This window comes from Anoplopoma fimbria, chromosome 3, assembly GCF_027596085.1.
Source record: "Anoplopoma fimbria isolate UVic2021 breed Golden Eagle Sablefish chromosome 3, Afim_UVic_2022, whole genome shotgun sequence".
Lineage (NCBI taxonomy): Eukaryota > Metazoa > Chordata > Actinopteri > Perciformes > Anoplopomatidae > Anoplopoma > Anoplopoma fimbria.
The window spans coordinates 8,598,419-8,732,411 of NC_072451.1; the positions used below are offsets into that span (position 1 = coordinate 8,598,419).

A 133,993-nucleotide genomic window follows, 5' to 3' on the forward strand; every position below is an offset into this window, starting at 1 on the left:
CATGTATAAAATGTGTGTGAAATTCAGTTTTGAAATACAAATGTTCCCTTGTTATTTTTCTTACCAAGTCAACTGTAAAAATGATTGAGGACAACTAATTAACTTCAGCACTATTGTATTGTTTATGAATTATTACGTATTTTTTTTTACTTTTTTTGTTGTTGTGGGGAATTAAATGCAAAAGTAGCAGATTTACCTTTGTAAATAAACCGTAACATGTTGGTATATACTGTAAAATTAACGTAAAACCCAGTTACCCTACTATCACATACTGTCATCCAGTATACGATAAGGTACCCTTAAAATAAATTACAGTAGCTGCACCGTAAAATAACAGCAACCAATTCCAGTTTTAACGACTGGTGAAGTGGAACGAGTATCCAACAAAGAATAAGTTGATATGTTTGTTGATGTTTTTTAAGCACTGCACAGCCAAACATGTAGTTAGCGTGAAGTCTCATGTTTATTCCTTTAAAAGCTAAACCTGACCTTATTAGGGATATCTGCTCTGTTGGAGCTATTTCATTAGTTTGATTAATTTAGTTATTTTTTTACTTATTTCTGTTGACACTGGGGGCACTGAGCACTAAGCCAGGCCCTTGTCTATGTGAAGGTATATGGGTAGGAGTGTGTCAGTGTCAGGTGATGCATCTGGAAGGGACAGAGCAAGATAGCAGAGCAGGAGATAGACTGCAGGAGAAATGTTTGCCTTTGATCATTGCAATAAAATCAACCTAAACCGTGAATCACGACTGGACATTGGACTTTTTGCCTGATTACAATCCGACCTAAATGGGGCATCAGTGGCCTTTTGATGAAGGTTTTGTTTTTGATTTTCTTTGACAAATCGCCACTATAAAAGTAAAAAAACGTCCCTGGAACAAAGTAAACCCACACTTGGAACAAATCCTTCTGGAACAATAATGTGTTGGATTCTCTTGACTTCATGTGGATGCGCATTGTAAGATGCACTCTGTCTTTCGCCAGACGCCAAACAAAGGAACACCAAGCCTTGATTTGATCATTGCAATAAAATCAATCTTAACCGTGTGACGACCCTCCTCCTCCCATGCACTAGGTGTCCGAGGGTACATCCCAAGTCTCTTAAATTGCCTCCTCGATTCCCTCACTTGTGTCGTTTCCTTGCGTCTTAGTCCCGCCCACCAGGGATGCATGGAGAGACGCAAGGAAACCAGACGAGGAGAGAGGAAACGAGGAAATGTGTTTCAAGAGACATGAGACGTCCTTTCCTCTGTAGCGTCACTTGAAGCGACGTCTGTTTCTGATGACGACGACCGCTGATCACAGCTGATCAGCTGTCAGTCGGTTTAACAGCTGGAGAGACTTTTGATTTTATGTCTGCACACATGATCACTGTACTAATATTAATAATGACACAAAGTAATCATCACTGTACTAATATTAATAATGACACAATTCGTTTGGGGGATATCTAACGAGCAATCCTTGGTCTCTGAGTTTACATCTATTATTAGTTCCCGTGTAAATTGGTTTGGCAGAGGGCAAAGTTAAGTTTCATAACTTTACATATATATTGTTCAACTTTAACTTTGCACCAAGTTAGAGCCCTGCCTTTGTACTTTTGACCGATTTTTTTGCTTGTCTTTATTCCCTATTGTACACACTTGCTATAATTGCTATTATTGTGCAATAAAACTAACATTAAAGCAATATTTTATTCAAGGGACAACTGAGGAAACCCGGGCCCTCATTTCCTGGCGGGTGGCCAACGAAAGCCTCTTCACCGGCAGGCGAAATTCGTCCAAAAATGGATGGGAGTGAGTATTGATTTTGAGTGCTTGTATCATTGCCTGTATGACTGGGTAAGGGATGGAGCCAGATTTGTGCTGTCTCCATCCATAATGATTAATATCTTATTGAAGAGGCAGTGTGTCACTCTGTGTCACTCTTTGTTTATGTTTTTGTTTTTTCCAGGGACTTTGTAACCACTTCTGGCCTGGCAATAACTGCCAAACAGGCCAAAAAGAAGTGGAACAACCTGAAGGACAAATACAGCCTTGTGATTCTTTTCCTTTTGTTGTAAATATATACAATACACTATTGCCTTCAAGAATGAATTGCCTGGGTTGAATTTCAAACTGAACAATATTTATTTAGAATTAAAATTAAGACTTATTCAAAACTTATTCACAAGACTCTCGAACAGAGTCAAATTTCGCTCTGCTCGAGCTGTAGCTTCCCTTTCACTCTTCTCCTCTCTTGCCACTGCCTTTCTCTTCCTCTCCTCTTCCTTCTCTGCCTGCTCTCTCAAAAAGTCCAGGAGACTGTTCCTGGGCCTCTTTCTTGGTGGCTGGCCTGCCCTGGCTACTTCTGCAGAAGAGGCAGAGGCCGGTGTGCTGACCGCGCCACCTGTAGTGGCAGTCAAGTTTGCTGCAACAACCAGGGGCGGACTAATGGAGTGCTGCCCCCGGAGTGCAGCAAACGTACAAAGCTAGAGGGACAGGCTAATATGGCCCGTCCTCCTCTTCAGCTTCTCTATAAAGCGCACCGACAGCAACGGCAACCAGCCTCTGATCCATTTTGATGTCCTTATCATTTTTTATATTATTATATTATAATTATATCGTTTTATTGTCAATATATCTGGTCAGGACGAGCTGAGTTGGTGACTCTGCTGTAGGGAGTAAGGAGTTTGTACTCCCGAGTCGAACTATCCAAGTCTGAACTAGCAAGTTTGCAAGTCCAAACTTGACAATACTTGGTATTGAGAAAGGGCCTTGGGATGTACCCCCTGCTGTGGAGCCGGGAAAATGCTGAGAGGATACGCCCATTGGCTACAAATCCAAATATGATTGGTTGATGAAATTGTCAATCCAAACGTTCAATTGTCAGGGCATTCTATCAAGGAAATATAATACCCTGGATGGAGGATATTCTACCCAGAGACACGTAGAGAAAAATATCTGATTGGTTGCATTTTTTTTCCAACATTAAACCACTCAAATGCGCAAAGCATGGACGGAAAACAACAGAAACAAGTCGGCGTAATTTTACATTTTATTTTATTAATACATCTTTATTTTGTTTATAGAATTAATCAGATATGATTTTTATTTATTTATTTGAGGATTCTAGGGCCTTCTCTGAATATGCGTCACGTTGCTATGGCAACTCAGGCACACAACAACGCTCCAATCATGTCGAACGTCACCTCTGTTGCACCAGAAGAACGAAAGAAGAGACGTACTCTGGTTCTGAGGCCGTGAGTTAACTTTGTTTTCACTCATTCTGTCCACGTGTTTGTTGTTAGTGCACGAGGTGGACCGTTCTCACCAGCGCCACCTCTAACTAGCGACATGTCTCCCTTTGCTGTAGGACTCATATGGAGCCACCACCACTCACCACAGCCTCTGTAATGAGTGGTGGTGGCTGGCTGACACAGTTTCATCACAAAGTTGGATCAAATCTGACTGCGGTTGATTGGAGTCCACTGTTGTAACTGTTGGCAAAAGAGATAAGGCATTCCTACTGATTTATTGCTGAAAACTCTTTGGTTTGAAAAATGGGAACCTATTCTATTAAATATTAATGTTTTCTGGCTCTTCTTTGAATTAAATTGAATTGTTCCTATTGGATGCTTTATTTTTGGTAGCTATTACATTTTAACAACCTACACTGTGATGAGGCTGGTCGGCACAGATGCAGAACATCAATATAATCACCAATTTCCACATTTTTCGGGAAATATTTTGTGTACATTAAACATATGTATATATAGCTGAGGCCTTAACTTTACCTTTGGTGCTGGTTAGATCATTCTCTTGGCCAGAGAAATACGGCAGAGTGAAAAGTGTGCCAACCAACCCCAGTCTCCCCCTAGACAAACAAAGTTAAGCCATGCTTCCCTGAAATGCTGATTGTTATTTTGTCTCCTAGCTCTTCTCGATCAATAAATATTTCAGTATCAGGCATACATGGAGTCCACCAAAGTACACGAGACACATACAGTGCCATTGGTTGCTCAAGCAGAAAAAGTTTCAGCATGGGTGGTGGCAGCAAAATCCTGGAGAAGAGCGCCCTCCAAACTCCCAGACAACTTGTTCGGGTAACGTATGTCCTCCCAACAGGCGACAAGTAGGCCTATCTATCTGAGTGCCTTCTACCGCCTGTTTGTAGCAGCAGTAACCTAAAGCAGTAGCAGTATTATTGGTGGCTAATCATTTCCCTGTGTTGCAGGTGTTTGATGAGGAAGACAATGACGTCACTCCTCAGCCACTGTACCAGGCAGATCCAGCAGCAGGACAGGCCAAAGCCAGCAGGTTGTTTCTGGATGAGATCTCTGCTGGATCAGCATCAGATCAGACATCAGCCACCGGGAGCTTCACCATGCCTTTCTCCAGGTGCAGAGGGATCATTCTTTTACACATCTGTGACCTGATGGTCAAACATCTGGAAATGATCTGAGGTGGCACGAGAGTGTGTGGATTCGATTGCCAGCAACTTGGTTAAATATATGATCTATGATGTTATTTTTCCATAGGCAGCTTGTTTAATATGAATAAACAAGGAATCTATGAAATTGCTAAGACATAGTCCGATATATGATTTCTTGATAAGAAACATGATGCCGGGCAGGAAAACAATAATTGTATCTTTGATCTGGGACATCCTTTGTGTCCTGACCATTAGGCCAAGTGTCCCCACACAGTGCCAACTTGTAAAAATGCCCTCTGACATTTTTTCCCAGGTCAATATTAGGAAGCAGCAGAATATCCAGCCAGTCTACCATAGAGTCCATGAATGAGGAGATTGAGGATACATTTTCCAAACGGGACCTGCCCATCCACTTCCAAGGTTCCAAAGTTAATTTGCTTTGATTGCTATTTCTATACTTTTTAGCTCCATTCTTAATGTTGGCAAAATGTATAACTCATTAAAACTAAATGTACCTAAATACAGTGATATCCACAGCATCTGACTTTGATTGAATGTAACAGTTGACATAGCGCTATCAGTGTTTTCTTTCGTTGCTTACCAGACGTGCAGGGGAAAAGAGACACAGTGAAAGAACTTGTGACAGAGGACATGTTGAAAGAGGTCTCAGATGTCTACATCTCTGAGACAGACAGCATTTCACTGCTGGACATACCTAGCACCTTTGTGTCAGTGGATGCTGATGACGCAGAAGCTATCACGTGAGTGAAGTAATGTGTATTAAGCCCAATACACATAGGAAAGACACACCACACTTAATCTTTATGAACTACAAACAAGACAGAGATTGACATGTGCTTCTCCATGCAACTGTCCTGGGACACATACTTATGCAGTATGTGACGGTAAAATAGAAGGGAGTTCTATCTAATTGTCAGTAATTTAAAAATATATATTTGTCATGTACTATCATCTTCTCCTTGTTTTCACAGGGAGAGAAACAATCAGTATGCTGAGCTGTGCAGAAACAGAATGGGCAATGATAAGTATGTGGATCGATCAGTACAGACACTGAATGGAGTAGCTAAAAACAAACAGGTCCAGAGCGACAGCGTGCCGATGGTGGACTCAGGTTAGTCTCATTATTTTCACTTGGAGCTTGCTACCTGTTGTTGGAAACAAGGCAGATAAGGGATTTAAAACAAGTATCAAGATTTGACATAAAGGCAAAGGCCTTAGGAGAATAAAAAATAAAAATCAAGTACTCCAAAATCAAAGAAGTACAATAGAAATATGTGAAAATACTGTGATTTTTAAAATCCAACAAGTTTTAAAATCAAAGAGGTGTAGACTGGTGACTGGAGGTACAGCTGTTGGTTTGAAAAGGGAAGGAGGAGAAGGAAGAACGTGGCCTTGAGGAGAACGGCTGCTGATGGTCAGAGACGTGTTTCCCCATGCTGCTTCCTGTCAGACAGGAAATCCTGTGTCCTGCAACAGAGCCTGGATGATGGTATGAAAGGCACAGCTGAAGGCCCCAAACAGGATCCTGAGGACTCCAGGGGCTGGAGGATAAAATGAAGACCCCATGGCTCTGTAGGAACTTTAGGTGTCCAGAAGAGGGTCAGGAGTTGTTTTGAGGTGGGACAGGACAAGGCGCTCAGACAGCTCCATAAACACAGGGGTCAGGGCCACAGGTGTTAAGGCTTGTGGTCATTAAGACCTCAGTTACACTCCCAAACCAACGCATACATTATCTGCTGGAAATCCTCCACAGCTCCACTGGTCCACTGCTTTGATCCCCTAAACAACAAGTTTATAAAAGTTTTAAATTTTACAAGAACCAAACTCACAGGGGAGTAAAAGGATTTACAGTTACAGGTACAGTCAGCTGGTACCATATTACACATAATCAGCTGTTACATCATTTTTGTGCAGCTTTAAGGTCACAGATTTCTGACAGCTTAAGTGTGTAATAAGGACTCCTTTTAAGAATACCCCTTGAGCCTCAGCGCTGTCACACAGACAATCTAAGTACTATTAATTAGTCAGTTCAAGTATCTTAATATATAATTGTGTTGAACAACAAAACAGTGAAGCATTCCCTGATCCATGTAGTGCAGAATATAACAAGGGAGAGAATAGAGGAAAATAGTTGCTATTGATGAATATATCAGCACTTCTTATACATCAACATGTAATGCTAGAACACACACAGTTTACCATCATAGAAAAGTCAAACTAATCTGAAAATATTCACATGAAAAGCTGGAATCAGTTGAAATGACTAAATCAATTTTTTATTATTGCACCTATGGATTTAGACCGACAGTTATTAACCGTTTTTCTATCTAGAAGGACCTCGTCTTTATCAGTAGGGTCCGTCTTTTCAGGTGGAACGTCTTTAACATGTTTCCATGCCCACAGCCACGACTGCTACCACCTGGGACATGTATGACACTGTGATCAGCCCCGAGCAGGATGAAGAGGGGTGCAGCCCTGAACCAGGGAGGGCTGACTATCCAGAGGCTGTAGTGGACCCCAGCAGAGGAGCAGAGAGGAGCGTGTCCGTGGGCAGCACAGCCAGCACAGGTAACAGAGAAGGACGCTGGAGAGGAAGCTGCTTCACTCCGGGTTTGATTGGATTGAATTTCATTCCAAGTTATCTTGGTTCCTCTTGATGTTATTCCAATACTATATTATTACAAAGCACCTATATTCTTTCCTTTCATGATTCACAGCTCAATTCATAGGAATTCTTACAGTTTTAAAAGTGGAATTTAGGAGAGCTCTGCAATAACTTTGCATGTATCATTTTCTTGTATTTCTCTTCAGCCAGCGCTGCTAGCTCACTGAAAGAAGTGGACGTGTTTGGGAGCGGTTTAAACGCTGAGTCAGACCTTCAGCTGATTATGCTGTCAGAGAGATTCCAACACTCTTTGCTAGTAATGGAGAGGAGCATAGTGAGGAACACTTTCCAACCCAAGCTGGCTGCTTACAGACAGCTGCCTGTAACCGAAGGTAAAGTCAGCTCATCAGCATTCCTCTGATACACAACAACTGATACAATACACATACACACAAATGTCCTCCCAACCATTGATAATGGCCTGGCTGTAGCTCAGTGGGTAGAGCGGGTCGTCCTTTAACCACAAGGTTGGTAGTTGGATCATGGCTGTCCACATGTCAAAGCGTTCTTGAGTTAGACACTGAATCCCATGTTGCTGCCCCAGTTCCCTTAAGCAGCCCACAGCTCCTACTTTCGAGGATGGGTTCAATCAGGAGGTCAGATTTCATGTACCTGTATGTATGTATGTGACAATTGAAATGAAGTTGAGGTTGTGTTTTTTTATGGAACAGTTGTGTCAGATCCAGACAGTCTGGTGAAGCCTGGGATGGTGGAGCAGAGGGAGGAGAACACAGAGAGCCCTGGATCTCCAGCCGTGGAGCGTCTCTGGGCTTTCAGCTGTGAGCTGAGCAGAGGACGCAGCGTCAGCAGCATGGCATGGAACAAGAAGAACCCGGTAACAGACGCATATGCACTGCTTATTAGCAACGTGGGAATATCGAATACAAGTTTAAATCATGCCTGCTGTGTGTCACTGCAGTTTGTTAGTCTGTATTATTATTATTTAAAGGGGTAGTTCACCAAAATCACAATAACACCCCTTTTCCTCTTAGCCCCACTAGTGGTTGCTAGGAGCTTTTAAAGGAGCACGTCCCCCCCAAAATGATCATTTGTATATCACTCATATACTCACCCCATGTTACCTTGAATTCTTGAAGAAAAACCTTGATTTTTCTCTCATCCCTCCGCAGTGAACAAAGAATCCAAAAATGGTCTTAATAATTGATGTTTAAAAATCAGCAAACTATATGAAAACATCCATTAACATACTTTCACACAACTGGTGCAGTATAATCGTAGTCTCACTTATCCAGTTGTATGCTCTCTACTTCCCCATGCATCTTCACTAAAACCTTGCTATTTTCAACACTTTTTCTGCATAAAAAGTCTCAAAATTGCATTGGCACTTGCGTTTAAAGTGCTTTATTAGTAAGGAATTATACTGCTTGAGTGTTGTGAGAGCTTGTAAATGGACTTGTTTTTTGTTGTTGTTGTTTTTTTCTCCAATATTCCTTTATTTACATTCCGCAGCAGTTAAAGGGCATTACACACAAACAATAACCCCAGCCAACTCGTCCCACAACCTGTAACAACAGGAGAGAGAAAGGTGAAAGTGATTATAACAACAATGAGAACAATAAATGAATAGATTTCATTCGATGTTTAATAAAGTCATACGTAGAACATTGAAGTCACATGTGTTAGAGAGAGTGTGAGCACTGAGTTTGACCTAAATCCATGTATTATGAATTACAAAACCGTCACTAATGCAATGATATACACCCACTCACTACTAATTATGAGGATAACATGACATATAGATTGGAGAGGCACAGACTAAATGGGAGTAAATCCATGTTTTGATATAGTTGTGTTGATGTTAAACATGTTTACATCAGTTTTTTTTTTTTAATTATTTCTCATTTTTCCGTTGTGGTGTTGACCCTGAAAAGTTATATGCCAAAAATGTAACAGTAATGGGGGTTGCCCAGAAACAATGTTCCAGATGAATGCTGAATAATCCCCTGAAAATACTGCCAGTAGTTTTTACTGGATCTACTTTCCACCAAACAATTGAAAACTGTTCACAGCTGACAGAACGGTTGTTCACTAAGAGAGGTCTTCTTGTGCTCTGCTCTCTCTGCTAGGACCTTCTGGCTGTGGGCTATGGTGAGTTTGGCTCCAGTAACCAGAAACCAGGCCTGGTGTGCTGCTGGTCTCTCAAAAATCCCACGGTATGACTTTCCTTTATTTAGCTCCAGGGCTCCATGTCCCCCCCAGCAGTATGCAGAGGGTTGACTGAGTGCCATCTGTCCATTCCACATGTTGTCATGTGTCCCCTCTGCAGTGGCCTGAGCGTGTCATCCAGTGTGACAGCGCTGTGACTTCCCTGGATTTCTCATCCAATAACGTCAGTCAGCTGGCTGTGGGCATGCAAGATGGCAGCATTGCCATCTACAATGTGAAGAGTAAAGACAGCGAGTCATGCGTCCTCAGCAGCAGGTGAGGATGTGCGTGTGGACAGCTCAGCTCTTACATCACACACTGAAAAGAATGTTCTTTACTACTCTGTGTGTGTGTGTGTGTGTGTGTGTGTGTGTGTGTGTGTGTGTGTGTGTGTGTGTGTGTGTGTGTGTGTGTGTGTGTGTGTGTGTGTGTGTGTGTGTGTGTGTGTGTGTGTGTGTGCAGTGAATGTCCCAACAGGCACTTGGATCCCGTGTGGCAGCTCAGATGGAGCCAGCAGGAGCTGAGCCTGTCAGGAGAGGAGAAGGTGGAGTCTTTGTTCTCTGTGTCTGCAGACGGACGGGTCAGCAAGTGGTTCATCTGCAGCAGTGGCCTCGACTGCATAGGTACTGTACTCAGCACCAGCCCATGGTTTAATCATCGTCAATCTAGCTTGACGTGCATAATGACGAAAACTCACAATACCTGCTCAGATCACACCTATCTATCTATCTATCTATCTATCTATCTATCTATCTATCTATCTATCTATCTATCTATCTATCTATCTATCTATCTATCTGTCTGTCTGTCTGTCTGTCTGTCTGTCTGTCTGTCTATAACCTAATCTATCCACCCATCCTCTCTCTTGTCATAGACCTGATGAAGCTCAAGAAGATTCAGAAAACCAGGAAGAAGGCCGGAGGGACGAAGACAGAAAGTGTTGAGTCAGCTCTGACTCCTGGCCTGTGTTTTGACTTCCATCCAACAGTAAGTTGGTGAGAGAAATGATCACCATACATCCACTAGAATGTTGTTTGTGGGCTTAAAACTAGTTTCTGTGGAAAATAACATACATACTCACAGCTATCTGTCGTGCTAATGCAGCGCTGACTAGCAGTAAACAACTTCTTCTAAGGTGGATTTTAAGTGAACTTTAATTTTGTCAATGATTGTTCATCATCATCATCATCATCATCATCATGTCATTGTGTTCATGCATTACATGCTTGTTTCACAGGATTCCAGTGTCTACTTGGTTGGCACATGGGAAGGACTCATTCACAAGTGCTCCTGTTCCAACAATCAGCAGTTTCTGGAGACTTTCAGGAAGCACTTTGTAAGTCCATCAGGAGAAACATCACCACTAAGCAAGGACAACACAAAAGACCCCAAGGCCTTTGTCTGTTATTCATCATCAATAGTGATCGTTTTAAATCCGGTCATGCTCTGTCCCACAATGCATTGCTTACTGGCCCCCAGATGTTTGCTATAAAATGCTGTTAAATGTTTTAACTTAAGTATTATATTGCTACTTTTTATTCATTTTGGTTTGCAGGTTTATGAGTTATTTCAATAGTAGCTCTTTTATATCTTGATGAACATGTTTTTTCAGCATGAGTCGTTAGGTTGATATATCAATAAAGCTCACACCTGGAAACATGTCAGCGGTTATATATAGTAGGCTTTGCATGTCAAATCAGATAGAAGTCAACATATATGTATATATATATATGTTTAAAAGGATTTACATTTTTCATCAAAAACATGGATAAACATTTAGATACAAAATGTTGAACCTGGATTTACAAACTGCTTGTCATGTGTGAACTTGAACTTTGTGTGTGTGTGTGTGTGTGTGTGTGTGTGTGTGTGTGTGTGTGTGTGTGCGCGCAATACGCTGTAAACACAGTATAAACAACCATTCCTTATTTTATTCTAATGTTGAACAATCGTCTCTTCACGTTATACTAGAAATACTATCTCCTGGGGTTAGAACAGTTGACCACTTGTTGATGTAGGTCTTTGGGTGGACTGGTCAGAGAGAACTCCAGTAACGTCCGTCACACCTCGCCCCTCAGTGTCCTGTGAACAGCATCGCATGGAGTCCATTCAGTCCTGACGTGTTCCTGAGCTGCTCCTCTGACTGGACCATCCAGCTGTGGAAGCAGGAGCACCGTCACCCCGTGTTAGGCTTCAGCTCCAACCAGACAGCAGTGTGCGACATCAAGTGGTCCCCTACGTGGGCCACGGTATTCGGAGCCGTTAATGACGGACAGCTGGAGATCTGGGACCTGAATTCAAGCATGTTAGTGTCTGGGATTGTTCTCTGTCTCACTATTTGTTTCTCTGATGTGAAACCTATGCCAAGAGTAATCATGTTTGTCCTCCATATACACTTCAGCTTGGACCCAATAATTGTGCAGCCTGCTGCGGCTGGTGTGAAGATGAAGTCCCTGCTGTTTGCCACACAGACAGACTGTGTCCTGGTCGGAGACAGTGATGGACAAGTGACCGTCTACCTGCTGAAGAACCTCAGTGTGGGAGAGAGCAGCCAGGTACAACGGAGGGACGGGTGGCCTTTGTGCAGGACTGGGAATGTCAGGCAACTATAGGGACAATAGATACATAAAAAATGAACTATGCAAAGACATAAAGACAACATGAAAATATGTTATCAATTGATAATATGTAGTGCCTGTCCAGAGGCTATGGCTTGTTGTACATGCAGCACATGTAAGCTGCATGTACAGTCGCTCAGTTTGCAAATGCAGAGCATATGGTTTTATGCACAGAATGCACAGCCTTAGTTATTTACAATTTATGACAGTTATAAGGGAAATATATTATTTTACTGATGTAACTACACAGATATCATTGTATGTTCAAAAACACACAACAGCATCTGTCCTGAAAGCAGATTTTTCTGGCAACAGATAATTCAGTGTACTGTGTATAGATATATTAATCCGTGGGATACTGTCGGCCTAGATTTCAATTTGCTGTGCTGAATGTAGTCATCACTGCTGTTGTAGTCCTTCCTGGAGAAGAACAGTTTTCCTCTCAACTCATTATGGTGTCTAAAGAGGAGAGGATTAGCCATTATTAAACGTTAAAATAACCCAATAGTCAAGTATCACAGGTTAAACCTCTTCAATCAGAGAGTCTAACTCAATATTTACAATTCAATAATGAAACTCATTCAACATCAGGTTCAACAGTATTCTGTCATTTAACACTGTGGTTTCGGAACAAAACTATTTCAGATGTAAACAACACTGTTCAGTATTCAGTGTGATCCTCAGCTGTCATTGACATACTGATGTCTCTGTTAATGTGCATTAGCTGGAAGATGGAAGTCTATGGCTGGGAGGCATTAGATTCAGCAGGGAAGCTTCTTTCCTCAGTTACATGGACACATGACAGACCACCCACAGCGCCTCTCTTGTCTTTCAGGTGGATATTCTGAAGGACATCATCCGCTCTGCAGCTCCTCAACAGCTTTAGGAAACAAAGACCGACGTAAACACAAACCATTTGGGTTTCTGAACTGAACACAGAACAGTGGGTCCAGATCTAGAAGTCACACAGGTGCATTCTGGCATAGGTCATTACTTGGTTTTGACCTTTATTGTTGAAAGGCATCGGACTTAACATGATGGTTGAGATTGTTCACAGTTCAAGCTTTAAGGGAACAGAATGACACATGCCCTCATTTCATTAGAATTCAATTGAATTGTTCTGCAAAAGAATAATGTCTACTATCCTTTAAAAACACACAATATATCATCGGTATGTTCCTGTAGAATATAAACTCCTCAAGCCATTCAAATCCTCAAATTTCCCCCCAAAAAAATCAATGCCAGTGTCTGGTAGATGGGACCACGCATGTGGAATAAACCTACCATTGTTGAAATCAATAGGAAATGATAAAATAAATTCTGACTAAATTTCAGTCTTAATCATTCTTGTGTAAACAGAAGAGTTGGCTGATTCCTGCTCTCCTGATGGAGACTGTAGAGCGCTGAGTCAGAGCTATGCTGACACCTTGTGACCAGATCTAGTACGACAGAAGATTGAGTGAATCTTATTGGTGCACCTGTCAGAGGCTTTGTTGGTCATACAAAGGTTGGTGCGTGAGTCTTAAGTTCCTCTGACTCTCCTGGCTTCTTCTCATTATTCCTATTAAAAAAAAAAAAACTGTGTAAAGTGAACTTAATCATGAAGATAACTAGGAGCTCTGCGGTTCTTGAATTCAAGTTCTAAGTGGAATAGGTGACCACCCTCAGTCCCAGCTTCATCAGGACCTCCTTTCCCCTTTAATAGTCTTTACTGATGGACCAGGATGTTACAGCTTTGCCGTTAAATTGCATGTTGACCTTTAGAGGAAATGAGTCCCTTCGAAACAAATTCACAAAATGTATAAATAAATTTAAAAAAAAGACTGGAGTCATTGCCATCTTGTCCCAAACCTTTTATTGCAGCAAAAGATCATTTACAGAAAACTGTGACACTTCAAATCTCCACAATCCATCATTACTTCACAATAATTTATTCGCCATCAGTATTAGACCTGCAGACAACACTTAGGCAGTCGTTAACCAACAACTTTATTTCCTCATAATACTGTGGAGCTTCGTCGAGTGCAGCTCTTCTGTTTCCAGCAGACACTAAGTTCACAACTGGCCCCCCCGCCACCCCATGTCTGGGAGCAACGCTGTCCATGTCATTGCATCATGTACACGACTTCTCATCAAAGATCAGTAATGATAAGAGATCTAAATCGGTTTCGCCGGGTCGCTGCAGTGTGGTTGCTCTGAGGCTTCATTTTATTGCTCTTCCTTTTGTAGTGTTAGAGAATAAAAAGTTGTCCTGAAGTAGTACCTGCCCATCAAACAGCTTATGGCTTAGTGAAAAGCTTTCAACATATTTTCAGAAAATGAGGTTGTTTTTTTTTATTAAATCTTAATTTTTAAAAATCTAGAAGCTCTCTCTTGGTAAAGACTTTAATGTTAAAAATGTTTTACAGTTCACATTGACTTACAAAGTGTCAGGAAGTAGAAAAGACCAGCTAGTGGACGAGATATCCTACAAAAACTTCTACTGCACACCATGAAAACAATCTGGTAGTCACAAAATGTCAGGACTCGAAAACACAAAGTGGGTCTGTGACACCAAATAATAGAATAAAAAAGAGGTATGTTTTACTTGGTCTCTGTTCTTCCACTAACAGTAGTGTTGTGATTAATCCTAAAACATCAGATCTACATTTTGTTTATTGTCAGTATCCCAACAGGAATGTGTTATCCACAGAGCTGCACCCATTGTCCCTTAACTAAAAGATCTTCTGATACAACAGGGACACCAGAGGATGTTTACCTGCAGATCGGGCCATCTTCAAAATAAGATGCCTAACGCTCTCATTTGGCTTTTCTTAATTCCACAATTTAAGTTCTGCAATGGAATGATGTGTAAGATTAGGTTGTTCTCTTTGGCCTCTGGGGCCTCTGGGGCCCTGCTACCGAGGACCAGTGATCGAAACACACACCAAGACAAATTCAGATTCTGTCCCGAAAGGAAAAGGGAAGAGTGACTAAAGAAAGGTGTCGCCAACTTTCCCTTTAAGTAAATAAAACACGTCATTGATGCTAAAAACAAAGATGCCGGATCATTTAACTGGTGAATGTCAGCTATGGCCGACTTCCACAGGAATATGACGCCTGATCCGTTTAACCCTTTGTGAGCCAGAGAAAAGAAAGTGGAATCTGGCCCACACAGGGATAAAAGCCTTCATTGTTCCTATCCTGTCTGAATCCACCTGCTGGGCCAGATCCATGTATAGCTGGTGTATTTGAGAAAACAATCTTTACACCACAGTGTGACAGCTTTGCACCATCCATGATGTCCTGATTTACATCACAGTTTTAACTCAAAAGATCTGAAGTTTAGAGTTCCAACTTCATTTTCAAATGGTTTGATAGGCTAGTTAGATGGTCTTGGTAACCGTATCGGGAAAGAATTAACCGCTAAGACTCGACGGAACACAAACACACAGAGGTAAAGGTAGCTAGAGAACAAAGGAGAAGAAAAAAGGTTCAACAGTCTCAAAAACTACATCATGACTCTAGGGCTCACTGAGAGGGTTGACACACAACACGCTCATCACGGGAAACACATAAGGAATTCATCCACACACATGCTCACACACACGCTCACACACACGCACACACACAAGCTTTCTCTAGATTCACATGCTAGCATACGGCTCATACTGAGTGGTGAATAAACTGGCTGGGTGAGGAGGGTCAGAGAGATCACTACAGAACTGTGTGAACAGAACTAAAACACAGCTGAATGGAGATGTTCTTCTAAATTCCGAACTTGTACTGCGATAGAGGGGCAGAAGGTGACGTTTTTTAGTGTGATTACTAAATTTGAAATATTTTGTATTGCCTCCATCAAGCAGATTTTTCAGCAGGAGGGAAAGGTCCAGTCGGGAGGCAGCCTGCAGTGCTCGGTTCGGAGCATGTTGGATGTGCCAGCTAAGTTTAGTCTATCTATCTGTAACCCAACAAAGTCACCTCACTCTACAGACCCAAATCTCCTGGCTCAGCCATGCAATTTGGCCTCAAGTTTGCTTAGCAACAGAATTGAGCTCCAGGAAGCCAAACTAGAAGACTTCAAAATAAAGCTTCAGACTGGTTTAGTGTTAGAGCTCTTGCAGATAAGACTCACGTAAATTAGCTGCAAGTAGAGCACACAGAGTTCACATGGCCTGACCATCGCGCCACTGTCACACAGAACTACATCACCCTGAACAAAATGGGTGCTCTACTCAAAGAAAAAAAAAACGAAAAAATGAAATGGGATTCAAGGAAAAAACAAGAAGGGTAAAAACAGGAGTACCTTAAAAGTAAATAATTCATCCATTATCTCACATTTACACCAAGGAACATTTGAAGGAAGGTGTGAAAACAGAGGGAGGGGGGGAGACAGATAGGGGAAGAGTGTTGCCGTAACAACTAAATTGTTTCTGTGGAGGTGGAGCGGTGCATGATCGCTCTGAGCACGCTCAGGATGGTGCTGATGCAAGCTCATTGGGTCCCTGCTCCGTCACCACGACGACCGCGGCAGCCTTTACGTTTCTGTGGAGAGCACAAACAGGAGGTTTAGTCTTCACAGGTCTCTGATCTTGCTCGTGTATTGAAGGGTTGATTGTTTTGGGAGGAGCATCATATTGTAGGATAAGATGGCTTTTCCGTTAACTACTGGTGCCCCTAATAAAGTTTTGTATGCGAGTGGATTCTGCTCTCAGAAAGAACTGATACTTTTTTCTGTGAAAGCAGCCAAAGTGCAGCAGACTATCAGTTCCACGTTGACAGTGTGCAGACATCAGATAGCAGCTCTGGCCTCATGCAGTTACCTTTGTGTTACAGTCCCTTTGAAAAGTTCCCATCTCTAAACCAGGATTAGAGCTTCCAACATTAACACAACTTTAAGGTCCTCACAAAAACGCAAACCTTGTTTTCACACGTTAAGCTCTCCGTTCACACTGAAACACATGAACCAATATTAGATCGGTCTATTGACCGACTATTTTGATAATCAAACAGAGGTAACTGCATTTATCAAGCAAATCTACAGAACATTCTCTCATTTCAACTTTCAAAATATGAGGATTAGCTCATTTTTCTTTTTTATAACATTGTAAACTGAATATCTTTGAGTTTTGGATTGTCGACCTCTGGCTTAGACAATAACAGGTATTTTCTGGTGTTCTGTGGCATTTAAAAATCGGCCCAACGATTAGTAAAGACAATAATCATCTGATTAAATGATAAGGAAAAGTCTCCAGAAGCTGTGTAATAGACTACTGTCCACTTGCGATCAGTACGGATCACTCCCCTTGCGGATCAGCACCCCTATGACCCTTATGAATACTGGCGTTCGTCATGCGCCATTATTCAGTAGAATATGTACGAAGGTTCCATTCGGTTACACTATGATGCGTTCAAGTTCTGTTCAGTGAAAATGTAGTAAAATCGTAGTGTTGCTGAATTATGAGCCGTTTACAATAACTAACGCAACAAATATTACATTTTTAAAAATACTAATGACAAGATTTGTTTTAATCCATAAAAATACGATCTTATTGGAATTTTGGGTTTTTATAAAGAAAAGAAAAAAACACTACAAATTACAATAACAAAGGATATCATTTAGAATTTTTGATGGTTTGCTGACTTCAGAGCGGTTAAATGATTTTTGCGACGTTAGCAAAAAAATGCAGTGTCTGGAGCCTCGTAGACCAGCTGCAATTACCAAACAAAACGGATCATCAAGGACCGGCAATTGTTGTCCGCCGCAAAAAATCAGGGATATCTAAAAGTTTATTTGCTCCCTTTTTTCTTCTGTGCTAATCTGATCTGTGATCAAATCCGTGATCCGTTCCGAACCAGGAGTTTTATGATCTCTTGCACCCCTAATTGTTGGACAGCCTGTTGATGACCGGGGGCCAAAACAGGAGGAGGCGTGGTCATATACAGTAGACGTCATCATTGTGAGCATAAAGTTGAATGAAAACAATGTTTACCTGTGGGCTCATCCTGATTCTGTTCTTCTGTCTCCACAAACTCTGCTGCTGCAAAGAGAAACACACATAACCACAAGATGTTAAAATATTGGAATGATGTCATCTCACAAAGCTTTTGCCCCATTAAATGTACAGTGCATCCAAGCCCTGTAGCTGGTGCAGGACTTTACACGTGTGTGTGTGTGTGTGTGTGTGTGTGTGTGTGTGTGTGCGCATCTACCTTCTTCTGCTGCCTCCTCTACTTCGTGTTCTACTTCTTCTTCCGTCTCTGTGAAACAAGAAACATTTGGAACCATGAACCAACTGTATGCCCTCGAAAACAGAATCAGAACCAACAAAAAAAAAAAAAAAAGAAGCCAGGTCACTCATGAGCTAAACGATGCTACTGGCCTACTAGCACACAATGAAGTCAAATGTTTTCATTGACCCTGATAGAATGGGCCACAGGAGCTGTAATTTGCCCTGATGGTTCAGTTGGTTGATAAACTGTCTTTGTCCACTGTTGGACAAGTTATGTATGATGCAGGAACATCGGTGCCATGGTGACCACCGACTGGTTCCCTTAGAGCTCCAGTCAGGCTTTGACAGTGGACAAAAGAAAAGTCAAAGAACGGTCAGCAACCTCTTCAACTGGCTCCCCGTCCACAGCAAGACAACAAGTCTATTTTATGAGCCTTCAAAACAGATGGCCCGCACACACCAGAGTTTTTACAGTTTCAAGTCCAAATCATGTGTGTCAACACTTTTCTTCCCGTCTGCCTTGGTCATAAACTGTTTTAGATATTAAACACAGAGGTATGTATGTAATGTAATGTATTTCCCAAAGAGTATACAGTCAGGGCCATAAGTATTTGGACTGTGACACAATTTTTCTAAATTTCCCTCTTCGCATGACTCCAATGGTTTTGAAATTAAGCAGTCATGTGGTTGAAGTGTAGACTTTCAGCTTTAATTTCAATGTATATAAGAAAAATATCACATTAACCGTTTAGGAGTTTCAGCCATTTTTACACAGTGAAGAAAATCCCCTTCGTAACATCTACCGAAGTCCAGAGAACTCTGACAATGACAAACCTCCCTCCTCCAAAGTCAATAATCAAGAGACGTCTTCATGAATCTAAATACAGAGGGTTTACGACAAGGTGGAAACCTCGGGTTACACTGAAGAACAGGAAGACCTATTAAGACTTTGCCAAAAAAACATCTGAAAAAGGTAACATCTAAGGACAGGTGTTGAACAACGATGGGAAGAGAAAAGTGTGGAGAAGGAACAGAGCAGCTCATGACATCATCATCATCTGTCAAACACAGTGGAGGCAGTTTTATGGCATGGGCTTGTACGGCTGCCAATGGAACTGGGTCACTGGTGTTTATTGTTGATGTCACAGCTGATAGAAGTAGCAGGATAAATAAATATAAGTATAGGGCTATACTATCTGCTCAGATACAGCCAAGTGCTGCAAAACTGATTTGACAGCACTTCAAAGTGTAGATGGATAATGACCCAGAGCATAATGCGGAAACAACCCAAGAGCTTCTCTAGGCAATGGAATGGAATTTTCTTCAAATGGCCAAGTCAGTCAACGGTCAATGGGATATTTTTGTTATATCCAATGAATTAAAGCTTAAAGTGTACCACATATTGACGGCTTCATTTTAAATCCATTGGAGTCGCGTAAAGAGGCAAAATACTCCAAATATTTTTAATTCCATGTGATAAACTACCTTGTCACGATCCGGCTGTTATTGGAGCGATTAGCGAGCGGCGTTATCAGCCCTTCGGGTGGGACGTCTGCGGTCGCGGTTTGAGGCTTTGAGGAGAGCGATGGACCCAAAACGGAGGACGTTCCTTTTCTAATTAATGCTTAATTAGCTTCACAAATAACCAACGAACGAAACCGAGATGAAACGAGTGAGAGACGCGTGTTGACCAAATGTATTGACCCATGATCTAGTAAACTTCGTTTAGCAACTGTTCATTTTAAAGTAAATTTAATGTCTATGTGTGGGAGATAGAGTTAGACCTGCAGTGTTGTAACTAAGCTTAAAACTTCCACGAAATGTGTCTGAGTTTATGGAGGAAGATTTTAGAGGAAGTTGTTAAGTATCAAGCACGACCGTTTTTAGAATTAAAGAGCAGTGTAATCTTATTATCTATAACCAAGCAACCAATGTACTTCCTGTTTACACTGGCACACGAAAGCTCAGTGTACGTGAATAGTCATGCAATATTAGTTTTCAGGGGAGCAAGTCTCGACGCAAATCATTTCGAAAACGATGCTGAGACGCATGTGTGGACAGAGATCGTTTTTGTTTTAAAACCCCGCTTTCATTTTAAAACGGGATAGTGTAGACAGGGCCTAAAGGCTTTAAACAACCTATTTAACAGATGCCTAGGACCTTTGAAACAGACAGATATGTAGTGTCTGTGTAGTTTCCCTTTAATGGGGACAGTGGTAACAATCTTCACACCTAACGCTGAATAAGCATGTATCCTAGAATGTTGGGATCAACAGCACCAGATAAATCTGGTATACCTGGTCTTTGTACTTCCTTGCTCTCCTCCTTACCTTGTACTGTTTGCTGCTCCTCTACATCATCTTCCGGAGCAGCCTCTGTGTCTGCGGCCTCCTCTTCAGCAGGATCCTCTACAGCTTCTTCTGTTGGAGTCGTCTCCTCTTCTACAGCTGGCTCCTCAACAAATTCTTCTGAAGGAGCTGCCTCCCACTCTTCGGCTACATCCTCAACAGCTTCTTCTGTTGGAGCTGCCTCCTCTTCTTCGGCTACATCCTCAACAGCTTCTTCTGTTGGAGCTGCCTCCTCTTCTTCTTCGGCTACATCCTCAACAGCTTCTTCTGTTGGAGCTGCCTCCTCTTCTTCTTCGGCTACATCCTCAACAGCTTCTTCTGTTGGAGCTGCCTCCTCTTCTTCTTCGGCTACATCCTCAACAGCTTCTTCTGTTGGAGCTGCCTCCTCTTCTTCGGCTACATCCTCAACAGCTTCTTCTGTTGGAGCTGCCTCCTCTTCTTCGGCTACATCCTCAACAGCTTCTTCTGTTGGAGCTGCCTCTTCTACAGCGGGCTCCTCAGCAGGCTCCTCTGAAGGAGCTGCTTCCTCTTCTTCGACTATGTCCTCGACAGCATCTTCTGCCTCCTCAACAGCTTCTTCTGCCGGAGCGCTCTCTTCCTCAACATCTAATGCCATGTCTTCAGCAGCAGCCTCCTCCTCCTCCTCCTCTGCCGCAGCGGGTTCTTCCATAGGCTCATCTGCAGCCTCCTCCTCTTCCTCTGCCTCCTCGACTGCAGCCTCAACCTCTGCTGCAAGTTCCTCCACATCCTCGTAGGCAGCCTCCTCCTCCGCAGCTTCGTAAGCAGCCTCCTCCTCCGCAGCCTCGTAAGCAGCCTCCTCCTCCGCAGCCTCGTAAGCAGCCTCCTCCTCCACAGCCTGCTCTGTGGCCGTTTCCTCTTCAGGTGCTGCCTCCTCTTCGTGTTGGTCCTCTTCAACTGGAACAGCCTGAAAAAGGTTAGAAAAAGACATGTCTTTACACATTTTTCTGCTTTCATTTGGTATAAAAGTTGCTCACAACAGCACTCTTTGGTGCTGAATGATATTTGAACACCAATTCTTAAAAAGGGAAGGACCAGCAGGTAGTGATCGTAGCTAGAACCTGTGCCACAGTGAAATGGTTTCAGCGGAGGACCATCTATGCCGCAGTGTTTCCCATTAGTTACCTAAACTTTGGCGACATTTTTGCTCTAACTGGCCAGGCACCGTCTTATCTTAAGGAACTTATAGTTCCATACTGCCCAACTAAAGAGCTGTGCTCCATCAATGCAGGGTTACTTGTGGTTCCTAGAGTATCTAAAAGTAGGATGGGAGCCAGAGCCTTCAGTTATCAGGCTCCTCTTCTGTGGAACCAGGTTCCAGTTTCAGTCCGGGGGGCAGACACACTCACCACTTTTAAGAGTAGGCTTAAGACCTTCCTTTTTGATAGCGCTTATAGTTAGGGCTGGTTCAGGTTCGCCTTGGTCCAGCCCCTAGATATGCTGCTATATGCCTAGACAGCCGGGGGGCCACCTAGAATACACTGAGCTCCTCTCTCCTCTTCTCTCCTTCCATCTTTATGTATTAATCTCCTATTTATGCACATTACTGATTTTGCTTCTTCCCCAGAGTCCTTGTGCTTTCTCGCCTCGCAGGTTTCCATAAATCGTGGCTGTACCTGGACTGTGCCTCCTGCTGACACCAACTGCTACTACCATTATTATCATTAGTCACATTACTATAACCTGTACCATTACGCATATTAGCTTTGCTTCCACCCTGAAGCCTTTTTTGCTTTCTCGCCTCGCAGGTTTCCACGAATCATTGTGGTCCCTGGACCATGGTCATGCCTCCTGCTGTGACCCGGATGACACCCACTGCTACTTCGATTATTATTATTATTAGTGACATTACTAATACTATTCCCTATATCATTATTTTAATTCTACTACAGTCAGTGATGCTTTTATAAGTAGTCTTAATTTTTTCTTTTCGTTACTCTGCTTACTACTGTGATTATATGAATCATTTATGTCATATACATTGAATGTGTTGTATCTCTGTTATGTTGTTCATTCTGTACACATGACATCTGTTGCATTCTGTCCATCCTGGGAGAAGGATCCCTCCTCTGTCGCTCTCCCATAGGTTTCTTCCTTTTTTCTCCCTGTTAAAGGTTTTTTTTAGGAGAGTTTTTCCTGTGCCGATATGAGGGTTCCAGGACAGAGGATGTCACATGTGTACAGATTGTAAAGCCCTCTGAGGCAAATTTGTAATTTTGGGCTATACAAAATAAACTGAATTGGATTGAATCACTGCTAAAACAAGAGCACACAATTAATCTAGCCTTTTTGTTTTGCTCTCAGAGTGCAACAGATTAATACAGAATTTTACTTTGAAATGTAGAAAATGTTCTTCGAAACCACTAGCTGGAGTGGTAAAGATTCACTACCTTGTGCATCTACCCTTTGAGTAAACAGGTCATGTTCAGGAACCTTCTATGCTATGAGCTACTTCTTTGATTATCCCCCACACTGGAGGACAGACAGGTTACAGCTGACAGATTGCATAGTCGACCCACAGAGACTGAAGCAAAAACAGAATGGCTTGTTAAAAGAGGATGATGTTTGTAGTTTTTGAAAATTTGAATGTGGGTGTAACATGAATTGACATTTAACAGTCATTGTATTACACCTCTAAGAACAAAAATCAACAGAAATACTAGACCTGCAGGCAGATAACCGAGTTCCAGGCATCTGAAGCAAGTTATGTGTGTTAGTTATCTAGCAATAGCACACCCTTATAGCTACTGTAGTAATGTACGGTTCTTTAAATGTGTTTGTTGTTGTAGCTTTGAACTAATAAGTGGTCTCAAAATAAAAAGGTGCTCCAGAGGTAAACACATACAGAAATACATTTTTATTTATTTTTTAAACTCCCTTACACCGCTGCCCTTACTACTAGTATATTTATATAATAATATATCATTTTTAACTATGAGTAGCATAGAAACCCTCTGAAACACAAAAAAACAGCAGCTATAAAAAGAAACAAAAGCTGCAAGTGCAGCAGGCTTATGTTTTACAGCTATTATATGAGTGTATGAAGCCGTACCGACATCTATACTGTCCTTTACACAGGTAGGCATTAGAGCTGTGGTTCAGTTCAAAAAGGGGCTTCACACTGACAAAAGCAATTGCAGGGACTTTAGCATGTAAGAAAAATAGGAGGACTGACTAGAAAATAAACATTGTGCAGTGTTATTTCTTGTGCTTAACTAAATCTGAGGTAAAAACAGCATACCTCCTCAACAGGGGCCTCCTCTTCCACAGCAGGAGGCTCCTCCTCCAGCACCTCTGGGTCCTCCTCAATCACCTGAAAAGGAATACACCACCCACATGTCATCAAAAACTTCACACTTTGAGAGAGTAATTTATGTTTCAGGTTATTATACTCTATAAAAGTACAATATAATGATATCAAGTGTTTCACTAATGTTTTTAAAAAATCAACCTGGTCTGTACCAACCTCAGGAGTCTCCTCTACCTCAGGCTCAGCTTCCTCTACCTCAGGCTCAGCTTCCTCTACCTCAGGCTCAGCTTCCTCTACCTCAGGCTCAGCTTCTTCTACCTCAGGCTCAGGCTCTGGAGGGAGAAACAGATCATTATAAGACTCTCTGAGACACACAGGCCAAACCGTGGCAGTGTTTCAGTATTATTGCAGGGTCCATCCTGCAGGAGGCACTCCTAACAAGCCTTGTACTGGGGAAAATCCTGTTGGTGTCAATTTCTCAATCTTCAATGTTTTGGTGACTATAGTTTTAAACATCTACTGCCATCTGCCACACCTGGACTTACATCAGTATATTGGTACAGTACTTCTCCAAATAACTCAACTGTGTTGGGAAGCAAATTATTCAATTAAATTAAGATTAAGAAAGTGGGTCTAAAAGTGCATGGAAACCCTCCTAGCTATACTGTAGTGTAACTAGACATTTAAATGTGACACTGAATTTCTCTGCATGTACTACTTGTTTGCCTGCATTGATCAGGGCCATTATATATTTCGGACATTCTCACACACACACTCGTACCTGGTGGAGGTGGTGCAGAAATGTCCTCTGCTACAGCAGCTTCAATCACATCTTCCACAGGCAGGGGCTCAAATACAGCTGAGGAGAGAGGGGATACATGTTTCCATTCCATTGACGTTGAACCACTGCCAAACATACGATCCACTCAGAAGTATTTCAATAAAATGTGAATATCCTGCATTTACTTATTGCAGCTACATCACAAAGGAGCAGAATAAGCTGCGATGTGTTTGCTTGACCTTCGTGTGCTTTAGTTTATTTTATTTATTATTTTGGTTTCAATTTCTCTCAATAAAAGACTAATGTATTCTCCACTATTTTCCCTAGCCAAAATTACTTTAGATTTGTAAAACACATGCATAACTTTCTGCATTCCATCATGACCTTGATGTCATGCATTAATGTTTAGTGACAATAGTGCCTTTTTCTCCAATGACTCTTTGAAATGTCCCGGAGTCAGTATATATGAGGGCGCACGTCTGCTAAAAGTGCATCTTCAGCACAACTGCTTTGGGGAGTCCAAAGGTTCCAGGTTCATTTTGGCTGAAGTAAATTTAGCAAAGCATGAAGCTTCCAAGGAACACAAAATATAAAATAATTACAAAAAGTGATTATCACTATTGAATATTACATTTTACAGTCAGTCAATCTCCACTCATTTATAATTGAATATTTGCAGTGGCCAGAGAAATAATTGCTACACTGGTAAATGTGACCAGCTAAGTAGAACAATAAAGAGTTTAACTACAGTATATATATATATATATTTTTTTTTATTGTTTGTACATTTAATCAAGTTCTTCATAAATCAAAATATAAACCATATTTGTAATTTAAATGTTTTCAGTACGCTGTCACTGATAGCGTGGACTGCGACGCTGCCATACTGTTACTGATAACGCAGCGGTGAAAGTGTGTGTGTGTATATATATATATATATATATATATATATATAAATATATATAAAATGAACATCTGTGGTACCTTCTGGAGTTTCCACTGGAGCAGCAGCTCCATCACGACGGGAAGTGACGACCACAGCCTTCTCTTTCAGTCCTAGATGAGATGAATGCACATGTTGCTGGCAGGAAACACTTCTTTGTTGACATTATAAACATAGAATATGTACAAAGTCCTTGACCACAGTGGGGCAAGATAACCTATGTGATGTTTTGCACATGAACTTTGTGCAGTGAATAAGGTTATCATTACTCACATAAATAAACATTTCCTATTAACCACCTGATTAAGGCATGGGGTTTCTTTTGCAGACTGACTGACCATCTACAATCAGATATCTCATAAACACGATAGCATCCTAATAATTAAGGTGACAAAGATTCACATTCATTCAACACAGATATATTTGACAAATTGTGTATTCAGATGAATGGAAATTAATGTGTGCAGAAAATCAATCTATTATCCCTAGTCAAGTAACCCTGTAAAAGTGTACTTTGATTCTTCTAGACACGCACTGAGGTGGAACCACAGACAGAGGATTGGCTTTCACATCAGAAAGGAGGCACTTACAGGGATCCAGAAACTTTATTGACTAAAGAAATAAAAATAAATCACATTTTGTCATAATTCGTGGATTACATTTCTTTTCAATGTAGTCAAATCTCACCATGATCATGAAAACGACATTGCACTGGGAAAAAAAAACCCAAACATTCAGCGCTTGTTTTGATCCCTGCAAATATATTTTTTCCGTTCCTCCCATCCTACCAGTATCTGTAAGTTTTTCTTTACCTGATGGTGATCCATCCTGCACGGATGCACCAACATCTCTACCGGTGATTTAAACTGGCTCGTTCACCACACAGAAGGGTAGCGAATTACCAACTTTCTCAACAGAAGTCTATGAATACAGCAAAAAGTATTAAGAAAACATAATAAATCTAATTAACAAAAATAATAAGCCTTTCTAGCTAGATTTAATTTTTCTTTAACCTTTTCAGAAAAATCAGCCTTGACGGTTTGTTTGGGCCACTCGCATATCCTGTTGATTTACAGCCCTAACGGAGAAGTATTCCTGTTTTAATTTCACGAAATGATTAGCTGACATGTGCACCATGACTGAAGAGAGGAGAGTCCAGTGGGTTACCTCTCTCTACACACAGGCCACATGGGGCTGGGCATCATTGGAAATCTTTTGATTATAGGGCTGATAGCATACCAGATTTGTGCTGATACTAAAACCTTCACACCTAACTTCATTTCCTGCCTCTTCGGTCAGATTTTTCAGCTTTGCTTCCCTTCCTTTTTTCTTTCACTCTCCCCTTCACCTCTTGTGCCTTCTTTTCCTCCACCTCCACCTTTTTCTGTGACTCCTCCTCATTCTCCACTCCTTTTCTTGATTTCTTCTCCCCTTCCTTCTCCTCCTTGCTCTCTTCTTCCTTTTTCTCATCCAGTGGTTTTGCTTTTTCCATCCTCAGTTTCTCCAGAGCCTTCTCCATCTCTTCTTTTTCCATCTTCTCCTCTTCCTCTTGCAGCCTGGTGGCCACTCTTTCCTTCACTCTGGCCGTTATGTCCTTCCTCCCTAGCTCCAGCTCCTTGTCCTCCTCCTCTTTGGCCAGCAGCAGTCTGACCTCGGCCAGTGCCAGCTTGGCGAGCTTCTTGGCCTCTAGGCGTTCATGGATGATGGCAAGCTGCTGCTTTAGAGCCTCTCGAAGCTTCAAGCCAACATCCCTGGTTGGAGAGGTTTCTGGGATGGATGAGCAACAACACTGGTGTTTCACCACTTGGAAAAATTAGCTTTTACAGGACGTGCTCAAATTCACTCGGTTATTTGATCCCACCACACATCAGGCAGGCATGTACACGTCTGTGAATGAACCGGTTCCATGCCATACTTGACTCACTCTCTTCAGTAAGTTCTTTGTAGCCCACACTTGTCTGCTATACTCAACTTAAACTGGTGTAAACAGCATTAACAAGGATTTACACCATTTCGTGAAATGCCAAAAATAGGATACTGAAGTCACATCGATGTTAAACCAGAACAGAGTGCTAATCCAGCACATCATTAGGCCAAACATCTTTGAATCAATGCAAATCCAATGACTCATGCATTAAAAAAAAAAAGATCAGTGGGATCTGAGATCAAAGAGTTACGAGTAGTTGAAACTTCATCCATTAGTGTAGCCCACACTGTAACACTCCACAGCTTCATGCAAGTGGCTGCATGACGATACCTTTCTTAGCTTCTCTCCTGGCTGCATCTCCAGGGGTTTCATCTGATGTCGTATACAAAACAACACAAGTTACTACAGTGGGCTCTGTTAAAGGCTATACCTTAGTTGTTACACATCATGAAGTGCTCAGTCCATTGATGCAACAAAAAACATTTTAAGCTCCAATGCCAGCTGTACTTTATGCTCAAGCCATTTGCAAATACTGTCAGGTTCACTAGAAATGCTGCATCATCATGTGAAAAAAAAAAATCTAGCCTAAGCCTGGTTTGTGCTGCATTCACACCAAATAACAAAACCGCAGCAATATAGTGCTGAGTTGTGAGAGTGTCATTTAAAAAAGGGACCATTGACACCAAGCCACTGCACGTTGATTATCTTTGGTGCACTTGTGGCAGGGTTGTAAAGCTCTGGATCACTGGTTATGGGATTTGTCAGGCAGCTGCATATTTTTTGGGCGCCCCTGCAGTACCCATTTGCGCCGCAACACCTGATTTGGTGTGAACTTAGCCATAGACCTTTTTCACAGCAGACATTTTGACCCCTCATAGCATGGAAAACTCCATCAAGTATCTCAGTAAGCTAGCATGCATAGAACTAGTTTACATAAATAGAATGCATTCAGTTTCAATGATTAATGACAGCTGTGAATAGCATTTATCATATAGAGCAGACCAGTTATACTTTGTCTCCACTGTCACATTATCTCACTGAAGCAGGACACTTGCAAGATGCAAAATGGAACATTTTGAATGTAGTAGAGAAAAAAAGTTTCAGTTATATCTAATAATTACTGAAGATGTACCAAAATACAAATTTGAAAAAATGCCTCTATGGCAATCATCAACTGAAAGTCACAGTTTACCCACTGCTGAGTTCCCCCAACACATCACGTTGTACAAAAGAAAGCAATCCCTGGTTCATAATGAAAGGCCAAAGCCAGCAGCCCACTTAAGCCCAGCGACGCCTCATTCCTGCCAGATACTTAGTTCCTCTGGTTCCTGCTTTTCTCCCCCGCCCCCAAACCTAGGCAACGGGCCTTCAGGTTGGACTTTGAAAACACAGAAATAATATGCTTAAGCATTATCCCTGACACAAGTTAGCCACAGTTAATATACTTAATCCAAAAGATGTCTTCATTGTAAACTAGCACCACATATAGGAGATACTGGTGACTGGTGAATTATTTATGTACCAGTAAGCTGTGGGTCTGCTTCTTTTCCTCTCTTCATCGCCTACTATCTGATAAACTGATGTTCATATGAACATGAATCCAAAACACATAAACACACAGGGATGACAGAAGAAAAGTATACCAATAACAAATGAGCTTGATAGGAAATACTCATGCAATACCCCATGCCAGCAAAGGCAAGAATAGGCTATGGTTATTTAATAATACTTAATGCACACAGCATCATTTTATGCTTCCTGCTGCCAAAATCTTCAAAGTAACAGTGGATTTACATGACCTCTGTGTTCATCTCAAATAAGTTGTCTTAAAAAAAACAAATAAAAATGATTTACAACCTAGTTTTGTAATTGAGGTTTTACAGTACTTAAATGTTAGTGACTATCCAAGTACTATGTGCATCCACAGAGGTCAGGGAAGGCACCAACACAAGCAAAAGCAGAAGTTAAATCAAGAATATATAATCACCACATGAATGATTAGTTGACATAGTACCAACACCGTCTAACCTAGGTGCCATTTTGGATGGATTTTAGAACACAAAATTAAGTGCATCAGATTTTCTGTTTGCTTATGTCAGTATGCAAATAGCGAGCCACAGAAAAGTCTAAGTGCCCGTAGCCAGAATAAGACAGAATCTTTTTTTTTTTTTTTTTTTTTTTTTTTTTTATAAAATGGAGGGACAACTGGAAACAACGCCAGTATTTACAGAATTGTATTTGGCATAGGGATTGTCAGACTGACTACACAAGGCCTGAAAGAAGAGGCATCTCTCACTAGATAAGTTTAACTAGCAATGGAGTTCTACCTGTCCGGTATTACCATGTGTATTGGGCATCAATAGCATCATGTAGATTCATTCTCCTAGAAAGCCAAAGCTAGAGTCACTCCACCCCAGAGCAGGAAGAGCCTGTTTCTGGTTTCACCCATGCACTCAGAACAGCCGTTCATGGCAAACCTGTTGACGAAGAAACACTCGACCTCTTTCACCTCTTTGCACTAAACGATACACCTGCAGTTGGTTTCAGCAGTCTGAGCTTGCAGCTGCAATTAGTAGTCACCAAACATGCCTTTGGCTCTGAACACAACACACCTTTCTACTGCAGTGCGCTCATCTCTCATCTTTGACCCAGAACACAAAGTAACTGGCAACAATCATGACATGGAATGGATTCTACCTGTGCATAGTCACAAACCTGAAACTTTGATTAAACAAAACTACTCTACGCGTAAAATATATTAGTAAACTATATAAGTATACAGGAGAATGAAGAGAACGGACCAAAGCAGACATTTGATCTCGTCATAGTAGGAAACGCAAGGTGAAATTGATAACATTGACATTGGCTCAGTTCCAACAAGTGTCCCGGTAAGCTATTCCAGTGAGCCAGCATATAAAAATACCTGGACCTCCCTTAAGTCAAATGCAACTATCATTAATGTGATTAAGACATGTGCTTGGTTTCCTATTGCAGGTCTTCTATAAAAAAAAAAAAGGTCTATAGAGTTATGTATGCTGTTGCTGAGCAGATTGATGACACAAGAAAAACAACATGTAGGTATTCTACAACCTGAAGCATAGGACGCATCAACTTGGCTCAATATATACACGGACAATTAAAAAAGGCATTCCTATAAACTTTAAGTGCCATTTTGAAAGGTTTTCAAGACCCTATTTCCACCTTGTATTCACATGCAATCTGTAACTGGATACATTACATGGATATTGACATCTGATCAAGGGCTTCGCATTGCACCCTGTATATAAAAACATTTCTCTTTAGCTACAGTCTGCCCACATTGTGATTGGATCTAAATTTGCAATCAGGAAGGCAGACTTTAAAACATTGTGTGTCACTAGAGGTGATATGGTATATTCGCAAGACTAAATTGTACAGATTACATTTGGCTAGGATCCCATCACAATGCGAGCAAGACCACCTCCAGATGTGGTCCAACAATTCCACTGGATTCTAGGAGCATTTATACCTGCTTTAGTGCATTAGTTAGTATGTTCTTATCCAGATACTGAGCCCAACTTATAGCAGGAAAAACTGCTGCTCAAGACAAGACCAAGTGCAGAGCAAATGTTGAGGATCAATTTTCATGGCATGCAGCAAAAAATCTCAGAGAAGGGAGAACTGAACAGCTGTCAGAGTGCAAATGATCTTTGCATTTTGTGTTATTTATTGTTGTTAGCTGTTGAGACCTGGTTTGTGCAAAAAAAAAAAAAAAATGCTGACAGATTCTAAAAATAACAAAAAAACGTTCGAGACGGGACTTCGAAAAGTGTTCCTGAGAATCATGTCCATATGCCAGCACAGGGATCAACTTCAGAAAAAAAAAAAAAAATCTTTCAAAAAAGGATTTCCCCGCTCAAGATGCTGCCGATACATGATTGAAGCTTGTTTGTCGAATTTGACAATTTTGGGGGATTCCAGTATGTGAATCCCTGGATGGGTGGGGCCTACAACACAATGTCAGACTAGACATATCCATATCCAAAGATACTGGCTTAAGTTGCCCAAACCTGCCGATCTCAGCAGAAGAAATTGTAGGAACAGTTTCCCTGATACTGTAGCTTGGGCTCTGTTGGATGTTGAGGTCTTTCGGTTATAAACCAGTGCATTAGAGGATAGTTGGCTTTCTGCAGGTGGCTTGAGGCTATTGGTTATGGAGGCCGACTATGACGATCTTCTGCCCTGGATTTCCATCATCATCATTCGCTCCTCTTTTTCTGAACCCTTCATCCTCCTCGTCCTCCTCATCCTCCTCCTCCCGTGCCTCCGCGAGTCCTCTTGGAGCACTGTGCTCTTCCTCCTCCAAAGACTCCAGGGGGTTTATCAGACCGTACAGGAAAGTGAAGAAACCGTTTAACCAATCAGAGCCGCCCTCCTCCACTTCTTCTAACCAATCCAGAACCTCGGATTCACCCTGACCATCGCCCTTGCTGGTCAGGCCTACGGTGGTGGGATAGGTGGTGGATAGAGGGTAAAGTTTGGGTGCACAACGTGTGGAAGTGAGGTGGAACAGTGTGGGTAAAGGAAATGGGGAAAAAATGAATGAAAAAGCAGAACGAGAGAAGGGGCGGAGTCACATGGAGAGAAGAGATGTAATGAAAGAGGATGAAAGAGCAGAGGATGAAAGAGGAAGGAAAGAAACAAGAGGAGAAGGTAAGAGAAGTTTCAAGCGCATGTTAGGCAGCGAGGGAACTACTCAGGCTTTATCATAAGCAGCTGGAGTCTGGCTGTCTACACATGATCACAGCTTGAGCCATTATTTCACAAAGGAGAGCGATGAGCCTGAACCTCAAAGCAGTGCTGAACCTAAGAATCCTCGTTTATGAAATCATATAACTCTCCGCACAGACTCTGTGCTAGGGCTGGACAATACATATCAATATAATATTGAATTTGTAATACGAGACTAGATATCATCTTAGATCATGGATATCATACTACAGCATTAGTGTTAAGTTTGCATAACAGTAAAGTGACATCATTTTTTCAACTTCCCAGACTATTCTGATTTATTATTTGCCTTTACCAACATCACTGATACTTATTTTATATTTAAAAAAAAAAAAAGCACCAAGATCATCACAATACAGATCGATTTATCTAAACAATATTGTTCAATATGATTTTCTCCATATTGTCCAGTCCTATTCTGTGCCTATAAAAGGGGCCAGTTCATGTGGAGACAGCCTTAGCATCATACAAAGTTAAGACAGAAAACAACTAATGCCCAGTTTCAAGGTGGAACCAGCCACATGCTGTGAAACACGTTTATTATTGTGGAAAGCAGGAATATGTCAGCGGAGAGTGGGACATGGTCATCGGTTTAGTGAATCATGGTGATACTTAAGTTTCAAAAAGGGTGTTAACTGTAAGCAATAAAGGTTAATTTTGGTATTTTCCCCATGTTTTTGTGTCTTAGTGACTATTGGGGACATCTGTCTTTTTAAATTGGTCCAGTATTGAGGGAGAACTCTGCAGACTGCTGTCGCTAACCGTTAAATTTAACGTTACATCCAAAAGTACTTGTTTTTGCCACCGAAAATCTCTAGGAGAAGTGTCGTTCTGAAATCTCACGAGAGGGTTAAGCCGAATATGCAACCATGACAATGAAAATCTTTAAAAGGCAACACTAAGCTACACTTTCTGTCCACACTTTTCTCCAAACACAACAGACCGAACGGCCCTCCTCTCCCCAGCTTTCACTCCACCATCGTCTTCGGGCAACAAGTCTTACGACAAAGGAAAAATAGAACGGCTCAAGCTAAAAGGTTTTATTTCTCTCCATAATGATATGAGACATTTATAATTACATTCTGAGCCTGTCCGTGGCAAAAGAGTGGATGTAGCATTACGTTGATGGTAAGAGGTTGCCCCGAGTGATTACATTAGAAACCGTTTAGCGACTGCTGATAGAACCAATTTATGAAACTGTTGTCCCCATTAGCCAGAAACATTTGAAAATAGGCTGCAAGTTGAAGAGTACCAAAATTTAATGTGTATTAAAAATGTTTCAATGATAGATTACGTTGCCCTACATTAGGTTTAATACAGAACTTTGGTGACTTTACCACAGGCAATTAAACAATGCTGAGCTTAAGAGAGACAGACTCAAACACACAATAAGCGTGAGACAAAGAAGAGGACACAAAGGAGTATCAAAATAAAAAAAAAAGGGAAAGAGCACCAATGCCAAGAAAGAAACAGAATGTTTGAGTTCAGGCTAACTTTAGTAGGGTTGGTTGCAGAAGTATGGAGGATGGGTTGCTAGTTAGAAGTTGACAGTGGGTTGGGAAAAAAAGAAAAACATTTCTGAAGAAGGATTCACTTTGGTGACAGATCAGACTGCCTTGAATTTCTTCAAAAGAGCTGATGGTATGGAGCAACAACTGGACGCAAGAGTACTTCAGAACAGGTACATTTGAGCGAAGATGGCTGCATGTGATGCGTGAGAGCATCCTAAATGCTTCCATTACATGCAAAATGGTGAGTATTTTGAATATTGCAAAAAGCATCGAGTGTAGATTTACATATAGTACACGTGAGCCATCCAAAAATTCAGACGAGAGCAAACTGTTTGTCTGCTGTCGATCCTCACTAGCCTCCAGGTAAAAACACGTGAACCTAGATAAACTCTAAATTGGGTTTCCATGCCCGTCTCATTTCAGAGCCAGAGCCAGGAAACCATTTTTACTGGGTAGATAGTATTAAGTGCAGGTTTTCTCAGAATCTATGCCGGGCATCTTCTCATGCAAAGTCCAAAATGCTGACTCTTTTGTTTGCTTACAGCTGTAGCAGTAGTGTAAGCCTTCAGTTTGTTAGATAGGAAAATAAATGAATAGTTGAAGGCGGACCTGTATAAAACCCATGCACCATGCAGCCGACATCATGTGGGGAAATACAGCACTGATGACAACTGGGAACTGCGGGTACTTATCAAGCTCCTGCTGTCTGGAATGCTTTGAGCTTCACACAGAGGAGAAATGTTGCAAAGTTAAACTGTTACAACATAGACATTGGTGTCATGTCAAGAAGTGTCATGTCAACATGGAAAAGGACTGGTAAATTAAACCGACCCCTGATCCTGATGAGCCTAAGGAATTCCATCCTCTATTAATAGGTTTTTTTAACGAACACAATTAGTTGGTTATAGCCCTACCAAGAAGCACCTGCCTTCTTTAGTTGGGACCTAAGCTTTAGGGATCTTCGACCAATTCAAACTTTAAAAGAATATTTATGTGGGGACTTTTATTATAAACAAATTATTAAAAGAAAACACATAAAAAAAAAAATCCACAGACGTAGTACGGACACAAGTGTCAGAAGTTTTCACTGATGAGATTGTCTCTATGGTAACTGTCAATTACAAAATCATCAGTCATGCAAAATAAACCCAAATTGCCTTTTAAAATAATTAACAAACACAAAACAAACTATCAGTGGCCTGCAGAAATGTTCAAACACTAAACTAATCAGTTGTGACTGGATCATGTGGGACATCCTGTACCATGTCCCCAATAACACAGACGAGTGTTTTCTGATGGTTGTCATGGAGACATGTAAATACCTTTTGTTTACATTTATGCAAGCCACTGATATTAGTTGTAAATTAGAGATGAATCAACTTGCCTAGCAGAACTTTAGCATCCTCGACATCAAAATCACCATCGCCATCTGTATCGTATGCCACCAGTTTACCTACAGCAGTAACAAACACACATGTAGACTTACTGTTTGCTGTCACAGGAACTACAAAGACACGTAGATTACTGGACATTTACATGCACCATTCAACACAGACAGACACTTTAAGACATGCACCAAGCTTGTGGAAGACTGGACACTTGTTATCGTCTGTCTCTCATCAGTGTTTCCAACTGGTAGTATGAGCAAAAAGGATCCTTCAATAAACAAATGAAGTGTGGCCTCTTTTTTTTTTTTTTTTTTTTTTTTTTTTTAAATGGGCTGACTGGGAAAAGGTCACAATCAGCTGAAAGCTTGGTGAATCCCTTTAAATGTTAGGGGAATAAGGGATACAGTGAGACAAACTGTGGGTAAAAACAAGATGTGTCAACAATCAGGGCATTTTAGCTAGAATGTATATTACTAAAAAAAATTGTTTTAGGGACATTAATAAACACTTGGAGGAGCTTACCCCATAGAAAGCTTGTTAGGAAGTGTTCTAGGTTTAGGATAAGGTTGTATCAAAAGGTGCTAAGTTAGTGTGTGCCAGCTACAGAGTAACTGAACCAAAGAGGACAGGACAGGATGGACATGAGGTTAGAGCCCTGGATCGAATCCAGCTGACACCACTGAGAAAAGGCTTGTTCCAAATCAAGGCAGTGCATTATTCACACGTTCCAGCTGAACAAGGAACACGACTTCCATCAATCTAACGCGAGGAGGCCATGTTTGACATGACTTGTGCTAAAATATATATCATTGATTTCTTTAAATATCTTCATACTTTACTCTACCTCTAAAATTAAAAAGAAGACCATTTAAGACAACATTGACTAAGTGTTCTACAGTAATATTTTCAAATTGTGTGACTATTTGCATATGGCTTTTTAAGACGTTCATCCGGAGAGATGACTGACTGCCTTTTTTTAAATTTTTATTTTATTTATTTTTTTGATTCAGGGCTCTGAGAAGAGTGCATCAGGAAGAAATGAAAATATCTTGAGAGGACAACAAGAAGGGCACAAGACTACAACCATGAATGTAAATACAAGGTGGGAGAGAAAGAAGCCTTGGGATTTTTACCTTGCAAGGCCTCAGACAGGTTAATTTGTAAGCCCTTAGCCTTGTCTGCATGCAAACACAAAACATACATATTGGAACAATAACTTGATTAAGAAAAAAGACAGGAGATTCATAATTCACACAAATAATTGAGTACTATACAGACAAGAATGTTTAACGCGAGTCATTAAGGGTGCAGATTAGTGGCAGACATTAATCTTTGATCAGCATTAACAGACATGCATCTACCAGTACAGATCAGTGAGAGGGATACTTTGTTAACGGGTGGTTGTAGTATGAATTATGGTCCACATGCTACGGTCCAATGAGAACCATGTTTGAGTTATTTGGGCGAGTTAAATATATGTTGGTCACAAAAATGGTACTGTAACAAATGGAACGACCCCAAAAAGCTCAACAGTAAAGTTCCAGAAGTGAAAATCCCGTTCATATTCTGAATCGAGGATTTGGGATTTTTAAGCCATAATGTCGTACCATCCAAGGAGGACTAACCACGAGCTATGAGACTGTGAAACAATGGTATATGCTTCTGTAGACACAAGACCATATGATATCATCCTTGTTTTAAGAAAAAACATGTTTTATAGAGCTCGCTGGTACCATGGAAATGTTAATCACCAATGAAAAGGCTTGTAAAGGGAAGGTGCTGCTCCACAGCCTGCTCCGGGATTTCAAATCTGACTGACATAAGATAAGATAAGATAATCCTTTATTAGTCCCGCAGCGGGGAAATTTACAGGATGGCAGCATGGCAGCTCATTTTGAAAATTTCTCCTATATTTCTTAAACAGTTCACCAAAATGTGTTTCTGAAAATTGCCACGCAGTTGCCGATTCAGTCTTCATTTTCTGATTGGCTGTTAGCTTCATAGTTTTTCTGGGTTTCCAGAGGCAGTGAGGGTTATGTGAAGAGTAGCTGCTTCACTCAAAATCATTATGTACATGGTCCTGTAGCTTTGCCTCTTTTCCGCCCCGGATCAAATGTTTTATGGTCCTTATTCATCCCGGACCGATTGGCTGAGTTCCATGCATACAAGTCTTTAGACAAGTGTTTTCTCAAATGTCATGGAGTGAATGAATGGGACATTCGCACGTGTACAGATTGTAAAGCCCTCTGAGGCTAATTTGTAATTTTGGGCGATACGAAATAAAATGAATTGAACATTCAATTCCTACCTAATTTTTTTCCCCACTATCGTATCCACATCGTATCCACTATTTTCATAAGCAGAGCGATTGAAGTAGATTCATGTCAGGTTGGTAATGACTGCTGATGTCATGTTAGTGCTCTGACCATTGTTAATATCATGTTTATTTAAAAGTTGAAGATGACAGGTGCATGTGTTGGTAGACAGATGATATACAAGCATGTGAAGTAAAATGTTAAACTAGCTGCTACCACACATTTTCAGTAAGGTGCATGGGGTGAAAGAGACTACAGAAAGGAAGAACACTTTTAGATACTCTTTAATTTAAATGTAATTGTGAACATCAAGTACTCACCAAGGACTCCCTGATAGTCGACCAGGTCGAAGTAGACCACGGCTACAGATGTCCAGACACCCAGCAGGGCCAGAACAATGAACCAGGTGAAGAAGCTGCCGCTGGACCCAGAGTCGGCCTTCTTACCATTCTTATTGCCTGATTGGGCTTTAGTGCCATCTGTAACATAAAGATAGTATTTGATGTCAGACTCATTAGTTCACACTTAACATTTTTGTAGGGAGGCATCGTTTTTACACTTTAATAAAATAACATTCAAGTAAGGATGTAAAGTCTATGAAACAATGAACAGCAAAAAAAGCTTAGCAAAACATCCCCCCCCCCCCCCCACACACACACACACGTTGCGTGCGTATGTACTTTGCATAACCAGAAATAGAGTCAGTGGTTGGTCTTTTAGAAGCTGACAGACAATGTTATGTTACAGTCTCATCACATACCTTAGTAAAAGGAACAAAGTAATACCTGGTATCCCGCCCACACACATTTGAGTCTAGGGCTATTCTCCAGCAAATAAATTCTTAGACGATTAACACTCATAAGATTGTGTCTGCTTAAGGATATGAAGAGTCGAACCAAAGCACCATTCAAATCTTGTATTTACCAGAGATGTGTTTATAAGTTTTGGGAAATAAGACATTCAGCATGAAAAAGAAAAGCTGAATAAATTACATCCCTAAACATTCAGTAATGGATGTTCGCTCCGCCCTAGGAAACCAATAATTACATCTGAATATACCTAATACACATCTCTGTCTTAACAGTTCCACTGGACAGCTTTAATGGAGCAGTTGTCATTTAGACAAACCAAGTTAGCCACCAGATGTAGAGTCATTACAGTGAGTGTCGTCAGTAGGGCTGAGCAAATGAGAAAACAGAGCTGGAAAAGTCCACCATTAAGGAGACATCCAACACTGCTACGTTGAAGTTTTAATGTGTTAATGTTGATACGGCACCTTTTCTCACCCTAATTCTCAAGATTCGTCCTCAACTCCAAAACGGCACTCCAAGAAAGGAGCCAATTTTAGTGCCATTTGGACAGATCTGAACTAACTACAAGTGAACATTAAGAAACTCTGAAACATGAATCTGGGCATTCGTTTAGGAATAATGCGTCATCTGCAGTATCTGCACTAATCCCTCAGAATGGCTCTGGGGGAAATGAGCTGGGGTGTTGGAAATGCCATTGGTGTCGACATCCCACAATGCACGATGTGAGAAAATCGAGGCTGAAGGAGAATGAACAGGTGCTGAAGTCCGTTGCATGGTGCTAGGTCAAACTCAGACACGTACTCAAAGAGCATAGCTTGCAGTAGCAAAGTATATCAAACTATACAGTCTAACAAACTGCTGAATCGTTACAAAATCCATCAGGATGAAAAACTGAATACCCTGACATCAAAGTTTGGAGTAGCAGACTTCTAGTTCAAAATCCACTGAAGACCCTTACTGCTGCAACCAACCGACCAGCCAGGCCCCCCTGAGTGACCTCTACACTCCTCCTTTGTCCTTGTCAGCGCTCGTCAGTAACCTTTGACGCTTTCCTCACCTTGCATTTCCCCAGCTATCACCGTGGGGATCGCCGTGATGACGGCAGATGTGGCGGACTGGACCACGGTCCCCGAATCACCCATCCTTCAACCGACTGCCTGAGAAAATGGTGTCTCTCTGCCTTCTGATCTCACCTCCTCTGTCTCTCTTTCCGTCCCTCCCTTATTTTTCTATTGACTGGCTTTCTTTTCTCTGCGCCCGATATGGCTCTGGAGGTCAGAGACAGATATTTTTAGTGCTGTTAAACCAGCTGGCCCTGACACACAGAGAGAGGGAACAACAGGCTGAACGAGCACTCCCAGCGTTGAAGCCCTGCCTCTTTCCTCAGCCTAATCTGGAAGATTTCACTACATTTTCTTAGAAGAAAAAGAAACATTGCTACCATCTGTGTGGCCAACACAGGGCACATAAACAGGAGTTGGTCTTCAATTTGCATTTACTGTAATTAACCCTTTGAATCCGTTTTGTTTACGGAATCTGGAATGCACAACGTTTCAGTCCACTCTACTGCTGTATTAAATTTCATTTCATAAAAGTCAAAGGCCTATCCAGAATGGACAGTTTCACTAGAGCCATTTTCTTTGAGTGGCACAGAAGCATAAAAAAAATAGAAATACATGAATACAATGAAACTGCACTTTGGCAGCAACCAACATATGGCTGCACAATTATGGCAAAAATGATAATCACATTTATTTTGATGGATATTGAGGTTGCGATAATTCATTATAAAACATCATGAATATGCATTGATTTTGGGGACAAAAATCATCGTACGGCACTTTCTCGTACAAATAACTAGAGTATGCTCTCACTTCTGTTCTGTGCTACTCCTAATGTACAAATCTAGAAATCCCTAGTTTCAATCAGTCAGGAAGCGATTTGTCTTTGCAATTGTTACTATAGCTACCCCAGAGCAGAGACGGCTACTGAAGAAGTACCTGTTTCATGTCATATCTGACAGCAAGAAATTCAGGTATACACAGCAGAGTCATTGTTACATACATAACTAGATAAACCTGAAGTGCATAATTATGGCTTGTTCTCAAGGATGCCTAACAAGCCCACTGCCTTAATAATGACCAACTACACACGTCTTGTGTAAAATCCCCATTGTGTTTGAATTAAAGTTACCTTACAAACCAACACTGAAACAGACTTGTATGGACACACCTCACACAAAAACTAGCACTAAGGAAAAGTCAGCCAACAACGTCACACACTTCAAAAGAAAACCATTTCGCAGCATCATAAAAACCATGCACAATACCGCTCTGTTCTTCCATAGAATCCATTCTCGTTGGACCACAGCAGCTAGCTCACACACTCACACTAACACACACAAACGAATAGAAACTCTGTTCTGTGGCACTCAGGACACATTGTTCCGTCAGAGTAGCTCCTCCAAGTCTTATGTAAGGGCTGCTGTACACCGCCTCCAAACTTAACGTCTCTGCCCTCTGGCTTTTAACAGGTATGCATATTAAGGTGAGGACACATGCAGGTTTGAATGACACTCACATTTGCCTCGCTTTGACAATGTGGACCCTGACCCAACGTTGAAAACAGCTGTTTTGGAGTACTGAGGAACAGGAGGGCTTTTTTTTTTTTTTTTGAGAACATCCCCACACACGTGGATGATTGACATCCACCTCGAGCCAACTACACCCCCTCCTGACCCAACGTTGAAAACAGCTGTTTTGGAGTAGTGAGGAACAGGAGGTTATTTTTTTACACGTGGATGATTGACATCCACCTCGTGCAACACTTTACTGACAGTAGATATCATATCCGATGCATGGCTGTGTTGTACAACATCCCCAGAAATCCACAAGTATTAGCTAGAGCTGCGAGTCAAGATAATAAGATTATATCACTGGCTCACTGCCAACAAGCTTTGGTAGACTACTATAATTGTGATAATCATGTGCCGATACTGATATTTTATTATACCGTTACATGGCAAACGGTTCTACTGGTTCTGATTGGCTGGTAGGCATCATCCAATATAAAGACACATCAAACAAAGCACGATTCCCAATGTCCACAGGCTAGATCTGAGTGTTCTCTTTGAGGATTGGATTGAAGTAAAGAAAAGGAACCTGGATGAGACAACATATTGTGCTGGGATGCTAAATGCGGCACTAGGTTTTTTTTTTCGGTTTTCGATGGTCCAGATGACCAGAAGAAATTATCATAGTGCCACCAATTTTAAATTTGTGTTAATTTTTAAATATAAATATCAATCTCAAACCTTTCTATCATTATGTACATCAAATTTAAATCTTGCAACACATTGTTTAAATGAGTATTTAAAAATATAGGTTAAATATCTGCAATCCTAGGACGGATCATAAAGCCGTCGGTTCGGTCTGTATAGGAGACAGGGCAGAGAGGGCAGCTGGGAACTCTTTTTTAGACAAAGCTTGATAACATCAAGCCCAGTATGTCACATTGTCCCAGAAGCTTAACACCAAAAATCACAATGATCAGTCCCCTCCCTACAAGTTTTTTTAGAGGCTACTATTCTCCTTTCCAACTTGTGCCATTTGGTTTGATTCAACAGCAGACAGAATGATGCAGCACCAAGCCAAAATATGGTGAGTTTTCTATCTAAAGGATTTAGATAAGAACACGCTCTGCACATGCAAAGAACACAGCACAGCATCACACTTCAGTCCCAGAAGAAGGAGCACGGTTTTTACCCTTCCAGCTGTGCATACTTCATCAACTCCCAGCCATTTGGAGAAGGGGAGGGGGGCTGAAATAATGCATGATTTAGGAAAGAGAAAAGAATGCATGACAAAGAGAGAAGTAAATGGGTGAAAAAAATACTTGACTTAAGTGCAAATATATCAACGATAAATTCCCTGAATCCATATGTATTCTCACATATCCATCATGCATTCAACCATAAGATCAGCACATCTTGAAATAGTTCAGACAGGGTTCTCTTTTAACTGGTAAGTTGATGTTCTGGCATACAATTCACTGTTTTAACATTAGGCTGGACTACGAGTGCCAAAAGCAATATTAAGCTTAAGTAGCATTTATTTCCTTCACAAAAATAGACTCAAAACATCTAGGCTAGAGGTCTTTCATCAATTATTTTATTATTATTCTAATTTAGGGAACGAGTTTGTTCTCCCGTCATAAATGGAATCCTTGTGTGCCGTAATAATCGTGGCTATAGGCTGTTTAACCATACAGCATGCATAGGGGCTGTGGTGGGCGGGGTTAGGAAAAAGACAAAAAAAACATTTTGTTCCCTGGACAAAATGTTTTTTTTAACCCCAACACTGCTCTTTGATCCGCTAGTATGAACAGTGTGAACTCTGGAAATCCAGCTCGATCAGTTGAAAAGCAAGAAAAAATAAAAAGTGCGTATTTTGAAGTTGCATCACATTTTTTTTTTGGTTTGCCAACATCGTCAGCTTTCATTCATCGGGAAAAATGTCGCGTAGCGCTGCAAGTCAGTGCCAACACATGGAGCATGACGTGTATACAAGCCATAATAATTATTAAAAATATATTTAAAGTTGTTTTTAATAGTTTCTTCTGGTGACTCCACTTTATTCCATGTAGTTTTAGTTGTGGTGTCGGGCCACCATGCCACTCTACAGGGGGACCGGAGCCCCGTGCCGTCGGTAGAGGACAGAGTGTACTCAAAGCTGTGTCGGATGGGCCCTGTTTAACCACACACCGTTGTCGTCTACGTTATAAATACACGGACAACGTGCGTTGTTTGTCTCATTAACGAGAGAGTTACGTCACTTTACTTGAATGGAGCCCCGCGCAAGGCCCCTCTTTAATTGCCACTACGGGGGAAAGCAGCGCTATAGATCGTTCCCGTATGGGGTCCCCGGCTCTAGACCCCCCCACGAGCCACGTATAACCCCACCCACGGGCTCTTATGTTGACACGTGAGCATTTGGGAGATTGAGTGAGTTGGCTAAAATGGGGGCGGGGTGCCTGGCGCCTCGGGGTGCCTGCATAACCTCCTCGCACTGCTGGCACAACGCGTCCCTACCGAGGAAACGGAGGGCAGGCAGGCAGGCCTACGTTTGTGACCGTGTTACGGGAGAGGGGGGGAAGACATAAACCCGCACGAGACAGCTTAAGTTGTGTGCGAGCCGGCGTTTCACTGTGATGCGCGAGTTTGAATCGAAATGGCCAACCAGCCCCAGATACACGGCTGTGTGTGCATACAAGCATCGCTACTGCACCAATGCGAGCTCCTGTCGCGTCTGGTTCATATAGAATGATATAAAGGCAAGCTAAATATACATATACATATACATATATACGGCTACCCGCAGTAACGCTGGTATTGTTTCGACGCTGGAAGCTCTGCGCGTTAAAGAAAGGGATGTAATGTAGGCAACGTCACGGCGTACCCGAGATAACGCATTAAAGAGGAGCACGGCTGTGCTTACATGAACAGGGCTACATGCTCCACTAACCCTGCGCTAGTAGCGTACGCTTAAACCAATGCACGGGCACTGTGTGGCTAACACGTCGACAAACTTCTTCTTAAGCTACATTAAGATAGCTAGCTAGCTAGCTAGCCAGCCAGGACTGGGGCCTGAATGAAATAACAGCCGTACACCCGATTAACTTTGAAAGGCCTTCCAGTGAAAGCTGCAACGCACGGAAACAAAAGCATCCACGCACCTTTGGGTTTGACGTGCACTTTAGTGTTTTTCTTTGAAGCCATGGCGAGTGTCTGGCTGCTGGAGCTCTGAGGTTAGACTGGAGGAGAAGCTGGAGTCCGTACTTGCAGCACTGAAAAGAAATCAAATGTACTTCTCCTGCTTCATAATACCCAGGACCGCCTCATCCACCTTGGGACCGACAGCTTTCTAAACCAATGGCAGACTCGCTACACATAAGTGGGCGTATTGTAGGACCAATTGTCTCGGAGAGGCGTCGCGTCACGCGGCCCTGTGAGCGGCCTTATCTCCGCCCCGCCCCCCCGCTCTTCTGGAACGTGGCAAGATGGTAGCTCCCCCAGCTTTCATTTTTTTCCTCTCCTCTCCACACCAATCTTTAATTTTTAAATCTCAGACATATCAACACAGAACCATTTCACAACAACAGCATGTAGATTTATGGCCTTCTTATTTTGACATAATTAATTACAGTCAAATCATTAAAGTAGCAATTAAATGCACTTAATTTAGTGTGGGCCTATACGCCTGGTTTCAATAAGGCTTTCTTCTGTGATATTTTAATGACACTAAATACATATGCATAAAACACAAATCTGCAATTGATTTATATTCACAGTTTGCCTGTCAATACAGAATGAACAATGACATAGGGATCCGTTAGAATTGCACCACAACAGTGTTTTTAACTATTATTGCGGGCGAGGGACTTTGAATGAATGCCCCCCATCCCCCCATCCTCACGCTTGATAGGAATCTCTGAAACTGTAGCATTGTTTGCTGGCTTAACAAATACTTGAGTGTAAACACATCACACCCTTGCCTTAATTTACTTAACTTAGCTAGTATTTCTAGAATATCTGGTCTTCTGGACACATGAGCGAACACCAACTTGTCTGCTAGTCAGTGATTGTTCAATTGTTTCATTTATTTCTCATTTATATAGCACTTTAAAAGCAAACAGAATTAGCAAGTGCTTCACAAAGATATATATATATATATATATATATATATATATATATATATATATAAAAGCTTACTCATACCAGCATTGAGACATATATGTGCATGGAAATAATAACCAATAACCATTAAAAGCAAGAGAATAACAGGGGGTCTTAAGGGTCATCTTAAAAGCATCAGCAGACTGAGCCTGTCTAACTGGGCTCAGTCTGGCTATGCTCTGTTCAGTGAGGAAAATGACTGGGACAGGGCTTTTTCTATAGTGGCTGCTCGGCTCTGGGAAAGCCAGCAGCCGCTATAGAAAAAGCCCTGTCCCAGTCATTTTCCTCACTGAACAGAGCATAGCCAAGAGGCCATGGCGCATGCATCTGGGGAGCCAGTGTTAGGAATGCGAACGATAGAGGTTATGTGGTCTCATTTTTTGGACCTTTTGAATAAGCTGTATATTGTAAATGTTAGCCTGAGAAAGGCCTAGGTAGAGGGAGTTATAGTAGATTGTGTTAATGTATTTGTAAAATAACTTTCAGGCATCTTTTAACTCAAACAGACGATAGAGAGAATATGTGGATGACTTGCTGACCAACCATCAACACCAACAGCTTAATTTAGCACAGGCCCGAGACCAACATCAATGTGTTTCATAAACATGAATTGTAAATTTGTTGGCACCTTTACAACATTCACAACTAGCTGTAGGACTAAACAAACACACGCCCTCCAACAGGCTGACCATTTGGTTATCTTAAATTTGGTCAGCTCAACACAATAGCCCCAGTGTGTGTGTGTATGTGGGAGGGTGTGTTTATGTGGGAGGGTGTTTGATGTGCTCACATAATGTATGTATGGTTGAGTGATTGTAGAGAGCTTAGAATTGACCTCAACACTGTGTGGTGAGTGATTGTAGATGTGGGGAGTGATCTAATCGCTTGAATGGAATGGAATTAGCATGATGTTATGGTATGTGGGGGTTGTGAGCAGTAAACTGTAATGTTAAAAACTCCTCCTGGCTCCCTGTAGAGGTTGAATTGGGGCATGATTATATCAATCACTTATGTTTAAATACAATCAATCTGCATTTGCTTATATTTCTGGAGTGGATGGGGAGAAAACATTATGCCAACTGTGGAGAGATTCTTTGGCGACATTTTCTTCCACTGGATGATGTTCTTTTACCACAGTGAAACACAGAGGTCATTGTGGATGCCCAGGCAATCAAACATGCTCTCCTTTAATAACAGAGAGGGTTTGCATCACAGCTCAAGCTTATGTCAGCATGGCCTTTATTTTTATTTTTATAACTGTGTGCTAACTTATCATTATTTACATTATCTATCATTCTGCCAATCATTTTCTCCTCATCAAATATTTCATTGGTATTTAACATTTCAGAAATGCTGGATACACAGCTGGGTACATAGCATGTATGGGCTCTTGCAAAGGGCAGCAGACAAATAGAGACTTACAAAGATCCTATGATAATATTGTGTTATAACACAAAGAGACTAAAGAGACCACAGACATAGCGCACACACTCCTACTGTTAGCAGGTTAGAAACCCGATGTGTTGTGAGCAGCACAGGCCTTTCACCTTGTGGGCTCACTATCTGCTTGGTAATGGATAGGAGTTAGGTGCAGTATCTGTAGGGCAAAGGGCAGTGTGAGACCTTTTGAGACAAATTGTAGCCATAAAAAGCATCTGGTGTGCTGGACAAGTCTTTATGGTCCCATTAAGACTGTTAAAGTATCTCATTTGGGGGCATAGTTGAGCTGAATGGCCCTCTCCTGTCTGATTCGCAGCGGCGTGTCAATGGGCTAATTAATAACAATTTCATTTGAGGGCCCTGCAGACTATTAAAAAATACAGGAAATGTGTCAACCTCTTCAATTTTGCTCTGGATTTTCCTTCCTGACAAAAGAATTAAGGTAAAAAGAAAAGACAGCAGCAAAGGGAAGCATGTTACAAGATGTAGATGCAACAAGAGGTTTGAAAGTTACATTGCTGTGTAGTAGCCAGAGTCACAGAATTGCCAGCTGAACTATGGTTCCACTGATCTTTTTATGCTTGAAGGTACATGCTGTCTTAAAAACAACGAGTCCCGCCCTCCCCAACACACAGAGGCATCGCATGGTTTCTGTCTAATCGAATTGTAAATCATCTTGCTTAACAGGTTATTTAATGACAGAATTATGTTTTTTTTTGTTTTGTTTTGTTTTTTTACATTTCTGTTGTGTATGGCATGTGTTCAACTAGATGTTTCTTCAAAGTTTTAGTCCAAGCAACCCATTTTATTATCAATTGAAGTTAAACAAAAACATGATTTTTGTTGCGTTATGTTGTGTGATCTCTACCACGACTGTGCAACTGGCCTCTTGAGCCACTTCTCTCACTCCAGCAGCTCTCTGGCGCCCTCTGCTGACAGAGCGCATAACATCCACTCTTTCTGGATGGCCTGGATCTCTCTGACCCACTTAATAGATAATCAGTGCAAGCACTGGTGTGACAGTAACCTGTGGCTGTTCTCCAGCCACCAGAGTGTGTGTGTGTGTGTGTGTGTGTGTGTGTGTGTGTGTGTGTGTGTGTGTGTGTGTGTGTGTGTGTGTGTGTGTGCTCTCTCTGGTTCTCAACGCATCAGTCTGGATCTCCACATGAGGCGATGCAATGGGAGTCCTGTCAGTCTGAAGAGACGTCCCACTATTTTACAGCAGAGATGCTATTTACTATAAAGCTATTGTTAATTTGAATTCTAGGTACTTTGTGGCCAAATAGAAATGCCAAGAAACATGTGCCTGTGTCTGTGAAGTACTCATGATCACACTATCCTGTTATGCTCCTAAAGCATTTTTTATAACACAAGACACTAATCAATTGTTGTTTTTGTTCTTGATGGGAATAGACATATTGCGAAGAAAGTAAAGGTAGATCAGTGAAAGCAAAATTACTTATTTTAACTCCATCAATAGTATTGTATGATAGAATAATTTGTGTAATGGATCGGTTGACGCAGTGATAAACAAGATGTTAAGCAAACATAGAAATATGATTTTTTTTAATTATCTTATCTTAACATATATCTTATCCATCATGATTTATTTGTTGATTTTATTTATTCTATTTTATATTATAAGTCTGAAAAGTTACTTAAGTTATCAAATAAAAATAGTGGAGTGAAAGATGGGTTACTATATTTGCCTTTAAATTGGAGTGGAGTAGAAGTATAAAGTAGAAGAAATGCAAATAAAAGAAGTACCCCACATTATACTTAAGTACAGTACTTAAGTAAATGTAATACATAATGAAGAACAGCTAGTTATTAAGAATTTGCTTATGTGCTCTTAATTTGATCTTAACCTTTTATAAAGACTATAAACTTTCAGTTTTTGTCACATATTTTTTTTAAGGCAATCCACATAAGGAAAAGGCTTGCTTTTTTTTGGCAAGGGGTATTTAAAAAGTAATACTGAATCAAGTATATTTGTATCTTATAGAGATTAATCATTTCATTTATATGAATCCCTTTTTGATTTAAATCCAAAAGCCTTTCCTGGTAAACTAACTCCTGCTATAATATGCTGATCTGTTCTGTTTCAATGAATAAACCTAAATCTCTGAGCTGTATGGGGCTTTCTTACATATGATGAATAACACTGAGATGGTATTGCTTTGAAACAATAATTGATACCTGCATTCAAAAGGTAAAAACAATGAGGGAGCTGAATAAGTCTAACTGTATCAAAACAAAGAATTGGTTGCTATATTTCGTCTTTTTGTGTGGATCTTCTTGTAATACACTCAAGGACACTCAGGGAGGGTCATCGCTGCCTGTCTTGAAGAGGAACTATGTGGACACAGGAAGCTGTTGATTAACTTGTAGACTTCCTCAAGTTGGTTTGCATCACATCAATGGACAGTGGTGACAAACCAAATCTCTGCAGTATATCAAGGAACTGAACATTCTTAACAAACAGGTCAAGAAAAATAACTGCATGTGCATTCATCCCACATGCACACAATGCTGTTTGTCATGTGAAATTTGAAATAGTTGTTTTCACATGTGAAATATGTGAAGGTCCAAATGTCATATACAATATATGTGTTTTTTCACATTGAAAGAGTATTTACAAGAGATTGTGAACATGAAGTTTCTCTCCAATGTGATGTAATGCAGTGTAGAAGCCAGGCGAACAGTAAGTCCTGCAAGTTTCTCATTTAATAATAATGCTTGTTAATAAATATGACCAATAAGCCTCCACAGGTCAGCAAGGTCTGTAAAAAGTGTTCAACATGGTTTCTAACTATGTCTAATGATTAACTGTTTGGGTGTGCACTTGGTCATCGTGCTCTTCAAACACAGAAAGGTTGCATTTCACCTATCCCAGGGTGTTGTGTGTGCATGGTACATGGTGTAATGTTAGCCTTAAGGGGAAGTTCGTGGTTGGAGAGATGTTGGAAGATCTATTTCTGCTGTTGACATCTGATTAAGAAACATGATTGTGAATCTGTTGCCAGGTCTTGTCACACCACACGGTTTCCTAAGATAGTTTCGAAGGTTGAGAAAAATTTGAATCAGATCATTTGTGAATTACACAAACGTCACAATGAGTCGGGGAAGTTCCTCAGTCCATATCTAATATATTATTAAAGTGTTCAATCATATGATTGGTAAGGAAGGGAACACCCAGCTGGTGATGTAGGTTTCACTAAGCCCAGCTCTTATCAGTGAACCTCATACTGCACAGCAAAGAAATCTTTAACTCTAGGTTCTTGTTCTGTTGTCCCGGTTTCAGCAGGGTTATGACTGAGCCTATAAACCTCACTCTGCAAAAACTGACTTGACAACAACCAAGGCAGAGAGGGGAGTACATGTCCCCCAGTCTGTACAGACAAGGACACACTGAGCTTTTGATCAGAGATCTCTATTGTGCAGAGAGTGAGCAGTGGAGAAAGAAGGCCTATCTCTCTTTTTTTTATTATTTTGGTGAACTCTATTCCTACTTACGCTGTAGATTGATCCCAAGCATTTAGGTTCTGCAGTGTTGTAGAGTGGATCATTTTGACTACACTGAGCATGGCTGATAGACATGTTTACTGACCTGCTAACACTGATCAAAGGTCTGTACTGTGACAGTGCACAGAGGGAGAAACAGAGAGAGGAGGGAGGAGAATGAGACTCAAAGAAAACAACAAAGGTTATGAAAGTGAACTTTAAGGCTTTATACAGCTGCATTCCTGAGCGGTTTAGACTTGTGACTTAATCGTGGAAGATGTATTAAGATATGTCACTGAAGTAAAAGTTAGTACTGCACTTTGAAAACAAATATACCATTGGTTTATCATTCTTGATATAGTAACATTTAAACTGCATTTTTTTTTCATTTATATTTGTCTCCATTCCTAGATACACATGACAGACTGGAATGGGGGAGAGAAGGGTGACAACACACATGTGAACCAAAGTCGCTGCATTTAGGACTGAGCCTTTGCACAGGTGCCCAAACTCCCACACTAACCTATAGTCAGTGTTGGTTATGTATATATATATATATATATATATATATATATATATATATATATATATATATATATATATATATATACATATACATAACCAACACTGATACATATACATAACCAACACTGATACATAGGATACCTATGACAATTCCTTACCTAATAGAAAAATAGGAAAAAGAACTGTTGAGCTGAAAAGTGACTTGGCTGTTGTTTCTGTCTGAGCCTCAAACAGTCTGCTCTATGTACAAGGTACAAAACTTGAAACACATGAAAGTGAATAAGAGCCTGTGCACAGTTGCCATGTATTTACAAAGTTTTGATACCTTTATTTCATCACGACAGTAATGTGCACAAATCTTCCCTGTCTACTCATTATCAGACCTACAAGAACACAGATAGATTTTTGCTTCAAATACTCATAGGACCTTTCAAGTTTAAAAAAATAACTTTAATCATATTGTATACACCAAATGATTTAACACTTAAAAATGTGTCACCACATGATAAAATTATAACTTGAGCTTTTGTGTTTGCTTTTTCTTTATGTAACTTTAAAGTCAATTGTATGTACCCAGAAAGAGCCAAGCACCTCAGAAATACATGTATTCTCTTTTTTTAAAAGGGCAACGTAAATTAATAAACATTCGGTAATTAAGAATCTACTGTCGGTTTTGAAACAATTAATAAAATAACTATAAACTCAGTGTGAACAGATTCACTTATTTCTTTTTACAACATCTGGGTATATGGGATCTTTGCAAAAACATTGCTCCTAACATAGTCAACGGTTTCTTGTCATAAATGAAAAGAAAGAATGCAAACTTTGAAACAGTTGAGTTATTAAATAGGTACTGCACGCTTAAATTAGTTTTTTTTAATCTATTAGCTAAACGATAGGACTGTACTGTGATGAAACACATCGATGCTGGTGCTACTGTTGACATTTAAAGAAATCATCATTTCGTGGTCACTGATTCTTATACATATCTACGGCAGACTCGCTGTTTTTCAGTTACATTGAGAATTACAGTAGTTGTTACATGGAACGTGCGTCTGAAGTCTCTTCTCTGGCTGGCGAGGTAACAAGGTTGGCCAAGCAGCTAAATAACACCAACTACTGTTTGAGATCAGCACTAGTCTTGGTGGGCCAATGCTGGGGTAGAGTCGACTGGTTTGGACCAAAGACTTTAAAAATATGGAATTTTTGCTAAAGGGCTGTAAACATGTTTCTGTCTGCTGTAAAGTTGCCCATTATAACATGGGGGTCTATGGAGATTGACTAGCTTTTGGAGCCAGCAATTTGAGGAACTTGGCACTACTGCATTGGTTCCCTGCTCAGCCCCCGAGGTTGCCATTTAAGTCTAATCTACCTCATGAAATAAACGAATGTTAACGCCCTCTAAACAGACCCTCCTCGTCGCTACCCCCAACCTCTTCTATTGTCTTAACTTTTTCCGTGACCACTGTGTAGATTAACAATCACAGCACAAGCCTGTTCTCTCCTTCTGTGTACAAGAAATTCTGTTCAATCACTTTTTTTTTGTTTCTGGCAATAGCAATGTGCTTTCCTGGGCTGTGATAAGAGTGTGTAGATGAAGCATTAAGATGTTAAATATTACTCATTTAGCGGCTGGCTAGTTAGCTGGCCAACGTTAGCTTGCTAGTTCCACCATGTTTTCATGATGCACTGGATACAGAAAATGAGCAAGAACAGCAGGCTGGTGGCAAGCGGCTACGCTGGGTCCCTGCTGCTGCTCCAAAGACCCAAAGAGGCCCCTTGGGTTTGTGCTGGCTAAATTTGAGATGCCAAAGCCACAATGCTCCGTCTCCGGAGCTGGCTTTCTCTCTTTTCTCCAGGTGAAAGAGTCTCTCAGCGGCAAGGAGTGAGGCGGAGGGTCAGCAGGCTGTAATTCTTGTCAACATGTGTGGTCTGATAAACAGTAAATTCATCAAATTCAGTGCCACAAATTGCTATTTTACAAGCTACTGTAGCTGTCATATTTGTTGACACTGCACAAAGATCTTAGTCATACAGAGCTGGGCGTTGTTTCATCTCTCATCCCCTTTCCCAATTTTTTGCCTTTTTTCTAAATTATGCAGTTGGTGGATTTAGGCTCAGACCTGGGGTTGGAGTTACACTGTAACAAAGAGAATACTGGAGGGATTGGTTTGGCTGGCTGGTAAGATGAATGTCTGGATGGAGTGATGAGTTGGAGGGCAGTTATGGTTCATGCTCATCTGCAGCGTTGCTGTCCATGGTGACATGAAAACACACTGTTGTGGAAACTATTTGGCCTCCAGGTAGCATCAAACTCTCACAGCTTCTTTTGACTTCACAGGATTTTACAGCAAGATGACTGTTTGTTTCTTGGTTCTTGTTGCTTTATCTTCTCGAAGATTGTGCCCTTAAGCTGCTACACAAATCTCCTCCTAGCATTCCATCACTGAGGTTCACTGGACAAATGGCTGGTGGTTATAGAACAACTTAACTAGAGTAATCATTAAAAATAAGCATCCCTGTGGGATCCATACAGTAACATCCAGCGACCTTCCTGTAAAAGTAACCTGACAAAAGGTTTCTTTGCAAGTGGATGTGACAGTTAACTTTGGATCCCTTAGTTTTAGTCTCAGTAGCTTAAGAAGAGTTGGCTAAGTTCAGCTGAACCAACTGTAAACAATAAAGATAATCAGATATTAGTCAAATTGAATTTAAACTCTTAAAAATGTTGGGACTGGTCTTGACAAATAACGCTACAAGATAATTAGTACGCTTACGAAAGGTTGGTAGTTTTCCTTTTTTACTTACACTGCCAAACTAGCTGTTTCTTCCTGTTACCAGTCTTACCAGTCAACATCCTGATTTAAAGCCAGTAGGCTTCAAAAAGGCCTAAAAAATGGCTGCCAGAGAGAGTGTTTTGTTGTTTTGATCCAAAGTCAAAATACAGAAGTGTGCATGTGTTATCTGAGGGGCAAAAATTCAAAACATCATCCCTCTAAGGGTTGCTCAGTCTCCTCTTTTTCTGAAATCAAGGCGTCCTCAGGAGTAATAGCGATGTCACCTGTTGGGTGAGCGGCAATCTGCTGTAGGAGCTCCTCTGACTGAAGCAGCTGATTGGTCCAGTCCTGACAGGCCCCCTCTATGCTAGGCCCCTCCCCTCCATATTCTGGAGGTAGTACGTCGGATGAGAAGAAGTCGCTTAAGGTGTCGTTGAAATCAGCGCCATGCATATGGATCTACAGTTGAGAGAGAGGCAACTTGATCTTAAAAGAATGTTTGAAGGCATGTTGTAAAGAGAGTCTGAGGACAGAGGTATCTTTGCAGTACAGTGTAATCAGTGTGGTAAACAGGCTGCTGACCCTCTGCTTGATCTTATCTGGCAGGAAGGGACGAATCATGGCGAAGACTGGCCAGAAGAACATTGGCTCGTTTACCAGATGGATTCCTCTAACTTTCAGTGGAAAAGAGTCCTGAACATGCAAACACACAAACAAGGATGAGTGTAAAAACACATTAAGCAAAAACACATTAAGCAAGCTCATTACTTGGTCAGCCAATCAGGTCTGTATAACCATATGTATCAGTGAGTGACATTTTGAAGGCAAAGCTGCATATGCTGCAGCCTACACAGTCATCACCACTCTTGATGGAATGCTGTTCGTCCCTTCAGTTAAGCTCCACACGCTTGGTAAATCTATGGCTTGGAGAACTGAAGCTGTTTTTGTCATTTTTTAGAGTTCCATTAATGCCACAATCTCCATGCAATCAGATGAGGTTATGATTATGCAGAGCTAAGAGTTTGTTGGTTAAACCCCTAAGAACAAACACTCAAAAGGTGGGATGATAATTCTCTTACAAGGTGATTTATACCATATATAAATCAATAAATCTTATCCTATCACGTCTTTTTGTTATTCCTCTATTAGAGTTTATTCATAAACAATTTTTAATTATTCTCTTTGCATAATTTGTAGCAGCCACTTTTGCAAATTGTTTTTCTTTGATGGTGAAGTCTCTTTTCTCTGAGTTCAGGCCTCCTGTTCTAGAGCCAGAAGATTGGCAAAAGGAAAATGACCAAAGGGTAAGAGAATCTTGATGCAGCTAAACAGGTTGTTAGTATCTTATCAGGAAAAACACACTCAAATTGACACATATCTTCAAAAGTTTGTGTCAATTAAAAATGGCGTTTGCCAAACAAATCCCTCTGCTTTTGATTGGTTAGGGCAAAATAAGCTCCGAAACAGAAAATGGTTGAAATAAACTCTTCTTTCTTATCAACATTTCTTTCCTTCTTTCTGTCAATATAATATTTAGGCAGATCTAAAAGCTACATATAACAATAAAAGAGGCACTTTGAAATAAATACATGCACAACTATGTTTTAAAGAAAGAAAGAGTCTGACGTTAATGGTGTTTTGTTTCAGCCATGTTCCTTACATGTGATGACATACAAATGTCCTTCCTGTGGTGTAACATGCAGTCATGATGTGCTAAGTTGACACCTTAAGTTCTCCCTTTTTGATAGAACCTGTTAGAAAGTGGGGGTGTCTTCTGCATAGCAATACAAATGTCATTGTGGACGAAGACCCATATGAAGCATAGCATCTAAGGAGTTAAGTGTCCAGCGTTATAGCATTTAGTAGAAGTAGTATGTACAAGAAATCCAACCTGAAGCATGATTCTAGGCTTACCGAAAGTACAGAGGATATCTTTCTGGCAAGGGAAGGGGTAATCTGTAGGGCGTGGCCTAAACTCCATCCCTGCAGGTCAAATATGACCTTCAGACCCTGTCTCTGCGTCTCCGTCTCAGTGGAGATGATCTCTGATGTTATCAAGCTGACTCTGAACACCTGGATGGCCGTCCAGTCTTTTGGGTCCCACTGCCCTGCAGAGAGAGAAGGAAGACTCGTCTTCATAGGTATAATGCGTTACATTTGTCGGTTGCCGTTTGTAAACTCTCAGTATTCAAGTTTGGCCACTCTTCCTCGGCTCAATGAGTGACCGAGGGAGAGAGAGAGAGCGAGCTAGAGTCTAGTATAGAGAACAAAGCGGCGGTTAAGTTACAAAGTCAAATAAAGAAACCCACGCCTCTGAACACTCAGCACAACCCAGGGATGTGCTGCGAAGGACTTGAATGAATGCAGCGGAAGGGCAGCCTTCATCCTTCATTCATACGGTGGAAGTAGTGATGATGGCTAAGATATCATCCCTGATGAACAACACCTCCCACCCCATGCAGGACACCCTGGCAGCTCTGTGCAGCTCCTTCAGCCCCCGGCTGCTTCACCCCCGGTGTGTGAAGGAGAGGTACCGCAGGTCCTTCCTTCCTGCTGCTGTCAGGTTGCACAACCATCTCTGCTCCCAGTAGACCACTTGACACATGACACTAAAACCCTGTGCAATACAAATACACTGTGCAATCATTTTTAATAACCTTATCTTATCTTATCTTATCTTATCCTGACGGCTCTGTCTGTGGCTCAGCACTGCTCTCAGTCACTCTGACACTGCAGAGGAGAGAGAGATGAGCAGGGGGAACACTGAAGCACATGACCACTTTACCCCAAATCGCTTCTGTAGCTGTTCCTGCAGTGTATGAATGTTGTATGAATGTTGTATGAATGTTGTATGAAAGTTAGCTAGTCCTGATGGTCAGGTGTCACCTTTCATGGTAGCCCCTGTCATCAGTGTATGAATGGGTATGAATGGGTGAATGATGACATGTAGTGTTAAAGCGCTTTTGGGTTGTCGGAAGATTAGAAAGGCCATTTACCATGAACATAAAAATATTCAGCGGTGTAACAATGAGTTCTCATCTGATAAATACAGCTGCTTTTTATCCGACAGGACTAAAGTGGATGTAATGCTTTTGCATCGGTATCAGCCACAAAAGGGGTGTGAACAAGCTGCACACCCTGCACCATGAATGGACACCTTCTTGCCGTATTCGAGGACACAGAACTAAATTCGAATTGATTTGAAGTCATGTTTGAGTCCACCTGATAAATATTAGTCAATATATACTCCTTTTTGCTCTGTTTTTGTCTCCACGAACTCCTGAGAGAAATGTCTGGCCCTTTAGCAGTTAAAATTGCCACTTTGTTCACCAGCTAGTCTCTAACTATGTCTGGCTGCCATTTAGTTCTGGACAGGTAGCGTTATCAGAGTTGGTTATTTTCTTTTTCACTGAAACAAGGTTTTGTTTAGCCCCTTTTAGCTCATTGTTTTGGTTTTAAGACCCACAAACTCTGCTCTCATCAGAGCAGGGTGATGATTCTCTGTGGGTTTTTCTTCACGGGCAACCTCTTCTGGCATTCGAGGGAAGGTTAGCTAGCTAACAGTGGCAAAACACGTTTGTCTCTACCTGATGATGTCTCTTGATTGGAATTCTGTTCATTTGAATTTATCGTATTTATTCATGTGAATTCTTAAGCCGATTTAGATATAAAAATAACTAGCATTGTATATTACCATAAAAATCAAATTTTTCATACAACCATCTAACCATGTATCAGTACCTCAGAGTACTGCATGCTGAGTGATGAGGGAGTGGACAAACTGGTTTAGTGTGATCAACATCTAATAGTGTAAAGAAAATTACACAAAAGCAATTCATTTATATTCAATTCAAATTCAAAAGTATCTAAAAGTATCACAATAGAGTTTGATAAACACGCTCTATTGGGTGCTTTTTAATGCACTTGGCCACCTTATATAAAATTCAACATACATGTCTCAATCCCTGAAAAATCTAAATGTATTTATGAATTGTGATGTTAAAAATATTAGTAATTGTTAGTAATAGGTAGTAGTACTGTAGTACAACAAGAGCGGTAAAAACATTTATTAAATGTTTTTAAATTAACAATGATGAAATCATCACTGACCCAAAATACATTGACTCAAGTACTATTTTGAAGGTACATGACGATATCTTTTTTAATGCGACACCACTATATCTCAGAGGTAAATATTGTACTTTTTATTCAACTACATTAATCTGACAGTTTTAGTTATTTAACAGTTTCAGATTATTAATTTAAAATATAATCACTTATAAATACTGTATTACTATAGATTAAACAAGCCAGCAGTAGCCTATATAAAGTCATTAAAATTAACTCCACCTTCACCAGCTGCAACATTACAGTGATGAACATACTAATAAATCAATTATTATAATACAGTTATACATATTATTCTGCATTGTGAGTACTTTTACTTTTGGTAATTAAAGTATACTGTATGTTGATGCTAACACTTTTTTACTTTTATTTAAGTAATGTTTAGAATACAGGAACATAAATTGAGATGTGAATACTAATTCAAAATCTGTATGTTAACGTAGTTTATTGAAATATGTGGACCTATCCTTTAAAGCTCAGTTGCTGTTACAACTGTAACCACAGGTGTTGCCAATTTAACCAGGACTAAGATTTTAAGGATTATAAGGATATAAAGTGATTGTGTCACTGGACAGTGGTATTTTGTTAAGGTCATTATTCACGGGTCTTGGGTATTTATGTCTTTACAAAACACACCTGTTATATGTAACATTATATCACTGCTTTTAAGAAGAAAATGTCTTCATGATCAAAACATCAACACACACACACTCATACTGACCAATTCTGTAGATGAGCACCCTGCTGCCTGTGTGGTCCCGCTGTGGGAGGACGGCATGGTAAGTTGTGTTGAGGAGGCCAATCACAGAGGAGGGAGACAGGCAGGTGCTGATCTCAGGACTCTCTCTCCGCCATCGCTGGTAGTTCAGTAAGAGCTGCAGGACACATGATACATTCAAATGGTTTTATAAGCTTTAATCTACTCCGTTATCTTTGCCAAAGCCTAATAGTATTTAACAGGAAATAAAGGCCAGGCTATGACGTTTCAATAAAGGGAGTGTGCGCTTGTGCTTTCACCATGATCAGCACCTGTCCAACACTGGTGTCTGTTCCCCCTCTCCCTCATCTAAAAGCATGTTCAGACATCTATTTGTGTGGTAAAAGTCAGAGTCAGTTTGTACATGTGTATCAGTGATACAGAGTGCTGAGCTTAGACACAGTTGGGTGAGCTCCAGCTGCTTTCAAAGGAAAATAATCAACTAAGCCTTCCTTTCTGAGCCAAGCACTGTGTACAACCTACACTGACTCAACATGCTCGAAGGAAAGAGTACTGTGATTCTACAATCAGTCTTAAAACATATTGTAGTAATATTACAGCAATATTTAAGTCTCTGTTAAGTCAGTATAATGTACGACAGACACAGGTACACAAATGCTGGATTAAAGTCTGAAACAAAAACATCCCTGGTTCACTAGTTCTTTTCTCTGGGGCGACTGTGGCTCAGTGAGCAGGGTCTTCCTCCGATCAGAGGATTGGGGGTTCGATCCCCGGCAATGGCAGTCCATGTCGATGTGTCCTTGGGCAAAACACTTAACCCGCAGGCTGTTCCTGTGGTGTATGTATGTGTATGAATGTTAGTTGGAGTCCTGATGGGCAAGTGGCACCTTAGTAGCCATCAGTCTATGAATGGGTAAATGATGACATGTAGTGTAAAAGAGCTTTGAGTGGTCGGAAGACTAGAAAAGCGCTATACAAGTACAGCCCATTAACATTTTAAGGAGGAATTACCTTATTATTTAATTTTAATTATCCTTGACCTCTGCTCAGCCTTCGACACAGTGGAGCAAAATATAACAATCAACCGTTTGAAAAAGCACGTTAGCATCAGTGAGGTGGTTCTGTGTCGGTTCATCTCTTATCTGTCAAATAGACCCTTGTTTGTAAAGCTTGGTAATGCCTCCTTCTCTGTGCTCCTCTTTTCTGTGGAGACCCCCAAGGCTCACCTTTGGATCCCCTCATAATACCTATATACATGCTAACCATGGGGCAAATTATGCGTAAAAGGGACATTGAATTCCACAGCCATGTGGATGACACAAAACTGTTTGTCTGTGATGAAGCCTGCTACCACCGACATGGCGGTACCAAAGTTCTCTAAATGGATGACTCCAACTCAGAAATAGTTATAATTTCCCCTTATAGCCCCAGTAGTAGCATTCATCATTTCTAAAACTTATAAGAAGCCACTAGTTGAAGTTGAAAACATTGAATATATGGTTTTGTTGTGTTGTCACTTGTTGTTAATGCTGCTTTTAATTCAACCATTTTCAGGGACCTTAGAAACTTCCTCAATTGTGTCGGTTTCATGTTATGATTTTCAATTTTTCACTACTGATCTGTAACTAAGAGAAGGCCTCTAAAGTGGGGTCCAACAAATCTAACACTCAAAAGCAAGACAAATATAAAAGTCCAAGAACACTTAAAACCTACAACAAAGAGTAGAAGAAATACCTAAGAAAGACAGAAAGTGTGCCATCGACTCAACCAAAAAGTGTGATGACTAATATTGGGAAATTGTGAAAAGTAAATTCTGATTGGATTTTTAGCTGAGGGCAGACTGCACCAACACACTGACTCACAACATGACCCTTGATTTGGATTTTATGACTTCATTTGGCAATGCAATGCTGCTTTCTTTCTAAAGTGACACGTGAGATGACTATAATACTCAACAAGCCTTGCTTAATCTTGGTATTAATTCTCCATGTGTTAGCCCAGGCAGCACACAGTCCCACACATGGAGGAACACGGGGGAAGAATGGAATGATCTCAACCTAATGGTGTTAGGGACAGACTGAAAGTTGCAGGTTCCTCATGGTCCCCAGTGTTCAGGACAGGAAGACAGGATGAATTGCATAAGGAAAAGCTAATTGAAATATGCCTTTTTGTTCCTTTGCTCTGATCAGTATTTTTTGGGCCAATCAGCATTCGTTGTAAATAGTATCATCTGATAGCGATCACATGGTCTATTTGAAGCCTTTTATTTATTGTGTAGCATTACTTATTTATTTATTTAACTATTCCTAACAACAATGTATAGGAAGTATTCAATTTAAGAGATTACGTATCATAATTGAAAGTGCAACATAATGCACTCTCTCTCTCATACCATTGGCGTATTATAGAACACAGGTTCTGTCTTGGCCGCGAATTTCAAAGTGTTTAGCAGCAGAGCAGCAGCCGTTTCAGGATTACAAACCGGAGTAGAGCTAATATATATATATATATATATATATAAGTATTATTGAGTGACATTTTATTGAGCATCAATCTCGCTTTTATGTACTTTTAGTCAAAGAACAAGACTTGAAGAGTAAATAAGTACTTCAGGACGCAGTGACACGCAAGAGACGTAGGTCTGCACAGAGCCGTTTGTCTCAAATGTCATGTCATTAACTTTCATTTATGTAACATTGAATGGAGAATTTTTGTAGTCTCAAATGAAAGAAATAGAGATTGCTTGCGTGACACTTTTTCAGTGCTAGATGCTCATGACATTTTTGTTAGAATCATTCTGTATTTGCATAAAATTCTGACCCAACCACTGTGCATTTCATTTACAGTTCAATATTACTAAATTTAGGAACTAATTGTTGTTCTAACATCACGAAAATATTTGTAATTTCAACTTGAGTTCCATCCCTAGAAAAGCGATAGCTATATCTGTACAGTGATTCGGAGCTGAACAATGTTACATTACCAGTAAAAAACGTGCATTCAAAATCATCAGAAAAACACCTAAAGTACTTACAAGTATCCTTGTCAGTGTTTTACTGTTCTATAATATACAGTATGCTGTATCAGGAATATTAATGGAATGTGTATGTTGCATTGTAACTCCTTTATATCATGTTGTCTGGTTAAATCTACAGTAATGCATCATATTCTATCAGATCATCAGATGTTTGTAGCGTTGCTGTCCTGTAAGAACCACCTATCTCTACAAAGAAAAACAGCCTGTTGTCAGCTTTGTGAAGATGCATTTCCAGCTGATCCAAGGTTACGGTTAGTTTTTTTAAGATACATTTTGTGTAGTTTGAGAAGTAGGACAATTTTATCAGACCACTATAGGTACACTTAAGATGAAAACACTTTAAATCACTACATTTGGAGATACATGTTTTTCCCCGAAGAGGAGGAGGAGGAGGAAAAACGTCTGGCCTGACTAGTATCTAAAGCTGTCAGATACACGTAGAGCAGTAAAAAGTACAATGTGTACCTCCGAGATATTACTTGTAGTAGAAGTATGAAGTAGCATTTAAAATACAAGTACTCAAGTAAAGTACAAGTAGCTCGAATTTGTACGTGAGTGCAGAAGGCTACTTGAATGAATGTAGTAATACTTCACCTCTGACAGTAAGTACACACTGTATGATAATGTACAGACATGGCAGCACTAAATAAAACGCTTTCCGTCATGCGCAGTCACTAACAGCCTCCATAAACACTGACACGGTCTCAGCTGGTCCGGTACCTTCAGAGAGAGCTCCACGTCGAAGTCTCTGGCCCGCAGGAACTTGATGAGAAAGTTGTCGGAGAACGTCCTGACGGCGGACAGCTCGTCGGCCTGCAGGGCTCCCCGCCTCAGGCCGCTCACACACGGCCGGAGCTGCTCCGAGTCGTCCGGCAATTCACTGAGCTGAGGCCCGTTCATGTCGCACAGAGGTCCGGCTACATTTCACTGGCAGCGGGCTGCTGCTGGAGGGAGGGAGGAGAGAGACGGACGGTAAACGGACAGAGGGGAGGGCGGTGTGTGTGTGTGTGTGTGTGTGTGTGTGTGTGTGTGTGTGTGTGTGTGTGTGTGTCCAAATAAGCGCAGTTGCAGTTACAGTGCCTTGCTCAATGGCACTGTAACAGTAAATAGAACTGTGAGACAAGCACCAGAACCCGAAACCCTGTCGGGTTAAAATGCTTATTTTAAATATGAGCTTTAAAATGTAGCATTCTGGTGTACTTAACTAAGAAAGTTAAGTGATAAGACAACATTTACTTTAAGCAAAAAACTAATTTATTATTCAGTTATTAATCGGTATTTCAGCTCTAGTTGAAAAGCTGGCTAGTTTTCTCCATTATTATTATTATTATTATTATTATTATTATTATTATTATTATTATTATCCTTTATTTAGACAAAATCCATTGAGACCGAGGTCTCATTTTCAAAAGTTTTAGTCATATAACACAGATAAGATAAAATAAAATAAAATAAATAAAAACAAGAAAGGCAGTAAAACAACAACCACACACAGTGAGCACTAGACGGGATTTCAACATCTAAATCTGGTTGAAAACTGGGTGAAATTGTGTTCTGTTGTAACGTAAGGCTGTAAGAGAGACGATATTAACATATTATATATATATTATAGTATTTATGTAAAGTGTTCAACTGGTCGTTGAAATGTGGTCTACACGTAGACGTGATTTAAACGCTTTTAATGTTTCACATAAAGAGTCGTAAATACGGAACTATAAACGTTTTGCTGCCAACAAGAAGCTCACGGGACATCCTAACGGAGCCGTGCACGTTCAGTCCGCGTTCATGTGAAACACAGTGAGCGCCTACCGCTGGAACGCGCATGCGCAGGAACTCCGGCTCAGACTGTGTAAGTACTTGAACTACTGGAATCCAGTTATTCAAAGGGAAATTAGCATCATTAATATCATTTTATGCTGCTCACGATGCAGGCGAGGCTCCTAGCTTGTAGTGTACTGCTACATGGACCAACAGTAAACATTAACATGTGTGTAAGTTAATGTTGGCGACTGTCTTTATGGGCTGTCGCTGTAATTCATTGATATAAAGGGAGTTTTAGGCCATTTCACATCTAAAATACATCACAGAAAGCTAGTGGGGCTGTACACAGTTTAAAAGGGGAGGAACACAGTTTAAATGGGGAGGAACACAGTTTAAATGGGGAGGAACACAGGGGAGGAACACAGTTTAAAAGGGGAGGACACAGTTTAAAAGGGGAGGAACACAGTTTAAATGGGGAGGAAGTGAGTAAAATAAAGTTTAAATGGGGATTGCTGGGCATACAACAACAACAAACAGTTTAAATGGGGAAGGACACAGTTTAAATGGGGAGGAAGTGAGTAAAATAAATTGATGTACAAACAAGAATGGGTCAAACGGTCAGAACATTGTTGTTTGGCATACAACAACATACAAACATTATTATATAAAATATTATATAAAGTATTATTTTAATGTGTAATATGACGGATTCTAGGGGCCCATGATGGAGGGGGCCCAGAGAGGCCCCTAATGATGATGTGAGCAGTTTTTTCTATTTTTTCATGGAAGAGTTTTTTAAGAAGAGTGGTGCAGCAAATAAATGACTCAAAATGAATTCCATTGTATTCAGAGTGCTCAGTTCTTCCCCTACTGTACATGTCAACTGTCATGCTGTTCTTCTTTCTACAAATTAATGATAGTCAAAAATACCATTAAAATGCATAATTGTATGTAAAATAGCATCAAAAACGCTGTGTTGGGGGCCCTGTAAAGATTCTTTTCATGGGGAGCGGCGCCCCTGGTCACCGGTGAAAAGACTGGTTCAAGAGTGAATATGTTTTTCTAATTCTTGTTTAATTTACAGACATCTGAAATATGGCAGATCATCTGAAACTGGCTCCTGGAGGTTTTGACAACTGACATTTAAAGAGAAACGGGAGATTTTGTTGTGTGTATTTTCAATTTCATTGTAGTTGTATGAATAAAAACAAATGTATTGTTGCCTGTGTCAGATGGTCTTATTTGTCCTGTCAATGTAAACTATGAATGTGTTACTATGACTACGTGTTTAATGCTACATATTTCACTGTGAACATTTTGAGGTTCAAGACGTTTATGTCTAAAAGCGTTTCAAAAGTGAAAGTATATTCAACGTCCATTAGACCATATTTCACCGGGATTTGCAATATTGGCTTTCAACTGAGAAATGTGGATGTGGTTTCATAGTAAGCCTCTAAAACGATATACAATTATTATCACAACGTAGAGGATGAACAAATGCACGATTGCAAATCACGTTGAAATGTGGTCTAAACGTAAACGTCTGATAGAATATGCTTTCACTTTTGATCCGCTTTTAGACCTCTTTTCAACGGAAAAATGCTCACTGGGATGAATAAAACATCAAATATACATTTCCCCCATATCAATCATCATATACAATATGGTTAAAGTTATTCATGGAGTTGAACAAGTTGTGGCTGGTGAACCAAAATCCTGAACAAGTCCTTCAAGGACTCGTTTGCACTGCTTAGCCATGTGCCTTTCTCTTGCCAGCCTTTCTGCCTCTACCTCCTGCTTCCTTTTCTCTGCAGCAGTAGATGTTGCAGGCTGACACTCCAGCTCCATCCTCCTCTCTCTGGCTATGTGCACTGACTCTGTCTCTGGGCATAACGTGATATCAAGCTGACTAGCTTTCCATTATAAACAGGTTGGGAAAGATTTGATGGGGTAACGTGACAAAAATATTACGACACACAACTTGATATGGCAGTTTAACATTACTTTACCGACTAGTTACCTAACGTTAAGTTAGTTAAACAGCATATTACATCGTTCCTAGCAAACAAGACTTACCTCAAAACTAGTGTACATTGCTGTAATGTAGATCCAGTATCGGCAGTAACTTCAACATGGAGTGAAAGGATGAACAGTTTCACTTGGAGTGAAAGAATGAAGACGGTGTAGACAGTTTAACGCTGATTGGCCAAGACTCGACACGTCACATCAAAAATGTTTTATTGCAAAGATCACGACATAACCTTTCCTCCTTATCTCACTCCAATCTGAGAAACGCTGGCTGGCCAAACAAAAGTGTGTCATGTCCACCAGACCTCATCGTTCCTCATTACTTTGTAGCTCCACTGGCAGCAGTTGAATCTTTTTTCATTTGACCTCTACCAGCTTTTGCACACCTCTCCTCCATGCAGGTCCATCAGAGACCGTCTTTCATTCAGTGGTGGAAAAAGTATTACGATATTCCTTGAATAAAGTAAAAGTACCAACATATGCATGTGAAAAAAAAATTCAAATTCACATTCAAAATCCTCATTAAGTGAAAGAACAAAAGCATCATGAGCAAAATGTACTTAAAGTATTAAAAGTTAAAAACACTTTTACTGTTGCAGTTTACTATTAACCACATGATATACAGTCAGGTACTTTAGTCTAGTGGTTCCCAATCTAAGGTTCAGGGGTCGTAAGATAATTGTATAAGGAAAGGTCTGCAACACAAAGTTATATTCATGTGTTGGCCTTTTCTAAAAAAAAAAAAATATTTCTGAGTCAGATAACAGTAGAGCAGTAAAAAGTACATTAGTTCCATCTGAATTGTAGTGGAGCAAATATAAAGCAGAATGGAATAGTATAATCTTGTCACACTGGTTATATCTCCAACACCAGAGGGCGCTTTCTTAAAATATCTGCATTGTTCTTAAGTTCATGACCGCTTGACATGAAGCATGTAACTAAAAAACTAAACCTATGGTAAGTAATAACAACATACCCAGAAACAGAGTCAACCACCCCTCCTCACTAAGGTGACTTTCTGCCCCAGGTTTGTAGATGTGTCTCCTCCTAAATATAAATGGAGGTGAATGGAACTTTGCTTGTGATGCTGTCATGAACCATACAGACACTTTCTATAATATTTCCTGCTTGATCAGCAGGTCAAAGTCAAACTTCAAAGTGATGACATATAATAAAAAGACAGTAAATAAAGTAAAATAAAGACTATCCCTGACCACTGTTTGGAAGAAAGATTAAAAATGCTAGCAAGTCATTTCCTAATTAAATGGAATCCACTGCTTATTATGATCATTTAGATTTTACACATATTCTATACTTGGATGTTAGAAAGTCATCGTTGCATCATCCGAGAGTTTGAGAGGCTTTTTCGGTCTCGACAACCTGTCACAAGAATGCTCAGATTTAAAGAGGCTGGATATGACAATTAGAGTCTCAATTCCCAACATGTTCCAACATTGAATTCCTGCTATGTATCACTCTTGTATGCAGTAAACAGACACATAAACATCAGTGTTAGTTTGAGAACATAAATAAGACTTCCAGTCACAAACACCTCTTTGAGCTTTAGCTGTTTTTACTGAAAAACTGTAACAGGGGTTTGGTGAACCAGGCACCTCTGTAGCATCACTCTGCTACTGTACATACAAGACAACACCCACAGCACAGTCACGATTATACAATGCTCCTAATCAATATCTTCATCAATATATAATGTATTGTATAATCAACAGCTCTGGGTCACACCATAGTGGGGTCACAACATGGAACAAAACTCACTGGTTCTGGTAATTAGACACTAACCAGAAAAAAAAAATGTCTAACATTTTGTTTTCTCGATCCATTTAGTTCTAGTTTGAATTTTGCTTTAACTATTTAGAGGTCAGAACATTTCAATTCAGGTTTGTTTCTTACACACTACATTATGTTCCACACAGAAAGAGTTGGGCCAGTGAGCATGAAACTTCACAGCTCAACTGAGTTGATAAGACCAAATGACTTAAAAACAAAAAAAGCAACAGGTTGTGGTGTAGAAAGACACTAAACTTAACAGCATGGCTTCAAGTCCCTGGACTCTGGTCCTCTGAGAGGCTCCATGCTCCAGGCCCAGAACCTTAGAGAGGCCTTAAGGAAGATGATTGGTGTGCTTACAAAAGAACTGGTGGACAGCAGGTGGTCCAAACAGAGTAGAGGATACAGTGTCCTCACAGGGAGGAGAAACCCCAAACACCAAAGAGCAACAACATCAGCAACTGGGATGTCCTGGACCTGAAGAGTGGACAGTGTTGCCATGGGAAACAGATGTGAACTCAGCTCAACCTTCAGCGGCAACCCTCTATTCCTAATGATGTGTCCAGATCTGAGGACAGAAAACATCTACAGGCTGCCAAATGTGTTACTTCCTCTGTAATAATCTGCATAACTGTCTGTTAAAAAACATTAGGACTCATACCACTCAATTGTGATTAAAACCTTGAGAGAAATTGATTGGGCCATAACCTGTCATACTAGTCATGAACAAATAACTGCCTCTCTCCTCAGAGCGGAAAAACATGACTTTATAGTTAGTCATAACGCATCCATCTGAACGAAAAATCCATTAAAATAAAATGATATAATTAAAACATAATATATACCCAATGCAAAATGTGTATTTTGTTTACCATATCATCATCATCATGGCTTGCCAATTACAGTAAAAAAAAATAAAAAATTCAGCAGGTACATTCTCTCACTTTAAGCTTTTAGCACTAAAACTAGCTTTTGTGCACCTGGACACGCCCCGTCCAGGTGCACATCCTCTGTTAGACTAACAGTGTGACGTCACCTTCTCTATTATCAACTCTCATCCATGTCCACGAGTGTCATGTTCCCTTGACTGCCCTGACCCGCTTCGCTTTAAGAACTAGCTTTTAGCGTCAAATCATTCCTTCTTTGCGTCGGTCACAGTACGCCGCTGCTTTGATGGCAAGTTGGCAGCACTATTAATATTTTCTTATGAACACAGCTACTGACAGTGCTAAGTTGCTACGTCTGTGTCTGCTGATTTCTCACAGCAGGACATGGAGCTGTGCAGTGCGAAATTTGCCCACACACTGAGAGGAAGAGGCAGCCTTAATCAGCAATGTTAGGGGTTATTAATTACATTAACGATCACATCTCACAAAGCACATCTTGCAAAGTTAAAAAGTTAAAACCGAGGTTTTGCAACAAGTTTGTGTTTGGTGAATATGACTTGGAACACTTGTACGATAAGACCTCACAGAAAGAAGTCAGAGAAGTTTGGGTAAGAAAAAGAAAAGTGTATTGCATGAGGCCCAATGAGAGGCTTTGCTATTAACCAACTGATCAACTGGTGCAATGTGAAATGTGAGAAAGCCAGCTTGTTGAAAATAAGACAGTTGTATTGAAACATTCCTTAGACATTCTGAGAGAACTTCTGTTTGAGGGTTGATATCGTTAACATTGGTTTGACACAACTCTTTTTCATTTGACCAAAGAAGCCCCATTTCTGAGTTTCATGTTGTCTGAACACAAGCATGTGTTCCATAAATGTACCTTAATAAAGTAAGTCTAAAATGAACAAAACATAAATCTGAACAAATAATAAGTAACAAAGATCACAAATCTAACCAGATATTTTTTTTGTTAGTTTTTGGTACGCAGTGCTACCCAAAAAGTATTGAGGATTAATACCCAGCCCTACGCTCTAGAGGTGGTTTCATGTGATTGACTTTTGGAAAAAGGAGATTCACCTGTCTGTCACAGTCTCAAACATCTTTAACATAAAAGCGGTGTGGTGTTTAAGTGTGATGTATAATGGGAGTGAGTCATTGTCTGGAATGTAGAAAAAAAAAAAAAAAAAGATATGATCAACTATTCCAAACAGCACAGTCAGCCTACCTGCAGCTGAAATGTCTCAATGTTCAGTGTTCAGAACCATAACAAGTTAAACATAAATCACCACGAGGCCCAGCTCTGGCATCAGAGGAATAGTTTAGCGTTGGAAGGTCCTCCTATTTGGCATCAACAAAATAATAAAATACCAAAAATATAATTTCAAACTATCACTTTCCAGAGGCTCCTTTGCTAAGCTCTGGTGTATTCACGTCAGAAACAGATACATTCGTGGAGTGAGGTTTCAAATGGTACATTGCTAAATTAAGGTCGGTTACCAAATAAAAGGGACAGGTGACTGGAAGCTTGTGAATTGGAAGGTTAAGGTGCAAATATGCTCAGAATGTCCTGAGTGCAAATATTAGAACAACTCATCTCCCACTCTCTGGTCACTATGGAATGTTAATAATCTAATTTATTATAATATGTTAAGAATCTCAAAATGGAAACCTGAGGGATTATTAAAATAAAACGCCCTGAAAAAATGCATGGCATAAAACATCAGAAAACTAAACTGTTCTTTTTTGGATGGAATGATTGCGTCTGCGAACTGGACATTTCAGAAAAACAAAGTAGTGAAGGAAACGAGAAATGTTCTGTGATTAAAAGATTAATACATAAACGAGAAGGCAATCCTGTTTCTTGCCATGTGGTTGTGTGAAAGAGAGACGACCCCTGAGTGTGCAACAAAAGGCAGAGTTAAAAACTCAGCAGCATCTTTACTGTCTGACGAAAGAGAAACTGAAAATACTCAATGTCTAAAAGTTATTGTTACTTAACCACATTTAACCTTCTAGACACTGTCACACATTATTTGTAATACCAGCTTTCCAGCAACCAGTGTTTGTATGAACCAAGATCAATTGCTCTGTTATATCAAGAAATGTCACAGGATCCAGGACAATTCTTGGGACAAGCAAAGCGGCATCTGGTCCCGACAACCCACGGGGGACTTCTACACCCATTTTTAAGATCAATATTTTTTAGGTCATGCTTATTTCAGAAAATATCTTCATCCTGAATGGAGACAGAAGTTATGAACATACTTCCTGCTACGCCAAAAGACTGTCGCCTTGCAAACTCCAGTGCCATTGTTGCACCCTAAAGCCCTGCTCACACCCAAAGGTGGAAGAGTGAAATAAATCGGAACGCCTTAGTGAAACATTTGATTATAAGGTCTTGGTAAAGCAGTGACCATACTGGCAGGGCTACTTGGTGAGCTGCTGTAGCTGAGCTAATCACTAACTCAGTAGCCAGCTGAGCTAGTCGGTCGAAGTAACTGCCAGAGCTACTGAGAAGTAGTAACTCCTAGACCTGTCAAATATTGCTTCTTCTCTACTGTTTTATCAGACATTATAAATGTATCACTAATGGCTTGCAATGTTTTATATCATATTGAGAGATACATATTTGTCAGTATCTGCTGTTACTAATCAGCAAAATGACAATACCTGTAACAACTAGAAGGGCACTCAGAGAGCACAGACCTCCATTAAGGTTAACAAAAGTGAAAAGAAATGCGTTCAATCACCCCATAATTCCAATCCGCTTCAAAATTGAAAGGGTTCTTCCTGGCCCAGAGAAACTAACAAACCAACTGAACCTAAAACACAAAGTCCTTGGCGTAGGTAAAAAGAAAAGCAATGAAAGGCAATAGTGGTCTTTAGAAAAACTGAAATTGAAAGACCTTCACCATAGTGAGAGTTCAATTCACTCAGCTCAGAGGGAATCAAATCAAAAATGTGAAACAAAGACCTAATTCAAAATACTAAGAAATTAAAAGTATCGCTGAATAAAGACTTTCTTTAAACTTAAATGTTTAATTGGCTAAACTGGCAATAGCTCTGCTTTCCCTGCTAGCTAGAGCTCAACACGAGTGGATTATCTCATGATTGAGACCCAAATGAAACATACCCGTGTTTAAAAACACTGATGGTCTCTGTCCTCAAATAGTTGTTCTTCTGTATGTTTTATAGCAAGGTCTAGAAAGAACCACTAAAATATTATGGAAAATAAAACTACTAGAACTTAATTGCTATACAGCTTCCTCAGGGAGATGCAAAAAAATAAAATTAAGTTTGGCATTAAAGTGCTTATTGCTCATTGGTAAATGACCTCAATCAGGGCTTACTGTAGGATTTTAAAAGTCAGTCACTCTCGTCTACTCCAAATAGCCCAAGCTATTAACAAGCTTGATGAAAACAATAAAGCAAAATGGTTTGTACAACCTAAACATGACCTCCTCAACTAAACACTCTAACTGTTAATTTAATACCTCAACATGAGCTGTTGTTGGACAAACCAGCAGCACAAGTCATAAGTGGGTCAAACTTGGGGAATGTGAAAAAAGCAACAAAATGAATATCTTTGTTCTCTTAGAAACATTTATAAAAACATTTTCTCCAGTGCAATCACAACTACCTGTCTTCATCAAACAATAAAAGATGCTTTCATTTTGTAGCTCCAATGATTTGGTACCACAGGTTGACACTAGTGCTTGCAGTGTGGCCACCATGACATAGTGCCTTTGAAATGAGTTTGCCAATATGCAGATGACTTGATGGTGACTGTGCATAACCTGTTACTGAGTTTGTCAAACTATAGATACAAAACTACACCAATCCCAGTAAGCTCCAAAACTACCAGCTGTTAAAGAATACTACTGTAAATTATCTTACAAAATCAAATAATGGCTGGGACGAGCCAGCAGGAACAAATAATGGCTTGGTAAAAAAAACACATTGAAAGTGAGCCAACAACAATGGCTCGCACATGGTAAATTTAGCATTATTTACATTTCCACAGAACTAATTCCATTCTGCTACTCTGGTGTAAAGCTGTCAATTTTTCCACATTAAAGGACCATCAATAACAGGAAGACTGGAATACTTTTAATGTGATATTTAATAGGGCAGGAAGCGTTGGGAAAAAATGAAAAGACTGGAATTAATTAGTGAACGAAACAAGTATTTGTGATAAAGGGAAACAGAGCAGCAGAGTGGTGAGTGTTGTTGCACTGATTTAAATAGTGCTGTGGAAATAGACATTATTGTTAATTCAACAAGACGACAGGTAAACATGGATTAAGTTTTGCGTTTGCATTCATTGGGAAGTGGGAGAATTTATGGAATAAAAGAATGTTCTCTCTAATTGCCTGTTCCAAATAAAGCCCTGGATCTCTCTCTGCCATTGAGCTAATAAGGCTAGAGTCGTAATTTGAGAATGTACGGTAGACTAAAAAGAGGTGATGAATAGTTCAATTACATACTGAACATACAAATACATTACAATGACTTTGTCTTAAGACAAATATGTTATCCATTTTAACCAAACCCCAGTTGGTTAAGTGTTAAATCCAAACCGGACTGCTTATGGAATCTGAATTACGCATGCATCTCATGAGTGTAAACACAGCCAATCAGAATCAGTCCCCACTGGGTCCCTTACCACCAAGCCAGCTGGAAGAGCCACTTCATCCAGATTCATGTTGAACTACACCACCCTTTTGAATGTGAAAGTTTGAACCAATACGTGATAGACAGGTGACCTCCCTCCTTTTCATCATTGTCACATTTCAATGAACCAGTTAAACAGACGCAAATTACTGTCTATAACCAGTAAAGTTTTCAATCAAGATTTCATGGGCAAACAATAAAACTCCTTGGATCTCATCTTAACTCTTGTTTCAAGTTTACAAAAAATGATCTGCCTAAATAAGTTGACAGTTGGTATTTCAGTATCCCTCCTCCTCATACATACATAAATAAGTTGGCATACATTCCACACCAATTCCACATAGAGGATAATTTTTCCACATTGGAGGACTGGGGGTTACAACAGGTTGTTTAGGGGCTATCTTCATCTTTTTCTGGAATCGAAATCTCCACGGCTGAACAGTCATTCCAGCTGCTGTTCCATGCAGTCCGAACTCAGCAAAAAAAATGGAGTATTTGATATTTCATGAATATTTTCACACCACCACCTACTTTGGTCCGTCTCATATTTACAACCACTGTTATAAATAATTACTAGTCTGTGTGTGTGTGTGTGTGTGTGTGTGTGTGTGTGTGTTTTCTGTTTGTCGCTCATCCATAAACAATAAAACATTTTAAATCACCGTTTGTGTGTGTGTGAACACACAATAGGCATTCCACTCCAATTCACTCGTTAAAAGTGCGTGTTTCTGAGTGTGTGTTTCTAAAGCGTGTAAGGTGCAGGTAGGCAGCTCTGTGATGCTTTGATGGGGCAAGCTGAAGAGTGAGGGAGTCAAACCAGTGATTGATTGGCGTTACTAAATGCTTGTCAGCATAGTCTGTTGGCCAAGGGTCTGGGAGAAGGTCACAAGGCCTAAAAAGACGCTGAAAGGAGGAGGACACTTTTCAACCCTTTTTATTCCTATTATTGGAAAAAGTTGGCTGTAGATCCCCTCTGAGGTCCAAATTAAAAGATGACTCATATCTCTTGAGGTGCAGTGTAGGTGGAGGCTAATAGATAAAAGGCGGGGAAATAAACCTTTGGTCCTCAACAGCAGCAGGTTTGAAGTTGTCGGCCTCTCCCTGTGTGGGAGCTGATTGGCACCGAGAGGGAGCAGGGACACTTCCTGCCAGGGTGATCGGCTTGCATTCCATTTAGCTGCGTTGTTCATGCTAGACGGAGGCTTTTAGGAGAGCTCAAGCAATGACAGTAGTTAAAGATTTCACCTTTGGGTGTCTGTGGATGACAAGTAGAGACGTTTTTCACCCACTGCTTCGGTAAGGTAGAGTTTAAGTAGTAAGCCCACCTTGATTATTATTGAAGGTAGGGGTAAGAGTTTGATGGCCATGTTGCTGGGTTGTTTGTTCAAGAAGTGAAAGTTCATCCCTTGAAATACTTCAAATAGTTCTGACCCATGTACAGGCTCATGCATTGGATAAAGGATTACGTAGGCATGAGAGTTTAAAACCTGTCCTCGGCTGAGAGTTCAACGCCCAACTCGCTGGGTAATTCCTCAGTTAGGAGGTGGAGTTCCCCCCTTTGAATAAATTCTGGACCCAGGCGAGGGGCGTGGCCTGATGTCAGGAGTCATCATCTGTGTCCTCTATCAAAACCTTGGTGTCACGGGTCTTGGACCTGAAACAGGGAAATGGAAGAAATTATTTACCGTGTCGACCCAAAGTTTGTAGGCATACAGCACAGGTTAGCAGTTTGATACCAACTTCAGATAGGGATTAGGATAGTTACCATTTGACCAATACGAATACTCGTAGATACTTAGATACTCCTTATTGGTTAGATTCTTATCACTTATTGCTTTTTACCATACATTTTTTAATCAGAATCAACAAAGATTTTATGTTTTCAACAGCAAAGTACCTATATAAACCCAAGAATATTACAATAGAAACAAATCTAAAATACCAATAAAATAAATAATATTCCTGAGTGAAGAATAGAAAGAATAAAGAAGACAGACATCAGTCACTATCGGTCCTCCTGTCCTCTGTGCAGGTACCGCTGGTGGAGGGAGGAGAGGCTGCATGGTCTAAGCCAGCAGAGAAGTTTACCAGAATTTGCCAAATTCTAAGATACGTAGCAAAAATAGCTAAACAGAGACATTCCACCTTGATATTACTTGTGTTTTTATATTGATTGTAGGCTGCATCCAATTCAACTGATATATACATGGCAGGATGTTCACAAGTGCAAACTGGGAAAAGAGAAAGGCCTCTGGCCTTGCACGAAGGAAAACAATGCAGCAATCATGACACCATAGATATTGTAGCTTATTCAATTCTTACAGTAATGAAACTATTTTATAACTAAATGATATGTATGCGTTAATGGCAAAATGATTCCAACATCCCTAAAACAAATGTACATCTTCAAGAGTCAAATCTAATTATTATTTGTTTTTAATTCCAAAGTCATATTCAAATCCAGCTAAATTCAGGTAGTGAATTCTCTTAACCCACTCATTTCCTCCTCCTGTACTCCTGTTTTTTTAATAAACATTTTGCATCAGCTGGTAACCGGTTTAATGATCTTCTATAGGAACTCCTGTGCCCACTTTAGATCCTGAAACCAAGGTAATGCCAAGGCCTTAGCTTTTTTCTTTTGGTGACGTTGCCAATGAATTACTAGTTATAGATCTACAGAGGAGGATTAAGGATTGTTGAGGATGAACATGATCCATATTTTTTTTTTTAAAGCTTGCTGCTCCAATCTCCCAATCTGCAGCAACCCATCACCTTTGTATGTTCCAATATCACGTTCACATCTGTTGCTGTTAAGACTCACTGTGAGGCCAGTCGTGGCCTGCGTAGACTCATGCTGTAGCTCCTCTTCCAGCTCTTCTTGCCCTGCCGGTTCCTGACTCCATCCTCCTGGTCCATCATCTGCTCCAGTAGGGTTTGGTCGTCAGCATTGAGCGGAGCCACGCTGATGTCTCTGACGGCCCTGAACTCACCACAGTTATTCAGGTGTTCGTTCTCTAATCGGAAGAAGTTCCATACAAAACGTCTGGGAAGGAGAAGCACTGACTGTTAGTAGCTAGTTTGTTAACAACAGTGAATAACAGTGGCCCACATTCTTATGTCAGCCAATCGTCATCACATGCTGTATCAGTAGTCACAAGTAGGGGGGGGGGACATGGGTGATGACTTGAATGGAAGACAGATTAGCTGATACATTAAATAGAAAATTTAAAATATGATAAAATTATTTTGAGTCTATTTTAAATAATTCAAGCATTTACAGACAGAAAAAAGCTGCGACAAGCAGCAAAGAACATGACAATGGGACACAAGATGAAAAGAGCCTGCAAAATGTGTAGTTAGCATCATTTGAATCCCAGCAGTGCTGAAACATTAAGCTGATTCATCTATTGGTGATTACATTTATTCACAAACAATCTTGTGTTCATAAAGTGTTAAACATGTCAATCTTTTGCTTTTTTACAGTTTTTAATATGGAGAAGGTTTTCTATCTTCCTAACCGTGTTTGAATTTTTGACGGTTGATCTGGAAAAACAAGCAATTAGAGGAAGTCCGCTTTGACTCTGGGAAACCATTTCTGACATTCAATGGAAGATAAGATAATCCTTTATTAGTCCCGCAGCGGGGAAATTTACAAATGATGGACCAGGGGAAAGAATCATTGACAGATTAACCCTGGAGGAATAAGGGGAGGAAGAAAGGAAAAGGAGGAAGAAGTAGACACTAAAAGACAGAAAATAGAATGATGTGTATACCTAAAGACCTCCATTGGGGCCAGTACAGTCGCCAGTATGTCAGAGATGCCGGGAAACCCAGAGACCGTGCTGAGGGAGACAGTTAAGGTCCATGAAAAACGCAACAGCACATCCTCCACTATAGCACTGTAGTAATAGGCCTGGAGGGAGAGACAGAAAACAGGGAGAGCACATCATCGCATTACATTTAATATAGTCAGGGTCTGGTATTGAAAGAATCAATACTACTGTTCCTCCCTGTGTGGAGAAATACCTTATGTGGGTAGACTATCTCCTCTCTCAGAAAGGTGTTCTCTCCTGCGTTGCGGTCAAACAGGCCCCAGTCCATCTTCAGATCCCAGATGAGTGTGTAACATGAGCTGACCACTAAACAGCCGATATACAAGTAGAGGAAGATCTGGGCGTCAGCGTGGCCTTCAGCTAAGGAGAGAGAGAGAGAAACGCTTTGAGGTTAGACAGCTGGTATAGCATCAGATTTAAAGAAGTTTCTTTTCTAATAACTCAGAAATCTGTATTTATCAAAGAAAGTTAATGTGAGGAAGTGTTAACTGGTACTAATACTACTGATGCCTCTATATGACCTACAACATTAAAGGAGACAATCAGAGAAGATTGTCTATTACTATATAGTTATTCTTCATGCTTGTTATTGGTGCACTGGGGCGGATACCGCCCGAAATCAGACTCATTAATCTCCTTCAGCTCAGATTTCAGCAGGGCCTCCGGCTGGTCCAGCCGCAGACAGACCCAGATCTTGCTTTGCTGCAGCCCTCAACCTGCAGTCAGAGCTCCAAAGGGAGGAGGAGAGCTCTGCAACCGGCAGCAGCAGCTCCTCCTCCGACCAGGAGCAGGAGGGACGGGAGGCACAGGAGAACCAGAACTGGGACTGACAGTTGCAGACCGTCAGACCCTGCTTCAGGAAAATAAGAGGTTTTCTAAAGGGACTGTGGTGCTTTGAAACATTCCCACTTTTGTCTGCAGGGACCACCAAAATCAACACAGAAATGAAAGTTGCTCAGAGGAGCTTGTACATAACAGGAGAAGCTGCTTTATACTAAATTACAGTGGCCAAACAGAAGAACTTAAGCCTTCCAGGGAAATAAAGAAAATCATTCTTGAAAGAAATATCACGTTGCTGTCCGACTGTTTAGTTATTTTTCTTCTGATGGTCTCTGGCAGAATTTCTAGTAGCTAACTGGAATGGACATCCTGTGGAAAAAAACTTTTCTAGTTGTGACTGTGAATCTTGTTTTTCAGGTTGGGGAGCATGACAGGACTTTTGTTGTACAATAAGCAGAGTTTATCAAGACAATAGGTAAACGGCGAGGAGGTGAAAACAGTAAAACAGTAATAGATCAGAACACAGGGAGACATCTCACTAATTATGGAAAAAATATGAAATGACAGGGAAGATAAGTAATAAATGTCTGTTTGACATGAAGGCCTGGTGCCACCTGTAACAGATATTCCAATAAAGGAGTATGTCTAAGCTTTGCCCTCTGCACATTGAATACAACAAAGATGTGTAATATCCATTCTACCTTTATGTGTACTGTATAGGGCAGCGAAGGTGACAACAAAGAAGGAAGTGGAGTATTTCCCTGCGTTAACCAGGTGAGGGAAGGCCCGTTTGGTGTCGCGGTAACGTCGGAGACACTGCACGAATCGGAACCAAGCAGGAAGACACTGGATCACCGCACGGACGCCATAGGAGTAGGAATTACACACATCTTTACCTGCAGAGAATGGCACGCAAATAGTGTGGTCATGACAAGGTGTAAGGTCCATCATCAGTGGATCAGAGTCTTTACAGCCTTTAACTGTTCAGTCTCACCTTTACTGCTGATAAGTCCATCATGTTTTTTCCAGTCCAGTTCAAAACTGTAGAAACAGATCATGTACTCCAAATCCATCAGAACCACACCAAGAGAGTTTAACTGGTCAGCCAGCCAGAAGTCGGCAAAGCCAACATGATGAAACGGAGCCGTCACCACCCGAAACTGTCAAAGAAAGGGTCAGAGGACAGTGTCAGAGATCCAGATTTATATTGTCTAGCTTACATGTCAATGGCATCGCTGAGAGTTGGAGATGGGCTACAACTGTATGCTGACGATACCGTTTTATTTGTGGCTACAAAACACCTACTGTTGCTGCAGCCAAACTAACAAACTGCTTCGGCAAGGTGGCACACTGGTGACAAAAAAAGTGTTTTTGTCAATCAGAAAGCGACAGTATAGGACTGTAAGTAACTTGGCATTGTTTTGGACTCTAAGCTAAGGTTTGACAAACACATAAAAAAAGTTATGAAAATCTGTTAGGGCTTATCGCAAACCATCTACTATCTCAAATCAGACACTCCTTACTATTCAATACAGCGCATTAAACCAATAAAATCCCTTTACAACTAAGCTAACAGACCAAAAGGATTTCATCATTTCAATATTCAAAGTATAATCTTCTCAGTTATGACAGTTTCATCAATTACTCCAACCTCACACTTAAATGTCTCCACCATATAGCTCCACCCCATTTCAACTGCCATAACTAGACTTCCCTACACTGCCACTAACACATGAAGTATAGCAGAAGGAAATTGCAGAGCTGTAAGACTTTCTCTGCACAGACTGCATTCTCAAATACAGGCTCAACCATCTGAAAATCCCTACCAACCAGCTCAAAGCATACCTAAGATCTTTAAACATTTTCTACAACAGTCAAGTCCTTGTTAAAACTTGGCTAGAACTGTAAACATGACCCCAACTAGTATAGTAATAGTCATTATTTATGTACTAGAAATTTTTTGCATTCTGTTTTGTTGTTTCATTTGTCTGTTTGAATGTTTGTCTATGTGTTGCAATGGATGGCTGTTTGTGTTTTTGGGTAATCATATGCACGGATTTTAAGATTTTAAACTGGAACATGAACTTTTAATGATAACTTGAACTTGAATAATAAACGACGACTTGCAAAACTAGCAGATATGTTAAAAAATTACAAATGATACATTGAGATATTTTTTGGTGAATATTTTATATAAAAAGAAAAAAGATGTTTGCATATGTATTCACCAGCCATGTCAAGTTTACACATGTGAGAAATATTGAGGACACAATTTGCTTACAATTGGCCTCGACCTGTGCAATATTATAACATCTCCTAATAGTAAATAAGTTAATTAAATACGTTATTAAGCTGAAGGACCAGTCTTTGGTCTTTAGACCAGTCTAAAGAGCATTCTAAAGAAGTTAGAGATAAATTAATAGATATATACAAATTAGGAATGGGCCACAAAATTCATGGGCTGGTGGCCATTGAGAAGCCTTCACTTAAATAAGAACATATCAAAGAACATCTGGAGTCTGCCAGAGTACAACAGTGACCCAGCTGAGATGTGGGACTAGGTTTTGCTGTCAGAACCTGCTCTAGGTTCTTTAGGAGAAAGTGCACCTTTCAGCAGGACAATGACCCTACTGTCTACAAACAAAGTCAAAGTCCAGATCTCAGTCCAAACAAGAATCTGTGGCACTATTTGAAAATTCCACAAGCGTCATTTCTACTGAACCTGATTAAGCTGGAGCAAATCTACCAGGAGTGATGTGGAAAGATCTCTCCCTGACAGATACTTAGCCAAACTATCAAAAGCTATTTATGCAGCAGAAGGTGGCTTTGCCAAGTTCTGATGTTTAGGGGTTGCAGTGTTTCCCACAGGATTTTGTGAGACTATGGTTGGCGGACCTCGAAGCCTCTAGGGGGGTCCAGGGACAAGCTTCACTAAAGGAACAGTGTGTACATTTCAAAGTAAAATGCATCAATCAGGTGCGCTTTGAGAGCAAATGGATTAGGCTAGATCTAAGAACAACTTGTAAGCAATGTTGTGTCTCACTCTAGCAGTGTGGGAATGTAACCAAGAAAATGTTGACTACTTAAATACAAATTTGAGGTACTTGTACTGTACTTGAATATTTCCAATTTATGTAATTTATACTTCTATTCTACTACATTTCAGAGGGAAATATTTTTCTTTCAACTTGAGCATATTATTTGGACAATATTAGTTACTAGTTGGGCTACTTTGCAGATTCTGATTCCTAATACAAAATATTAATCAACTAATAAACCATAATGTATTACTTAGTAGTATATAACCTAATTATTAAACATATAAACTAGTTAAAATGAGCTCCACCTTTACCAGCTGTAACAATGGTGATTGAAACATATTATTTGAAATGGGGGCTTTCTGCATAATGAGTTTAACATTTATTTTGATGCAAATACTTTTGTACTTTTACTTAAGTTAGATTTTGGATGCAGGACTGTTATTTTTAAACAGAGTTTCTTTACACGTCGCTCTTGTAAATAATACAATCATAAACACATTGGTTGTATGGATGTGAAGGGTCATGACAGCAAAAAAGCCACACTAACAAAGCATGATAAACGAGACTGGTTCCGTGTTTCAGACGGGTCCGGTGGGTTGTCTACATCACTACAGATCACCCGGCCAACGCGCCACAAACAGGGGGCTCTCCCTCCTGGAGGGAGAGGGGGGGGCGCAGCGAGCACTAAGTTAATGGCCCCTGGGAATCAGCTAAGTCCGGCCGAGTGGTGCTGAAAATCTGACATGGCCGGAGCTGCGAGCAAATTTCCCTTTCCATGCCGAACTAGAGCTACATAGGAAATGCTTTTAGTTCATTATGGAACTGTGGAAGGGCAAAGTTGGCCTTGGCAGACTGCCACAGTCTAGGTAATTAATGGAAAACACTGGAATTGAATACTTATGCATGCAGCACTTTTCAGTTTTTAACTTTCTTGAAAAATGTCTGCTGAAAAATATATATTTCTTTGGCTTCAAAAAATTACTGTTAGAGAATATGAGACTGCAATAAAAACACTGAATGGAAAACATATGTCTAGGTATAATTTGTAATTCATATAAACTTGATACATTTAGGGGGATTGCATGCTTTTGCAAGCCACTGTATGTAGTGCTGAAACAATGAATCAATTATTTGGACTTTTGGATTTAAACTTATTATGGACAAAAAATGAATATTTATTATGACTTATAGCTGTACTGCCTCCTGCTCAGCCAAAATACTCGACTTAGATGCAAAATAGAGCAACTTTTTTTTTCCTGAAACGTCATTAAAGATGAACAGTGGTGACAAATATTTTACAGAGAAAACAAGCAGAAAGACTGTATCATTTGTAATTGAGTGATGATACCAAGAGTTTGAGCAGCCAGAAGCGTGACTTGTAGTAGCAGGTCTTGAAGGGGTTGATGAGGAAGAGGAGGAAGAGGCCGTAGAGAGCAAGAGGGTTAGCCTGCATTGGTACCAGGATGCTATCACTGAAGAGACAGGACAGCAGGCTGACGCACCACAGCACCCCCAACAGACCTGCAATCTGCACACACACGATAGAAATGCTCATGGTTACAACGGTATAATTTGCATCTCACTTTGCGGGCCTTGAGCCATATTTTGTGTTATTTTTGACACAATGTTTGCATGTGTGTGCTTTGGACCTCAAAGAGATGTTGATGTGACAGGTTGTTTCTGGGGTTGAGTTCAAAAATGAGTACATGGTTAACTCCAGCCTGCCTCCAGCCGTAGGTGTTGATGCCTGGAAGATAAAAGCAGTGGGACTGATAAGGGACTGACTCACATTTCTGTGCCCTTTGGACAGGAAATCATTCAAGCTTAGGTGGAAGGTTAACTTAGGTAATATTGGGGTAATATTAGACTTGTTTTCCTACCTTCAACAGAAACTTGACAACCAACTTAGCATCATATCACGTTTGTGTGTGTGTGTGTGTGTGTGTGTGTGTGTGTGTGTGTGTGTGTGTGTGTGTGTGTGTGTGTGTGTGTGTGTGTACCTAACAGGAAGAGGAATTCTATTAACAGGAAGCCTCCTCTGTAGATCCTGACCATAGGCCAAATATTAGCACTACGGATCACCACAGCTCCTAGTGACAGGTAGAGAGACATGGAAAAAGAGAATGATGAATGGACAGAAAGAGACAAGGAAAAATGATAAAAGTGTACAACCAGGGAAGAGAATGAGAACACTTACATCTGATCATTCAGTGCCAACTTATAAACTACTCTACAAGGCAGAAGCACCATGGTAAACATACCTTGCTGAATTAAAATCATAATGTGTGTAGCAGATTGTTTAAGTCACCACAAATATATACATTTTTTTTATCTAGTCACATAGTTTAAAAACATAGTTTAAAGTAACTGTACCATTGAGAGTGATACTTTGTTGAGTAAAGTTTTTCCGGAACCACCTATTGTTTCTTTTAGATGCTCCGCTGTGCTAAAGGACAAGTTCATGCATTCATATCTTTCTGCAGATCAAAAAACTAACACATTTTTTAACCAAGCCATGTTGTTTCCGCAAACAGGAAGTGATAGGTTGACTTTTTTTGCACAAATCAAACAAATGGAAAGTAATAAACAGACGCCTTTATGCAGATTTCTTTAGTTTTTGTTTGTTGTTTCATCCATTGTACTCTTTCATCAGTGTTTCGATTTGACCTAAGTTCGTCTTGCTTTTGTTGGGCCACACTGTTGGGCTTTCTGTAGTTATATTGCCCTGCTTTTTCTTTGCTTTGTCGGTCAAAGCTCTTTGTCACCTTTGTTTTTAAAAAGGTGCTATACAACTAAAGTTATTATTATTATAGATTAAAAAAGAAAATGAAACAATATCCCAAATGCGAAAGACATAAATAGGTTATGATATTTTTATATAAGTAATGAAAAATACATCTAATTTTAACCCTGAAACTAGAGTGTGTTCACTGCTAAGTACTGTATATTTCTGGTCTGAACACTAAACTACAAATCCTACTAAGGGACTGAAGGGACTGCCTCTGATCGGTTAGTACTTGCTGATTGGGTTGGTTAGGTTTAGGCATGCAGAGTTAGACTGGTTAGGGTAAGAATATCGGGGTAAGAATATCAGGGTAAGAATATCGGGGTAAGAATATCGGGGTAAGAATATCGGGGTAAGCCACTCAGAGGCAGAGTAGGGCGGGTCATGCCTTCACCATACTGAATTATGGTAGGTTATTTTCCAGGAAGTAGCGAAGTCACTAGATGATTAAAGGTTTCAGAACTATAATCTGAGCAATATTCTAAGATGCACAACTTCTTTTATGATTGTTTGAGAATTGTATGTGTGTGTATATATGCGTTACCTGTAATGACCACAGTGACTAGTAAGACAAGGAATACGCCGCAGTACAGCCCGACTCTAAAGGTGGTCCACGCAGGAGCAGGCTGCAAGCAGACAGAGAAACACAGGCAACCTCAGAGCAGGATAACAGTAACGTGTATTGAAATTGTAAGTGCCATTTTGTTATTGTTTGGTTTTGGTATACCTCCCACCACTTAGATATGAGGTTAACATAAACAGTGGGGTTACTTGATACAGGTGTTGCTGACTGGGAGAAGCAGACGGTTCACGGTCATTCAAAATGATGGACTTGCAAGACATGTCAAATAACTGGGCCATCCTTCAACATCAATGTGGTTCTCTGAGCTTGTTGTTCAGTAAACAATCAAACTTTTAATGAAACTACACTTACAAATTGTTCTTAATGTAGGTGTCATACAAGTGATAAAAAAAACAACATTAGTAACATCAAAGTAAAGTCAGTAAAGGCAAATCAGAAAGATGTAACATTGTCTTTTTGTGTGGCTAAAGTCTTAATGCTGCTCTTATTATTATTATTGTGTCATCATATAGACCATGATATTATATAAAATAACCTAATAATAAATCTTTTTTGGCGATTTAATTTTGCAACAAAAAATAAACAAAGAGACGGTGGAGAGATGGTTTCTGTCAGAAAAGCCATCTTGAGGTATTTATAATAATCAGATTTAAAAAAAAAAAAAATTTGGACAACATCTGGTTAGTAACTTTGTCAACAACAGCCTGTGGGTTAAAGTTTGATAACAGGTGCATGGGCCTTTGGTTTTTTCATCCTTCACAAAAGCAGAATACTGTGTGTGTGTGTGTGTGTGTGTGTGTGTGTGTGTGTGTGTGTGTGTGTGTGTGTGTGTGTGTGTGTGTGTGTGTGTGTGTGTGTGTGTGTGTGAGAGAGAGTGACCTGTGCAGCTCCCAGGGGAGGTACCCTCAGCCTCTTCATGGCCCTCTGCCTGTCACCACCTTCCAACTCTGTAGTGACCAATGCCTGAAAGACACAGATAGAGAATTTTGAATATTGATATCTTCCTAATTGATAACAGCCGATATATTGATGTCTGTTAAGTGTTTCTTACCTCAGTCTCAGAGATGAGCTGAGTGATTTTTTTGCACGTGTAAAATGGAGCCACTTCAACGTGGACCACCCTCCAGTCGGCCCCCCTCGACGTTTCCAAAATCTTATCATGCTTCTTCAGGATCTTCCTGAAACCTGTGAAGTTCAGGTTCTACAGAGGCACCGACAGGGGGGAGAGAGAGAGAGAGAGAGAGAGAGAGAGAGAGAGAGAGAGAGAGAGAGAAAAAGGTGTTTAATGAAGGAATCAAACCTGTCAAAACCAGCTGATGAAACACATCTGATGAAAGATGAAAATCTATAAATTACTGAAATATGGCAAGTGTTGTACAGCTGTGTTAAGTGGCTGAACCAGTTAGATAAAAATCAAATCAATTTCATTTAACTATACAAGACACACAAGTCACATCATTTGCATATTATAAACTAGTAAACATGTATATACATTTGATATCTTTGTATCGTTTTTTTAACACGTCAGATACCCTGACCATTCCAATAGACATAAATTGAATTGACCGTTTTACCCATGGCTGATTTGTTAGGTTCATTCAAGTACAGTTTTGGATTCTAAGTCCTACTTTTCTTATCTGCCCTAAAAATCTCTCTCTATACTTAATTATGAATATTCGGGTGGAACTGGTTAGAACCGCTGTAGGACTATGAGTCAACCTTTGAGAAAAATGAATTTGTGGTTAACGGTTATTATGTTGTTTATGCTTTATGAACTTTATAAAGACATATTTTACCTAATTTTACAGTGCCAGGGCTAACAAATGAAAAGTTGCCTCCTAGGCCAACTTTGGCTTATTTCCCCAGTGAAATTAACTAATAAAATAAACGGTCTTCATTAGTGGTGCCACCAATCTCCAAATCCAAGATTTAGTTTGACTTTCAATTTAAAAAGGTCACAAATTGATTTAAGATGATTTAAACATGATTTTTCTGCACTGACGGCTATGCCATTGTAAGATGATGGAGTCTTGATTCATTAGGATCAACAAATCATTGGTTTTAAGCCTTTTAACGGTCATTTATATTTTCAAGTCTTTCAATATTGTTTAATTTAAATAATCTAATAAATATGTAATAACAACTTATTTCACCACTCAGTTGGGAACAAACTATTAAACAACAAAAAGATGATCCACTCGATGGCAGGAGGTTTCTTAACAACGGTTTTCCCCGATTTGAGATTTTGAATTTAAGACATTTGTTTTTCTTTGTGTGCATATCTACTGTCAGATGAAGATTGAGTGTGTGAATATGCACCTGATAGTTCTGCAGCAGTATGAGGCTGAGGTAGAACTCGGAGAAGGCCAGCTGCAGGTCCTTTATGTTTCTGTGTTTGCATCGCTCCTGCTGTGACAGGGCGAACACTGTCTTCCTCCTCCTCAGGTTTTGCCCGTTAGCCCAGCTCTCCCTCTGGGCGTCCAACGATGACTGCAGCTCGTTCTGCAGCGTGGCGAAACGCCGCTGAGCCTCAGCCAGCTTTTCTGGAGGGAAAAGACACAAAGACAATTTCAAAGATAGAAAGCCTCTGAGGATAACAAGCACAAAGAACTGTCAGAGGGACAGTATCTAAATGAGTGACAACTAGCTCTTAAGTGTATGACTGTGTGAGTGTATAGAGCAGTGGTCGTAGTTGTAGTCATTACCAGAGTAGAAGGTGTTGATCTTGGCCAGCTCTTTTTCGCATGTCTGGAAGAACTTCTCCTCAAACTTGGCATAGTACCTCTTAACTGTATCCTCGTCTGTGACTGCAACAAGATAGGAGTTGTTACATTAGTGTACCTTCATAAAACAGAGTGAAGACTCTTTGTCTCACGGCACTGATTAATCCACCTTAATGCAGCAGAATGTAGATAGAAAATGACCTGGAGGGAGAAAAAGGGCAGCAAAGGCAGAACAAGAAGGACAAATGTGGATGGAGGAGTGTTGAGTGTATAATTCCATGTTTTGTGCATCAAAGCCCCGTAGTGTCCTGCTCTGACCAGCAGAGGGAGCAGTGAGACAGCAGCAGGGCGTCCAGCTAGGACAACAGTTTTCAAAAGCTGGGTTCTCTGTTGTTTCTGTGTACAATTTCATTTTAACCCTCATCTTAGGACTGATATTTTCATTCTTCTAATGTATATAGATCAAAGGTTAATGCAGTTCACATACAACCGTTTTTAAATACTAAATACTACAAATATTACAATGTTTTTCTCTTTGACTAACCACATAAATAGTCTGGAGATGCCAACACATCAAATGTCAACTTCTTTGCACATTGATTTGTTCACCTGACATAGAAGCAGTGGTTCGGTCCCCACTGTCCGTACGTCAAAGGGTCTCTGAGCGAGACATTGAACCCAAAGTTGCTCTCCGGGCGCTTTACAGCAGCCCACTGCTCCTAAAAACGCTCAGGATGAGTTAAATGCGGAGGTCTCATTTCATGTATGTACACGATCTTTTTGACTTGTACAAAGTTTAACCCAAAACGATGGCTTTGATTAAAATAAAGTTTAAGTTTAAGGGCTCTTTCTGTGACTTGTACAAAGTTGAACCCAAAACGATGGCTTTAGACTGTGTTACAACAACAAGGGTGTGTGTTTACTGCATGTCACACTGTGTGAGACGAGTCTAATGAAATGTTGGTTGCAAGCTATATCAGACTGTATGGCAGTTTTAGGATTTCAGACTGTACAATGAATGCGTGGTGAATTGTGTTGCTACAATGTTGCTACATTAGCTTCACTAGTTCACTCTTTTGCTTCAAAAAAATACAGCAAAACAAAAACAAGCCACGGCCATAGTGCTGTTCTTTTGATTCATCCCTTTGGTTTGTGTGTTGTTTATCTTTTAAATAAAGAGTCGCACCAGCCTGTATATTGTGTGCCATCCCACGTCGTATTGTGATTGGTCGGTTTGTAGATGTGGGTCGTAGCCGCTGTCACATTGTGAGAATTTGTCAGAAATATTGCAACAGGCCGTCTTTGGTCAACAAAGCTCCAAATTAATTTTTTCGTGGACCTGTTCCACTGCATCTAGGACCAAGTTACTCTCATGATTGGTAATTTTCGTCATTTTCGTTTTCGAAAGCCCAGCATTGACAGTTTAAAAGGGGCATTAAGTGGGACATTTGAAAAGAAGGAAGGTGTTCTTAATGTCACTTCTATCATTCCCAGTAAAAAAGTTTTTCTGTGAAATATATTATCATTATCGATCCTGACAAAAGAGCTGACATTAATGCTCTTTTTCTGTGAAACCTGATCTGTATAAAATCAATAACTAGTACACTACTCAACAAAAGTGGAAACCGCACAGTCATGGTCCTGTTGTGGACCCTAAAGGGGTCACAGCAGCAGCTCAGTCACATGGCTTCTTCACAGCTTTATCACTTACAGATAAACAGCTATTCACTAGAGCCTTCTGTTGTCTGTCAAGAAATCTATAATCTATAACACAAGTTCATAAGGAAAAAGAGGGGGGCAAGTTCTCCGTGTTTTAGGATTGTTTTCCAAAAGTGTCATAGCATGCCATGTGACAGCATCTGGTTTGTACTTGTTTTGTGTTTTGGAGATTAGGATGATATCAATGTTATATTTACTTGTATCCGAAATACTTAAGTTTAATTCCCGTTCCTCCCATTAAGTCAAATGTTTTTTTATACAGTTTTACCAAAACAGAGTCCTGTAATTTCCCCCAAAAAGGACCCAGAGAACCTGTGTGTCCGACCACTAACTTGTACCCACTGTCACGTCAACAACAAGCAAACAACAGAGCAGGCAGGTGGTTTTGAGTCAGACTCTGCAGACTCAGTGATTCACTGGGTTTCAGACTGGCTGCTTTTAGACAAGACACCAAATTAACTAAATTGGAGTGTCCCAACCACGACACCCCCACCCCCACCCCCTCCCCCTCTCTCACCAGTGCACAAACAGCTACCACGGTCAGACTTCGGTAATCTCCTTATCCTTTTTTGGCCTGATTCTGCTCTTTTCTCTGCATGTCCCGGCTCATGTCATGATGATTATTATCATTATTATCATTATGACATGTCTGTCTTTCTGTAAAAGGCTATACTTTCCATTTGACAATTGATGTTTTTTAACTCTATTTTTCAGCAACACCCTGCTTTACTCTCACACAGTTAAGACATTTACACAGCCAGTCAACAGCCATCAGGGCTCTGTGTCTTGCTCAAAGGCACTGTTCAGTTCAGCGATTAGAGGGAGAGCAGCAATACATGTCATTTAGAGATCGGTTCACCCGTGTTACAAAATTACATAATTCCTCTCTTACCTCTAATGGTAATTAGCATTTTCTTTTTCAGGTTAAGATAACTTATTCTCTAAGAATTCTGCATCCGCTCCAATACAACAGACGTACATGGAATCTCATATGTTGTGTTCAAAGCATTCAAAAGGGACCTTTTCTCTCTCTGGCAACATCTTCTTACAGTGTCCCCATTACTGTGGATAACACACAGAACATACAATCAACATTATTAGGAACTGTTGGTTCTGGTGAAAGTAGTTCCGAGTAAACTGTTCACAGTGGAGTAAATGGAGATAAAAAGTTTAGAGATGGACATTTCTAGGGCTTGCCCCTGATAATCGATGAGTCGGCCCATATTTTGACCCCTTAGTCGACTTCATATTCTTTAAATCGATAACGTTGCGGTAACACATTGAGGACAGTCGGTCCCGGTCAGACAGTCTGGCCTGGAGCAGGAGGCCCTGTTCCTCCCCACATGGAGAGATGGCGCACTGAGCACCACAACCCGAGGGGCTGCTGTAAAGCTCCCGTCTAGAGCCGCGAGGCCACCTTCAGCCAGGGCCTTACCAAGCTGGTCGGGGTGCACGCCCAGGGAGGAAATGTGCTTGGTGAGGGCCAGTCAGCATTAATAAAAAGGAGCCCACAAGGGGATCCTCCCACACCGAGAGGCCGTCCCTAACCCGCCGAGTTGAATCCCCCAGGCAGACTGCTTGGACCCCACCCGTTAAATAGAGTACGAAACTGGCAAGGTGCACTTGACTACGTTAAAGTAGTTGAAATCATCACTGTAAATTATGCCAATAGATTTATTTTGATTGCCAAATGGTCTACATGAAAAATAAAAATGGTCCAATCTTCGTATCAAACGGCCTAATCTGATGCCAATCAAAACGTTCTGATTCCCAGTCCTACAAGTTTCACAATTTAGCCATAAAAAACTAAACTGTCTGCATAGATACAATCACAGGTCAATGAGAAAAAGTGTTTTCTGTCATTTGGTCAAAACCAAACCTTTAAATATGACATTCTCAGCCAGTAAATCTCTTTCGTTCATACTATTACTGTGCCGCTATAAACAAAAGACAAATCAAGAAGTGCAAATTTGGATGCTGCTCCATCCTCTTGTGCATTCATACACACACAGACACAGTCAAATTCATAAACACTTGACCCCCATGGCTAAATGGAAAAGGAACTCTCTGCTGAGGCCAATGATGCCTCCCACAAGTGTCGACGAGGAACCGTAAATGAGCTACAAGAGCCCTCTCGTGTCTTAAGAACAGGGGGCAGGCCTGTCTCTCACAAATAAAAGAGAAACTTTACATTTCACACTAAATTAAATCAATCAACTGTGTTTCTTTAATCATGTGGTTAACACAATCAAGCCAATGTGTCTAAACCCTGCATCACCAACTGGATTATAATTTGTCAAAACTTAAAAATGCACAAATTGAACCTTGCCCACAACCAAATGCTACAAAGTCTATGTCTCAAGAACAAAACTCTGGTCCGCCTGCGTCCGTTCCCCATTGTTTTTCAGCTGGAAGACAAGTCGCAGAAGAATGCCTAAAATAAACTGAAGGGGAAAAAGAAACACCAGCAGTCAGTGTGAGAAAAAACAGTCGGATGGATTTAGTCATTAGCCAGGAGATGGGAATGGAACAACCTGTGAATCACAGTAAGTAGCAACATGTGACTGATGACTTCTGTATATAACATAGAGCCATTTATAGGGATTATGTTGGACTCATTGGCCATGCCGCAAATTAGTCAGCACAGCTTTGGATGATAAAAATGTCTTGGGTTTGCAGGTTTTTGGTCATAAAGTAGTGGACAAATCAAACTTCCACCTTGATGATGGTGCTAGAGGATCCTGAAGGGAACATGAATGCCTGTGCCATATTTAATGGCAATCAACTCAATAGTCCTTGAGACATTTCACTCAGAACCACGAATGTCAAACTCCTGATGGCTAGAAAAGTGGAAGTGAAGGTAGCATGGCTAATCCATGGAAATGGTATGATAGTGGGAGTCTTTGAGAGGCAATTTGAGGAGCACTCCCAATGACCTATCAGATCCTCTATCTCTGTGTCTGGGCTTTCAAACACATCCAACTTGTAAATCTGACCAGCATTTACTTCCATCTTCAAACTCTAATGCAACCTCAAATTGAAATGATTACGGTCGGCCAGTAAGTTCAGCAGCACACAGCTTCTGCTCAGCTGTCACAGCAGCAGCAGCTCGCACTACACCAGAAAAAAAAAAAAAAGGTCCCACTGATGACCATATTGGCCCGAGATTGGAGAAGCAATGGTTTACCGACTATTGTAATAGCAGGGACCACCCCAAAACGTTTGGTGCGCCCACTTCTGTCCCCAATGGTAGGTAGTAAAATCAAATTCCGTAAGAAAGACTGACGTGTGTGAAGATTGATAGAAAATTACAATGGTGTTTACATGAAAATTATGGTGTAAAAACTAGCCAGCAACTAAATAACTACGTCATCATAGTGGCTTTTCTGTAAGACAAGTAGTCAGTACAGTGTCTACAATCACTGAGTGGAACGAACGAGTAGAGAGAAGTTTCCTAGTTACATAATGCTGTCAGATCAGGACAGTTAAGTGTCCCTTTTACATTTTATGATGAAGCTCTAATCCAATACAAAATATTAAACATAACATAGATTCAAAATGTTGAGACAATGCCAGATTTTAACTGGCATCGTCTTCTATAAATAATATTGCGATTTGATTAATTGCTTAAGGTGTCATTTAAACTGCTAGTGTCTTTTTTTTTTTTTTTTTTTAATAGCACCACAGGGGCCAAACAAAAGTAAAAAATAAAACAAAATCTACAAATATAGGCTTACATGTGGATGAAAAGCTTTACTAAAACCATTTTTGATAAAAGTGTGGATCAGTTTCACAAGCTGCAGTCCCAATGAATAGGTTAGATGAAGAGCTGCAAAGGCTGTGAGCTGCAGGGAGTTTTGGGTGAACTCAAACCTTCATGTCATCAAGGTTACCAACAACTTTTGGTCACACAGAAAAACTAGCTAACACTGTGCTGCATTACAGGCTCTGACCACAATTACTGACACTGCTGGCCTACTGCATGGAAATTCTGAATAGACCCAGACACAGAAAACGACCATTAAACAGATCAAACTGATGTGATGGGGGACACACAAACAGTTTCCAACATTGTTAGTTAATTCTCTGATTAATCAAATTCAAAAAGTGATTACAGATCATCAATGTAGTCTCACACGGACCAATAGAATATTTTGAAATGCTGTATGGCGTGCTGTCCTAGTATTGTGAAACAATACAGGTACTAGTGTAGACAGACAAGCTGACGTTTCACTCATTTTCTACTAGTCTGATTCTGTCTGTTCCCAGGGAAAGTTTGAGCGGCAGAAAACCATGAACAAACACAGCAAAACACATGCCATCAGATCGATAAGCATCTGGCAGATCTACATATACGGTGCATGCAGTTCTATGAGCCTTATGCACGGGTTTAGGTTTGACATGAGTGGTAGGGTTTGCGTCTTTTTTTGATGCTCTGGTAAAAGCTCTACTTTACAAATTATATTGTTTTTTTGCGGCTGATCATGCTTTTCTCAGCTTAAGTGCTGTACGTCATATTCTTACTGAAAACAGGCCCCTTTGGTGGTGAAACTTGTGCCAAGTTTTGTCAAAATAAGTTAAAAGGGGAAAATACCGGGAAAAGACATATTGTCACGTCACGCTGTGCAGTGGCACAAAGAGGCCTGTCATTACATGATGATAAATCACTGCTTTTATGACATTTGAAGACTTTTTGAGGTCTTACATTTTGGTCATACTGTGGCTGTTGTTGGTGTATTTATACAAAAACACACAATTAGGCAATAATGCAGGATGAGGTAGCCCCACATAAAGAGTCATTGAGTAAAACAGTGCACATGCCAAACTTGATAGCAAAGTATAATATAATACACACTTTACCTTTACATTCCTGTTTACGTTCAGTTTATTCCCTTTTAACATAACAATGCAAATAAGATGATGGTTATATTTTGTTTATTTTAAGCTGGGCTCAAAATGATTTCCTCTGTGTACATGCACTGGTACATGCACTAAAAAGATGTCTTTACTGCACCCTTTGCTGCTTTTGTCCTTTTTCTCTGCTGGAATTCCAACGTTTCAATTTAGTTTGAAGTGAGACAGTAAAATGACTTCAAATTTGACATGGTCAAAGTCTGGGTCTTTCTGAAGAGGACTTCATTGAACATTTCAGCAAACCCATTAAGGATTTTTTAATTTATAATAAAAGGTTCAAATATGAGGAAATTATAAATATTATCATGTAAATTGAGCTTATTTTCCCTTTAATTTTCTACAAAACTGTACAGTAAAATAACATCAAATGTTACAGTGTCATAGTCGAGGGGATCCTGAACATGATTATCACGGTAATGACGGTATTGCAAAACCCATTTAGTGGTCGAACATGACAGTTTTGTACCATCATTACCATGATAAACGCCTTATATACAGACCAATTTATGTATGATGTGTCATGCAATGTTTGTTATTTGAGAAACTATTGATGAAATATTAAGTCTATGGAGCCAAATCCAGGGCAAAAGTCTTGATCATTTGAAACTAAAAATAAAGTTTTGGTATTGAACTTTGAAAAATACAACAATGTATTCAAAAAAAAACAAAAAACAAGTAAGGGAAAGGTTTGTGGGGTTGAATACAATTTTGATTCAATTCTGGAATTGTTTCGAATAAAATATTCATTTAAATTTTTCACTTTCATATTTTATTTATATTTGAGGTCTTACAGTTTTCAGTTGCAGATTTTATATTTTCAGATTGAGATCTTACTTCATACAATATTCAAACAATTCTAGAATTGAAACAAACTTTTTTTCTTTACTTAATTTTTAATTTGAATACATTGTTGTATTTTTTTTAAAAGTTCAAGATCAAAACTTGTACTTTCAGTTTCAATTCTGTTTTCAAATGATCAAGACTTTTGGCCTGGATTTGGCTCCATACAAGTCTGCCTTCATCCTTTATGGCCAAACCAAGAATGGGTGCAGTAACAATCCAAACAAGGGCTGGCTTCACCACCATGTTTACACGGGGCTGCTGTAGCACTGTGCTGCTCTGTCTTGCGCTCCGTGCACTGCTGGTGTCCTCTTTCCCTACTCCGGAATCATCAGTTACACACTTGAAAATGGACGCTTGGTGTGACCAGCATGTGAATAGCCTCAATAAGGTGTGTGTCATGGTCAATGCTTGAGAGTGTGTGAAGAAATAAAATTATACCTTCAATAGATGGGGCCTGGTCCTGAGCAGAATACAGCATCTCCTTGAAAGCCTGCAGACACAACGGGAGAGAAATGATCAAATAATTCAACATTTACATGAAAGAGATTAGATGAAATATTCATCTTGTGAAACATGGTTTAAAAAGACGAGTACTATTTTATGTACCATCCCTGTTAGCCCTGTTTGACATCGGATAGCCTGCACTCCAAATATGCCTGTAATGAGGCAGACTTTGCAGAAGATGGTTTTCTGGTCAGTGTCTGACTTTTTGCAGTTTAACGGGCTCTTCTTGTTTTGGTTGTCTGTGTTGTTGTAGTCTGGGACAGTTTCACATTGTTGTGTCCTCTCCATAGCCCCTTTTCGACTGCAGGAACCTTCTCCACGGACTAGGAACCTTTTTGGAGAACACATTGCCTTTGATCGGCAGGGAGCTGGGTCTACATTAAGGTCCGGCGACATTTCTTGGGACATTTGAACCCAGGTCACTGTGATAACTCTGAGCAGCTTTAAAGATATTTCCATAAGAGGGTCTGAAAAGTCTAAAGTAAAGTAAAATCAAAAAGAGAAATTTGCCAAGTTGACAACACTGGTTAGCTCGCCCCTTACGTCAACGACAAGGTTGTCCCAGGATAACTTACTGTGGACTGACCTTTAAGGTGTACCGACCTTTATTCTCATTGCATACTTCATAAACTGGAGACATTTACAGACCCACACTAATAGTAGTTGCCATTTTTTGACATTGATGTTGTAGACACATGTTGACATTGCAAGGATGCATAGTATAATTTGGCCTTTGTTGCTTTCCATCCATCCTGTAATAATGCAGCGCTCACGATGCAGCCAGTCAGTCTCCCTCATGCTCGTTGTTAATGAGTCTGCAGTGTGTAATGCAGCTTGTCTCTGCTGTAGAGAGGGCGAGTAGACATCAGTCATTCAGTCCCAGTAAGTACGAGTAGGAGAGCTGGACAGTCCTCCTCTTTCATACTCACTCTCTCAAGGGTTAGATAGTAGAAAGTCAGTCAGTATTTCAGAATGCCAAAAGAGCACAAGACCACAATGGCCTCACTGTGTGCCAGACAGCCTGCCACCCAATCAGAAAAGCCTGGAGAGCTGGCTTCTGCAGCGGACAGCAGAGCAAGTCAAGGTCATGCTACAGCCCACACAGCCAGCCTATGCTCACTGTTTGAGCAGTGCAGCCACTAGAACAATGTCAACAACAACAACACCACAGACAACAAACAGAAAACCACAGGGCAAACAACGCAGCAAAAGATGTACAGTCAAATCAATAATATGGCAGTAATATGACTCCCATTGTATAGTGACCCCGCCGATCCAGATTTACATATATAGTTACAATAGGCCCCATTAGTCGAGTTTGTTTCAATTCCTAGATCACCCCAAAACTAAAATCAGCTATAAACACAAGAGCAAAGGGCCAATCTTAAGTTTTATTCCCGTGGAAAAACCTGACAAATGGACTTCAGAAACTATCTCTACCCAAACACAGATATGCATCCATAATGTAATGCTTGTGTGTGTGTGTGGTTACTACAGATCGTTGTGTTTTTATTGACTGCCTATACATAGAAGAGAATAATTCAGGATCAATACAGAACTGTTTGCTACTGTAGCCTAAGAGATCAAGCACTCAGCAGAGGAGATAAACGAGTTTGAAATACTGAGAGGAATAAAGTACTCACAATCCCTTTTTGTGGGGTGGGGCGCAAAAGTAGTGGGATGTTATAATGGAAAATAGCTTTATGCTCGCTGAAGTGTTGCAGCGTTTGATTGTGTTTTTTACATTATTGAAATGTCATGCTTTTAAGATATAAAAAATCCTGTCACATATTAATAGTAAAAGAATGAAAAAATAATTTTACCACGTTATTTGTTTTCATCAGTATATGTGGCAATCACTCATGACTCAAAAGTCCAGCATACACAGCAGGTCTCTATAATTATAGCCTACAGGGGGCTTTCTGTTATGAGGTCAGATTACCATAATTTAAAGCTGGTTCTGCACCTTTTTTATTTTTTTTTTTTTTTTTTTTTTTTTTTTTTAAATAAATGGAGCCATTCAAGTCACTGCATTTTCCACAACAAAACCCCTGCAAATATTTCAAAATAAAAGTGTTGGGTTAACAGAAATGATAGGAGGCTTTTAATTTGAAATGGAAACAGGAAGTATTGAGTTAAAAATAAAGGTTTATTTTTTCCTGGTAGTGAAATATTGTATAGACATTGAAACTCTCGTGAAAATGTATTGTTGCTGGTATGAGAGCAACGTGATCAACCACGCGTCTCTGTAGCTCATTTGTCCGTTCACAACAACTGTATGGGGGGTAAGTTTGTATGTAACTAACCCATTTAAAATCTATTAGGGCTTAAAGTGAGGCATAATTAAGGGCGTGGCCGCTTTGAGTGACAGGTGGGTGCCGCACCATGTCGCTAACTGCTAGCTGTAGCCTATTCAGCGGCTGTTGGTCCAACCTCAGCTCCATCAACTATCCATCTCTTTCCCATTTTTGGTGAGCCGGGAGTTAGAACGCCCCTTTTTTAGCTTGACAATGGCTCTTCAGAAACCTATGGATGACTTCACAGAGACTACTTCCATATTTTATATATTTTTTGGTATCAACAGATCATTTTCACTGTGTCATTTTACTGCGCTCGTCACTTCGTGGGAAAAAATCGATACAGCCACGAGCTGTGCCTGAGCCAAGAGCAGTTGCAAGTGTTGTTACACTTTTCAAAACTCGACGCAGACAGAGCTCGTTGCAATATTTGTATGTGAAATGTAAATCTAGCCATGGCAACACGTTCCAAGACACACAACAGCGCTCTCACGCTATGCCTTGGTGACAAGACTGTAGTCTCACATAACCAAACCTAGCATCTCCACAGTGCTGTGTCAGCACTAAAGAAAGGTCTGGCTCCACCCATTATCATTGTTCTTTAACTTTGCGGCGTTAAAGAATTCAGCAGTGAGGCCTTTGCAAAAATGGATAGCTCAGAAAAAGCGGAAGGGGAGCTAAACGGCTAGTGAGATCCACGGCTAATGGGAGACCTACACCCACAGTCTACATCGGGTGAGTCGGATAGACAGACTATGACAGGCTAGAGGTTTATAGAAATGTTGACTTTTTTTTATAACAAGGGAAACTACATTGTTGTCAGAGCGAGTTCTGAAAGAAAGTACCCTTCTTTCAGAATTCCAGCACCAGTACCGGTTTAAATGTGTACGGTACCCAGACCTATTCAAGCCTCAAAGCTTGTTTTGTCAATCTGCGAATAATGCAAAAATGGCTTTATGAATTCGGCTGTGTGCTTTGTTGGCCCTCATGTCTATACACACAGCCACAGAGAACGTGGTCTCTTTAAAGCTGACGATCATTTATGGTGACAGAGTGCTTTGTTTGCCAATCTGATGCCATGCTATCATCAGTAGCAAACACACACACACACACATACACACATCTGGGTGATAACTGCAAAAACTTCATGCTTTCCCACACTTCTCCTGAGGCGTGTTTGGGTGTGAATGTTTGTCTATGTGTGTGCGTGTGCGTGTGTGTGCGTGCGTGTGGTCGGTAGGCATGCTCAGCATGTGCTAAGGCGCAAGTTTCCAAAACAAAACACACGCAGCTCAACAGGAAGGAGGGCAGCGCTGCTTATCCTCACAGATTACCCTACTTTTGTCCTTTTCCCTTCTCCACCTCGCTCACACTCACTCTCACACTCCCGCTCTGTGGTCTGAGCCTCTTGCTGGCCTTGTTACTCAGTTGAGGGCATTTTCTCTTCTCTCTCACACACCTCTGCCTTGATCCAGACTCATGAGGTGTGGCTATCACCTCAGGCAGACTGCTGCACCACAAACATGTGGCACTCACTGTCTGTGTGTGTGTGCGAAAGGTGTTGCATCTTTGTTTACTTTATCATCTCCTTCTTATGTTTTCTTCATAAGGGGCCTATTTTCTTTAAAAGATTATTATTAAACTATTGTTCATATTTTATGTTTTTGATCGCCAAAATGAGGTACATTCGCTACTCGGATTCGTGCACGTGCGTTAGAGCGGGCTAAAATAGATCTGATATTGTTCTAACAATTTTCTAAGCAGAAGCCCCCTCCTTTAAACGATATGCATAATGCAAAACTGTGGAAATTTTGCATTTTCATGGAGCGGTGAAACCTTATTATTAGCTATGAAAAACAAAAGATGGAAACACATGAAACTTGGCACACGCATTTAAAGTGATAACATTTGTGATGTGATATGTTTTTATCCTTCGGTGTGGCATCGGGCCGATAGGGCCCCTACAAAGTTTTGACAAAGCAGCCCTTGCGGTACGTTTGACCTAGAATAATGACATATTGTTGGCACATCTATATTATAAAAGAGGTCTCCTGAGGCTATACTCTAAACCCAACATGAAGTCGGCAATTTTGAATTTTGTGTGAATTTTTCATGTATTTTTGTCCATTTCCAGGCTCTGTATTCGTACTCCTACTGTTTTTCTTTTAATCAAAATTACTTCAAAATCAGTGAGTAAAATCGGATGCGATGACATGTAGATTTTTATGAAACGGCGTCGCCGTTGGCGTAGTGAAGAAGTTATATGGTTCGCCATTACACAACACGCTGTTTGCCACAAACTTGACACGCTTTTTGTCAATAGTGAGTCATATTCATAGCACCCCCTACTGGCAACAGGAAGTCAGTGTTATGTGACAAACATCCTCCGAAATTTACAATGTGTGTTCTACACTTAATATACAGCAACATACTGAATGTTTAGCATCTGTTCTCGAACGCCACATAGTGGACTCAAGAAATGGTGCCAAATTTGCATTACATCATTGCAGCGTCTAGCTCTCCACGCAGGAATTACGATCTAACTAGTGCTCGCAGTGCACGGCACTTTTCCTCCCTTTCCCTGTCCATTTATTTAGGGTATATTAGTTTCTGCAACCTTCTCCCAAACTTCTCTTGCTCACCATTTCTCTTTTGTCTAATCTCTTTTAAACATTCCTTTCCCTCTGTCTCAGCCCCTCTTTCTTTTCCCTATCCCCCTCCCACAATGAGACAACAATGTTTGTGTTCTGTAGAACCTGAGATCTCTAGGTTTCTCCTTTTTGTTATGTTACTGGTGGCTCGAAAAAGTAATAACTTTCACTGTTTCTGCTGTGGAAACCTTTAGGTTTCTGGGATCCACCATCTAACAGGACTTTAAGCAGACTTCCAACATAGACCTCATTAGGAAAGAGGCCCAGTGGAGGATGTACTTCCTGCTCATGGAGTTCAACCTGCCTTAGGAGCTGCTGATCCAATTCTACACTGAAATAATGCAGTTTGTTCTCTGCACATTTGGATCAGCCTCCAAAAAGGACAGGGACAGACTACAACGGACTGTCACGACTGCAGAGAAAATCATAAGTGCTGCCAGCCGGCCCTCCATACAGGTCTTATACTCCTCTAGAGTCAGGACATGGGCAGGAAATATCGCTGCAGATCCTCCACACTCTGGACACAAGCTGTTTGAACTCCTCCCCTCAGACAAAACAGTATGCCAAAACATCCACACATAACTCTGCTAAATGACTGTAATGTAATGTAATGTAACACGGGTTCTTATCACAGGCTGTCACTCTGATGAACAGTCATTATCAGTCATAATGATTACAATCATTACAATTTTACACCTTACACATAATGTTCAATATAATGTATTACACACACACACATATATTAATAATATTTATATTTACACCTTTTTCTTTCACTCCTTGTGCACATAAGTCTATTTTTTACCTTTATCTGTTCAGCTGTGTTGTCCTTGTCCCTAGCTGTTATTTCTATTTCTGTGGAAGTTCATTATGAGAGTCAAATTATTTTTTATGTGGACGCAAACTATAACAAACAATAGAACTTTTAAGATAAACTATCTCAAGTAATTGCAAATGATTACAGCTAAGAGCTCCAGAATCCCAAATTCTGATAACAGAGGTATCAGCTTAAAGTATAAAATGATCAGATGTTCTTGAGCTTTGATTTTAGGCCATCAAAAAAAAAAAAACATGTATTGTTCATCATTGAATTATCAACCAATTACAGCCTCCATTAATCCTATAAAATATTAAAAATAAGGTTCAGGGTTTTCAAATGTAGAAATATTTCTGTGTGCAATACAAAATAATCAGATTGGTTGAATTTGCATTTATTTTTACATTCACAAAATCACAAAATACGATTTGCATGGAATACATAGTCCAGTTGGAGATCCCTTCGTTTATCACGCTCATCAGATTTCAAAATAGTTAATAATGTAATGTAATACTCAAAGAAAGGATTTTGAAACTCTGGAAACTATTAATATTCCATCACCATAGAAATACTGTACATACTTATAACTGATGCATATTCACTGGGAGCTGCTGAAGGGGATTCTGGGGAATGCATGACATCACTAATGCCCAGTTCACATTACATCACTTAAGCCCTGATTTCCAGCTCCCCGACAGAATCTTCAGATCAGAGGCCAATTCCTGTTGGCTCGACAGGGCCTCGCAGATGCATTTAAGATATTCCAGATATTCTATTTGAACATGTGACAACATCAAAAAAAAGTATAACGTGTCGCTGGTCGGCTGGTATGTAGTGTGAAAACAAAAAAACACCTTTAAGACTCACCATTACAAGAAAGCAAGTTGTGTAGAGTGACCACTCAAGCGATCTGAGGACTTTGAAAGTCGTGTCGGGTGAACATGGCGTAACTGACAGCGACGGAGCAAAAGAGGGGACATAGTCCCAGGATGTCTTATCAAGGCTGGGCTCACAGGACAAGAAGACAGCTATGGGAACCCAAAAGAGACCATGTGATCTATGCATGTATATGTTTTTGCATGGATAGGGACTGTGTGCAAGTATGTGATCCTCTTACACCAGTCAGGTGGTAGCCAATGCCATCAGCAATCAACCCTGGTCTTTTACATCCCTTTGACCTTTTAACCAGTTTCCTCCTCTCTTTCTTAATCTGTCACAGTTTTTTTTCTTCTTCTCCATGTTTCCCTTTGGTCCTAGAAAGAGCTTTTATATGAGAGTTTGTTTGAGGATTACCACAAAGCCTTTAGAAGCATCAGATTCCCTGCTCTTCTCTTTAATCCCTCTCTTCTGTCTCCAGTTATTCTCCTTTTCCTTCAGTGAACATTTTCTTGACTCTCATTATTGGTAAGTATTTTATACACTCAACTCTGTGTGTCCGCCCTGACTATATTCCCCCCACATTACTCCCTTCTCCTCTCTCTGATCCCCTTCCTGTTCCACCAGCTTCTATTCTTTATTTCCCACCCTGATCAGATAGTAAGACCAGCAGAATCATCAGCTGTCTTCCATGACTATATTGTACTGAAGGCAGCATTACAAAAGGACCAACATATCATATCAATGTGTCTTAACAGGTGAATGAGGCCTGTCCCATTCTGAACAGTCCACTGCATGCTGGTCGAAGGTTCATGTGCTCGTCAAGTCATTATGAGGGCAAATATCCCATGACCATGTCATATTTACTAGGTGGCAGTGTTCCCGTGTTCATCAGTCACTTGTGACTACTGTATCACATTAGTCAGGGTGGTAGAGGCAAGAATGACCTCCTGTGTGTAGCTGCACATCAACAATCCCTGAATAAGTCACAAAGTGCTTTGGAAACAGACTTGGTGATTAAAATATGACATGCGTGAGGTGTTGGACTTTAATGTCCACTGCAGACACCGACTATAAATGTCCTTTGATCACCAAATTCTAATCAGTTCAACCTTGAGTCCAATGAGATGTTTGTGCCAAATTTGAAGACATTTGAAGATTAACCTGTAAACCTTCCACTCTTTGAATTTTGGAATCTCTTCTTCTTCTGCGATAGTTTAATGACACCTGACTGGAAGATTCATCTTCATGCCCAAATCCTAATATGGAACCATTAACAGTAGATGATGGAAAAGTGCATTATTTTAAATCGATTATTCAGATTACATTTGGGATAAAAAGCAGAGGAGCAGAATTGCTTGTTGACCGACGCATAGAAAAAGTGTTTGACGGATACTTCATAAAACAATGATCTTAGGCTTTCTTATTTATGTGATTGAGGAGATAACTTTAGAACTTGAAGGTGGGCCCACTAAAACGCAGAACATACAGCCTTAAGTAAAAGAACAGATAGCGGGGTGAGCTCTTAAGACACAAAAGAACACTGAAACTTTTACATCAGCCGCAAAACATAAATGGTTGAAATGCACAAAAATGCATACACCCTTTCCATGTGACCTTCTGGCCAAGCTGTAGGGGAAATCTGGCTTTCTCACACTGACCCAAGGGTAGGAAACTATATATTAAACAAAGGCGGGCAGACTTGTGTGCATTTAACTAACCGTGTACTTTGATTTCTACTTAACATTTTTCAAAGTGAAAAAAGTAATTTTCTAAGAATGTGGAGCATTGCAAGTTGGTAAAATATAAATTAGCTTTAGACAAAAAAATAAATAATCTCTGACATTGATCCCACAATTTAAAATGATAATAGAATTAATAAGGAGAAGTGTTTATTAAGTTTGTCAGTGTTGTTTTGGGAGACGCTCCTCTAAATGTCTGCTGACTGTGCCTGTGAGAAAAAAACGGAATTGTTGATTCATCACTCCAACTCAAACCAGCTACCATCAGCAAACTTACTTCCCATGAACTGAGGATGCTGCTGCACGGCCTTCCCACCAATGCTGCTGTGGACAGACCTCAACAGCAGGCCAATGACTTCAAGCCAATAGCATAAGGACATTACAATCCAAACAAGGAGCTGCTGCCCATTGCCTAGTAATGTGATTACCATTCCTCTCCTATGTCCAACATACTCTTCATTTACTGAAAGGAAAAGACTGAGATTGAATGGAAATGACCCTGGCAAACGTTTTTTGAAATGAAACAAAAAGCACGAGGGCTGTTTCTTCTTAAATCAAATCAAATCTGTCCGATGTTGAATAAACACAGCAGAGAGCAAGGAGCTGCAAAAGGTTTGAATACAAGCGTAGGAATATAAATGTCCTTCTTCCAAAACAACAGCAGCAACACCATGAGTAGAGATGTCATTAAAAGAAAAATGAGGACAGGTGTGTTAACTGCATGCCAAATTAATGAGAGCACCCAAGGCCAAATTGTATTATATAAAGAGCAGTGTCCTTACAAGCATATACCATATAAAGGCTATTTATTAATCAAAGTCCGGCACAGTGTTTCTGCTCCACAATAGAAGCCTGACCTGTTCCATAAGAGACACAGAGTCTTTGATGACAGTCACCGGGGGTCCCCTCGTTGCCATGTCTCCAATCGCTTCCTCGGCAGATGGCTATATAGCACTGTTCCCTCCTGAGAGAAAACTATCCGGGGACAGAGTTTCAAATCAGATTCTCTTCTCCTTTAAAACACCAATTTTGCCGCAGCATATTCCCCTTCTCCTTTCAAAACATCAGGTGCATAGTCTTGATCGAGCTTTAACCTTCTTGCAAGATGCTGATTACCAAGTTTCCGCCAAGCCAGCCTCAATATTTCTTCGTTCATTTTGTAACTTTTGGCCACAAAAAGGGGCCAGCGTGAGGCGACCACAGGCGTCCTTGGCATCAGGGCGCAATGTGGTCTTTTAACTCGTCGTTCCAAAGAGACAGGCAGCCACACAATAGTTGTTCTACATAAGAAACTAATGAAGGGGAATTATTGGCACCCACTTTAGATCGGCTGTTTTGACATTTTGTCGTCTGGAGCAAATCCGTGGGTTTAGCTTCAGCTGCTCAGTTACGTCTTCCTCCTTAGCTTGTATTTGGGTTTTGGCCTTGTCAACCCTCTCTTCATCCTCCACTATTCTCTTGTTAGTTTGCATTATTTCATCACGAATGACGTTCACTTGCTGACTCTTGTCATTGCTCCATTACCTTCATTCTCTCAGTATGTAGACCACGTTCCAGGTCCGTTTGCAGAGCGCTGCTAGCAGGGGAATCATGGCTGACTGTCTTCTTAGAACTCTTACTGCATTGATTTATTAGACTTTCCTCTACACATTTCCAGAGCCCCCCTGCTTTACATCAAATTGGAATAAAGGCTTTTGAAGATTTCAGTTGTGGTTGGCAACTGTTAACTGTTAACTCAAAGTGTCAGGAGCATGTTTATCTATGCCGCCATCTCCTCGTTTTCTTACCTGAAAGTCATATTTTTTTTTAAGTCACAGCTCTCTGTTCTCGCTCCTTCTCTTTTCTCACTCTTAACAAGTTCTGTCTTTCCTGCTGAAACTCCTCTATCACACAAACGTTTTACTCAAATATCCCAGAGTATGACTGAGTGCAAGTGACATGCAGTCATCCAGCACATTTTAGTCAGTTAATGAGTCTGTTGAGTCATACAGATGTCCATCAGGCCTTTGTGTTCTTATGGTTCCTGTTAATTAGTCATGCTAGGAGTCTGTCAGGATAAATAAAGAGGCTTCAGTCAAATATGTTTATTGGAAAATGCAGCCAGTGTGGTAACCCACAAGCTATAGACTTTTATAGATTCTTCCTATAATTTCACATGAATATGGCATGTTTGCTTTGCACTTAAATTCTTAATAAAAAGTAAAAAAAATACTGTCCTGTGCATGCTGCTCAGATTAATCACAGTGACCGGCTCTTGCGCCGACATCACGGAGTCTCTCCCTAGCACACACGCCTAAAAAGGAGCGAACAGCAAATATCCCGAGGTTCAATTCAGTTTTTTTGGTTTTTTTAAAATGTATTGGGGGAAGGTAAATATTATTATCCTGTTGTGTTCAAATGTAAACTTAAATAAATCCAGTTGTTTGAAGGAAATGTTTTCACAGCAATATAAAATAGATACTAGAGAAGGAGTTATGATTAGTTCAACTTCTAGTTCAAAACAGTTTGTTCTATACATCATTAAAAATACTAATGCCACCAAAACAGTTTTTACCCTTTATTTGCTAATCTTTTGAATTGTGTGTTCATTGCAAATACTATGTAAATGTATGTTTGACCACAGGTGTGTAGTCCTAGTTTGAAAATGTGCCTTCCATTGAAGGCAGGATGTATGGAACGGGTGCGACTGACACTTGTTGTTGTTTTGATTAATTATATGATAATTACATAACCTGATATTGGATTGGTGCATAGACTTGTGTACTAACTAATACCCAAGCCACCATTTTAGGTTGTATCCGAGGTATTTCTGATACTGGTATGGGTGTCAGAACAACGCTACAAGGGACCCACGTAAATATGGCCATGCCCGTTTTTCCCTCGTCAAGATTTAGCTTACCTTGAAAAGTAACGGAGCGTTACTTAGCAACCTTCCTGACAATCTAGCATGATATGGTTGGTACATACAGATTCTTTAGGTTTTCATATGATACCTATTCCTTCCCTCTAGCTTTAAAACTGAGCCTGCAACAGCCGCTAAAAGACAGCAAAGTAAAATTAATCTTTCTGGTACTCTAGTGGACACATCCAACAAATGTGGTGAATTTTTTTCCAAACGGTGTTTGACTTAAGTATATGCTGAGCAGCATCTTTTTGAAGTTCATATGTCAATATCTTGAAAAGGAAATACAATATCAATATATTGTATTAATATTGCTTTCTCCAGTCACATAAACAACATCTCCCGTACTGCCTTTTTCCCTCTGCGAAACATCTCCAGACTACGCCCTGCTCTAACACAACACTCAACAGAGATTCTAGTCAATGCATTGGTCACATCACGCATTGACTACTGCAATAGGATCCTGGCAGGCATTCCAAACAAACTTGTTCAGCGACTACAACTCATCCAGAACTCTGCAGCACGGATTATCACAGGCGCAAAGTCTACTGACCACATCACTCCCATGTTGATTCAACTACACTGGCTCCCTGTATCCCAAAGGATTAACTTTAAAATTGTATTATTAACATTCAAAGCTCTTCACAATTTAGCCCCCACTTATCTCACAGACCTCCTCCAGACCTACACCCCTCCCCACGCCCTGCGGTCTTTATCTGCAGGTCTACTGGTTCTACCAGCCGTTGACCTCAGCACAGTGGGTGCCAGGGCCTTCTCCTATGCTGCACCCAAACTCTGGAACTCCCTCCCCCCTCACATCTGTATACTGCACTCCACTACAGAACCTAAAACTGCTCTTAAAACCCATCTTTTTAAAATAGCTTACTCACTCTAACTACTTCAACTGCATCTTTTCTCTTTTTTCTTTCTACTATATTATTTTAACTTATTGCCCAGCTATTATCTGGTGCTGAATGTAATGTACTGTTGGTTCATTATCGCTGTTTCTGATGTTATATTAATCTGTTATTCATTTTGTTTTACCACTGATTTTATATGATGTAAGGTGACCTTGAGTGTAATGACAGGCACCCCCAAATAAAATGTACTATTATTATCATCATTATCATTATTATTAACATGCTTTTGAGAGACCTTTCTATAGCCTGGTCCAATATCGATCCACAGAAAATGAGGTTGCAATTAGACCTACGGTTTTGAAAGTGATGTCAACGTTGCTGGCTGCTCATCAGCGAAGCCGTCTAAAAACCCAGGAAAACCTTGACAGCAGATCACGTCGGCCCAGGATAGACCTCTGTTTATGTAACTGTCCTGCTAAGTGTCTGACCCAAACACAGCTGCCAGGAGACAACATGTCATGCATGGAGCAACCCTGGTCAGCATGGCTCTGCAAACCTCACAGGCCTAGGTCCAACATCTTCACAGGACTAAAATCAACTGGGCCAAGAGCCAGATTTACAGCTGGGTAGAAAAACAAGCTACATCTGGTCTGCATTCAAAACACTGCAAGAGCAGGAAGAAACCTGAGTCCATGTGAAACTGCTGTGAAAACTATGCAGCAGAAAAGTGCACGACAAGAATTGTATCCATCCCTCTCTGTGCACCAAAGCTATAAGGCTGTGTATCACCTGCAGAGCTCCAGACTGTGCCAGTGCATAATGATCATTATGGAACAGAGACCACAGAAACTCTCCATTTCATCCCCGCTTCCAAAGCCGCAATAGTCAACTTGATGAGCGCTCATCACAACCGCATGCTCGTGGGACGTCATTTGTGCACTTGTGGATGAGATGATCCCCGACAGGATACTTTTGCGTAACACGATCACGCACCTGTTTCTATGTGAGCAGGTTCCAAACTTATTAAACATCATATATGTGTATGTAGCGGAGCACCGTGTATGATGTGCATTTACATATGGCAGAATACTTGACAAAAATCCATTTAGCTGTTACCCCATTCCAAAAATGAAGCGGCCTATAGCTGACTTTTTTTTTTTTTTTTTTTAAAAAGCAAGCCGAGCAGAGAGAGGATGAGGCTGGGGAGGAGGGACAGATGTATACTGTATATATGAGAGCTGATGAGGAAAGGGAATGAGCCACTGTCATTCATTGTTTCCAGTGGTGGTTGAAGAATTAAGATCTTTTACTTAATTTAAGTACTACCACAATTAAAAAACACTGTCACAAGTAAAAGTCCTGCATTCAAAATCTTACTTTTTGTGTATGTATATGTATATATATATATATATATATATATTTATTTTTTTATTCATTCTTTTATACTGCTGGGTGGGTTAATTTACTGTACAACTATGCAGTAGTATTTCAAAAACTCCAAAACATCCCACTGAAATGTAGTGGAGTAGAACGTAGCAGTACAGTACTTGAGTTAATGTTCTGTGATATTTCCAGCACTGATTAATACCATACTGTACCAAAAAAATCATGTGCTGTTCAACCAACTGAAAAAGTTGGCAGCACCAATGCCACTAGTGGAAAAGGGACTCTGGAGCCCTGAAAACATTACATAACATTGATCCACAATGTAGTGAGTTCAACTACTGCTGAAATAATTAGTCATATAATCAATTAGTGCAAGGCGACAGAAAATCAATTAACAACGATTCTATTCAATGTGTTAGGACTGTAGCTAATGAGAACTCATGCATGAACTCCACGTACATACAAGCGATCTAAGGTAACAGTGTTTAACATTTGGGGGGAATAATTAGTAGAAACGGAATATAATATGAAATATGTGTTTTCATTTGTTTGTAATGACCTGAACCTAAGACTCATTATGTTCTATTTAGCTTAGAAAAAGCCATCTATATCTACTTAGGATGCGGTTCCTCTTCCACTGAGTCGGGCAACTTGCACCACAATGTTTCTACAGCAGCCCGTAGAAACTTCTACAGTTGCTGTAAAAGATGTCTGTCTATAGTCTGTTTATTTTAGTTTGTTCTAGTAAATTTCTATGTGAATGCTTTTTTTTTTACTTTTTAGCTTTATTTTGTTATTAGCATATTTCAGGAAAGAAACTACTACAGTTCGCTAGGTTTAAGGAAAGTTCTGTCCAGAGGTGTGAGCCTTCACTGGCCTCACGATTTAATTAGGATTTACCCAATTAAACTATCCCAATCCAACGTAACTGAGACAACAACGTAACCGAGGAAACGAGTGAGAGACTTGTGTTGACCAAATGTATGGACCCATGATCTAGTAAACTTTGTTTAGTAACTGTTCATTTTAAAGTAAATGTAATGTCTGTGTGGGAGGGATAGTGCAAGACATGCACTGTTGTAAGTTTGAAAAATGAAACTTCTAAAACCTTCCACGAATTTTGTCTGTTTGACTTTATTGAGGAAAATTTCCCAGGTAGTTTCGGTGACTGTGGCTCATCCTCCGATCAGAGAATCGGCGGTTCGATCCCCGGCTCCAGCAGTCCATGTTGATGTGTCGTTGGGCAAGACCCCCCAAGTAACGTCGGAAGACTAGAAAAGCGCTATACAAGTACAGTCCATTTACCAAGTATGAAGCATGAACCTTTTTTTTTTTTTATTAAATAGTAGTATAATACTCTGTCGTATTATCTGTAACTAGGCAAACGTACTTCCTGTTTACATCGGCAGCCGCAAGCTCAGTGTACGTGAAGAGTCGTGCGATATTAGTTTTCAGGGGAGCAAGTCTGGACGCAAATCATTTGGAAAACGATGCTGAAACGCATGTGTGGACAGAGATCGTTTTTGTTTTAAAACCCCGTTTTTGAACGAAAACGTATAAGTGTGGATGTGGCCTTATTCACGAACAGGACTAAAACTGCACCGTTATGGTAACATTTTGTACTTGAAGCCGACAAAAGAGGTAAAAGTGGAAAAACCCTATACACAAATATATCTGAGATTCCTCCGCTTACCTTTAGTGTAACAAAGTTGAGAACCAGTGCTCAATATTTTATTTAAACACAGACCAAGGTATTTTCAGCAGACAAAAATTGGAAGAGAATATCCAACAGCCAACAGGCTAGTCTGCATTTCAGAAGCTTTCTAATTCCCCCGAGGCTATTTGGCTTGGTAATTACGGAAACTGATTTGGTTGTTGTTTGGATCTTTGGAGCCGAGCTAAGCTGGGTTGAATTTTAAACAGGTGGTAGGCTGATATACAACACTGAACAGCACTGCTCAACAGCTTGCATTTCTAACTGCACAGAAAGACCTTTGGCTCAAAGCTTAATGTGACTTTGCTGCAAAAGGAACACAGAACTAAAACAATGTGTCAGGAGTGCAGGGGAGATGACTGATTGACTCTGAATTCAAGCCAAAAAGCTTAGCTCTGCTTTATACTGAAGGGAAAACAGGTCAAATCGAAAATGAATGAACCAACCTATAACTATCTCTATATCTATCTATATATACACACATACACATACATATACATATAATAGGGGTGTAATGGTTCACAAAATTCAAAGTTCGGTTCCATACGGCAGTGGTGGCACGGTTTTAATACAGAAGGAGAGATGCCAGAGAAATTTACTCGATTTAAAATATTTGTATTTATTAAAACTAACATCATAAAGTATGTTCTTTTTTACGCTGAACAATGATATATTAATATGTGTACAGGAAGCTGCAGCAACATGTTTTTTCATCTCTAATGTGCCGTTACAGTCGGGTAGCTCTGTGTAGCCGATCGGGACATTTGGTTCTCTGTTTAGGCTTTTGTGTCTTGTGCATGACAGGAATTACGGTCTGGCTGAAACGGGCTCGTGAAGGAGTAATGTAACGGGACTCATTAACATTAGATATATATATATATATATATATAAATATAGATATTCCAGACCATCTTACTGCCAAACATGCCAGGTTTTGGTGGCAAACTCCGTGGCATTGGCTGAAAGAATGTGCTGCAGTCACCCTGAGCTTTAGCAATATGTGCCTATGCAGAGCCTGCGATGACTTATGAGAATACTGCAACCACATAACAATGCAGACACTGCTGCTACAGGAACAGAGAGGGGGAGAAACCCTGGAAGCAGAAAGATAAAGGCAATGTTCCTGATCTGTCCTCACAGCACAGATACAGTGTAGCATATTTCACCTCTTGATGCAACTTCATAGCTTATTTATACATGTTCATTGGCAAAGGCCGTTACAACTAATGATGCTATACTGATATACGACTTAGTGATATTAATTTTCCTCACACTATTCGTTCTAACTGTAGCAAAAAAAATACACTGCTGCATTATTTGGTGCTTAAGAACACGATTTATATCACGGTATAGCGTTTTCTTTTAACTCGATAAAGAAATAGTCACCACATAGTAAAACCTTTTTGTCTACTCCAGTATGAATTAAAAACATGGCAAATGAAAAGCACATAGTATTTTCTCATTTATCTAAAGGAACTAAAAGTGCAAAATGAACCTAAACAGTTTCAAGTGCAATTATAGAGGATAAAATGAATACATTTTCCAGAGATACATTGACTGTTTACATGCATACACACACATACAGAGTTATCAGATTAAGACAATAGATTGATCAGATTTTCTGATAAATTTGAGTTAGTATGTGCTTGTTTTTTTGTCAATTTAGATGTTTTTAACATAATTGTATATCAAAATATCTAGATATGATTTAATTTAGATACGATTCCATTTAAAAGATGATAAATTATCATACGGAATAATTGCCAAGCCTTTGTCCGAAGCTAATACATATCTTATCTAAAACGTTGTGTTCAGTGGAAACAATAGGTCAGATAATTGATTAGTCAATGATCAAAAAATGAATCAGCAACTATTTCGACAAATGATCAATTGTTTAAGTCATTTTTATAGCAATAATACCAACTTTCGATTGTCGCACCATCTCAGTTGTGAAGATTTACTGCTTTTCTTCGTCTGATGTGATGGATGGACCGACAAACAAGGCCATTTGATGACATCACCTTGGGCTCTGGGAAATTGTGGTGGGCATTTTTCACTATTCTTTTAGATTTTATAAACTGATCTTTTAATCAGAAAAAAAGTCTACGGATTAATCAATAAATAAACTTATTGATAATTGCAGCCCTAGTTTTGGTTCTTTTTGCAATTTAAGAGCAAAGCACAAAACATTTAGGTAACAGGCTACTCATCTTTAACTGGTTTTGATTGTCGTGTTCATCATTTGAATTTACAAACATCACCAGAATCTGCAGTTTATTAAAGTTCATTCCATAAGTAACTTGCCAAAAAGAAACTCTTCGCTGTTGTCTAGTTAATGTCTGTCCTCGACCAAAGTAAAGTAGAATTTGCGCTTAACATTACTCTAGAATCACAATTAAACTAGACGGTTTCTCTGTTCGACACAACCAGAGTGGCGACATCCTCTCTGATCTTACAAATCAATTTCTCAAATCTTACGTCTATTATACAAACAATTTAAGCTTATCAACTTAATTGTGTTTGAAGCTCAACTTGTGGAAAATAAGTTGTGGAGTTAAAAGGTTACTTCAGGGTGTGAGATACATATTCAATCAGCTTTTCAGGTTGTAACTACAAATTGCAGACATTATGCCACTAAAACCTGAAGCATTCCAGTTTCCAGTAATAGCCACTTTTTCTTACTAAGTTACTGTGAGGAACTTTTAACTGGTAATGAAACAGTCTTGATTTAATACTGATCTCTCTATGACCTACACAAGGGAGGCACGGGAGAACCCGGTGCAAAGCACACGCCAGAAAGTGGCAAATGGTCACGCAACTTGGTCATTGATCTTTGTTTTTTTGTAACTTGGCACAGCGCCCATGATCACGGGACTGTGCCAAAAAAGTTCACTGATAAAAAAAAAAAAGGCACAATTTACATGTAAGGGATCTACAAAGGAGGCCATTTGGCTTTTAAATGCTTTAGAAAAAGGAGGACTTAAAAATCTTAATTTGAGTAAATATTTTGCAGCCAAATCAAATTGTAAGACAATGCAACAAATGCTTGAGCTTATATAAAATAAAAAAATAATAATGTTGAAAGTTGAATTCAGATTCAATAAGAATATTTACTGGATCAGATTGGATAAAAAGCTATCAATACCCCACCCTAAATGCCACTTAATTCATGCATACTGACGAAAGGACTTGGTGTCATTTGTGTGAGAGTTCAACCTAATGAACATTAGCCCATTTTGTTTATTATAATTATTACCCAACTACAAACTGATAACTGGCAATGAAATTGTATGCTGGACACAGACCAGCTGGGTTACAGACTTTGAATGTCACTTATAAGCTAGACATAGCTTTATTAAGACTTACATAAGGACCAGCACCATGTTCCCTGCAATAATAAAATATGCTGTACTACTACTGCAAACCAAATATACAGCCTTGACAGCATGCTTGGAATACTAATGTGTACATGCTGTACGGATTGTGGAGCCCTCTGAAGCAAGTATGTGGTTTTGGGCTATACAAATAATTTGATTGGACATCCGATTGAATTGAACATACTAGCACATATGTAAAGGCTTTCTTGAACTTTGTTTGGCTCACTTTACGATCTGTGTATGAAGCAAGGCTCCATATAGATACGAGTTGAATTGCATATTTGAATTGCATTAAAAGGATCAAAGGTTGCCAACAGAGCTATCAGCACCTCTTTGTCACCGATTGACCCCGTGAACCCCCCCATTATAAAAAAAAAAAAAAAAAAAAAAAAACCACAGCAGTAAGACTGCTGAGGCTGGACATCATATAGGAGGGGGGGGTTGACAGACAGGCGCTAAAAATGAACTAACACTAGCTCAGTAAATGCTGACTCAGCCAGATGCCTTTTGTTTTGTTCATCTGGCCAAAAAAAAAAAACACATTCCAAGCCGTTCAGAGGACAGACGCGGCTCTGCTGGCCGGAGTACAGGACAGCTTTAGTGCAGCTCTGATGCAGCTCTGATGGGACCGAGGTACCTGCAGAGCAGCAGACTAAACAAGCCTAGCTGGTTTTAGTCTGCTAGCTAGCACTAGCGGGGCTGCTGTCGCTTGACTTCTGGGGTTAACCAGTTCCTCTCTTCCTGTTGTGTAACGACAGAAGGACCAGGAAGCTCCAAAAATGTATTCATATAGTCCTGGACAGAAAGAAGAAGAAGAAGAAAAAAAACACCACCCGTACGAAAGTGTGAAGCCATGTAGCCATACCGCCAGTGGCTGTGCCCAGTTAGCCAGGCAGGTAGCTAGTGGCTGGCTAGCAGAGCCCAGGTTTAATGTGAAGCTAACTTACCTCATACTGGATGTACTGTTTCCTCCACTCCGGGGTGATGTGGGCTGAGAGATGCTCTGTGAATTTCATCTTGACAGCTGGGTGGATCTCTCTCTCCTGCTCTGTGTGTAAGGTCACAGCGGGAGGTTTTCGCCAAAATGCTTCACAAACGTTTACACAAAAAAAAAAAAAAAAAAAACCGTCATGCGGAGATGAGGGTCGTGCTGCGCGGTGAAAAGACAGATAGATGCCCCTGTTCGTCTTCACGTTAACCTAGCCGACCACCGGCGCACATTTCTTGCCCTTTCAGACAGTCGACGACGTGCTGGTGGAGCGACGTGAACATCTCAATGCTAAAAAAACAAATAATGTGGTTTTATCTTTAGCGCCAATATCGCATAATAGCAGTTAGGTTGTGGTAAACAAGCCTCCTGTGCTGGTGTTTGCGGCCCGGGTCCTCCTCTCTCCCCCCCTCCTCTCTCCCTGTTGTTCAGCCTCCGCTTCTCACTCCACCTCCTGTCTCCCGCTGCCTTCAGGTACAGTTGGTAAATATTCTAACAAGCCAATTCTCGAGCGCACATGAACAAGCTGTTGATGGGTTGGAACAAGGTGTGGCCCAACCCTCCTTCAGGAAGCGTCATCAAACCGGGACGGCTGAACTAGTCGTTTTAAAGTTAAATGGAGGGTGGGGTGGGGTGACACCTCGCTGGTTGTCGAAGAGGAGATATAAACAGTGATACAGTCATCTGGAGTCTTGTTTTACTCTCACATTACTGTTTTTGTAGTTCCACTGTTACCATTGTATTATAATTAAAACAAATAATACTTATGACTGATTCTTCCTCCGCATAGCGGGACTTGGCATTTTTAATATACTGCTGTGTTTTGTATCTCTTCAATGCTAGTTCCTTTCAGCTCTGTTTGTAGCTTGCATCTCGGATCGTTGTTATAGCTCAGTATTCCGATGATACATGAATGCCGCATGTGTGATGTCGCCAGCCACCTTCGAGAGAATGTGACGTAGATGTAGATTGTCTTTTTATTCAGACGGAAAGTTACCATCGCCCTGCTTTCCACTGGGGGTGCTTGTGCCTGACTTACCGTCACGAGGATCCAAAAAAACGCATGGAAATGTAGCAGAATGATGTGTACCCAGCTACAGTAAATAGCCTACAGGAACCTACATTTTTTTTTATAATTTATATTTTTGGGGGTGGAAAGTTGGCCTTAGGACATATGATAGCAAGAAACAATGAAAATATCCTATTGAGAATGACTGTGATACCACCCGTATTTTCTGAGTCTTTTCAAGAAAAATCAAACATAAACCTGGACACTAAGAACATATTGCTTGAGATATGAAAAATGTCCCATGGGGAACCAAACACTGTAAATCAATCAGTTTTGAAGTTACATAGATTGCCATTTTGTCCTGATGATAAACTTGCTGTCCATTATTTCAATATGTTAAGTCCCTTACTATAACAATCTTACTTTAACTGTTTGTCCCTGATATCACTAGCACAGCATATTACTAACCTCCTATCCTAAAAAACTGCACTAAGACTTCAGCTGGTCCCGAAATTACATGTTACAGGGTTGCAAGGTTCATTTATTGTCATTGTACAACAGGGTTGTGCAACTAAATGGGTTCTTAGTCACATTTTGTTAATTAAAAAATATATAAATAAAAATATACACACACAGACACAAAGAAAACATCATATAAACGTTATCAATATAGAGGGCAGGGGATGCATTTTGGTGTCTCACAGTCAGAGGAAAGAAGCTTCTCTGAAGTCTGGAGGTTCAGCAGCGGATACTTCTGTATCTCTTTCCAGACGGCAGCAGGGTGAATAGTCTGTGTCTGGGTCATTTTTGTCTTTTAGTATCCTTCAGCTCGTCACAGGCTCCTCCTCTCTCCAAAATATATATCACTGATACTCAGTAGATATTTATGAGCTTTCTTCACCAGGATGGAGATGTGTAATGAAAATGTCAGGTTGTTTGTGATGCTGATTCCATGAAACTTAAAACTGTTCACTTGCTGCACTCAGCTCCATTGATGTAGGAACAATCAGCCCCTTGGTTTTACTGACATTGGAGCAACACAAGGCTTCTGTCTCAGATGGAGGGTCTTAATATGTTTTGTTAAAGCACCTTTAAAAACATTTTTTTACTGCCGTTTTCTGGCTACATACTAACTTTATGATCTATGATCAACATATCTATATCATATTACCATTCTGTTAAACAAGCAACTATGAATACATTTACTCTTACTCCTTTATTACATTGCAGTTGATCTAAAGATGTTATGTCTTAAATATAAATTGGAACTTTGGGGCCCTCCGTCTCTTTGTCTTTTAAAATCCCACTGATATTTCAATTAGTGTCAGTGTTAATCCGTCACACTTAACATCAATCCATTTTGTCATAAAATGTCTTTACTCACACAATAAACTGAGATAAACAGCAAGGAGGACGGAATGTCTTAATAAAATGGACCTGTGATGTTTTTACAGAGCAATTGAAAACATAAACAATTAGAATAATGATGCCGAAGACTCATCTTATCAGGTCAAACCTTTTTTAAAGTTATACATCTAAATATTTTTGTGGGACATTTAATGATGTAAACTTTGGACAGGTCCATTTCTGTAAATAATGGAGATGATAATGATCTTGAAGCTTGTTTTGGCCATTTAAGTCTCATCATGAAATCTTAGTTGCAAATTCAGTATTATCTTTGGTGTATTCAGTATTATCTTTAGTATTCAGTATTATCTTTAGTGTATTCAGTATTATCTTTAGTGGATTCAGTATTATCTTTAGTATTCAGTATTATCTTTGGTGTATTCAGTATTATCTTTAGTGGATTCAGTATTATCTTTAGTGGATTCAGTATTATCTTTAGTGGATTCAGTATTATCTTTAGTATTCAGTATTATCTTTAGATTGTATTATCTTTTATTCAGTATTATCTTTATTATTCAGTATTATCTTTAGTATTCAGTATTATCTTTATTATTCAGTATTATCTTTAGTATTGTATTATCTTTAGTATTCAGTATTATCTTTAGTGGATTCAGTATTATCTTTAGTATTCAGTATTATCTTTAGTGGATTCAGTATTATCTTTAGTGGATTCAGTATTATCTTTAGTATTCAGTATTATCTTTATTATTCAGTATTATCTTTAGTGGATTCAGTATTATCTTTAGTATTCAGTATTATCTTTAGTGGATTCAGTATTATCTTTAGTGGATTCAGTATTATCTTTAGTGGATTCAGTATTATCTTTAGTGGATTCAGTATTATCTTTAGTGGATTCAGTATTAGCTTCAGAGATTTCTTATAAACAGATTAACACAACCCTCTAGTGTTCGAATACGGCATTGCACCCTTACATTTTTTTTGTTTCTTTATTTAATGATGATTAACATATTTTCTTGTCTTTTAGACACTCTTTGCTGTTATACTTCCTTCATCTTTTTGTAATGATTTGTTTGTTTTTCAGCATAGGAATAAATAAGAGTTTAATTTCACTGCTTTTATTAAAAAAAAGTGGTAGTAGCACTACTGAGGCAGTATTACCAGTATAAGCACAACTATGAATAGTGCTTGTACTAATAACAATAATTATTTATCCCCCGCCCAACCTCCCTGATCTGAAGCCTCTCCCATCCATTACCTTAAACTGACCAGCCACATGGTTTATTACTCAGAACCATCTGAGAAACATCATTTGAAACTATCTGGCAAAGGGCTGTTTAAAAAAAATCTAGTATTCTTGTGACATCGTGAAAATCCAGTTAGCATGCGAGGTAACTTGATTGGTACATGCATGGGAGAAGTTTGCCTTCAGGGCTTTTTGCCAGAAAGTTTTTATTTTAACCCAAACAGTAACCCAAACTTCTTAAGCCTTACCAAGTAGGTTTGTTCCCCTTTCTCGTGTACACTGGATAGGTGGCCTGGAGAGTTATAATACCAGCAACTAATTTATCTTCAGTTGTGACGATTGCAAGGTAAACAGTAAAAATACAGTGCTCACATTACAAAGTAACCACCACGAGTTTGTGCTTGCATTTGCTGCGACCTATTTGAAGCATAAAAAGTTTGTGGAAAAAAATTGGCAGTGCTTTTACAAACAGTTTTGCCCCTATTTCATTTTTGTACATTGTTATTATTATTATATATTTTTAGTTGAACCTGTTGTTTAATTGTAACTGTTAGTTATACAGAAGAATAAGTGTATTGTTTTAGCGACACAGTAGACCTGCGTCATCAGTCTGCGTGTGGCAGAAATTGTGTGTGTGTGTGTGTGTGAGTGCGCTGCTTTCTTGAATAAAATGATCAGAAAAAAATACAAAACAGGGGAGAATAAAGGATTGACAGACGACTTTGTTGTTTTGCCAGATCCCTGTGCCCTGTGTTGGCAGTCCCACTGCGCTAACAGCTGCATTTCTTCATGCAGGGCTAAAGTCGGTCTGAACCTGAAGGTCATCTCTCCATACTTTGGGACTTCTCCACCCTGTCTGTGGCACTCAGCTCCAATCCCATTGGTTCTAAACATGTTAAATGCCTCACAAACATGTAGTTTAATTTGTTTTAAAAGTCCTTGTCATATCACAGCTTGTCACTGATGCTGATTAAACAAGAGGAAATAGAGCATTTGATTGGGTCTATTTTCAGTAGTGGTGGACAGTATTTGACAGACTCCTGCTCCTGTATGCCTCGTCCCCTGTTTTATTGAATTAAAATGAATATTGTTAATGTCTGCAGTAGGAAAGCTTTAGAAAGCCAAAGGATGGAACTTATTAAGAGAGTGTGTAGTAGCAACATTCCCAAGACTGATAACCACCCTCATACATCACTGATTGCTTGACTACAGGCTGAGCTATGACCACCGTAGATGCAGTTATAATGCATTACCTGTGACAAGTATCAGATGATCAGAGGGATCAGAACCTCTATTACAGTATATATTAAATACGGACAGTTTAATGAGTATTGCAATAGTTTCTACTTGGGTCACATGTCTTGGACTTCAGTCGGGCACAAGTCATGAATCTGATGCTTTAAACCTGACTTAAAAGAATAAAAAAAACTTGCAACTCGTCCTTGACTTTGACACCCATTTATCATGACTTCACTTGGACTCAAGCCTTATAAGCATGTTTTTAAAAAAGTGGGCAGGAAATCAACTCCCTATTTTCCCAACAATGGATATTCTATAGATCGTCATTATTTAATACTATTTTTAAATTTTAAACAGAATTGCATTATGTTAGGGGGCGCATTATAACTAAGTTCACAAGGAATTTACCTTGGGGGAGGAGGGTTCCATGTGAACAACCCCAACAGATGATCACCTTTCGGAAGGTCTAAGTGTGCCAGGTCCAGTGCAATAATGCAACAATCCAGAGCAGCTGGTGGGGCAAGAAATCTGCCCTCTTGAAAAAACTTAAATTAAATTTTATTTGTGTTGCCCAATATCACAAATCCACAATTTGCCTCAGAGAGCTTAACAAACTGTACAACATGTGACATCCTCTGTCCTTGCACATTTTGATGCACACTTTGATATGACCAGTAAAGATTGTAATGCTATATCTGCAAATGAGTGAGACATTGTTATAATAAAAAAATACCACAGATATACTGTTGCAAGAACAAAGAGTCTCATACACACCTATTATAGTTAGGATGTTTTCACACACACACACACACACACACACACACACACACACACACACACACACACACACACACACACACACACACACACACACACACACACACACACACACACACACACACACACACGCGCGCACACACACGCAGATGGCATATTCAGTGACACAGTGTGGGTTGATATATAAGCACTGGGAGAACACCAATGTCTTCTGAATTTGTTTTTGTGCAATTGAGGGAGCACTCGGTCAACCAAGCATCAAAAACCATCTCCTACACACACACACGCATACGCACACACACAAACAGTGTAAAACAACATAATGTATTCATGGTGTTGACTAAATGTAATGTCCATGAGCTGAAGTTGCTGCCCTGACATGCATTCATCAGTATACAAATGAAACAGAGTTTAGGGTGTAAAGTTACTGTTGAGTTGGTTGTAGAGCTTGACGTGTTGTGCAGATATTCAGTCTGAACGTCTAAGACCTCCTTTCACTGTCTTTTCAAGCGGCTTAAATACGGTTACATCAACATGTCATTAAAACGCCTATTTGTTTGAAAATGGAGATGATTTGTTCAGTTGTAGGATGAAATAGAGATGATATTTCTCTGTGAAATGTGTTCTACACAAAGACGTTATTTAAGTGCATTTAATGTTGAACTGTTAGAACTATAGACTGTGTGCTGCCAACAAGAAGCTCCCAGGACATTGTAATGGGAGAAGTGTACACACAGAATCTGTACACATGCGACATCCTCTGTCCAGGAACCCTCACATCGATACAGGAAAAACTCCCCTAAAAAAAACCTTTAACAGGGAGAAAAAAGGAAGAAACCTATGGGAGAGCAACAGAGCAGGGATCTTTCTCCCAGAATGCAATAGATGTCATGTGTACAGAATGAACAACAAAACAGAGTTACACATTCAATGTATATGACATAAATGATTCATATAATCACAGTAGTAAGCAGAGTAACAAGGGAAAAACTAATACTACTTATAATAACAGCAGCAATGACTATAGTAGAATTGAAATAATGATATAGGGAATAGTAATAGTAATGTGACTAATAATAATAATCGAAGTAGCAGTGGGTGTCAGCCGGGTCACAGCAGGAGGCACAACCACGGTCCAGGTACCACAACGATTCATGGAAACCTGCAAGAAAGCAAAAGGGCTTCAGGGTAGAAGCAAAGCCAATAAGCGTAATGGTACAGGGAATAGTGATAGTAATGTGACTAATAATAATAAGGATAGTAGCAGTAGGTGTCAGCAGGACCACAGCAGGAGGCACGACCACAGTCCAGGTACAGCCACGATTTATGGAAACCTGCGAGGCGAGAAAGCACAAAGACTCCAATGTAGAAGCAAAGCCAATAAGCGTAATAGTACAGGGAATAATAATAGTAATGTGACTAATAATAATAGTGGTAGTAGCAGTGGGTGTCAGCAGGGCCACAGCAGGAGGCACGACCACGGTCCAGATATAACCATGATTCATGGAAACCTGCAAGGTGAGAAAGCACAAGGACTCCGGGGAAGAAGCAAAGTCAGTAATGTGCATAAATACTGTAGGACATGAATACATAAAGATAAAGATGGAGGGAGAGAAGAGGAGAGAGGAGCTCAGTGTATCCTAGGTAGTCCCCCAGCAGTCTAGGCATATAGCATCATATCTAGGGGCTGGACCAAGGTGAACCTGAGCCAGCCCTAACTATAAGCGCTATCAAAAAGGAAGGTCTTAAGCCTACTCTTTAAAGTGGTGAGTATGTCTGCCCCCCGGACTGAAACTGGAACCTGGCTCCACAGAAGAGGAGCCTGATAACTGAAGGCTCTGGCTCCCATCCTTTTATATTCTCTAGGAAGCACAAGTAACCCTGCATTGAGGGAGCGCAGCTCTCTAGGTTGGTAATATGGAACTATAAGTTCCTTTAGATAAGACGGTGCCTGGCCAGTTAGAGCTTTGTAGTTGAGTAAAATAATTTTAAATTCTATTCTTTATTGAGTGTTTTCTGATAATATTCCCTAAAGGAAGCATATATAAGGTGAATAAAATTGGTCCAAGAACAGACCCTTGTGAAACTCCGTGACTGACCTTGGTTTTCATCGAGGTTTCATTGTTTACATATACAAACTGAGATCGGTCTGATAAATACGACTTAAACCAGCCAAGCGTGGTTCCTTTAATGCCTATTAGATGCTCCAATCTCTGTAATAAGATTTGATGGTCAATGGTATCGAATGCAGCACTAAGGTCTAACAATACAAGTACAGAGACAAGTCCTTTGTCTGAAGCTATTAGAAGGTCATTGGTGATTTTCACCAGTGCTGTCTCTGTGCTATGATTCACTCTAAATCCTGACTGAAAATCCTCAAATAAACTATTGTTTTGCAGAAAGTCACACAGTTGATTTGCTACTGCTTTCTCAAGGATCTTAGAGAGGAACGGAAGGTTAGATATAGGTCTATAGTTAACCAACACCTCTGGATCAAGAGTAGGTTTCTTAAGAAGAGGTTTAATTACAGCTAGTTTGAAGGACTGTGGTACATGGCCCGTTAGTAAAGACAGATTAATCATTTCTAATAAAGAATTGCTAATTCAAGGTAAAACTTCCTTAAGCAGCCTAGTCGGAATCGGGTCTAAGAGACAGGTGGAAGGTTTAGACTTAGAAATAGTTAAAGTCAATTGTTGAAGGTCGATGAGAGAAAAGCCATCTAAATATATTTCAGGTTCTACAGCTGTTCCTAAGGTTCCTGTGTTTGAGGATCGATCGGTACTGGTTGAGGGCAGTAGATTATTAATTTTGTCTCTAATAGTTAGAATCTTATCATTAAAGAAGTTCATGAAGTCACTACTACTGAGGTTTATAGGAATACACGGCTCAACAGAGCTGTGACTCTCTGTCAGCCTGGCTACAGTGCTGAAGAGAACCCTGGGGTTGTTCTTATTTTTCTCTATTAATGCTGAATAATAGGCTGCTCTGGTATTAAGGAGTGCCTACTTATATATTTTAAGACTGTCTCGCCAGACTAACCGCGCTTCTTCCTCATTGGTGGAACGCCATATCCTTTCCAGTTTTCGCGATGTTTGCTTTAATTCGCGGGTTTGAGGGTTATACCATGGAGCAAACCTCCTTTCTTTTATTAGCTTCTTTTTTAGAGGAGCTATAGAGTCTAGTGTCATTCGCAGTGAGCCTGCAGCACTACCAACAAGATGGTCAATCTGAGACGGACTAAAGTTAGCGTAGGAGTCCTCTGTTATATTGAGCAATGGTAATGAATTAAACCCTGATGAAATTGCTTCTTTAAATTTAGCTACAGCATTATCAGATAGACATCTAGTGTAAAAACTTTTGGTTAATGGCGTACACACTGGTAGTAAAAATTCAAAAGTTATTCGATAATGGTCTGATAAAAGAGAGTTTTCTATTCTATTCTATTTCAATACCATATACCAGAACAAGGTCGAGGGTATGGTTAAAACAGTGAGTCGGTTTATGTACACACTGACAGAAGCCAATAGAATCTAATAATGAAATAAACGCAGTACTAAGGCTATCATTATCGACATCCACATGAATATTAAAATCCCCTACAATAATAACTTTATTTGTTTTGAGGACTAGACTTGATAAGAACTCTGAAAATTCAGATAGGAATTCAGAATAAGCACCTTAAGAGTCCACATTTAATTGTCCTATTTGGTTGCCTTAACTTTCATTAGGTTATTTTGTATAACTCCTCTTCTGTTGACTTTTGATTTGAATAATTGAAGTGGCCGTGGGGCAGACACGATCTCTATAGGGTTTTGGGTGGGTAACCGCTCTAATGGAACTCTGCATTTCCAGTGTGTTTCAATACCTTAATATGTTACATAGATGCAGCAAACTCAATAACACGCTATTAGAAATGCAAGTTGTTGAAATGTATGTATGTCCAAACCTTATGTTTTCAGGAGCACATGGGTTTAACAGATGCCATTGTAATACCAGCATGGATTGAGCAGCATGGTAAAGCAGACAACTAAATGTTTTGTGTACAGTTTCAGTTCTTAGCATTTTCAAATATTTACATATACAAGTGATGTATGTATGTCGGTGTTTCTTATGAAATATATCCTTTTTTAGGTGTTATTTAGCACAGAGAGAGATCATGTAGGAGCCAAAAAGGACAATTTAATTTATTGTTAATACGAGAGATGCTTTTGGGCTTTAGTTGGTATTTTTGCTCCGTGTGGCAATCATGGCCTCGAAGAGCTGATAAATTGGCACCCGTTGATGGCGTCAGCCCCTTTGTTATAGTTGCTGTGCACAAGGCATGCAGTGTAAAGGACGCCAATAATTGAAATAGTTTTAACGGGTTTATATAGGTTAATTAAGTTATTGTTCATTCAAGCGAAAGTTTTATGATATACTGTTTTTCTTTGCTTTGGGTTGCCGCGGTATATCCTTTTATTTTGTTGTTGTAGCATAGTTTAACACACAAACACACACACACATTAACACCCACGCACACACGTTGCCCTTCCATTCATTCATCCGCTTCATCCACCTGACTACGCCTGGACGACAAACCCGTGAGTAACCTAAATGGACAATATATTTTATATCGAATATGTCTTAGTGGTATGAATATGGGCACTCTTGTGGTAACAAGAGGAAAAGCATGAGAGAAAACATCAGGGGAATGTTATCACCACTCATTTCCAGTGTTCACATCACTGCTTTCTTATGCCAAAAAAGCTGTGGCTGTACCACTGGGCTGGTTACAGTGTAGTCAGTGTGTTGTCTGTAAATATCTATGGGTGTATAAGCACTATCACATTTTGAAGTGTAGCAAACTACATCTCAGTTGACTGCCGGTATATACTTCCTGCTTGCTCATCTGTTTTCAAAGATTAGTTTAGGAAAGTATGTCAATATCTATTAGGTGTACTGATGTCAGTTAGGACATCTGTTCCAGTTCAAATATGTGTTTTTTCATTTTTTTCTATATGAGAAGAACTTTCTTTATGTGTACCTGTACAATTGCTGTGTGTATGTGGTAGTTACCTTGCTCTGGGTAACTCTTATCATTTGGCTGACTGATCTTCACACCATATCATTCCAAAGGCTTATATTTGGGTTTATCTTAAATGGCTGATATGGGTCAGAGAGACATGCATATTTTAAGAATATCAATAATGAAATTGTTTTTCTTCTGGAAACCCACCTTTGTTTATGTAACTGCCCTAGACTGCAAAAGCCCTGGATGAGACCGTTTTTTCACTCCAACTTCAATAACCGTTCAAGAGGTACAGTTATTTTAGTGCACAGACGGTTTCAGTTTTCACCGGGACAAATCATGTCAGACCCAAATAGGCGTTATATTATGGTTGTGGACGTATAGTTCCAAACCCACATCATCTATAGTTCGTTTCTATGCCCCCGACTGGGACTGTGCTAATTTCATGACTGCCTTTTTCTCATTAATTCTGTGCCTTGATTTAAACCACCTAAATGGAAGACCTCAATGTAGTTGGTAACCCTACCCTTGACAAATCAGATCCAAAAAACCTAACCCCGTCTAATATGGCTAGAGTTCTGATTACACTTATGGATCAGATTGGTTGTGTGGATGTACATCCATGTACATGTACGTTCATTCTTTTCCTATGCTCACCAGACACAGTCCCACATTCATTTCCTTTTTTTTTTTAAATAATGTACTCCTACCTTAAACCAAATTAAGTGAATATTTGGCAATCCTCATATCAGATCATGTCCCCATTCCATACCATTGGGAATCGCTTCCTAATTCTGATAAGTAACCAAACTGGAGATTTAACACAGGATTATTATCTTAATTACATTTTGCAATTTTATTTCTGAAAAGATCTCATTCTTTATCTAAAATATGAAATCTGATTCAATCCCTCCTTCCCTACTATGGGAAACTTTTAAAACAGTATACATGGGGAGATTATCTCTTAGAATGTGAGGGTATGCAAGCAGGAAAACCAAAGACAACAGGAGCTGATGAAAGCCATTCTAGAAATGAATGTTGTACAGACAACACTACTCATGTCTTAGTCCCAGTCTTTGGCTGGAGAGACTCAAGCTTCAAACCAAATTTGATCTTATATTCACAAACAAAGCAGAGCTTCTCCTAGGCACACATAGAGTGCCTACAATTAATATGGCCACAAAGCCAGCTGGCCGCTAGCATTGCAAATCAAACATCAATCTGCTTCTCGATTCATCACAGAAATGTAGTTGAGCAGAGATGAGCTGCAGTTTCGCTGAATTTATTTGACGAAATTTTCTGTATCTTCATTGGCGATCAAAGTCAGATTGTCGGCGCCAAATAGGAGATCCTTGTAGTGGCAGCTTCAGTTTCAGTTGCAGCAAAAAGTGAAAATGTTGTAAATTTGTGTACACTCACTGCGGGTTCACTGCTGAACAAAAAAAATATTAGATTTACCCTGGCTGACAAAAACAAGTCATTCTTATAAAAACTAACCCACATGAAGAACAATGTAGTAACAAAGTCCAAGAAATGAGGGGAACGGATTTTCAATAAAACTATTTATTCTGATTCTAGAGAACAAGACAAACACAATGTGGTGAATCACATTAGCAGGACCTGAGGAATGCAGGACAGCAGACAGATGCTCAAAGGAGTTGAGTAGCTCATGACCCAGGCTCAGGTGAGCTCTCTACACAACAGCAACAACACCACTACAATACAGGAAGAGTACATACAGTCTTCAGTATTTCACAGTAAAATGAATGAATAGAAACTTGATGAGGGCAGGTCATTGAGTTCTGCAAAGAATGATCGCGATAACAGCACAGAAGAATGTGCACTCCTTCTACCTAGCTAAAACTAATACAACATTCCTGCAAAACATTAAATCTTCATGAAAGTTCAATAATTTTTTTAAACTGTTTTAAAGCTGTGTTGACATAATATTACAGGCCTTTTGTATTAGACTGCATTCGTTATAGAACAATTCAACCCAACCTCTGAGTCTGGAGCCTCATCAGAAACACCAGTCAATTAATTTGCTGAATCTAATATAAATGTATTGTTGTGACCTTTGTCACTAAATCAATGCAGCGCTCCTAATAATACATGTAAACTACAAGATAGCTATAGAACCTTAGTACAGTTGCAAAGTGAATCTATGTTTCTAAGGATTTAACATTTGCATAATTACATCTCTTTCATTCGAGAAGATTTTAACTCCTGACAAAAGGTGTTGCTCCCATCAGGAAGCATGAGGGCATGAGGGCGAAACACATGATCATTGTATAAAATATAATGCATTAATATAAACTAGCTAGCAATTTATGATGTAGTTTAAATCTGCTCGACCTCCAACAACTACAACATCAATTAACTGCTTATTTATTAATACAGCAATACTAGTGATCCTATAATATACTAATATATAATGGTGGCTCTTCTACATAATGTGTATTTGCTTTTAATACTTTAAGTATTATGTCTCAAATACTTCTGTACTTCAACTTAGGTCATTTTTTGAATGCAGGAGTTTTGCTTTTTACTTACTACTTAAGTAAATTTGTTGAATACATCCTCCAACTCCAGAATATATTTCTTATTAGGTGTAATTCTTTTGGTGTAATAATAGGGCTTTCATGTCTGTGTTTTGTCACCAACTGTGCAAGTCCACCTTAAGGCAAAGGGAATAGTTAATACTTCAGTGCTTAAATACATATTGGGTTTTGATAAGGTCAGAACAAAATGGGGAAACAGGTTGATTTCGCAATTATTAGCATTCATTTTACATATACAGCAATGAGGTCTGTGAGACCACAACCAAGAAGATTTCCCTGCTGATGAAATTCATCACTTCTTAAGGCATTACAAATGTAAAATGAACTGCTATTCTGAACATTTACCTGTACCAGAAATCCTTTTGGAGATATACATTCCACAGATAGGCATACTGTACATAAGCTTTATGCCCTCACATATGGCATTCACTTACAAATTCCAGCCCTTCTGGAGCAGTGAGGCTTCTCTCTTGGCATTCACCGCGTGCCTTAATTGACTGATTTTAAATCAAGGTCCACTGTGAACACTGAGAGAGGAAGTCCAGAGTCACAGATGAGGAGAGAGACAGGGACAGTAACCTTGAGGTAAAGTGTGCTGAGGTTAAACCTTCTATTACGTTTTGTATTCCTACGGTGATTATTATTCTAAGTAACATACTTTCAACTAAATATTAAAATCGAAATATGTTTAAAGCATCACTTGTCAACTGTGTTCTCTGACAAACATGCAGTCGCAATGCATTTCTATAATTCTGTAGTCATTTCACGGCTGCCTCAGTATCATCTATGGGAGAGATCCCCAATAACTATCAACATATGTAAAACTGAAACATTGAGTGTACTTTATGTTTGAATTATTTCAAAATATACATCCTGACTGACAATATTTAAAGGTCACACATATAGCTCCTGATCATCTTCCTTTTTCTCTACACTTCTTAACAGCCATCAACTGTTTACACCTGCCTACCCTAATAGACTGTATTCACAAGTAAAAGTCATGCACAAACAGATAATATTCTAGTTCTCTTTTTCATGACATGTCAAGGACACATGAAGCAGGCAGCCATTACAGAGTCAGCCCAGGCTGCAGGGATCTAAATGAGGCTAAGACCAGATTTGAATGTAAACAGATGGAAACCTGAGCATCTGAATCACGTCATCATGGTGAGAAAGACGGCTTTAAGGCACTAACTTGTGCAAAATGGTTTGTAAAAAAAATTAAAATAGAATCCCTTCCCATGCCAAAGGGTGACACTGTTATTTTCCTTATGAAAAATGCAACAAAAAATGAATTACTTATTCACAATGATGATATTAAAATGTTATTTTGGTAAAAATGAACAATGAAAATGGTATAGTGTTAGATACATTTTAAAAAATAAGCATCCTACAGGCACCGCAGTACTGTAAACACACCACTGTACTACAGACACATTGTCCCTGCTGTAATATTGAAGTGATGATCAAATATACATACATATCATAAACTGACAATTAGGTCTAAATAAACTTAATATTGACAAGCACTGACACACAAAATGTCTCTTTAGAATGTGATATAAGAGTGAATTTTTTTCATGTCACCCCTCCCGACATATATGGAGCAGATTATTACAGTATGTAGGCCGTGCCATGCAGCATTAGCCTATATGCTCCACCACAGCCTGAACCACCACATACTGTCAAACAATAAGACTCCAAAATATTCCTTTGAAAGAGAAACGAGCTAGGAACTCTATACAAAGATATATATATATATTTTCAGTGGTAATGAGCCATTTGATGCATTGCCATCAGTCTATATTCCCACAAAGACCCTTATCATTAGATATCGTTTAGAATAACAAGAATGAATTGCCTAAATATGAAGAGCGTCGACATCTGCAGTGAAACACGGAGCTGCTGGTCTCCTTGTCGCATTATCTGGTCCAGGATCCATCCCGAAGCCTTTACATCCTCCCTCTCCTCCTCTTCTCTCCTCTTCTCTCCAAATCATGCAGAAAACAAAAAAATATTTCTGATAAAAAAAAAAAAAAAAAATACTAAATTGTCGATGAGGCACCGTCTTCAGAGTCATCTTCCCACTCCCTGGAAAGAAAATGATCCTGGTTAATAGTTTTGATGTTCGAGACGGATTTATTAAATGAAATCAAGTGTTTGGATTCATCCTCCCGGACAGTGCGGACGGGCGGGCGGTGGATTACGCAAAGGCTTCAAGCGGCTGGCGTGGGGTGACGTCACCATGCAGACAGATGCTCTCTCTCTCTCTCTCTCTCTCTCTTTCTCTCTCTCTCTCTTTCTCTCTCATCCCTCTGCACCACCACTTCCACCCCTCCCCCTCTTTGCCCTTGAGTCCGGGTTAGGCCTCCTGCAGACAGGATGCTGTCATTATGGTCTGTCACTTTGCTCTGTTTCCCCATTGTTCAGATGTTTAAAAGCAAAGGGACAAATACAGCATGATTATCACGTGTTAGTAAGAAAATGTATTTAATATACCACTAAATATAAAAAGAAATGATCACATTTTACATTTAAGAGAATTAGTCAGCAAAATATGATGATTACACAAAAGTGTGTTTCTTTACAATAAAAAGAGGTAATAAATACAATAACTTCTATGAACAGCCTATAAAATAGCAAAACAATTTATTGCATTTATTTTATCTTCTTTTTTGTTACAAGCTGAGGGGCAGTTGATATTCTGCAAAAAAAAAACGCTGCAAGGTTCAACCAGACTGACAATTGAAAGGGCAGAAAAGACAAAGATCCCTCTGAGCAACAGTTGAATAAGACAAGAATAAATCATTTACATTTTATTTCAATTGCCATATAAATAAAGTTACATATATGAAATATGACCTCTGCATTCAACCCATCCGAAGCATTAGGATGCAGTGAAGCAACCTGGACTTCAGTGTTTCACTCAAGGACACTTCCTCACAGTAGGAGTCGGGAATGGAAGCACCAACGTTTGCAGATTTAAATAGGAACAGTGTCACACTCAAATATCAATCACTTGCACCCAGAGTGCACCTGTGAAAACACCTTGAACCAATTAAATCACTTAGAAATCAGAGCTTGAACACTATAAATAGGATTCAGGTTTGCTCTGTGGAGCGCACAACAATGGAGGCCAAAAAAGAGAGGACTGTAATTGTAGTATATTGTGTTTCTAGTCAAATACAGTATCAGTATATATAAGACACACTGTATATAGTATATGTTCATGTCATCTTTAATTAAAGTCATTGTGTCTAAAACAGTCTTGAGTATATGAGTATTGAGAACAAACACATTACATTTGTGCTTTTAGTTTATATTTGAAGCATGTTACAAATTAAAATGTGAAAGACTCTAGATAGGCTAATAGTGTTTTATACTTAGCACATCAGTGTGCAGTCAGAATGTGGAAAGTTGTTTGAATGTAAAGTTGTAATGCAAAAATACCATAGAAGACTTTATATAGTTTAGATGAAGATATTTTAGATTTTGTGTATATGTTTATATTTTTGGGAGTTGAGTTTCGACAAAGAGGGCCCTATTTTGAGAAGTTGTGTTTTAGCAATTGCAAAATAACTGCAAAAAACTACAGCAAGTTTCCATCATATATGTTTTCTTCAACCTACAAGAGAGAAGGGTTTCCAGATTATTTAGGGAATTTTATGAGTTAAGTCATTTGACTCACCATTTAAATCAAAAGACTTAAATTCAGAGGAATTAATGTTTATTTAGCTTAAAATTTACAAAATATATGTATTTACATGAACTTAATGATAGTTGAGTGTCTTCCCTGTACCCCTACAGTACCTGATGTTTTAAAGTGCAGGACAAATGGATTTCCACATTTGGTGTTCTGGACTTGGTTTTGGAACATTGACACTGTCACTTCACATCTACTAGCATTAAAACAGCCAAAACTCCGTCCCAGCTTTCCTTTTGATAAGTGCTCTCATTTGACAGACTGTGCCATGGCAGTGTGACTTGCAGCACTCTCACAGTAACAGTATTTGATGATGCCCTAATTGCTTCCACATTTCTCACACTTCTGTTTCTACACAGCGATTCCGCTGCTGTCTTTCCACTCTTTCAGGAGTTTTGCCAGATCTTCTGAATGAAACTGATTTCCAGCACGAGCACATTTAAGCAGAAATTGCTTTGGGAACGGATCTATTTAGACCTCTGAGGGTGACAGCAGTCTTTGAGAGCTATGATGCTTCATGAGATGAATGAACTGCTGCAGGACTGGGAGTCAGTCCACAACTGAAATAAAACACAGTTTGAATGTGTCACAATGATAAAACCATAATTTAAAGATGATGAGCTTCCTGTCATTTCACAGACAGTATCAGGTAGATGTTGTTACATTTCTGGTAAAGCTGAAGCTTGTTTTACATCATGTTTCCTAAATGGAATCAATGACAAGCTGGGTTTTGGCAGCAAGGCCAGAGACGAACAGATTGGAAAGTTCAATGGCACGTCCATGTCCCAACACTCTCTGATGTGTTACGTCACCAAACACATTAATCAGATGGAGGCTGGCACAGCAATTTTGACCACGTGTATTTTCTCTTGCATTCCCACTCTAAAGACGAACTCTCTGGCTCAACTTTCAAAAGAAAAACAAACGAAACAATTCACAGGAGTTCTAACTCAGGCTATTGAGTAAGTCTTTTTGGGTGCTTTCACATCAGGATCACCACTTCACCACTTCACCACACACACACTCACATACACACACACTCAAGCAACATTGGCGATCAGATGAGCAAGTCGGTAATCTTTGTGTTTGGCAATATACATGCTGCTCCAGGTCCGGACCTTGGTAAGAGGTCATGGTTGGAGGAGCTCAGCCCCAACACAGAGTGCAGAGGACATGCACGCTGCATCTTGATTATAATTTACACCAACATAAAAAATACTGGTAAATTAACTGGTAACTTCTGAGCTTCAGGTAACGTAAAAACACTAAAGGCTTTCTCTAAAGCCAGTGTTTAGTTTGTCTGTTCTGGGCACATAGCGGTGCAAAATGATGGACTACATGGAAGCTAACGACACACAATGATTCTTAGGTTCAGGTTATTTATACACTAATGAAAACATAGATATTTTATTTGTTATTAAATTACAAAAACTTTTCATTTTATTTCTCCAAATAAATTCCCTCAAATCTTGTACACTGTTCCTTTAAGTAAAATGAGAAGGGTACTCGTACTTAACATGAGTATTTTCATTTATGTCTACATATTCTGCTCCATCACATTTCAGCGTCAAATATTGTAGTTTTTACTCCACTACGTTTATTTGACAGCTGTTAATTTGAGATTGATGTTTTCCATAAGAAATAACAGATTCTTATACATTCAAATTATTAGATATTAAGTGTTCCAAACATTTTCCGCTTATGACCCAAACATAGTCTACTTGGGGCCTTTTTCATGTTTCATATGTCTTTGAGTTGTAAATAGTTCCACCAGAAAGATTTCTTCTCTAAACTTCTCACAAGGTTTTATTTTAAATGAGGCCCAACAAGGTAACTTTATCATTTCACAAAAAGCAATGAGCAATGAGAGAAAAGTCCCAAAAATGAAAAGAGATATGTGTGAACTTAGATGTTACTTCTCCTCTCCCATTAATAATTTTAAGACTCCTCAGATTTATCTTCTTACTCTTTTTAGGGGCCCAACCCAAGGTTGAATACCACTGGACTTAACTGGCTAACTGTATTTGAAGAAATTAAATCTAGTTCCACCTCGAGTAGCTTCAGCAGTGTAATGCTACTAACATACTGACTCATCTGGATTAATAAAGATTATAGTGATATATCAGTCACAGCGGATATTTTAAAGTGACAAGTCAATAACAATATTCGACCAGGAAATATTTAGCTAATAGAAAACTTTACATGTGATTAGTGTTGGACTTAATATCTTATTTGAAAACAGCATCTACAGTGGCAGCTACAGCAGATGTTATTATGTGTTTGAACATCAGAGGGCAATCTCTCATTCAAGGAATGACAAAACATGAGAAGCACCAAACTTATATCCACCACCAGACCATCAAAACATCCCTTATAATTATGCTCATTTGAACAGTGTGGCCATCACACTATATTTCATTTCTGCATATGAAAATTATTCTGAAAAATATATATCACCCTCATGAGAAGAAACAATTCCAGACATGAATTATCACATTGTCAGTATATTGTTTCATTCTCTATAAAGCAGTTGATTATAAACCATCATTAGGATCATCAAGTTCTCTTTTATTCAGTTTGTGTTCATGGTGCCGGTGTCTTCGGTAATGACCCTGCTCACTCCCCTCCATCTGTTAATCTGTTGTCTAATTGGCTAAATAGATCAGATGAAGCTAAGACCAAGAATAGGACTACATCCCACAGACAAAGACGTATGTGTTAGGGTGTCAGAGTTAGAGGTTAGACAGAGCGTTAGGTTAGTATAACATGACCAAGAAAAAGGAAACAGGGTTACAGAAAATCCCAGTTGGAAATCAGTGTTAATTGAAATGGCAATAATCTAATATCTCTGACACTGGCAACTTTCATTTTGCATAACTTGTGTTGTATTGGGCAACATTTTCAAAGTTTATGAAAAAGTTGTCATTGAGTTGAAATTTAAATTGAAATGAGTGAAGTGGAGGTCAGCTGAATGAAGGTGGGTTTCTGTTTCTGTTCTGCTCTCAAAACGTCTGATGGCACTTTTTGCTGCCACATCAAAGGTTACAGTGATTGAACAAATGAGGTGTTAATAATCAAACACATCTGAGAATTCTAAGGCAACCTAAGAAATTCTAAGCAATTCTCAGCAGCTAAGCTTCATCTCTGTGAAGTTGTAACCTACTAATGCCCACTGGTGCTTTAAACTAAATGATAAACATCAGCATGCTAACATACTAACACTAACATGCCAACATTTGTTCAGTAGCATTAAACATGAACACCTGAGTCTGATGGCAATCATTCATTCAGTCATTAGCTTTGCATGTATTCTATCTTAAACCAAAGTATTTAGTAGGGAATAGTAGCAGTACTACTTTAGTATTAGGGAATTACATACTTTACATGATGATGGCACAAGTTGGAAAGAGAATCAGAGATTACCAATGAGGTCACAATTCATCCTGACATAAATGTAAATGATAATGGCTTCATTTTATGGAAATCCATCCAGTAGTTTAGATATTTCACTCAAAACCACAAATGTTAACCTCATGGTGGCGCTAGAGTAAGGGTCAGTGGAACACTAAAGTAATTAAGATTCATCCTC

At 39.9% G+C, this 133,993-nt stretch overlaps 4 protein-coding genes across 9 annotated transcripts; 1 reads left to right on the forward strand and 3 right to left on the reverse strand.

Annotated features, from left to right (window-relative positions):
- The first annotated feature begins 3,139 nt into the window (after nt 1–3,139).
- On the forward strand, nt 3,140–12,787 carry dnai4 (dynein axonemal intermediate chain 4). The gene is made up of 17 exons (XM_054596585.1): nt 3,140–3,244; nt 3,919–4,087; nt 4,219–4,382; nt 4,730–4,836; nt 5,021–5,177; nt 5,409–5,548; nt 6,841–7,005; nt 7,249–7,434; nt 7,783–7,937; nt 9,190–9,276; nt 9,390–9,544; nt 9,731–9,891; nt 10,143–10,263; nt 10,514–10,604; nt 11,347–11,573; nt 11,670–11,823; nt 12,722–12,787. The coding sequence occupies exons 1-17, from the start codon at nt 3,147–3,149 to the stop codon at nt 12,770–12,772; spliced, it is 2,388 nt and encodes a 795-aa protein (XP_054452560.1). The 5' UTR covers nt 3,140–3,146; the 3' UTR covers nt 12,773–12,787.
- A 1,472-nt stretch (nt 12,788–14,259) lies between these two features.
- On the reverse strand, nt 14,260–44,062 carry asph (aspartate beta-hydroxylase). 4 transcript variants are annotated; one of them, XM_054596204.1, is made up of 13 exons: nt 43,895–44,062; nt 37,670–37,828; nt 36,168–36,212; nt 35,031–35,099; nt 25,480–25,551; nt 24,496–24,573; nt 23,931–24,046; nt 23,706–23,777; nt 21,288–21,371; nt 20,429–21,248; nt 18,079–18,126; nt 17,859–17,906; nt 14,260–16,410 (listed from the first exon to the last, which is right to left on the reverse strand). In XM_054596204.1, exons 1-13 carry the CDS (start codon nt 43,935–43,937, stop codon nt 16,403–16,405), a joined length of 1,662 nt encoding a protein of 553 aa, XP_054452179.1. In that variant the 5' UTR covers nt 43,938–44,062; the 3' UTR covers nt 14,260–16,402. The 4 variants fall into 4 exon arrangements, with proteins under 4 accessions (XP_054452179.1, XP_054452178.1, XP_054452180.1 ...); XM_054596203.1 differs by having other exon boundaries at nt 20,429–21,371; nt 43,895–44,061; XM_054596205.1 differs by lacking the exon at nt 36,168–36,212 and having other exon boundaries at nt 20,429–21,371; nt 43,895–44,061.
- A 6,387-nt stretch (nt 44,063–50,449) lies between these two features.
- ttpa (tocopherol (alpha) transfer protein) lies at nt 50,450–64,941 on the reverse strand. 3 transcript variants are annotated; one of them, XM_054596562.1, is made up of 6 exons: nt 64,861–64,941; nt 61,744–61,967; nt 57,990–58,143; nt 55,055–55,248; nt 53,723–53,833; nt 50,450–53,599 (listed from the first exon to the last, which is right to left on the reverse strand). In XM_054596562.1, exons 2-6 carry the CDS (start codon nt 61,921–61,923, stop codon nt 53,351–53,353), a joined length of 888 nt encoding a protein of 295 aa, XP_054452537.1. In that variant the 5' UTR covers nt 61,924–61,967; nt 64,861–64,941; the 3' UTR covers nt 50,450–53,350. The 3 variants fall into 3 exon arrangements, with proteins under 3 accessions (XP_054452537.1, XP_054452538.1, XP_054452536.1); XM_054596563.1 differs by having other exon boundaries at nt 61,744–61,964; nt 64,861–64,919; XM_054596561.1 differs by lacking the exon at nt 64,861–64,941 and having other exon boundaries at nt 61,744–62,034.
- A 5,702-nt stretch (nt 64,942–70,643) lies between these two features.
- On the reverse strand, nt 70,644–113,528 carry LOC129111819 (xenotropic and polytropic retrovirus receptor 1 homolog). The gene is made up of 16 exons (XM_054623943.1): nt 113,456–113,528; nt 93,821–93,872; nt 85,889–85,990; nt 85,503–85,726; nt 84,235–84,384; nt 84,063–84,146; nt 83,145–83,226; nt 81,816–81,905; nt 81,465–81,562; nt 81,164–81,343; nt 77,769–77,934; nt 77,476–77,670; nt 76,188–76,354; nt 75,935–76,074; nt 74,983–75,204; nt 70,644–73,815 (listed from the first exon to the last, which is right to left on the reverse strand). The coding sequence occupies exons 1-16, from the start codon at nt 113,522–113,524 to the stop codon at nt 73,761–73,763; spliced, it is 2,076 nt and encodes a 691-aa protein (XP_054479918.1). The 5' UTR covers nt 113,525–113,528; the 3' UTR covers nt 70,644–73,760.
- Nucleotides 113,529–133,993: the final 20,465 nt, after the last annotated feature.

Bases quoted from the DNA above. Each gene is read 5' to 3' on its own strand.
- dnai4 (XM_054596585.1), top strand. From the start codon at position 3,147: ATGGCAACTCAGGCACACAACAACGCTCCAATCATGTCGAACGTCACC. The intron at 5,178-5,408 runs GTGAGTGAAGTA...TTGTTTTCACAG, and splicing joins GATGACGCAGAAGCTATCAC to GGAGAGAAACAATCAGTATG. The intron at 7,938-9,189 runs GTAACAGACGCA...TCTCTCTGCTAG, and splicing joins CATGGAACAAGAAGAACCCG to GACCTTCTGGCTGTGGGCTA.
- LOC129111819 (XM_054623943.1), bottom strand. From the start codon at position 113,524: ATGAAATTCACAGAGCATCTCTCAGCCCACATCACCCCGGAGTGGAGG. The intron at 77,935-81,163 runs GTATCATCACTC...TTTCTTTGACAG, and splicing joins TCTGGCTGCTCAAACTCTTG to TTTCGGGTGGTGACGGCTCC. The intron at 77,671-77,768 runs GTGAGACTGAAC...CATTCTCTGCAG, and splicing joins TGGACTTATCAGCAGTAAAG to GTAAAGATGTGTGTAATTCC.
- asph (XM_054596203.1), bottom strand. From the start codon at position 43,937: ATGGCTTCAAAGAAAAACACTAAAGTGCACGTCAAACCCAAAG. The intron at 24,574-25,479 runs GTACCACAGATG...CTCTCTCCTCAG, and splicing joins TCCAGTGGAAACTCCAGAAG to CTGTATTTGAGCCCCTGCCT. The intron at 23,778-23,930 runs GTTGGTACAGAC...ATTCCTTTTCAG, and splicing joins AGGTAGAGGAGACTCCTGAG to GTGATTGAGGAGGACCCAGA.
- ttpa (XM_054596562.1), bottom strand. From the start codon at position 61,923: ATGAACGGGCCTCAGCTCAGTGAATTGCCGGACGACTCGGAGCAGCTC. The intron at 55,249-57,989 runs GTCAGTATGAGT...CTCTCTCTGCAG, and splicing joins GGTGCTCATCTACAGAATTG to GGCAGTGGGACCCAAAAGAC. The intron at 53,834-55,054 runs GTAAGCCTAGAA...TTGCATGTTCAG, and splicing joins AGATATCCTCTGTACTTTCG to GACTCTTTTCCACTGAAAGT.